The following is a 144179-nucleotide window of genomic DNA, read 5'->3' as shown; positions in this document are numbered from 1 at the left end:
GGGGCTCACTGTACCATTATTAACCCTGGCACATCACTCATTTAAAATTTTCACTTGTGCAGTGCCAGAAGCTGGGAGACACTGTGACAAATGGAGCCCATCACTGACCAGGCTTGTAGAACAATCCCTGCACTAGTCTGACTTACTATAACCGGATCACTCTGAATAAGTCTTATTGCAAAGGTGAAATGAAAAGAGTCAATACTACTGAACTTTTATATTTCAGATCCCCATAAGATGTAGCAAAGTTTTCCACCCCTGTAGACACATCTTGACCCACTTAGCCATGGGCATACCATATAAATGAGAGCTTTTGTACAAAAATGACATCACAATATTGCATTTAGACCGTGGGACACATTTTTCAAGCTTCATAATCAATCCCCAATGGCAAAGTATTACAGATTACAGGATTATTATATGAACTCACACCTTCAATTAGAGAGTATAAACAAACATACTGTAACAGTGTCTCAGATCCCACATTATATCTCCAACCCATTGCCAGAATTATATATTACTCAGTACCCAATATATCAAGGTAATCTTGTTTTAACTGTGTACAGTGTGGACGATATATGGTAGATAAAATAGTTCCACACATGAGTGATCACATTTTGTGTATAAACTATGTAAATACATTATACTTAGTTTAATTTACATTAATAAAATCAACTGTTTTTACAATATTAGGAGTACTGCAGCTCCTTGTTTCATGTCTAATTGCTTTTGTCCTATGTGATATCCAAGACCTGATTTGTTTGTAAACCATTTACTCAGAACATGGGAATGTTTTCTCACCTGCATGGGTTCTCTGATGTTTGATAAGTTTTGAGTTCCATGGAAAACATTTTCCACACTCAGAACATGGAAATGGTTTCTCACCTGTGTGAGTTCTGTAATGTTTGACAAGGTTTGACTTCTGTGCAAAACCCTTCCCACACTCAGAACACGGAAACGGTTTTTCCCCTGTGTGAATTCTCTGATGTTCAATGTGTTTTGATTTCTGTGCAAAACATTTCCCACATTCAGAACATGGAAATGGTCTCTCACCTGTGTGAATTCTCTGATGTTTGACAAGTTTTGATTTCTGTGAAAAACATTTCCCACACTCAGAACATGGAAATGGTTTCTCACCTGTGTGAGTTCTCTGATGTCTAATAAGTTTTGATTTTACGGCAAAACATTTCTCACACTCAGAACATGGAAATGGTTTCTCATGTGTGTGAGTTTTCTGATGTTCAACAAGATTTGATTTGTATACAAAACATTTCCCACACTCAGAACATGGGAATGGTTTCTCGCCTGTGTGAGTCCTCTGATGTTCAACAAGTTTTGATTTATGTGCAAAACATTTCCCACACTCAGAACACGGAAATGGTTTCTCGCCTGTGTGAGTTCTCTGATGTTCAACAAGTTTTGATTTCTGTGTAAAACATTTCCCACATTCAGAACATGGAAACGGTTTCTCACCTGTGTGAGTTCTCTGATGTCTAATAAGTTTTGATTTCTGTACAAAACATTTCTCACACTCAGAACATGGAAATTGTGTCTCATCTGTGTGAGATCTCCGATGTTCAACAAGATTTGATTTATATACAAAACATTTCCCACACTCAGAACATTGGAATGGTTTCTCACCTGTGTGAGTTCTCTGATGTTCGACAAGCTTTGATTTATATGCAAAACATTTCCCACACTCAGAACATGTAAAAGGGTTCTCAGCTATGTGACTTTTCTGATGTTTATGAAGAGATAATTTAACTGTACAGCTTTTCCCACCCTCAGAACATGGAAATAATGTATCATCTGTATGAGCTGTACGATGTGTAACAATATCTATGTTATCAGAATTACATTCCTTATGATTAGAGAGTTCAGATGATTTATCTGCACTGTAATGTATTGGATGTATATTTAGGGTAATTGGGTTTTCTCCTGTAGAATCTTGAGTGATGTTGTAATCTTCCATTTCAAAATCTGTAGATAAAATCAGTTGCTCCCCCAAGATATTCTTGCGTTTACATCCATCTGCTGAAAGTAAAATAAATGTAAGGAAGGACATTGAGCTGCATATAATTACATATATAATTACAATACCCAAAATTTTTAAACTATGAGCGAGTTGTTCAGTTGTTTAATTTCAATTTGCAATTGACGAACACTTCATTACAATTATAAAAGCGCATTATCAAGCACATTGTATAGATGCAGTCATAATTGGAATTCCTGTAATGACTCAATAAACAAAATATATGACTCTTTACTGTAATACATTTTATTACTCACCGGTTCCGATATATGTAGGGATTTCCTCCTCCTTACACTGCTGATCACCCCTCACATACGTCTCTTCCTCTCCCTCTATAATTTTTATTTTAATATCAGTCAGGACGTCATCCTAAATAGCCCACAAAAGAATGATAATTTTTTAGTCAAGTTTTTTTATTGGTATTTCAAAACAGAACATAAAGAAAATAATTATTTCTGAATAAACGTGATAGATATAAATCACCGGGTGTGACACATTACATCAAAGTTTAGTAAATTTCCAATACTTATGCAGGTATACAAAAACATACAGAATAATATCAAGATTGACAATAATACAGTATATATCAGATGGCATGGGTCCCCATGGACACCCCTGATCATCATCATCATCTATTTCTTTATATAACGCCACTAATTCCACAGCGCTGCACAGAGAACTCACTCACATCAGTCCCTGCCCCATTGGAGCTTACAATCTAAATTCCCTAACATACACACACAGACCAAGAGAGACTAAGGGCAATTTAATAGCAGCCAATTAACCTACCAGTATGTTTATGGGGTGTGGGAGGAAACCAGAGCACCCGGCGCAAACCCACGCAAACACGGGGAGAACATACAAACTCCACACAGATAAGGTCATGGTTGGGAATCAAACTCATGACCCCAGTGCTGTGAGGCAGAAGTGCTAACTGTTAGGAACCCCTCCAGCCAGTACAGCAAAACCCGGAGTCTGCTCCGAAAGTCCGGTGTTCACTGTTGGGACAGACTTGGCTGCAGACAGAGGGTTGTGAGATGTCCACTGGCTGGGGAGAACCCAGGAATAGAGTTACAGAGGGCGTAGAGTAGGAAGTGCAGGAGCGAGTCCAGTGAGACACCGAGTGGATGGTGTCAAGACTGATATATCACTCATTGCCACTGGAATAAATAAGGAACCGTTGATAGAGAAGTTCCCTGATCCACAACGATTTCTGTACCGGTACTTGTCCGGAAAGGAACGGAACTTACAGTGATAGGTAAAGATGATGAAACTGAACGTAGGCAGTAGCCAAGGGTAACTACAACCCACAGTACCGGTGAGAGTCTAGAGATTTTAGGGAAATAGTTCTTAGGCGATTGCCAGGGGTAACTGCAACCCTCAGTACCGGTGAGAGTACGGAGATTTAGGGGTACAGTTCTTAGGCAGTTGCCAAAGGCAAGAGGGGGCTGGACTGTTTCTGCATTATCCACAAAGAACTCTTCCCACAAGGCAACCAGATCAGGTCCCTTGCCCATTAAAGGTAACTAAAAGGGTTCAGGTTCCAGAAAGATTGACCCCCTGGTAATGGCAAAGTCTACAGACAATATAAGAGGGGAATGGTCGCAGAGTTGTATCAGTCTTTCTAATGTAAGATTTTGGCTATGAAGGCACAGGGAGGTGCCCCGGGTGGAGCCGCCTAAGAAGGGATGCGATGAGCTTGCTCCACTGCGAACTGAGCCGTAAAGGAATCCTTCCCAAAAGCTTGAATTAACCATTTCTCCAAGAAACATTCAGTACCAGGCCCCTCCACTTATTCAGGTAACCCCACAAAACGAGTATTATTGCATCAGAGACTCCCCTCACTATAAGAAAGCGTCTGCTTACATGCCAACATCTGAGCTTCCAAATTATCAATTTGACCCTTCATAGGTGCTGTAGCATCTTCTAGAGTCTCCGCTTCAGCCACTCACTATTGGATTTGTTGCATATCATGTCTGAAAAGGGAAAGGTCGGCCAGCACCGCCCCAATGTTCTCCGACGCCCATTTTCAGATCTGCCAATAGCCTGTAGAAGCTTTTGAAAATGTGACATCAGGGTACGTAGGTGAGGTTGGTGCATTAGGAACAGTGGTAGTTTGGGAGGACACACATAATGGAGTTTCTCCAGAACTGTCAGTGGGTGTAGAGGAATAGGCAAACCGGTCAAGCCATCCGGCCAGAGCAGCATGATCATATAACGAGGAAAATACATCCCAATATAGAGGAATGGGTATAATAATAGTGTTGTATTTCATGGATAAACACTTGTATGAAAGTCTTACCATGAAAGTACCCAAGGCAGGATCATAGAACAGAGTCAAGATAGTATAGACACCACTTCTAAAAGGCAAACTGGATAATCCAGATATAGGCATAAGGTTCAATAAATAAGCTAATGACTGTCCCAGAGGAGTAATATATATTAGATGTCAAGTGCCAGGATGTTATCACAGCACAAACAGGCAAGATAGCATAAGTCAAATTACAGCCACTGTGTGAGGTACCTGCATGCACTCAGAGCCTGAGGCCCAGCTGTTGGGGATCCAATCTGTATCTCAGGATGGAAGGCTGACTTGGAGCAACAGAACTGTGCAGCATGAGGACAAATCGCCGCTCTCTATGGTGGAAAATAGGGCACTACCAAGACGTCAGCCCAGATTACAGGACAGGAACAGAAAATGTCCATCCCCAGCTCCCAGGGCAGAGGGGTATAGTCTACAGCATTGTCATGTACTCGAGTCGCACACAGTAAAGGGAAGAGCCTGAGCAAGTGTCGGCACCCGACAGTGATGGGTAAGTATGGTGATCTGTCTCACCACAGCAGGGGTCCCTGGGGTGTCCGCACCAACAGTCAGCGCCGGCAGCACGGAGAGGCAGAAGCGCTGTCCACCAAGGAGTCAGGCTGCAGCGGGTCCGCTCAGATAGCAGCCTCTGCACACCAGGCTGGGGTCTCGAAGAGCAGCGCCGCAGCCGCGGATCAGGAGAAGTACCCCAGAGGATGCCAAGAGGGGTAAGTAAGCTCCAGGACTAGACAGAGTCCAAATAAACCAGCAAACTCAAAATGGAGGATAAATGCAGGAATTTTAGGATGGAGAACGTAGCAAGCATACTTGTACTCCATGCATGTCCAGGACACGACCCCTTTAAGAATATTATATTAAATAATATCTGATTTAATAATGTGAGATGAAACAGAAGAATATGAGAGTATAAGATCCACGCTGTTTTTTTACAGATAATATAATAAAATCACTTTGGCATTTAGGTATTTGGCAAGACCCTAAAATGTCATCTACCTGAAACTCCTGTGAATAAAGAGGACGGAGATATCTCTCTGGGGTATTTCTGTTACTGGATCCATCTGTAGGAAACACACAGTGACTGATTACATTGTTTATACAAGGAGAATATGTGACTCTTGTCTGTAATAAGTGTTTATTACTCACCTATGCTGATTTCCTCCTCCTTACACTGCTGATCACCCCTCACATACGTCTCTTTCCTTCCCTCTATAAATTCTAATTTAATACCAGTCATGACGTCATCCTAAACAGCCCACAAAACAATACAAATATATTTAATAATAACTGATTTAATCATTTATGATGAGACAGAGGAATGTCAGTGTATATGACTCACACAAGTTTTTTTTTTTTTACAGATCATATATTGGAAAATTCACTTTAGTATTTGGCGAGACCCTAATATGTCACCTACCTGTGGACTACTGTGATTTTCCTGTGTACAATCCTGTGAATAAAGAGGACACGGACATCTCTCTGTGGTATTTGTGTTACTGGATCCATCTGTAGGAAACATACACTGAGTGAATACATTGTTTATATGTGATTATCAGATGATGTGTATCTAGGTGGCCTTCAAAACTGCTCTCTCCCCTACAATAAATGAAAATCTCCTCTTACCCAGTGATTTGAGAATCCAGTGATTCTCCATCATTACGTCTTTGAAAAGACTCTTCTGCCCTCTTAAATACGTCCACTCCTGCATGGAGAAAAAGACAGTGACATCCCAACACTTTATAGGAACCTGATACACCCAATGATACAGTCATCATGCAGACACATCACCTAGTGTTACTGTATTATGTCCCATTCCAAGCAGTCACCTCTCCAGTCACCAGCTGAATGATCTTGTTGGGCAGTTCCAGGATTTTCTTGTCATTGTTTTCCTCATGTATCAGTGAGTGAGGTGGAGGCACCGTGATGGGGCTCTGGGTCCTGCTCAATACTCCTGACACACTGGAGGGTGGACCACCAAATCTCTGTATCACTATGGTGCAATCCTGTGTATTGAATTGGAGAAAAAAATATGAAGCTCCATGTATTTGGAATTTTTAGGAGTTAACTACAATACAATAATAGTATATTTTACAAATACAACCAATATCCTATATGTAACTATTTCATATATACAGGAAAGTAGAGTGTATATAGCATTTACATCTACTGCAGCTCAGTGGGCTCACCTATCACCCAAACCTTCAGTGGGTTCACCTTTAAAGACAAGTTTAAAGTGGGTTCTTGTAGTAGACAGAGGACTCAGAATGGCCAACCTACGGAAGATAATAGGAGAAGTAAGTGCTAGATACATTCTACTAGACAGTCCATATAGGAAATACTTACAGGTAGGACAGGGGTTGGATTTGTAAAACTAGCCCTTCTTGTCCATTTTGCACATTTAAAAAGTCCAGGAAAGTGGAAACATTCTATAATTGTAAAACTTACAACTAAAAATACAGCAAAACCTGTAACTCATTTTAATCAGAGTTGGTATTTCAGCAGTTTGAACAGTGTAGTAAATCGTACAACTCCAGTGAGTAAAACATAACCTAGCACAGTCCCATTGGGGTTGCACTAATTTAAAAATCAAAATCCATTCCTAATTTTAATAAAGCATTCACTACGCTAATATTGAAACTGAGGAAAAGACCCACAATCCATGGCCTCCTATGGCCCTATCACACTACTTAATTTGGATATTAAGCTGCTGGCTAAAATCATGGCCACTCGTTTACAGTCTATTTTCCCATCACTCAGTGATTGAAATATGTATAAGCCATCGTGGCGGTGGCCTCCTCATCCTTACAATATCCTTCCAAGAATATACTACTTAGCCTGGACGCCAATAAGGCGTTTGATGCAGTATCCTGGCCCTATATGTATGAGGTACACAAACGTGGGGCATTCAGAGAATATTTCACTGCTCTGATAGGGCCTGAGTCATTAAGGAAGGTATCTCTGTTATTTGTGTGTATCATACGCATTTCCCTTCTGCGCATGCCCAGAACGAGGACACTCGGCCGTCAACGAAAGCAAGTCCGCTGCGTATGCCAACGCAAATGACAGTTACGGCGGTCTACGGTTCTTTTGAGATTTCATATTCCACATATGTATTGTACGCATCCTGCAGTGTCTGGTCTAGTACAGCAGAGTGACCCTACGCCCATAGTCATCACCACACGTATCCTGAGATCCGCTCCTTGCCGACTCCAGGAGTACGCAGAGATGATTTACGTAACGTTGAGAACAACTGCACGATGCGCTCTGTATGCTGCCTTAATGACTCAGGGCCATAAGCTTTTTCTATTCTTGCCCAACCACCTCTCTACTAATCAATGGCCTGATTGGAGAGGCGGCACCCATGACGAGGGGTACACGTTAGGGCTACCCCATGTCACCCTTACTCTTCAACCTAGTACTTGATCCTATGCTTGAGACCTACATACTGTATTTCGGGGCGTCCGTGTTGTATTTATCAAGCTGTCCGTTTGATAAATCCCTGGCATTATACCTGATCCTTGCTTTACCTGACGCTACTTGGCTAGAAACATAGCAATTAAATTGGCGTAAAGCACTATCCCATATCTAGGTATAGAACTTTCTAAGAACCTTGGTCTCTTCTATCAACATCATATCTCGAAAGTTGTTGGGAACCTAGTAACGAGGTTGAGGGCTGGGGTCATCTTTGTCTTTACTTAATGGGTAGAGCAAATTTACTTAAGATGAAATCCTCCCCTAGACTTGTAGAGTATTTCAAAACTTCATTTGGGGGAAAAAAATCAAGAATTGGGCTATTGAAACTTTAACAACCCAGGACTAATGCTGGATTTCATTTGGCCAATATAGAACTCTATAATCAGGCTGCTCAACTTCAGTACCGGAGGGATTTGATACAAGGGTCTGACACCTATGCGGATACCTCACCAGAACAAAATTTCCTCCCTGGCCTAAAATTGACTGCTTTCCTACATCTACATGACCACAAGGTATCAGCGACAGTTCTTGACAACCACCATTTTATGTCCACTAGAAAATTGTGGCACATCATACATACATTGAAACTAAAACCTTACTTATCTATCCATCTTCCTCTATTTGGGAACCCTAGTTTTTAGAATGGAGAGGCTGCCTAGCTATTCACTATCTAGAATGACGCGGGGGTTAGAACGGTGGGGCAGTTCCTTACTCAATCTAAGAAACCCTTGACTTTCCAACAAACAGGGAACCTGCACGACGTGATTAGACCGTGCAACCTAGACTTTTACAGACTCACATTATGCAAGTGTAGTGACCAGACCATTTTCTCAACAGGATTGGGACCCACCCGCTCTACTATGATACATTGAAAACGGGATTGGATGGGACGCTTTGTACCTACTAATTTTTTACTTCTTTACAGCTCACAGTGTGTGTGATGGGACCTGTTTTATTCCTTGTTATATATCACTATATAGATTATTATCCTTTCTATAATATTCATCCATTATAAACAGTGCGTGTGCTGGGAACTGTCTTATTACTCTTTATATATCACTATATAGATTATTATCCTTTATATAATAATAATAATAATAATAATAATAATAATAATAATAATAATAATAATAATCACCCATTATAAACAGTGTGTGTGCTGGGAGCTGTCACATCCCTCTGCATATATAGTAATTATAACATCCCTCTCCTCTATATAATAATAATCTCCCATTATAAACAGCATTTTATATGAGCTGTAATGTCTCCCTATACAGACTCCTCTGTATAATAATCCTTCATATCTCTGCTCTCAGCATAATAATAATATATTGTTAGAAGATATTACCTCAGCCTTGTACAGGTCCTGGATGTTGTTGTTATATATGAATGAGTTAAAGCTGCTCTCCAGGTTGTAAAATGGCTCCTGCAAAAGTATGTGACCACGCCCCCTCTGGAACGTCACTGGTACATAACTGTATCAGCTGTATTATGTCTGGGAGACTAAGGGAAAATGGCCGCCGCTGTTCTACATTAAGGACAATATAGTATTAACCTATTTTACTCTAGTGATAACATTGCTGCTAGTCAGCTATATGCTACGTTCATTACTAGCTGTTAGAAGCTAAATCCCTTTCAGATAATTCTGTGACATCACGAGGTCATGTGACTGCTGTAGTCACATGGTACACAGTGCAGGAGCTGCTGCTGGATAACTTCCTGTTCCTGTGTAGTGGAGGAAAGGTAAGAAGTAGTGATGTGATGGGGAGGGGACATGTGTGACTAAAGGTGCTGGGCAGAGAGGGGACATGTGTGACTAAAGGTGCTGGGCAGAGAGGGGACATGTGTGACTAAAGGTGCTGGGCAGAGAGGGGACATGTGTGACTAAAGGTGCTGGGCAGAGAGGGGACATGTGTGACTAAAGGTGCTGGGCAGAGAGGGGACATGTGTGACTAAAGGTGCTGGGCAGAGAGGGGACATGTGTGACTAAAGGTGCTGGGCAGAGAGGGGACATGTGTGACTATAGGTGCTGGGCAGAGAGGGGACATGTGTGACTAAAGGTGCTGGGCAGAGGGGACATGTGTGACTAAAGGTGCTGGGCAGAGAGGGGACATGTGTGACTAAAGGTGCTGGGCAGAGAGGGGACATGTGTGACTAAAGGTGCTGGGCAGAGAGGGGACATGTGTGACTAAAGGTGCTGGGCAGAGAGGGGACATGTGTAACTAAAGGTGCTGGGCAGAGAGGGGACATGTGTGACTATAGGTGCTGGGCAGAGAGGGGACATGTGTGACTAAAGGTGCTGGGCAGAGAGGGGACATGTGTGACTAAAGGTGCTGGGCAGAGGGGACATGTGTGACTAAAGGTGCTGGGCAGAGAGGGGACATGTGTGACTAAAGGTGCTGGGCAGAGAGGGGACATGTGTGACTAAAGGTGCTGGGCAGAGAGGGGACATGTGTGACTAAAGGTGCTGGGCAGAGAGGGGACATGTGTGACTAAAGGTGCTGGGCAGAGAGGGGACATGTGTGACTAAAGGTGCTGGGCAGAGAGGGGACATGTGTGACTAAAGGTGCTGGGCAGAGAGGGGACATGTGTGACTAAAGGTGCTGGGCAGAGGGGACATGTGTGACTAAAGGTGCTGGGCAGAGAGGGAACATGTGTGACTAAAGGTGCTGGGCAGAGAGGGAACATGTGTGACTAAAGGTGCTGGGCAGAGAGGGGACATGTGTGACTATAGGTGCTGGGCAGAGAGGGGGCATGTGTGACTAAAGGTGCTGGGCAGAGAGGGGACATGTGTGACTAAATGTGCTTGGTAGAGAGGGGACATGTGTGATTAAAGCATGTGGGCAGAGGGGGCGTGTGTGACTAAAGGTGATGGGGAGGGGACATGTGTGACTAAAGGTGCTGGGCAGAGAGAGGGACATGTGTGACTAAAGGTGCTGGGCAGAGAGGGGACATGTGTGACTAAAGGTGCTGGGCAGAGAGGGGACATGTGTGACTAAAGGTGCTGGACAGAGAGGGGACATGTGTGACTAAAGGTGCTGGGCAGAGAGAGGGACATGTGTGACTAAAGGTGCTGGGCAGAGAGGGGGCATGTGTGACTAAAGGTGCTGGGCAGAGAGGGGACATGTGTGACTAAAGGTGCTGGGCAGAGGGGGCATGTGTGACTAAAGGTGCTGGGCAGAGAGGGGACATGTGTGACTAAAGCATGAGGCATGTGAAGGAGAAGTCTCTTCCCCACACGGCCCCTCCTCAAACAACAATAACCTGACAACACTTGCTAACTTTTCTCAGATATTCCCCATGACACGTATTACATGATCTTTTCCCTGACAGGCCTCCTGCCCACAATCGTGTCTCACTGCTGCCCACCAGCTTTTACCTCACAGGCCCCGCTGCCTCAATCCTGACACCTCTCTTACTTCAAAATGAAAGAGGCGCCTTTTATTTGAAAGAGGAGTAGATCCTTAGCAGTGAATGAGATAATAATACAGAGATCATTATTGCCATAGATGTTGGGGTTTTCTTTTTTTAACTGTATCTAGTCAGAGTTTAGTTAGATGATATTATCATTACAGGCCATTAATATAATTGCTTTTGTCACAAACTGTACATAAGACACCTCAATTATCTCACAAAAATAACAATACATCCAGATTTCAATGCACTGTTTTTAGGTGGCGTACTTCAGCCTTCTCACTTATCCATAACTTTAAGTTTTGGTATACTTCAGGCATTAATTGGGGATACCAGGAACCACTGTAGTATATTGTAGGGAACAGGCGAAAGGGCCATTTAAGACATCCTAGAAGTTCACCGACACTCCTCCTGCTCTATACTCTTCTCTCCTGTTAGGCCTTCAGTTTAGATTAAGTGCCCCCCCCCCCCCCCTTCACAATGCTGGGTAACTCTGCGGGACCTAGGTATAGACGCTACAGATGTTCCCAGGTAGTGATTGCAGGAATGGCCGTCACTGCTTCACAGTGCTCTGTAGTGCACAGTGCTGGAAGATAGGTTTAGCAAGTTGGAATGGCTACTTGTTAGTGTTGGGGCAGCTTCATGTTTCCTTAAGGGGCCTGGGTCAGGTGGGGGTTACTGGGTATATATAAGCCCCCACTGGGCACTGGATGTGTGGACGGTGAGTCCTTTTGTACAGCTACAAATGCATTTTTTCTTGTACTACAAAGCAATTTTTGTTACATACCATCCAGACTGCTGCAACCTCCATCTTGCTGTAATGATATCTTGGTACCCTACAGTCCATTCAAATAGTCGCTGCAGGAATAACCTCCCTACTCTCCATCATTAATTACTGTTCTGCTACTGAAATCATCTTGTTTTCCATTTTAATTATCTTTTCATTGCAAAAGTATTTAGAGCTGGCCAATCCATTTCCACCTGTTATATCTATTATCACAATCTGTACGTACCCACCCTCTGCTCACGTTGACGCTTTATTTTTCCTAGGTTACCTCTGCTCTCAGGACTTCGACCCTTCTTGAATGCTGCCCCTGGAAATCTTCACAGAATGTCTGTCTGTCATGTATGGTCTCTAACTGCAGGACCCTGCTGAAAGCTCATCTGTTTACCGGACAGTTCACATAGTGCTTGTGACTTACTTCTCCCAGAGCTGCGCTCCAGAGGGTAAAAGGACACGTTCTGGTGCGGACTGTTATGTGTTTTCTTCTTTAAAGTATCCGTTCATCAAGCGATATTAACGAAGGAGTACACAAGAAACATAATAAAAACAGTTTAATTATTTTATTTCTACTCCTGAACTTCATGTTATTATCCCACCTGATGAATTTAACGCGAAGAGTGATAGTTGTGTTGTCACTTGTTATGATGAGGACCAGCAAGTGGAATATATAACCTGATATTGTAAATGGACGTTATCAGACATTTGTGTGCGCTGTTACATACTACAGACAGCTGAGCTTTGTAATATATATTTGAATATTTTGTAACCAATACATAATGTGATGTAAACAACATACTGAAAGCAGATTTTTTTTTTTGTATATTTGAGAGTGAAGGGTTGTTATAAAGAAGTTATTTCTTTCACCATTAATATTACAGCATCTTTATTATTTTGCCTGCTATACTTTCTCCAAAACATCTCAATCTTTAGTATATCAAGTCTGTATTTTACCTGTAATTTCTATGCCAGCCAAGGTTCTCCCCCAGCAGTGGAGGACCCAGGAGGGGGTGAGTGATCCAGGGGCTGGCGGGACCACCACACTCATTGGGGTATATTTACTAAACTGTGGGTTAGAAAAGGTGGAGATGTTTGAAAGTAACACGGCCTGTGCACTATTACTGTTACTACGGTAATACTGCACATTATTACCGCTAGTGCGGTAAGTTTTAACGCTGTTTGTTTTGCTCAGGGAGCAGCGAGCAGACGTCCGGGTTCAAATTACTGTTATCAACGGTGATAGTGCAGAAGCCGATTGAATTCCCCCCTAGGATGATCTTGTTGTTAGATGTGTACACATTCATATGAATTGTTAACGAGTAACCACAAGAGAAATTAGCTCTTAAAAGTTTGTCCTCGTATGTACATTTTATCAAAATAAAAAATAAATGGCTAAACTAATGTTATTATTTTGTTAGGGTGACTTGGAACCAAATTCAAGACACGCTGCCCACATTATACTATCATGTTACTTTGTACTGATACTACCTCAGTGATATAAGACAGTAGTAGACTTACAAGATTTCAATCTTGAATCAATATAAGCCAATATGTATACATGGATATCCTCCTGGAATCTTGTCCTCTTACTGGATCTCCTTTATGATAGGTGCTCAAAAGACAAGTGACAACTGACCTGACAAGGCACCAAAGAAGCATAAAAGCAATGTATAATACAAATATTGGCTTATATTGATTCAAGGTTGAACTCTTGTAAGTGTATATCCAATAGGGGATTGAGAACACCCATCACGTGGTGTTTTTGTCGTAATTATCAACCCCCACTGGATCCTTGGGATATTTAGTGGTTTTCGGTGTAACCACATATTATATGTTACGCTATGATACGATTTTTTCTTTTCACTTTTTTTATGTGACCATAATCGTGGTGAATGCCAGAAATCTGAAAGTTACTTTGATCACTGCAAATTTCTGGAATTTGTGGAAGACATACATCAAGATGGAAAGAATATATATATATTATTTCACAGTTGACTCTTTAAAACTGTTATTTTAGCACATTGTATGTGGATTGTGTGTGTGTGAGAACAGAGGCTGCTTTCAGTTGGCCTGCGCAAATATACCAATCTTTTTATTGTATTATAATCAACAATTGTCTGAGACGCAAGAGGAACCAAGTATGACAGCCAGCATCCTGCTGCACAGCGGATCACTAAAGCCATGACAGCTATGTTATCACTGGATGTGAGTTCAATTTCCCCATCAATGCATCAGGTTATAACCGATTAGTTGAGATCATGTGTCCACGTTACCAAATTCCATCACAATCTTATTTCTTCTTAACAGCAATTGCTGTACTGTGAGGTTAAACAAAAAGTCCTTCAGTCCCTAGAAAATGTCATTGTACCGACTGTCCACTTAGCTACAGATATGTGACAAGCGGTACTGGTCAAACAAAAGACTATATAACTGTGACAGCCCACTGGGTTGTGTATAATACACAGTGTCAGGTCATTCACCGCACCCTGCCATATAGCCGCTCACTAGGACAGATGTGATGCTGCCCCTCACACACAATTACCTTCACAGACAAACATTTAGATTGTAAAAGCAACATATATAAATATATATATATAATATATATATATACAGTATATGCATTTTGTTTGTGGGGGGAGGGGGGTGCTGCTCACAATCAAACAGTTCCCTATTTTTCCCCACTAAATATTTCAGATGTCGCTGATACTGCCCCTGGCACTACTGTCATCAGATTTAAACATCTTTGATTTTAAAATTAAGAAAGAATAGTTTTTGTTAACTCTTAAATAGTTAAATAATATACCCATCTGCTTCCACTTCTAAATGGCAGCTGAGAACAGGAAGGACGGCTATACATTGAAGATATCGATCCAATACTCACGAGATCTGACATTTTACATGAAATGACATTTTGCCTCATTTTCAGATCGGAATTTGGAGCAAGACACTGAGTCATGTCTCAATTCGACTCTGTACCCTAAAATTCCTGTCTATCTAATTCTATCTCCGTACCGCTCATCTCTAGTGAAACATAAAAAAACAAAATGTGGGGGAAAAGTAAAAATTCTTCTTGTTTCACACACAACAATGAGAAATACCCCACTAAGTAGTCTTATGCCAATATATAGATAGTTTTTTTATAACATAACCATTCAGGTCATGGCTTCACTTCCCTATAATTCACACAGTTCATCCATGTTACACATATGTACATAACTAAGACATAGGGCTGTCATACATATGGCCATTTACAGTTACACGGCTCTCAACCAATGGCTGATCAGGGATTACTGGGCACTGAGCTACCTGGGTTGGTGATGTCACAGAATTCTCTTCAATCTGATTGGTTGGAAACAGCTGTTTACACTTGAATTTCAAACAGAGCGTCTGTCATCTCCACAGGTAATGTAACAAGACTGGGACGGGGATTATATTATAAATGGGATATATTCAGGGGGTGAGAATAATTTACAGTCTGTGTATTCCTGGTTTACCCATCTCTAAGCCCTGTGTTAATGGCTTTAACCTGGTAACAATATTTACAGTACAGTATAAGTATAAAAAGAATGTGGACCTGATTTTAAACCCAAATACATGTAAAAATCCAATTAAAAAGTAATGTGGAAAATAGATATTTGAGTAATGTCAAAAACTTTACATGAAGCATATCTTCATGTAGCTACTTCTGCCATTGATTTAATTTCCTATGACAGTAAGTAACAAGCTTAGTGGGAAACAGTCACTATCATATTTTTACAAGAACTATATTTAATACTGCAGTTTACATTAGAACGTTACACATGAGAATGTTTGATTTTGGCACACTGGGTAAGCACTTGCCAAGGTGATTATTTTAGTCTGGTGTAAGGTCCTAATGCAGGTTACCCATAGACTGGTCATTAGGATACCTCCTACCTGCCATCAGAATCGTTAAGAGGTACAGAATTCAAGATAACTGGGGGAGACTACTTTGTGGTTTGCCTATGAGTAGTGACTAACGAGATTGTGTCTGACCTAATAGATTGGCAGATTCACAAGTAATTCCCCATGATTCACACAGTTCATCCATGTTACACATATGTACATAACTAAGACATAGGGCTGTCATACATATGGCCATTTACAGTTACACAGCTCTCAACCAATGGCTGATCAGGGATTACTGGGCACTGAGCTACCTGGGTTGGTGATGTCACAGAATTCTCTTCAATCTGATTGGTTGGAAACAGCTGTTTACACTTGAATTTCAAACAGAGCATCAGTCATCTCCACAGGTAATGTAACAAGACTGGGACGGGGATTATATTATAAATGGGATATATTCAGGGGGTGAGAATAATTTACAGTCTGTGTATTCCTGGTTTACCCATCTCTAAGCCCTGTGTTAATGGCTTTAGCCTGGTAACAATATTTACAGTACAGTATAAGTATGAAAACTTGGACCTGATTTTAAACCCAAATATCTCTAAGAATTGAAAGGTGAACACAAAGGGGAACATTTTCTAAAATGGTTTTACAGAAAATGTGTATTATTATTATTATTATTATTATTATTATTATTATTATTATTATAAATTTTTAAGGCCAACTGTGCTTTACAGATTAGTGAGTAAAACATGTCATACATGAAACAGGTACATACAATATAGATAAAATAAAAGCCAATATAAAAACCAAGGGTAGGGAGAGAGCTTACAATCTAATGAGAACAATCAAAGTGCAGCAAATAATGTATAAGCCAAAAATGCCCCATAGCTAATAAAAAATGCCCCAGTTAGTGCCTTGTGCATTTCCTACACCAGGTCTGACGTTCTATGGGCCCTAGTGATAGTCTCCAGCCCTTTATTCAGGTAAGCCCACTTGTGGGGTCACAGGGGGAGCAGCAGATTAACCTGTATATAATAAAAGAGTGAATCTACAGGACTGTAATGGTGCCCATGTGCATTAGCCCCAATGTGAACTAAACTAATCCAGAACTAACAAAATGATTTTAGTCCATCTTGAGCCCCCCGTGATAGAGAACCAAAGATGGATGGAGAGAAAGGGGGTGAGTGGAAAGTAACAGAGATTTGAAAGGATGAGGAAGTAATGGGGTGAGGGGAGAAGGATGAGCGAGGGGAGACAAGACAAGGTTGGGGGTAAAGTGTAGAATACATTTAAACACAGTGGGCCTGATTCATTAAGGAGAACAAAGCAATAAAGGACTATATTTGATCCTAGACAAAACCAGGTTAAAATGCAAGGGGTGCAAATGAGTTTATTATTTTGCATATAAGTTAAATACTGGCTGTTTTTTCATGTAGCAAACAAATACTTGATAGCTTTATTTTTACACCGAATTTTAAAGCTGAACTAGGACATGCCCTACCCCTAAATTTACCTCACTCTCCAATGCAACATGGTTTTGCCAAGGTGCAAAGTTACTCATTTATTTTGCTTTTCTTTCCTTAATGAATTAGACCCAGTACCTTTGGGACACATTTTTTGAGACCTGCTTTTAGTAACTTTTTTTTATTAAATAATGAAGAGCTCTGAAAGTAACCATGTTTTTAATAATTTTCCTAACAACAGATTGATTGCTAAGTCTGACAAGAGACAGAAAAATGAGTGAAGACAAGCCTGTCATCCGCAGTTCTTCCAGATGTAAGAAAAATATAAATGTGTTCGTTAGGGCGGGGAACCCAGTGGTAATATCAAACAAGAATTTAATACGGACATTTAGGGCACCCAGTGGTACACCCAGCACCCCCCATCCCCCATCTTTCATGTAAGTCCGATGTAACTTGTTGAGTCCTGAAGCCGCTGTCAGCATGTTCTGTTACAGACAGATAGCGCTCACCTTCCGGTCCTGCCCTGGTCTCTGGCTGTAGGAGAGCAAACTGCCAGTTAGGGGTAAGAGAAGAACTGCTCCGGGCCCTGACAGCAGAGTTTGCAGGGTAGTTTGTTTTCTATGATTGTCAGCAAATTATGGCTCCATTTGTGTGTTTATTAACAGATTATGGCCCCGTTTTCTATGACTGATGCTATAATCCGGTGACAATTTTTTAACGTTATCACTAAATATTATATGGGAGCTGCTTTACATATATAAAATAGCAGATTTCCTCCAACTGGATATGGGCTTTTTCTGGTAAGATATATTTTCCTCCCTATATCATGTTTGCGCCAATGCCTCTCAGTATGTGTTTTTTCCTTGTTTATGGTATAGTTTCACCACAATTGATAAGCAGTATGGTAGTTACCTCCCAAATGTCCCAATTTCAGCAGAAGAGTCCACTATCCTGCCCGGGGACATATTTGTCCAGCTTGTGGGAATGTTGGGATAAGGGCGATAGCTAATGACCACGCCCTCACTGTGCCTTGACCACGCCCCATCAAGATGTGGTCATGTTTGTCTACTTTGTATGTCCCTGTATTTTGTATACTCTGTTTTTCCCAATACCTGTTCTGCCGATCACTGTGTTATATTACATATCAACTACAATAGTAATAATAATTAATGGGACTCATGTACTAGCCAAGGTCCACGGTTATGCCGCGGTAGCTAGCTTTTCCATGTAGATCAGTTATGGACTCTCTATCGGCATAGGCCACATTCTAATCGGAAAATTTCACAGAAGCGATGTTCAAATTGAAAGTCCCTTATCCCACCTGAGTGTCAGACGGTGCAGACTGGATCTACACACAAGAGGGAGCTATTGCACACAAAGGAACGCATATAAGAGACAACTGGGGAGGAACTAAGGGTGAAAGGCACAAAACAGGGATAATGAACAAACACATGGATGAAGATCAGACACATAAGGAACATGTTTAACAGATTTTATATTGCTAATACCATGGGTAAATTAATGATAATTTATAGTAAAACAAAGTCACCCATCATTGAGAATATATTAGCTGATAATGAATATTCTTGTCTCCCCAGTGCCAGAAGCTGTAATGGAGACCCTCGTTGGAGATCCCAATGACACCTCCCGGAGGAATAAGGAAAACATCGCTGGACATTCCATCGCTGAGGTAAAATGTCTTGTCTACTATATTATATATGGAAGATCGTTGTTCAATTCTAAATTGAGGCACAGGTTAAGCTTCAACACATGTGACAATGCGCTTATGTTGTAATATTGTTACATTTTAGTTATATTATAAGTAATATTCAGTCTTTATTCCATGCCTCCCAACTTTTGCAATCCCCGAATCAAAACAAAACACAGTTTGCAGCAGTGCGTCCATAAATGGAGGTGTGGTCACATCACAATGGGTGCGTGGCCACACCCTCATGGGCACCCTTTACCATCCTCCCCTAACAACGCCAAAGATTTTAGTCTCTTCTATGTATAAAGATGTACATGTAATATTATGGGCCAGATTCATGTTCAGACTTATCTTGCGTGAAATAGACCTGCGCTTGCTCCAAAACGGACTTTACTCCAATTAACGCAATTGCATGTAATTCATGTCCAAAGCAAATGACACTTACGACTGCCTACAACACATAAGGGAACAATGGTGGCAAGGTTTTTCTCCTGGACAAAACCATGTTACAATGCAAGGGGTGAAAATAGGGTTATTATTTAGCACATAAGATAAATACTGGCTGTTTTTCATGTAACACACAAATACTTGATAGCTTTAATTTTACACTGAAATTTAAAGTTGATCTAGGACATGCCCAACCCCAACTATAAATCTACCATGACATTTTAAATTTGCCTCCCACTCCAAGGCAACATGGTTTTGCCAAGATGCAATGTTACTCCTTTTTTTACTTATTTTCTTTTCCTTAACGAATCAGGCCCATTGTATGTACAATATGCATTAAGGAGATCTTGATTTATGTATTTAATGTAAAAAAAATATAAATATGATTATACTGTTTAGAGTTGTTCATCATTTTTTTTCTAGGCTTTATTTAAATACCTTATATTGCACATACGCTTGTGTGTATACTGCGCTGTGCTCTGTTAATGTACAACATGTAACGTTTAGGCAGATTGCACTTACACCCAGATTCAAACTGAAACACATCTTGATGTCCGCTTGGATTTGAATATGGGTTCCGTGATCTTTTCTTAAGAGCAAGTTAGGTGCAAGTTGCGTTCGGACTTGAATCAGGCCCTATATGAGCCTCCTCTTCAAGGTTCTCATGTTTCCCTAACATGATCCTCACCAGGTAGTGGTCCAGGTACCAGTTATTCCCACCAATGGTTCTTTAACATCCATCTTGCAAAGAGCCTGTGGTATGAATCAGCAGTCATTTTTATACCAGTATCATGTAAATTTCATCACTTAAATTCAAAGTTGAAATGTATTAATAGTCTCTAGTAACCTCTGTCCTTGTTATTCCAATTCACTGGCTTTCCTTTGTATTGAGAGTCATTCATTTGTTTCCCTCCTACAGTATGTTTGTAATGACATTTACTTTTTATTTTCCCGGTTGTCTTAGGAGAGTGTATCAAGCCCGAAGTCACCACCACAGGGATTTTATGTGGGCTCCAGCTCGGAGGTATTTTCTACATATATAACTTTCTAAAGATATAAGTCTTTCCATCAGTGGACTCTTCATTTTATATTTACTTATTTTACACCAATGGTATATGGTTGAGGTTGAAGCCATAGGTCCTGGTGGTGATGTGATGGTGGGTGGTCTACAGCAACATCAAACTGTGTGGTGTGGTAAGACAAAAACTGAAATCCAGTCCCCTGGATAAGTGTAATTAAAATTATTGCCCCCTTGTTGTTCATAATTAATCCCTAAATGATATTAATTATTATTAGTGCCCCCTTGATGATTATAAATTATAATAGTGCCCCCTTAATGATATAATTATTTTAGGGTTTCTCTCTTTTTTCGTCTCTCTTGTGTCCAGCACCTGTTCACGCAGTGTGTGCAGGGAGGCCCCTGGACGTGACGTAATAACGCTGTCATACTTAGGGGAGCCGGGGGCCCCTGCATACAGTCACATCTGGGACTAGGTGCTGCTGGCAATTAAGATGGCAATTTTTAAAGGAGAACCCCGGCGTGATCTGTGTATCTGCTAAAATGTAACATTCTCAACTTGTATAAGTTAATGGTAGATGCAACTTATTTAGGAAATAGGACAGACTGTATAGGCGAGCATCACATATCTGGGGTTAACCATATTTACTTTTTATGTTCCCGGTTGTCTTAGGAGAGTGTATCAAGACCGCAGTCACCACCGCGGGTATTTTATATGGGCTCCAGCTCGGAGGTATTTTCTACATATATAACTTTCTACAGATATAAGTCTTCCCATCAGCGGACTCTTCATTTTATATTTATTTATTTTACACCAATGGTATATGTTTGAGGTTGAAGCCATGTGTTGAGAGACTTTCATTTTTAAAACCCATATACTTCCTCCTACAATATGTTTGTAATGACAATTACTTTTACTGCCCCCGATTGTCTTAGGAAGATGTACCAAGCGCCGGATCAGCACCTCCAGGAGTACATTTAGATTCCAGCTTGGCGGTAAGTATTGTCTAGGTATACAGCTTTCTAAACATATAAATCTTCCCATCAGCGGACTCTTCACAGATTGAATATGGTTGAGGTTGATGGGGCATGTTAGCGGTGGGTGGTCTACACCAACAGCGAGCTGGGTGGAGGGAGGGCTGGAGCAAAGATGAAATCCAGTACTTCTCAGGTACCAGATGCAAACATCCGATCTCTATTATCTGTCTGCTAATATGGGTCATTTCTATATCTGACCTTGAGAAAACTATCCTGTTCAGTCGTCACAATGACCGAAATATACTGTCTCCCGTTTTCTTTCTTTTCCTGGATTCATAGAACTCCCTTCCACTTACTTGTATAAGTATGAATGGAAGAGGTGTAACATAATCTACAAGAGTAGATCAGTTAGATATGAATATTCCCAACGGTCTGTGAGGTCATTTTGGTGAATGATGTTTGAGAACAGAGATGTCTCATGTTTATAATGACATTTACTTTTTCTGCATCCTGTTTTCTTAGTGTTGTGCACCAACACCGGATACAGCTTTAGAAAAATATCTTCTGAATTACACCTTTAAGGTATGTTCTAGATATACAACTTTTTAAAATATAAGTCTTCCCATCAGTAGACTCTCCATATTATATTTATTTAACACAGATGGAATATGGTTGAGGTCATGGGCCTTGCTGGTTGGTGATGGTTTGGTGGTGGGTGGTCTACAGCAATGTGTACATATCAGATATCTATTATGCTCCTGTTAATATGAATAATTTCTATATCTGCACCTGATAAAACTATGCTGCCCAGTCATCACAATGTATAAAATATTCTGTCTCCTTCTTACTCACCCACTTGTATGAGTATGAGTGGATGAGGTGTAAAGTAATCTCCTTCAGTAGATCATTTCGACCTGAATAGATCTGACAGTTCATAAGGCCACTATGGGGAAAGATGTTTGAGAACAGAGATCTCACATCTATAATAGAGTTCTCTGGAATCAAATTGAATAAGAAAAGGGCCCTATGGTCTAACGTTAACAGCACAGTGCCATCATTCAGGGAGAGAGTTACTAAGTCACATAGTTCTAAACCTACTACAATAATACACTATTAAATGTCATGTGTGTATGTATATATATATATATATATATATATATATATAAAATCATATATATATATATATATATATATATATATATATATATATATATAATAATAATGTAGTAATGTAGTAATCTATGTATGAAATGTAAAATTTACATAAATTCAAATTTGCAATATCATCCTAGACCCTAGTAACTCCTACTCTTGTTATAACAATTCACTGGATTTTCTCTGTATTCATTTTAAAAACCCATATTCTCTCTCTGTAATAACATTTACTTTTTCTGCTCCTTGTTGTCCTATTAGTGCGCACCAAGACTGGAGTCACCGCCCCCAGGATTTTATCTGGATAACAGCTCGGAGGTATTTACTAAGATACAACTTTCTAAAAATATAAGTCTTCCCATCAGTGACCACTTCACATTATATTAATTTTACACAGATGGAACATAATTGAAGTTGAGGCCATTGGGCCTTGGTGGTGGTGGCGGTGGGAGGTCTAAAGCAACAGCAAGCTGGGTGGAGGGGTGGAGGGGTGGGGCAGAAAAATGGAATCCAGATCAGATACCAGGTACAGCAGAGGATATGTGGAAAAATCAGATTTCTATTATGCTTCTGCTTATATTAGTAATTTTTATATCTGGGCTTGCAAAACATTTAGATTTCTGTTGAGAACATGACAAAATATCCTACCCCACACTTGCTGCCTAAGTGTGATCTTTGGCTCAAAACTATCCTTTATTCCCCACATCCCATCTCTATCTCTCTGACCCCCTGACCAACATTGCTGTGTGACTGGATCATATAGCCCACTGAGCACTTTTTACAGTTGCAATCTGACCAATATACAATATATAGCACTTAACCTCATGTATCAAACTTACATTGTCCCATAGGTTGTAAGCTTGTGAGCAGGGTCCTCTTACTTCTCTGTCTGTCTGTATTACCCAGTACTGTTTTATTACTGTGTTTGTATCCATTTGTAAAGCACTATGGAATATGCTGGCGCTATATAAATAAATGATGATGATGATAGTACCAGAGGTAGCAAAAGTCAACACAAAGCCCAGGAGTAGAGCTGGACATCGGGAAATCTTCTACCTCCTGATAAAATTGATCTCTTTAGGATCGAGTGTTTGATTCCTGAGGGTTTCCCATTTCATGCAATGTTTGTAAATATCTGCTAAATTACACTATCAGCTACTATGATATCCTACTATTAGTCTGGGGATGGTCTTCTCATTTGTTTGGTTCACGTGAAGTGCTATCCTGTTTTACGAGTACTAGGAATGTATCTTTGGCTGTAGCTCCTAAAATTTCAGTCCATTATTGGTATTTGGCTTCCGCATGTAGATTAATATAACAGACGCAACACAAATATAATCTGCCTTGTTTGTTAAACCATGCGCATGTCCTTTTGGCTTTGTCTACCTGTTTCTTTTATTAAGCTGACATTCTGCTATCTATATGTCCTCTTTTTAATTTCTGTCCAATGCCGTCTACTTCTACTACTGGGAATGTCTTGTTATGATTGGTTACTGCAAGTTACAGCTCATCTGTGATATCTCCATCAGCTTAAAAAAACAAAACAACTTAATGCACATGCAGCCCCAGGAGTGAATTGCGTAAAACTAATGGTTGCTTCATGGTTAGGATATTGTACCTGTGTACATGGTTTACCCCATTGTGTAGTCATTCTTTTCATATGCATACATTTTATCAACAGTCAGAATTCTCAGCATCTGATGAAGTGAAGACAACTGAAGATGCTGGATGTGAAGTTCCCATCAATGAGGTATGGTGGCTTTTTGACTTCATATTTAGATGGATTCTATTATCCTCTGCAAAAGGTCTGATTGGCGGAAACAGATAGATCAGGGGGCGGCTTTGCTAAGTGCAGATAAGGCGCACAACTGTGTCTAGTTTTGCACTGTTATTTTAATGAGCTAGTTTGGGAGGAGAAGCTGCTTTTAGGGAAGCAACTGAATGTTTTGATGTTTGTATATGAGCCTTAGAGCTTCTGTAGTTCATCACATGACTTTATTAGAACACATAATGGTGAAGGAAGCTGGTAAAATTCATTATGTCCGCACAATTTGTGCTCTTTAATTAAGTTACATTCAGAGGAGGGAATTCAATTGACAGCATTACTCGTGAGAATAACGCGTTCCTTGCACTATTAATGTTACTACGGTAATAGTGCACATTATTACCGTTAGTACGGTAATCTCAACATTGATTTTTGCTTGCAGCTCTGAAAGCCTTGAGTAGAGAGCCGCGTTAAAATTATCGTACTAACGATAATAGGGCGTGGGCTGCGTTATTCTCACGAGTAACGCTGCCAATTAAATTCCCCCATAGAACATCCAGGCCTGCGATAATAACTAATCCTTGTTACATTTACTAAGATCAGTATCAGTTTTCTTAGCAGGCTTGGACTCAAACTTTTTCCCCCTACAGAATACACATGAGAAACAGACAGCAACAGAACGTCTTCATGCTCTATGCAGCTTGGTCTCAGACTGTACACCATCCCCACCAGAAAGACCGCATGCCTCAATTGACAACATCCCTTCTTCCGTTCCCGTGGTCATCACTACATCACCGCAGGTGGACACAAGAGAGATCACCATCGAGAATGATGCACAAGCAGATTTTTCATTCTTCTGTTTGTGCTCATGGTGCTGCCTTCCAGCAGACCAGCAGCAGCGGAGGCAACAGCAAACATCTGGCCCCCGGAGATCTCGTCTTCAGTCCCTGTGGAGGTGGATTCGTAAAAGATGTGGAAGGGTGGTTTCTGCGAGCAACATCAGTGGAAACCAAGACAATGGCAGCGCTGGGAACTGAGACATACCATCATGCGGCATACAGGGTGAGCTCATGTCTTGCACTGAAGGGTTAAGTTGTCTGATTCTACACATACTAACCTAGGAAACACCTATATTGTACTGATGCACTATCCACAATGTTCTACACATATATACACCAAGAAAATAATAATCAGATTCTGTTGGCTGAATCCCAAGGATTCAACTGAACACAAATCTTCCTAAACCTGCTAGGAATTATCCACATTTTAATCCAAATTCAGGATTCTGTACATCAATATATTTTACATATAATACATTTTCCACATTTAGAAATATAGCTGTAACATAAGTCTTCTTGTTTTACTCTTTCCTTCACCATCAGCCATCTAAAGATACAATATATTTACATAAATTAGTGGTCTTAAGTATGGATTTAACCAAATCTACCAGAGATCTTTAATTCTTCATATAAAACCTGCACATACTACAAATGTATTAGAAACATGAAATTATCTGATAGAAGAGGACTGGTGACTGTATCCGTCAGTGCAAGACATTTCCCCTGTTCATGAGCACGGAAAGATGGACACTGTTGCTGATTTAACACCAGATGTTTCATATAGATATATAGATATATAGATATATAAATATATAGATCTATTTGTTTCATTTAGATATACAGATATAGATGTTTATGTAATATGCTTAAAATATTGGTAGTTACAAAAAAACAAAAAAAACAAAAAAATTATTATAAGAGTAAGAGAGGGCTGGGATTAGAAGTGATATAAACACTGAGGGTGCATGTAGATGAAAAGGTTAAGGTGACTGGCGGATCAGGTTCAGGGCAGGATCATGCATCCTCCCTGGCAGGTCATTGAGTGTCCCCTGCACGATTGCCTCAAATTTAGTTGACCCAGGTCAGCGAGCAGGTCCAGTCGCGGTCGGCTGACCGTAGTTTGTTTACTTTAGCACTGTTGGTGGATGCAGGGACTGCGGCTCCTGGGCCGGGGAGCTCTCTTTCTGTTTCTCCCTCTGCAGGTTCGGCTGGTTGTGTGACATCAGGTCAGAGGTCTGGGCGTGCTTCTTATGCGGAAGCCGCATCTACGGCCATGGTGGGCCCGTCATCACGTGTGGAAGGTGGTAGTTGTGGATCAGTTGGTGAGCATGCCAGTAGGGTGTCTGGTTCTAGCTCTGATTCCAGCTCTTCTACCTCTGGGAGTGAGGTTCTGGCCAGGTCTGGGAGGGCAGACACAAGATTGATGAAGCTCCTGGAGAGGAAGTTGTGTAGTACCTGCCATAGGGCGGGGTTGGAAGGTGTTGGTTCCAATGAAGGAAGCAGGATATTGAGGGACGATGTGGTGCGCTGTTCCAATACAGCCGTCAGGGGGATATTAGGTGCCGGGTGTGTGGTAAGATAGGCACAGGTTGTTTTGTGGATATGTTTGCCATCACTAATAAGGCTACAGATGATTTGGCAGCATCAAGGTCACGCTCTGGCGTGTTGACGAGGCATATCGAGAAATTGTCATACCTGGTTATTGAAATTGACACTGTTGCAGGGTGTTGTAAGCTTCCAATGGAGGAAGTAGCTAAGTTGAGGGGTGTGATTGATTCGTTTCAGGGTGAGTGTAAGGTGCAGTAAAAACAGGTGCAGTCACTGCTTGGCCTGCTTAATTTTGCTTGTAGAGTGATACCCATGGGTAGGGTTTTTTGCCAGAAGTTAGAGAGGGCTACGGTTGGGATTACAAAAGCAAGGCATTTTGTGAGGATATCCAAGGAAATTAGAGATTATATGGCTATGTGGTGCATGTTCTTGGAAAATTTTAAATGAGTTTGAAGCTGCTTTGTTTCGGCTTGAGTGTGTAAAGGCTTTTTTCATGGCTTACAGAAATACAACAGAGGGATTGAATGAGACCGAGGTGATATAAACACTGAGGGGGCAGGCAGAGGAAAAAGTACAGGCATACCAGGAGTTAACTTATCTGGGTTGTGGTAGAAATCTGAGTTATCCAATCAGTGGAGCCGGAAGGGGAGGGGTTTGCTTTCCTGAGGAGGCTTATAACATATAGGAAAAGGATGTGACTTCCTCTTGCCGGATAGATTTGTTAAGTGAGTATGGGCTCTCTGTTGTCCTGGTAAGTATTGCTACATAAACTGTTTTTTCACTGTGTTTTTTAACTGTGTTATACTGTTTTTGGTATTGCATTTATTGCTGTGATCGAGTTTATTTAAGTTGTATTTTCAGTGTTCTTTTCTTTTCACATTTCTTCCCAATCCATTCTCCTCCTTGTTTTCTCCACCTTATCTTTTTCCCCTAGTTCTTGTCCCTGCCCCCCCACTTTCCCCTCTCTCTTTTTCTTGTTTGTTTTTTGTTACCTTTTCGATCCCCCATTATGCTCCGGGCCAAGAGAGTTAGGGTTCCACCCCACCGCCTCCCTGAGGCTTGTTCCCCCCCCCTCGGCCCTTAGTAAGCGGCGAGCCCAGATCCGGGCCTCGCCGACGGGTGTTTCCTCTTCCCCCCTCTCGGGTAGTGGGGTGGGTGTCCCCGGCGGTTCCGCTGCGTCCGCGGCGGCTAGAAAAGTTTATGCGCATGCGCGACGACGCGCACGAAGACGCGCGCGCATGCGCGTCAGTCCATCCCAATTCCGGCGGCCATGTTAGATGCGGGCGCTCCAGGAGCGCCCGTGGATGCCCCTGCAGCCCAGTAGAATTGACAAGGTTGTATAGGGATATGTCTCCTGCTCCCGGTGGTTATTTGCTTAGACATAGTAATGGTTTTCCCCTTACAAAGTTTCAATTTTCAGCGGTATTCAAAATATGCGTGGTTAAGCTTGGTTTGAGTGCAGCGGACTATGGGACGCATTCCTTTAGGATAGGGGCAGCTACGGTAGCGGCAGAAGAAGGTGTGTCTGAGCAGAGCATTATGGCTTTGGGTAGATGGAAGTCTAAGTGTTTTAAGCGGTATGTCAGGCCAGCTGTGGCGCTCTAGCCTTAGACAGGGCGATGTAATAAGGCTGACCTATGACGTTGCGTTGCTTACCTTGTTGAAAGGGAGCGCGGAGGGTTTTGCCATTTCTTTTCTCCGGGGGCCTGATTGGCGGTGGCACCCCGGGGTTTCCGGTTTTACCTCCGCATGGGTCACCCTGCGTTATGCGCGAATGTGGCATTTTTTTGTTTTCAGTATTAATTATGTTTTACGTTTTGCCATTTAATTTACTACTAATAAATTACTCCATGTTGCAGGTGTACGTCAGGATGGGAGGAGTATTTGACTGGTAGGCCATTCATTTGTTTTTTGGGCCGGTAAGAGCGGCCCTGCTCATGATGTGAGCAAATTTTCCAGGGCGGAGTCAATAAGATGGATAGGTGTTAGGGGTATGCGTTGGGAATCTCTGTTGAAGATACTAAAAGACACAGAGAGTAGGTTTGGGCGCCCTTTAGAACTTGTAATTCACCTTGGGGGGAATGACCTGGGTAAGTGGTCCAGTTTAGAGCTCATTGAACATATAAGATCTGATGTCGGGGCCATTAAGTTACATTGGCCAACAGTTCACCTTACATGGTCTGATATTATCCCTAGGCGCAATTGGAGAGGGGCGGATAAACCAGCACGGATTGAGAAAGCTTGTGGGAAGGTAAATAGGGCGGTTCGGAAGACCTTTCAGGAAGTAGGTGGTGGCTGCATTAGTTATCCGTCCATAAGGGCTGTGTTGACGCAGTACTATAGGCCCGATGGTGTACATTTGTCTGATTTGGGTATGGCATACTTTATAGAGCAGATATTTGGTTTTCTTGTTTGGCTATGAGAGGTCTGTTGGTGGCGGGCTGCGGTTCCTGGTGGGAAACCTTAGCTGTGGCAGTAAGCAGCCCAATCAGCGGCCATTTTGTTACATTGAAGGCGTAGTAGGCACTCTCCTCTTAAAGGGATTGGGCAATTAGCAGAATAGCACTTCGGGTTTAAGGGGCTCCGCTTAGGCGGGCGGGCCTCAGCTAATGTGCCAAATGGGGGAGTTTGGCATTTTACGCCTAGTCGAGTCCAAATTAGTTTGGACGGAATTTACAACTAGTAGGTGTGGCCTGGATGCTGATTGGTCTGTTTATGTTGGCCACCAATTTTTCCCCAGCAGGTTTCGCCTATAATAAATTCCTGACCTTTCAAACGCCAATTCAAGTCTCTGTGTCGTTATTTTAGTTGTTAAGTTAACTCTGGTAAAGGTTAAAGATGGTATAGAAGGTTGTCCACCATAAGCGGTTTACAGGTGAGTTGTTAGCTTCATCTAGATCGGCAATCGGTTCAGGGTTACTTCACAGAAATGTTGTGGTTAAGAATGATAACATAGCTTGTAAGATCCATAGATTGAAGACTGATCCTTTGGGTAGGGGGCGGTGGATTACCTAGCATCGTAATCAGGATATTGCAGTTTGCCCACTTGAGTTTACAAGATTGTATAGAGATATGTCCCCTGCTCCTGGTGGTAATTGGCTTAGGCACCATGATAGGTACCCCCTTACGAAGGTCCAGTTTTCCGCGGTCTTTAAGAATTGTATTGCTAAACTTGGATTGGATACAGCAGACTATGGGACTCATTCTTTTAGAATAGGAGCGGCTACAGTAGCGGCGGAGGAGGGTGTGTCGGAACAGAGTATCGTGGCTTCGGGTAGGTGAAGGTCTAAGTGTTTCAAACAGTATGTTAGGCCAGCTGTTGCGCTTTAGGCTTAATAATGCAATGTGGTAAGGCTGACCCATGACATGCGTTGCTTGTCTTGTTAAAAGGAGGCGTGGAGGGATTTGCCATTTCTTTTCCCCGGGGGCCTGATTGGCTTGTGGCACCCCGGGGTTTCCGGTTTTAGCTCCGCATGCGTCACCCTGCGTTGCGCGCAAATATATAGTAGTTTCTTTCTCTAATACCATGTATTATGTCTTGAAATTTGTTTTATGTGCATTTTACTCCATGTTGCAGGTTTACGGCAGGATGGGAAGCATTTTTGGCTGGTCGGCCATTCATTTGTTTTTTGGGCCGGTAAGAGTGGTCCTGCTCATGATTTGAGCAAATTTCCCCGGGCAGATTCAGTTAGATGGTTAGGTTTTAGGGGTTTACGTTGGGCGACGCTATTAAAGATTCTAAGGGATAGCGAGATAAAGTTTGGGTGCCCTTCAGTGCTTATAATCAACACTCTAGGCACCCAACCACCATGGCATTACTAGTGTTCTGTATTTAATAAATAGGCCTTCTTACCCCAACCAGAACTAAAATTAAATTAATAGTATTCTCAGCATTAACAGTTAAACAAACCCAACCCCCCCCCCCCACCCAACCAGTCCAAAACAATAAATTAGTACACATTTAATAATTAGGATATTTTACCCCAACCAGCCCGGCATTAAATTAATATACTTAAATACTTAAATAAATACTTAAATTTAATAAATAAGCCTCCTACCCCCCAAACAGCCCCAACCTTAAATTAATAGCTCCCATGTTTAATAATTAGGCCTCCTCCCCCCTAAAAACCCCAACAGTATATTCTTAGTGTTTATGTTTAATAAATAAACTTCCTTCCTCCCAACCTTCCCCAACATTAGATTAATAACATTCCGATTTGATTTTTAAATCAATTTCACCCCCACCAGCCCAAAAATTAAATTAATAGCATTTCCATTTAATAAAAGGTCTATTTCACCCAACCAGCCTCAATATCAAGTTCATAACGTAATATTTTCCACCATATTTAATTGCAGATGTGCTGGAAACAACATACTTTGCATTGCTGGGGAATGGGGTATTTTCTGTGGTAAAGAGCTGGCTAAGTACTGATGATCTAGCAGCTTCAACCTTTTCTTTTGGGCTGGAAAATGTTGTTGCAGCTCTTGTTGTCTAGTAGCTTGGGTCTTTTCCTCTAGACTGCCACTCCTGTAGCATGTAGTCTGACAGCTTGACTCTGGGTAATGGGGATGACAAAAACCTGTCCACATCCCATGACCAAGATCGTTTCCCAGGAGCACATCTCACATTTATTTGCCAGCTCCCGAATCGAGACGTACCCTCACCGTGGGCACTTCGAGTCCATCTGGAACTGTGACTTTGGCAGTCTAGCCTGGCAATGCTGCAGCAGGTTCAGCAAGGATGGGGGGCTCACCACAGTGATTGAGGTCCCTGAGACTCTCAGGCCTTCTCCCTGCAATGGTCCAACTTGGGTGCTTCCACCTCTTTTTGGGTGTCTTTATGTCCTCTTCACTGAGTCACTTTTCTCTGTGACATACGCCACTGGACTTTCTGGGGCAAGAACAATCTTTTTAGGCCCACCTCCCTTAGTCGGGTATGCAAGTCAGCCTGTGGGACAGTCTGGCCTTAGGTGACCGGTTTTCCCACAGCCATAACACTTCCTATCCAGTCTAGTCTGATGACTTCCAGGAACAGGGTGGAATTGCAGCTAGCTACAAGCACCTGGGTTAGTGGCTACAGTTAGGATCTGCCTCATGATGCTGCTTTAGCTCCTGCCTCTGGGACTATATTTATTATTATATTGACCCTGCAGTACCTGTGAACCACCAGAGGTGCTGTTATTCTGCCTTCTCTTCTCACTATCAGGGACTACTAGCTGCACTATGTTAATCATTCGCACCTGATTGTCTCCTATATATGCCTGCCTCTCCCAGTTTCCTTTGATGGTCATTAATGTTTCTGTGCCTGTAATGTTTATTTACCCTTGGACTAACTGCCTTGCTTTTTCTCTTTTCCTGTGGAAATCCTTGCTTAGCCAGTTTCTGCTTTTCTGTAAGCATTTAGCATTCATCTCTATCTTGTCACTTGGAGGTAAACCTGATATTTGCCTTATACCTGGAAGTCTGTTTATTCACTGATCTGGCCTGTGTTTAACTTGCATCACATGGACTGTGTTTTTCACTACATTAAACAGTTTAATACTTTCAATATATTTCTGGCTCCGTGGCTTTAATTACAAGGACCTAGTTTGTGGAACAGGATTGTAACTACTTGCTTGGCGGAGTGATCAACAGCAGAGGGATGTTCTTCAATTCATAAAATTCTTTGGTGTTGGCTGCTAGACTGGCGCTTCTGCCAGGGTGGCCAAACCACTACATTTTGATTTGCCAACTGGGCCGCTACTTCAAATATTATTGTGTTGTGGTCCAGTACCAATTTTTTCACCCTCTGTGTGCACCGGCGAGACAACTGCTCCCTGCAAATTAAACCATTTAAATCCACCCAGGTCTTGACACCAGATCCATTCATACATCTCATCACGAACTGCCACAGCTGGTTAGCAAATTCCTCATGGTTGATGAGAAGGCTTCTGCCAGATCCTCACATTTCTGCCAGTAGGTTCCTGGGGTAATAATGTAGCACTTAAAGAGAACTTTCTTTACCACTTCAGAGTCTGCACAGTCATCTGGGGTCAATACACAATAGGCCTCTAATGCACGCCCTTGCATTGTAAGGACCAAATAATTGACCCACTCCTTTTTGGACAAAGCATGGAGTTTAGAAATCATTCCAAACACCTGCAAGTGTAGATCACTGTCTCCAACAGCGTCCTCAAATTCGGTAAAGTGACAGGACCCAAATCATGGTGCAGCAGATAATGACTTTTTACTGTACAATTTTTCTTGCTTTGCACAGGATTTCGAGATCTACCTTGGACATTGCGGTGTAGTTAACCATCTTTTGCATTCCCTTGTGTGGAAGGAGCTCTTCACTTGAGTAACTCGGCTCTCCAAAAAAAACACCCTAGCATTATCAAATTGCTTGCCACCAGTTATAAACTGTGACTGGATGGGCTTACTCTGCTACCCAGTGTTTGGAGAGGGAGATCTTAAACAGTTTAGTTGGGTTTCCTTCTTACTGTCTGTATCTGGCTGTTACTGACCACTTCTACTGGTGTCACCTGTCAGCAGATATTCACCGACTGTGAATGCCAACTGCACATGAGTTGTAGGAGAATAGTGTTGCCACCAGCTGTCCCCAGGCTCTTTGAGCTCCAGTATGGTGCCCTGCAGACTGGGACTCCTGGATTCATGTGTGAATCTAGGAGGCGCCTCTGCAAGTCTCTTCCAGAAGCCACTGAACTACAGCTGCCAGCGGAGTTTACACACAGAGAGCTCCAGGCTCCTACTTTATCCAGGGGCTGCTCCTGCAGCCCCCACTGTACCATCAGGGATTGGAGACCCCTCCGACACTCCAGTCATCCTGTACTTACAAATGGGAACCGGAGTGGAGGAATTAAAGCTCTGGCTGAGCTCCGATCCTCACTGGACCAGCAGTGGGGTGAGAAGCAATTTCTTTTGTTTTATACACATTTGAAATAACATTTTATAAACACACATATCACTTTATACATTTCTACTCCTGGGCTAACCCTTTCATCGCAAATATCTACATTTATATATTTATTAAAATACACTTTAAAATACATTGCACCTCCAGCACATAGCACTGAGGGGTTAACCCAATTGGCACCGCAGCATTGGAAGGGTTAATCTTTACACGGATGGGAAACCAGCCACAGGGTATGGTAAAATCTACTAACTACATCTTATTAAGATCAGAATTATGCAATCACTCTGCCAGTGTGTTAAAATTTAATATAATCCTACTTTGTTGTACAGTATCTGACAGTTCGCATTTTCCCAAGAGTCATATATATAAAACTTCCAAGTTCAAATATAATATATATTTTCTATACTTTCCGATGCCTTGTTTTTTATATGATATTATACTTTCTTCACATTCCTTACATTGTACTACCACATAATTAATTATACTTTTATTAAAATAACCAATTGTTTAGTAATTCCCATGATGTTCATTATTCATTTTGTACCTCAGAGACAACAAAATTTAATCTGTAGGAATGAAACATGTTAAATGTTATCTAGATGTAAAATAAATTCCCTGATTAAGTAGATACAGTGTTTCTAGAGTCTTATTCTTTGTCTTAAACTGATTTGGATATTCCAGTCCTCATGTTCTCTCCAATCTATTAACTGCTACAGCTGCTGTACACGTGTATGCTGGTGCCCTATCATGTATATATATTCTTTAAAAGTCCCTTTCTGTTGAATATTGTGATGCCAAGACAATACACTGTCATGATAGTGATATGCTGCAGCAGAGGAGCACCTAAATCTGCATTACCACCTAATTGTTGCATGTTATCATGTTACTCACCTGGTTCTCCTCTCTCTGGAGCCCCGGGGCCTGCTCCATGCACAAGTGTTTCCCGTGGTTCCGTGGTTCATCTCACAGCTCTGACTAAATTGACATTTTGGCGCAGGGCCAAATTATGCAATCGACTCACCCCGCCCCCTTTTGATCTCCCCGAAGTAGAAGTATGAGTAAGCAGGATGATCAATCAGGAGTTGAGTCATGGAGATTGTGGCTTCTGATTGGACCTCCTGCTCACAAGCCACTGCCACAGCCATATGTACACGGAGGAGCCAGAAACGAAGGTGTCCTGGGAAAAGCGGCTGCATAGAGCAGACCCTGGAGCTGGAAAGGGGCAAAAAGGTAACATGTAACAATTATTTGATAATGCAACTTTAATCTCAATTATGTCAAGGCTTTTTAGGTGGCTTCACTATACCCAATGTATTGTTTTTAGTGACAAAGCCCTGTATAAAATAAAATCCTTTCAGAAGCATAATTAAAGGGGTTTCCAACCATCACATGTATTTAATGGCTTGTATAGGCTTTACTCCAAGTTTTAGTAAATACACAACTTTTACGTCCTGGTTTCCCTCTGTACGTTTAACCCGTGTGGTGATACCACGGGGCAGAGCTGTGTGTTTGTGTTGCTCTGCTTTCTGTATAATTGTACCCAGTGAGCAGCTTTATGTTGTATCCTGGGGCAAGAAAATAATCCACTCTCCCTGATGTTATAAATACATGGCTAAAATCACGGAAGGAGGCTACTAAGAAAATAAATGCTTGTAGTAACATTTTCAGGATGGTGTGTACAAGATAAAATAAAGCAATCTGAAGGTGGAACAAACAAGCAAAACATCGCACAGCTGGTATTTTAGTACATAGACATCAAACTAGGTGGAGCTTGATCTGCTCTAGTGGGGAATGCAAAATATCTTTACCATCGTTGTATAAAGGAAATGTATATATTGGGGCTCATTTAGAGTTAGAAGTACGTCATTGTTTGCATAAGATGTGTATTTTCATACTGCAATGATTCCAAAATCCAGAAAGTATATGTCCATATATAGAGTTATTTATATCGCTGACATCCGTCCGCCTTTGTCTGGAAAAGCAGAATAAGGATGTGCAGGGACTAGCATGCATGGGCTGAGCACAGTATGGGTGGGTTCATGTAATTGTAACATAACATCTGCAAATACGCCTTTTAGGGCTCGATCCTCATGCAGGTATTAGATTTTTGGTGCAGGTATATGATGATGACTATCAGCCCTATTCAGCTGTTTCTAATTTGCTGATTGAGTATTGCGTAATTGACATTTCCATTTTTAATTACATTTTATATCTGCACCCCACTGTATCGGGGGGGGGGGGGGGGGCAGACCTACACTGGTCACAAAGAAACTGTTTTTGAGCTGCAGGCGCCTTGAGATTCAACATCAATGAGTAAATCCACTTTTTTGTGTACATTATTTCCAACGTACGTTTGGTGCGCAAATGCGTCCAACTCTGAATAAGCCCCATTATGTCTTTACTGTACTAGTTATGATTTTGTTGTATATGTTGTTATGTGTACACTGTGCATGTGGTTATTTTACCATTTCCATGCAATACATTTTCTAATGAAAGAATTGTGTCTGTGTTTTTCTTCTTACTGTAGCAATAACTAGATATTTATGTGGATAAGAAATTCCCTTGCTATGGGCATATTTCAAAAGACCTTTATTCACTACACAGAGAGAGAGGGATGCAACACTTTTTATTGTAGCTATTTGTTTGACTGTACAAGTCAGCTTCCCTTAGGCAAAATAGATGTACACTGGGACCAGTACCTGTGCAATACCTGTCATCAATACCAATTGCAAAATCAGGACAATTTAAGCCAATTGCCAATCCACTCAAACCATGCACAGTTTGCCAGGAGTTCCCCCCGATCAGCCCAAACACCTTTCCTAGTAGGTTCAGCCTATTTGACCAACACAAATTGTGACTGTTCAAGGAAAGGTAGGTGAGGTCTAAGGTTAAGGCAGCTCAGGGGTTATGGCTGCCCTACCACCTCCTCCAGGTAAATTTTGGTCCTGCTCAGAATGTGGGAAATGTTTTTCTAAAATATTACTTCTTAAGTATCTAAGAAGCCATACCGTAAAGAAACCATATTACAGAATGTTGGAAATATTTAGCACATAATTCACTTCTTGTTGCGCACCATACAGGAGAAAGACCATGTCATACAGGAGAGATATTCTTGCTCTGAATGTGGTAAATGTTTTACACATATTCCAAATTGTTAAATATCAGAGAAATCACTTAGGGAACAGCCAAATTCATGTGCTGATGTGGGAAAGGGTTTCAAAGTAATTCAGAAAGGTATTGTATGTCAGAGAAGTAATGAAGGGGAGAAACGTTATTTTATGCCCTGAATATGGGCATGTTTTACAAGTTCTTGCTGTCTGGATGTCCCATGTGGCTATAAATGAGGTTGGGATTTCCTGCAATGGGTTGGCAGTGGTCTTCTCCTGGGCCTGCTGTGGTGTTGGTAGGAGCAAGAAAGGGAACATGCTGGCAGTTTATTGATGGCCAATGTATGTGGCCCCATGCAGACTCAGACATGAATGTTCAGCTGTGGTGGAGGGCAGCCGCTTGCTAAGTGTTTTTAAGATCGGAAGACAGTTCAGGCATGGGAAACCTGCTTGAAAAATACATAAATTAAATATAGATACAAAGCATCCCTGACTTAGGAGACATCCAGACAGGGAGGCAGCATTATTATTGGAGAATGGGTTTTAGAATGTTTTTAGAGTTCCTTATAGGGAGTCCAAAGAGTTGAAACCGTACGGATATTTGATGTCAGCCATGCATTATGCACTGTAAATGGTCCCTAAAACAAAGCCCAGAATATTCAGCCTGATTCATCATTTGTCAATTCCAAAGAAAGATTCGGTGACTAATGGGATCAGTAAGGAGACATGTTCTGCATCATACACCTCACTTGATGCGGCCATTCTGTAAGAGGCATCTTCCTGAAGCTTTCACCTCCTTAAAAGAGTGGGTGCTAAGGGGGGAAATGGGAATCAAGTCAGTTATCCACTATCTGGACATTTTTCTTTTCATGTGACGAGACCAGCGTCTTATGAAAACCTATAATGAATGGGGATAGTATTGGGACAGTCATGCTCCTCAGATTTTGATGATCAGTGTCAGGACACCAGGGCATTAGAGTCAAGGCCCACAGAGTAGCCCTGGTACCTTGGTGTTCTTTGGTAGCTATAATAGTACCTTTATTACAGAAGGTGCAAACACAACTGTAACACAATAACTATATTAAATCGCCAACATCTAAAAACCTCCCCAACACATCCCCAGATAAAGATATGAGGAACCGTTACATATGTTTAAACAGTATTTCTTTGGCCGGGCTAAGTTGTAAAAAAGTCTCTGGTCCTGATGCTTTTGTCACAATAGCTCAGTACTCAGGTCTTCCAGATTCCTCCGATTTCTACACTTCTAGGCTTGCTGGTCCTGGCCTCTCGGCCTTATGCTCACTACCGAGATGTTAGCAGCCTGGACCCCTGTCACCCTACTCCTGTAGGCACACCAGGGGGTAAATGTATCAAGCTGAGAGTTTTCCGGCGGGTTTGAAAAACCAATCAGATTCTAGCTATCATTTATTTAGTGCATTTTACAAAATGAAAGCTAGAATCTGATTGGTTGCAATAGGCAACATCTCCACTTTTCAAACCCGCCGGAAAACTCTCAGCTTGATACATTTACCCCCAGATGTGCAGACGCACAAGCAGCTCCCATGGGGCAGAGTTATACTGTTGCACCATGTTCAGCCAGAGATGTGCCTAGATGTAAAATTGTAATCAGGACACACGTTGGAGCTGGTAGGAGACAGATCTTCAATACCAAGCTAAGGATATCCAATAAACAACCCTTGGTCTCCTTGCAGGCTCTTTTTAAACAGTTCAGAATTCCCACAGGTGAAATCCCGTCCTGTAAGGTTATCCCAAGTCCGTACAGAATGCCATTGGCTCCCAAATCAGGGGTTGGATATGGGAGTGGAGAAAAGTCATCCCCACATGGGTTTCCCCCCAGCTGGTCTAGTGCATAGTAGTCTGACACAGTCCTAGAGAGAACAATAGAGTAGCAAACTGGTTACTGCAGGGCTTAATCCCAGATGATGAATAGCAACTTCCTGTTTCAATCCCTTCTATACATTTATGTTGTGAAAGGGGCTCCAGCTGCTCCAGACTTCCTGTCCTCACTGAGGGAGGGGGTAACTGGCCAGGATATAGTACAGCAGACAATTTGTAGTCCAAATAAGGCACATGGAGCCCACCTGGATATATTTATGAACCTGCAGTTTTAGTCCATTAAATCTTCATTCAGAACCATATTATGAAATCCATATACTTCAACCAAATGAATCCACAGAGTCTTTATTATTATTATTATTATCGTTTATTTGTAAGGCGCCACATGGTTTCCGCAGCGCCGTACACAGTACAAACAGTAGACCATACAGGGCAAAACAGTACAGAACATTAAACATAAAATACCAATACTTCCTAAACTCCGGGCAGGCAAATACAGTAGAGACGGAGTGGAAGAACAGGTATGGAGACAGGAGGAAAGAGGGCCCTGCTCATACGAGCTTACATCCTAAGGGAGGGTGGACAGAATCAGGCACAGAAGGGAGCCAGTGAGGCAAAGGGGAGAACCGAAGAGATGAGAGGTTAAGTGGATGGTTGGTAGGCCTTAAGAAACAGGTGAGTTTTAAGTGCCCGTTTGAAGGAGCACAGGTTGGGTGAGAGACGGATGGAGCGAGGGAGGTCGTTCCAGTGAAGGGGGGCAGCGCAGGAGAAGTCTTGGATTCTAGAGTGGGAATTATATGTGCCAAATGGGGATAACAATATATCCAAATACTAGTGACCAGATACATACCTTTGTATGGGGGGATTGTAACTGTAATCCTATCTCGGCACAATCAGCTTTTCTGTATCACTTTCAGTTTATATCTATTGTCAGACAGTGCATGGGGAAGCTGGGGGGGGGGGCAGTGGCAGAATATGGGTTACACTCCTTCCTGATTGGGACAGCAATGGAGGCTGTCAGCTGGGGCTGAAGTGACAAGATGATTATGTATATCGGGAAATGGGAATCAAGTGGTTTCAGATCTTATGTAAAGCTCCAGTTTCTACTATAAAGATTTAAGAAAAGGAGGTAGGAGATGTATTTCCAATTTGGAAAATACCTCCACCTCTACCCCAGTCCCTCTCCCTTCTCCCCCTCATCATAAAAAATTAAAAAATAAAACAGCAGTTTGATCTATTTGTTATATATATCCAACCTTACATGGTCTATCTTTGGTACAGGAAAAGTCCTCACTTGTACACTCACCACGTAGGCCGTTAATTCCCAACTACCAATTGGAATGTGACATAGAATATAATCTATATTTCTATAGTCATTTGTATTTTTGCTTTGTTTTGTTTTATTTTTTGTTTCCTCTCCGATTTTTAGATTGTGTAACCTTGGTTCTTATTTAATGTCAACAACATGTACGGTTGTGCTGTATATTGATATCTATCTGCTGTTACAAATAAAAAGTTAAAAGAAAAGGAGGTAGAAGGGGGATGAGATGTTGGGGTAGAAGGTGTGAGAGACAGAAAACACTAAGATAATGTGGTGAAGGTACGAGGACATGGTGGAGTATACAGAGAGTACCCCAGGAAGAAGAGGAGAGTGGACAAGGGAATAGTCAAGGAAAATAAGATGGTAAAGTGGTGGATACCTAGTAGTATAGCTGGGAGTATGGTAGGCTCAACTAAAGGAATGTGTAATTAAATCAATTAAGAAAGATCTAACTAAGTATTCATAATGCACAAGACAAAAGACAGAAAAAGAGTTAAAAAATGATATGTATGTAAATTAAATGATCCTTTAATGAGGCAAGAGGGGTCTGGACTGTTTCTGCATTATCCACAAAGAACTCTTCCCACAAGGCAACCAGATCAGGTCCCTTGCCCATTAAAGGTAACTAAAAGAGTTCAGGTTCCAGAAAGATTGAGCCCCTGGTAATGGCAAAGTCTACAGACAATATAAGAGGGGAATGGTCGCAGAGTTGTATCAGTCTTTCTAATGTAAGATTTTGGCTATGAAGGCACGGGGAGGTGCCCCGGGTGGAGCTGCCTAAGAAGGGATGCGATGAGCTTGCTCCACTGCGAACTGAGCCGTAAAGGAATCCTTCCCAAAAGCTTGAATTAACCATTTCTCCAAGAAACATTCAGTACCAGGCCCCTCCACTTATTCAGGTAGCCCCACAAAACGAGTATTATTGCATCAGAGACTCCCCTCACTAAAAGAAAGCGTCTGCTTACATGCCAACATCTGAGCTTCCAAATTATCAATTTGACCCTTCATAGGTGCTGTAGCATCTTCTAGAGTCTCCGCTTCAGCCCCTCACTATTGGATTTGTTGCATATCATGTCTAAAAAGGGAAAGTTCGGCCAGCTGTAGAAGCTGCTGCAATGTGACCTCAGGGTAAGTAGGTGAGGTTGGTGCATTAGGAACAGTGGTAGTTTGGGAGGGCACACATAATGGAGTTTCTCCAGAACTGTCAGTGGGTGTAGAGGAATAGGCAAACCGGTCAAGCCATCCGGCCAGAGCAGCATGATCATATAACGAGGAAAATACATCCCAATATAGAGGAATGGGTATAATAATAGTGTTGTATTTCATGGATAAACACTTGTATGAAAGTCTTACCATGAAAGTACCCAAGGCAGGATCATAGAACAGAGTCAAGATAGTATAGACACCACTTATAAAAGGCAAACTGGATAATCCAGATATGGGAATGAGGTTCAATAAATAAGCTAATGACTGTCCCAGAGGAGTAATATATATTAGATGTCAAGTGCCAGAATGTTATCACAGCACAAACAGGCAAGATAGCATAAGTCAAATTACAGCCACTGTGTGAGGTACCTGCATGCACTCAGAGCCTGAGGCCCAGCTGTTGGGGATCCAATCTGTATCTCAGGATGGAAGGCTGACTTGGAGCAACAGAACTGTGCAGCATGAGGACAAATCGCCGCTCTCTATGGTGGAAAATAGGGCACTACCAAGACGTCAGCCCAGATTACAGGACAGGAACAGAAAATGTCCGTCCCCAGCTCCCAGGGCAGAGGGGTATAGTCTACAGCATTGTCATGTACTCGAGTCGCACACAGTAAAGGGAAGAGCCTGAGCAAGTGTCGGCACCCGACGACCTGACAGTGATGGGTAAGTATGGTGATCTGTCTCACCACAGCAGGGGTCCCTGGGGTGTCCGCACCAACAGTCAGCGCCGGCAGCACGGAGAGGCAGAAGCGCTGTCCACCAAGGAGTCAGGCTGCAACGGGTCCGCTCAGGTAGCAGCCTCCACACACCAGGCTGGGGTCTCGAAGAGCAGCGCCGCAGCCGCGGATCAGGAGAAGTACCCCAGAGGATGCCAAGAGGGGTAAGTAAGCTCCAGGACTAGACAGAGTCCAAATAAACCAGCAAACTCAAAATGGAGGATAAATGCAGGAATTTTAGGATGGAGAACGTAGCAAGCATACTTGTACTCCATGTATGTCCAGGACACGACCCCTTTAAGAATATTATATTAAATAATATCTGATTTAATAATGTGAGATGAAACAGAAGAATATGAGAGTATAAGATCCACGCTGTTTTTTTACAGATAATATAATAAAATCACTTTGGCATTTAGGTATTTGGCAAGACCCTAAAATGTCATCTACCTGAAACTCCTGTGAATAAAGAGTACGGAGATATCTCTCTGGGGTATTTCTGTTACTGGATCCATCTGTAGGAAACACACAGTGACTGATTACATTGTTTATACAAGGAGAATATGTGACTCTTGTCTGTAATAAGTGTTTATTACTCACCTATGCTGATTTCCTCCTCCTTACACTGCTGATCACCCCTCACATACGTCTCTTTCCTTCCCTCTATAAATTCTAATTTAATACCAGTCATGACGTCATCCTAAACAGCCCACAAAACAATACAAATATATTTAATAATAACTGATTTAATAATTTATGATGAGACAGAGGAATGTCAGTGTATATGATCCACACAAGTATTTTTTTTACAGATCATATATTGGGAAATTCACTTTGGTATTTGGCGAGACCCTAAAATGTCACCTACCTGTGGAATACTGTGATTTTCCTCTGTACAATCCTGTGAATAAAGAGGACACGGACATCTCTCTGTGGTATTTGTGTTACTGGATCCATCTGTAGGAAACATACACTGAGTGAATACATTGTTTATATGTGATTCTCAGATGATGTGTATCTAGGTGGCCTTCAAAACTGTTCTCTCCCCTACAATAAATGAAAATCTCCTCTTACCCAGTGATTTGAGAATCCAGTGATTCTCCATCATTACGTCTTTGAAAAGACTCTTCTGCAATCTTAAATACGTCCACTCCTGCATGGATAAATAGACAGTGACATCCCAACACTTTATAGGAACCTAATACACCCAATGATACAGTCATCACGCAGACACATCCCCTGGTGTTACTGTATTATGTCACATTCCCAGCAGTCACCTCTCCAGTCACCAGCGGAATGATCTTGTTGATCAGTTCCAGGATCTTCTAGTCATTGTTTCCCTCATATATCAGTGAGTGAGGTGGAGGAACCGTGATGGGACTCTGGGTCCTGCTCAATACTCCTGACACACTTGAGGGTGGCCCACCAAATCTCTTTATTACTACGGTGTAATCCTGTGAAATGAATTGGATAAAAAGATAAATGAAGCTCCATGTATTTGGAATTTTTAGGAGTTAACTACAATACAATAATAGTATATTTTACAAATACAACCAATATCCTATATGTAACTGTTTCATATATACATGAAAGTAGAGTGTATATAGCATTTACATCTATTGCAGCTCAGTGGGCTCACCTATCACCCAAACCTTCAGTGGGTTCACCTTTAAAGACAAGTTTAAAGTGGGTTCTTGTAGTAGACAGAGGACTCAGAATGGCCAACCTACGGAAGATAATAGGAGAAGTAAGTGCTAGATACATTCTACTAGACAGTCCATATAGGAAACACTTACATGTAGGACAGGGGTTGGATTTGTAAAACTAGCCCTTCTTGTCCATTTTGCACATTTAAAAAGTCCAGGAAAGTGGAAACATTCTATAATCGTAAAACTTACAACTAAAAATATAGCAAAATCTGTAACTCATTTTAATCAGAGTTGGTATTTCAGCAGTTTGAACAGTGTAGTAAATCGTACAACTCCAGTGAGTAAAACATAACCTAGCACAGACCCGTTGGGGTTGCACTAATTTAAAAATCAAAATCCATTCCTAATTTTAATAAAGCATTCACTACGCTAATATTGAAACTGAGGAAAAGACCCACAATCCATGGCCTCCTATGGCCCTATCACACTACTTAATTTGGATATTAAGCTGCTGGCTAAAATCATGGCCACTCGTTTACAGTCCATTTTCCCATCACTCGGTGATTGAAATATGTATAAGCCATCGCGGCGGTGGCCTCCTCGTCCTTACAATATCCTTCCAAGAATATACTACTTAGCCTGGACGCCAATAAGGCATTTGATGCAGTATCCTGGCCCTATATGTATGAGGTACACAAACGTGGGGCATTCAGAGAGGATTTCACTACTCTGATAGGGCCTGAGTCATTAAGGAACGTATCTCTGTTATTTGTGTGTATCATACGCATTTCCCTTCTGCGCATGCCCAGAACGAGGACACTCGGCCGTCAACAAAAGCAAGTCCGCTGCGTATGCCAACGCAAATGACAGTTACGACGGTCTACGGTTCTTTTGAGATTTCATATTCCACATATATATTGTACGCATCCTGCAGTGTCTGGTCTAGTACAGAAGAGTGACCCTACGCCCATAGTCATCACCACACGTATCCTGAGATCCGCTCCTTGCCGACTCCAGGACTACGCAGAGATGATTTACGTGCCGTTGAGAACAACTGCACGATGCGCTCTGTATGCTGCCTTAATGACTCAGGGCCATAAGCTTTTTCTATTCTTGCCCAACCACCTCTCTACTAATCAATGGCCTGATTGGAGAGGCGGCACCCATGACGAGGGGTACACGTTAGGGCTGCCCCATGTCACCCTTACTCTTCAACCTAGTACTTGATCCTATGCTTGAGACCTACATACTGTATTTCGGGGCGTCCGTGTTGTATTTATCAAGCTGTCCGTTTGATAAATCCCTGGCATTATACCTGATCCTTGCTTTACCTGACGCTACTTGGCTAGAAACATAGCAATTAAATTGGCGTAAAGCACTATCCCATATCTAGGTATAGAACTTTCTAAGAACCTTGGTCTCTTCTATCAACATCATATCTCGAAAGTTGTTGGGAACCTAGTAACGAGGTTGAGGGCTGGGGTCATCTTTGTCTTTACTTAATGGGTAGAGCAAATTTACTTAAGATGAAATCCTCCCCTAGACTTGTAGAGTATTTCAAAACTTCATTTCGGGGGAAAAAAATCAAGAATTGGGCTATTGAAACTTTAACAACCCAGGACTAATGCTGGATTTCATTTGGCCAATATAGAACTCTATAATCAGGCTGCTCAACTTCAGTACCGGAGGGATTTGATACAAGGGTCTGACACCTATGCGGATACCTCACCAGAACAAAATTTCCTCCCTGGCCTAAAATTGACTGCTTTCCTACATCTACATGACCACAAGGTATCAGCGACAGTTCTTGACAACCACCATTTTATGTCCACTAGAAAATTGTGGCACATCATACATACATTGAAACTAAAACCTTACTTATCTATCCATATTCCTCTATTTGGGAACCCTAGTTTTTAGAATGGAGAGGCTGCCTAGCTATTCACTATCTAGAATGACGCGGGGGTTAGAACGGTGGGGCAGTTCCTTACTCAATCTAAGAAACCCTTGACTTTCCAACAAACAGGGAACCTGCACGACGTGATTAGACCGTGCAACCTAGACTTTTACAGACTCACATTATGCAAGTGTAGTGACCAGACCATTTTCTCAACAGGATTGGGACCCACCCGCTCTACTATGATACATTGAAAACGGGATTGGATGGGACGCTTTGTACCTACTAATTTTTTACTTCTTTACAGCTCACAGTGTGTGTGCTGGGACCTGTTTTATTCCTTGTTATATATCACTATATAGATTATTATCCTTTCTATAATATTCATCCATTATAAACAGTGCGTGTGCTGGGAACTGTCTTATTACTCTTTATATATCACTATATAGATTATTATCCTTTATATAATAATAATAATAATAATAATAATAATAATAATAATAATCACCCATTATAAACAGTGTGTGTGCTGGGAGCTGTCACATCCCTCTGCATATATAGTAATTACAACATCCCTCTCCTCTATATAATAATAATCTCCCATTATAAACAGCATTTTATATGAGCTGTAATGTCTCCCTATACAGACTCCTCTGTATAATAATCCTTCATATCTCTGCTCTCAGCATAATAATAATATATTGTTAGAAGATATTACCTCAGCCTTGTACAGGTCCTGGATGTTGTTGTTATATATGAATGAGTTAAAGCTGCTCTCCAGGTTGTAAAATGGCTCCTGCAAGAGTATGTGACCACGCCCCCTCTGGAACGTCACTGGTACATAACTGTATCAGCTGTATTGTGTCTGGGAGACTAAGGGAAAATGGCCGCCGCTGTTCTCCATTAAGGACAATGCAGTAATAATGTGTTTTACTCTAGTGATAACATTGCTGCTAGTCAGCTATATGCTACGTTCATTACTAGCTGTTAGAAGCTAAATCACTTTCAGATAATTCTGTGACATCACGAGGTCATGTGACTGCTGTAGTCACATGGTACACAGTGCAGGAGCTGCTGCTGGATAACTTCCTGTTCCTGTGTAGTGGAGGAAAGGTAAGAAGTAGTGATGTGATGGGGAGGGGACATGTGTGACTAAAGGTGCTGGGCAGAGAGGGGACATGTGTGACTAAAGGTGCTGGGCAGAGAGGGGACATGTGTGACTAAAGGTGATGGGGAGGGGACATGTGTGACTAAAGGTGCTGGGCAGAGAGGGGACATGTGTGACTAAAGGTGCTGGGCAGAGAGGGGACATGTGTGACTAAAGGTGCTGGGCAGAGAGTGGACATGTGTGACTAAAGGTGCTGGGCAGAGGGGACATGTGTGACTAAAGGTGCTGGGCAGAGAGGGGACATGTGTGACTAAAGGTGCTGGGCAGAGAGGGGACATGTGTGACTAAAGGTGCTGGGCAGAGAGGGGACATGTGTGACTAAAGGTGCTGGGCAGATAGGGGACATGTGTGACTAAAGGTGCTGGGCAGAGAGGGGACATGTGTGACTAAAGGTGCTGGGCAGAGGGGACATGTGTGACTAAAGGTGCTGGGCAGAGAGGGGACATGTGTGACTAAAGGTGCTGGGCAGAGAGGGGACATGTGTGACTAAAGGTGCTGGGCAGAGAGGGGACATGTGTGACTAAAGGTGCTGGGCAGAGAGGGGACATGTGTGACTAAAGGTGCTGGGCAGAGAGGGGACATGTGTGACTAAAGGTGCTGGGCAGAGAGGGGACATGTGTGACTAAAGGTGCTGGGCAGAGAGGGGACATGTGTGACTAAAGGTGCTGGGCAGAGAGGGGACATGTGTGACTAAAGGTGATGGGGAGGGGACATGTGTGACTAAAGGTGCTGGGCAGAGAGGGGACATGTGTGACTAAAGGTGCTGGGCAGAGAGGGGGCATGTGTGACTAAAGGTGCTGGGCAGAGAGGGGACATGTGTGACTAAAGGTGCTGGGCAGAGAGGGGACATGTGTGACTAAAGGTGCTGGGCAGAGAGGGGACATGTGTGACTAAAGGTGCTGGGCAGATAGGGGACATGTGTGACTAAAGGTGCTGGGCAGAGAGGGGACATGTGTGACTAAAGGTGCTGGGCAGAGGGGACATGTGTGACTAAAGGTGCTGGGCAGAGAGGGGACATGTGTGACTAAAGGTGCTGGGCAGAGAGGGGACATGTGTGACTAAAGGTGCTGGGCAGAGAGGGGACATGTGTGACTAAAGGTGCTGGGCAGAGAGGGGACATGTGTGACTAAAGGTGCTGGGCAGAGAGGGGACATGTGTGACTAAAGGTGCTGGGCAGAGAGGGGACATGTGTGACTAAAGGTGCTGGGCAGAGAGGGGACATGTGTGACTAAAGGTGCTGGGCAGAGAGGGGACATGTGTGACTAAAGGTGCTGGGCAGAGAGGGGACATGTGTGACTAAAGGTGCTGGGCAGAGAGGGGACATGTGTGACTAAAGGTGCTGGGCAGAGAGGGGACATGTGTGACTAAAGGTGCTGGGCAGAGAGGGGACATGTGTGACTAAAGGTGCTGGGCAGAGAGTTGACATGTGTGACTAAAGGTGCTGGGCAGAGGGGACATGTGTGACTAAAGGTGCTGGGCAGAGAGGGAACATGTGTGACTAAAGGTGCTGGGCAGAGAGGGAACATGTGTGACTAAAGGTGCTGGGCAGAGAGGGGACATGTGTGACTAAAGGTGCTGGGCAGAGAGGGGACATGTGTGACTAAAGCATGTGGGCAGAGAGGGGACATGTGTGACTAAAGGTGCTGGGCAGAGAGGGGGCATGTGTGACTAAAGGTGCTGGGCAGAGAGGGGGCATGTGTGACTAAAGCATGTGGGCAGAGGGGGGACATGTGTGACTAAAGGTGCTGGGCAGAGAGGGGACATGTGTGACTAAAGCATGAGGCATGTGAAGGAGAAGTCTCTTCCCCACACGGCCCCTCCTCAAACAACAATAACCTGACAACACTTGCTAACTTTTCTCTGATATTCCCCATGACACGTATTACATGATCTTTTGCCTGACAGGCCTCCTGCCCACAATCGTGTCTCACTGCTGCCCACCAGCTTTTACCTCACAGGCCCCGCTGCCTCAATCCTGACACCTCTCTTACTTCAAAATGAAAGAGGCGCCTTTTATTTGAAAGAGGAGTAGATCCTTAGCAGTGAATGAGATAATAATACAGAGATCATTGTTGCCATAGATGTTGGGGTTTTCTTTTTTTAACTGTATCTAGTCAGAGTTTAGTTAGATGATATTATCATTACAGGCCATTAATATAATTGCTTTTGTCACAAACTGTACATAAGACACCTCAATTATCTCACAAAAATAACAATACATCCAGATTTCAATGCACTGTTTTTAGGTGGCGTACTTCAGCCTTCTCACTTATCCATAACTTTAAGTTTTGGTATACTTCAGGCATTAATTGGGGATACCAGGAACCACTGTAGTATATTGTAGGGAACAGGCGAAAGGGCCATTTAAGACATCCTAGAAGTTCACCGACACTCCTCCTGCTCTATACTCTTCTCTCCTGTTAGGCCTTCAGTTTAGATTAAGTGCCCCCCCCCCTTCACAATGCTGGGTAACTCTGCGGGACCTAGGTATAGACGCTACAGATGTTCCCAGGTAGTGATTGCAGGAATGGCCGTCACTGCTTCACAGTGCTCTGTAGTGCACAGTGCTGGAAGATAGGTTTAGCAAGTTGGAATGGCTACTTGTTAGTGTTGGGGCAGCTTCATGTTTCCTTAAGGGGCCTGGGTCAGGTGGGGGTTACTGGGTATATATAAGCCCCCACTGGGCACTGAAAGTGTGGACGGTGAGTCCTTTTGTACAGCTACAAATGCATTTTTTCTTGTACTACAAAGCAATTTTTGTTACATACCATCCAGACTGCTGCAACCTCCATCTTGCTGTAATGATATCTTGGTACCCTACAGTCCATTCAAATAGTCGCTGCAGGAATAACCTCCCTACTCTCCATCATTAATTACTGTTCTGCTACTGAAATCATCTTGTTTTCCATTTTAATTATCTTTTCATTGCAAAAGTATTTAGAGCTGGCCAATCCATTTCCACCTGTTATATCTATTATCACAATCTGTACGTACCCACCCTCTGCTCATGTTGACGCTTTATTTTTCCTAGGTTACCTCTGCTCTCAGGACTGCGACCCTTCTTGAATGCTGCCCCTGGAAATCTTCACAGAATGTCTGTCTGTCATGTATGGTCTCTAACTGCAGGACCCTGCTGAAAGCTCATCTGTTTACCGGACAGTTCACATAGTGCTTGTGACTTACTTCTCCCAGAGCTGCGCTCCAGAGGGTAAAAGGACACGTTCTGGTGCGGACTGTTATGTGTTTTCTTCTTTAAAGTATCCGTTCATCAAGCGATATTAACGAAGGAGTACACAAGAAACATAATAAAAACAGTTTAATTATTTTATTTCTACTCCTGAACTTCATGTTATTATCCCACCTGATGAATTTAACGCGAAGAGTGATAGTTGTGTTGTCACTTGTTATGATGAGGACCAGCAAGTGGAATATATAACCTGATATTGTAAATGGACGTTATCAGACATTTGTGTGCGCTGTTACATACTACAGACAGCTGAGCTTTGTAATATATATTTGAATATTTTGTAACCAATACATAATGTGATGTAAACAACATACTGAAAGCAGATTTTTTTTTTTGTATATTTGAGAGTGAAGGGTTGTTATAAAGAAGTTATTTCTTTCACCATTAATATTACAGCATCTTTATTATTTTGCCTGCTATACTTTCTCCAAAACATCTCAATCTTTAGTATATCAAGTCTGTATTTTACCTGTAATTTCTATGCCAGCCAAGGTTCTCCCCCAGCAGTGGAGGACCCAGGAGGGGGTGAGTGATCCAGGGGCTGGCGGGACCACCACACTCATTGGGGTATATTTACGAAACTGTGGGTTAGAAAAGGTGGAGATGTTTGAAAGTAACACGGCCTGTGCACTATTACTGTTACTACGGTAATACTGCACATTATTACCGCTAGTGCGGTAAGTTTTAACGCTGTTTGTTTTGCTCAGGGAGCAGCGAGCAGACGTCCGGGTTCAAATTACTGTTATCAACGGTGATAGTGCAGAAGCCGATTGAATTCCCCCCTAGGATGATCTTGTTGTTAGATGTGTACACATTCATATGAATTGTTAACGAGTAACCACAAGAGAAATTAGCTCTTAAAAGTTTGTCCTCGTATGTACATTTTATCAAAATAAAAAATAAATGGCTAAACTAATGTTATTATTTTGTTAGGGTGACTTGGAACCAAATTCAAGACACGCTGCCCACATTATACTATCATGTTACTTTGTACTGATACTACCTCAGTGATATAAGACAGTAGTAGACTTACAAGATTTCAATCTTGAATCAATATAAGCCAATATGTATACATGGATATCCTCCTGGAATCTTGTCCTCTTACTGGATCTCCTTTATGATAGGTGCTCAAAAGACAAGTGACAACTGACCTGACAAGGCACCAAAGAAGCATAAAAGCAATGTATAATACAAATATTGGCTTATATTGATTCAAGGTTGAAATCTTGTAAGTGTATATCCAATAGGGGATTGAGAACACCCATCACGTGGTGTTTTTGTCGTAATTATCAACCCCCACTGGATCCTTGGGATATTTAGTGGTTTTCGGTGTAACCACATATTATATGTTACGCTATGATATGATTTTATCTTTTCACTTTTTTTTATGTGACCATAATCGTGGTGAATGCCAGAAATCTGAAAGTTACTTTGATCACTGCAAACTTCTGGAATTTGTGGAAGACATACATCAAGATGGAAAGAATATATATATATTATTTCACAGTTGACTCTTTAAAACTGTTATTTTAGCACATTGTGTGTGTGTGTGTGTGTGTGTGTGTGTGTGTGTGTGTGTGTGTGTGTGAGAACAGAGGCTGCTTTCAGTTGGCCTGCGCAAATATACCAATCTTTTTATTGTATTATAATCAACAATTGTCTGAGACGCAAGAGGAACCAAGTATGACAGCCAGCATCCTGCTGCACAGCGGATCACTAAAGCCATGACAGCTATGTTATCACTGGATGTGAGTCCAATTTCCCCATCAATGCATCAGGTTATAACCGATTAGTTGAGATCATGTGTCCACGTTACCAAATTCCATCACAATCTTATTTCTTCTTAACAGCAATTGCTGTACTGTGAGGTTAAACAAAAAGTCCTTCAGTCCCTAGAAAATGTCATTGTACCGACTGTCCACTTAGCTACAGATATGTGACAAGCGGTACTGGTCAAACAAAAGACTATATAACTGTGACAGCCCACTGGGTTGTGTATAATACACAGTGTCAGGTCATTCACCGCACCCTGCCATATAGCCGCTCACTAGGACAGATGTGATGCTGCCCCTCACACACAATTACCTTCACAGACAAACATTTAGATTGTAAAAGCAACATATATAAATATATATATATAATATATATATATACAGTATATGCATTTTGTTTGTGGGGGGAGGGGGGGTGCTGCTCACAATCAAACAGTTCCCTATTTTTCCCCACTAAATATTTCAGATGTCGCTGATACTGCCCCTGGCACTACTGTCATCAGATTTAAACATCTTTGATTTTAAAATTAAGAAAGAATAGTTTTTGTTAACTCTTAAATAGTTTAATAATATACCCATCTGCTATCACTTCTAAATGGCAGCTGAGAACAGGAAGGACGGCTATACATTGAAGATATCGATCCAATACTCACGAGATCTGACATTTTACATGAAATGACATTTTGCCTCATTTTCAGATCGGAATTTGGAGCAAGACACCGAGTCATGTCTCAATTCGACTCTGTACCCTAAAATTCCTGTCTATCTAATTCTATCTCCGTACCGCTCATCTCTAGTGAAACATAAAAAAACAAAATGTGGGGGAAAAGTAAAAATTCTTCTTGTTTCACACACAACAATGAGAAATACCCAACTAAGTAGTCTTATGCCAATATATAGATATTTTTTTTATAACATAACCATTCAGGTCATGGCTTCACTTCCCTATAATTCACACAGTTCATCCATGTTACACATATGTACATAACTAAGACATAGGGCTGTCATACATATGGCCATTTACAGTTACACGGCTCTCAACCAATGGCTGATCAGGGATTACTGGGCACTGAGCTACCTGGGTTGGTGATGTCACAGAATTCTCTTCAATCTGATTGGTTGGAAACAGCTGTTTACACTTGAATTTCAAACAGAGCGTCAGTCATCTCCACAGGTAATGTAACAAGACTGGGACGGGGATTATATTATAAATGGGATATATTCAGGGGGTGAGAATAATTTACAGTCTGTGTATTCCTGGTTTACCCATCTCTAAGCCCTGTGTTAATGGCTTTAACCTGGTAACAATATTTACAGTACAGTATAAGTATAAAAAGAATGTGGACCTGATTTTAAACCCAAATACATGTAAAAATCCAATTAAAAAGTAATGTGGAAAATAGATATTTGAGTAATGTCAAATACTTTACATGAAGCATATCTTCATGTAGCTACTTCTGCCATTGATTTAATTTCCTATGACAGTAAGTAACAAGCTTAGTGGGAAACAGTCACTATCATATTTTTACAAGAACTATATTTAATGCTGCAGTTTACATTAGAACGTTACACATGAGAACGTTTGATTTTGGCACACTGGGTAAGCACTTGCCAAGGTGATTATTGTAGTCTGGTGTAAGGTCCTAATGCAGGTTACCCATAGACTGGTCATTAGGATACCTCCTACCTGCCATCAGAATCGTTAAGAGGTACAGAATTCAAGATAACTGGGGGAGATTACTTTGTGGTTTGCCTATGAGTAGTGACTAACGAGATTGTGTTTGACCTAATAGATTGGCAGATTCACAAGTAATTCCCCATGATTCACACAGTTCATCCATGTTACACATATGTACATAACTAAGACATAGGGCTGTCATACATATGGCCATTTACAGTTACACAGCTCTCAACCAATGGCTGATCAGGGATTACTGGGCACTGAGCTACCTGGGTTGGTGATGTCACAGAATTCTCTTCAATCTGATTGGTTGGAAACAGCTGTTTACACTTGAATTTCAAACAGAGCATCAGTCATCTCCACAGGTAATGTAACAAGACTGGGACGGGGATTATATTATAAATGGGATATATTCAGGGGGTGAGAATAATTTACAGTCTGTGTATTCCTGGTTTACCCATCTCTAAGCCCTGTGTTAATGGCTTTAGCCTGGTAACAATATTTACAGTACAGTATAAGTATGAAAACTTGGACCTGATTTTAAACCCAAATATCTCTAAGAATTGAAAGGTGAACACAAAGGGGAACATTTTCTAAAATGGTTTTACAGAAAATGTGTATTATTATTATTATTATTATTATTATTATTATTATTATTATTATTATAAATTTTTAAGGCCAACTGTGCTTTACAGATTAGTGAGTAAAACATGTCATACATGAAACAGGTACATACAATATAGATAAAATAAAAGCCAATATAAAAACCAAGGGTAGGGAGAGAGCTTACAATCTAATGAGAACAATCAAAGTGCAGCAAATAATGTATAAGCCAAAAATGCCCCATAGCTAATAAAAAATGCCCCAGTTAGTGCCTTGTGCATTTCCTACACCAGGTCTGACGTTCTATGGGCCCTAGTGATAGTCTCCAGCCCTTTATTCAGGTAAGCCCACTTGTGGGGTCACAGGGGGAGCAGCAGATTAACCTGTATATAATAAAAGAGTGAATCTACAGGACTGTAATGGTGCCCATGTGCATTAGCCCCAATGTGAACTAAACTAATCCAGAACTAACAAAATGATTTTAGTCCATCTTGAGCCCCCCGTGATAGAGAACCAAAGATGGATGGAGAGAAAGGGGGTGAGTGGAAAGTAACAGAGATTAGAAAGGATGAGGAAGTAATGGGGTGAGGGGAGAAGGATGAGCGAGGGGAGACAAGACAAGGTTGGGGGTAAAGTGTAGAATACATTTAAACACAGTGGGCCTGATTCATTAAGGAGAACAAAGCAATAAAGGACTATATTTGATCCTAGACAAAACCAGGTTAAAATGCAAGGGGTGCAAATGAGTTTATTATTTTGCATATAAGTTAAATACTGGCTGTTTTTTCATGTAGCAAACAAATACTTGATAGCTTTATTTTTACACCGAATTTTAAAGCTGAACTAGGACATGCCCTACCCCTAAATTTACCTCACTCTCCAATGCAACATCGTTTTGCCAAGGTGCAAAGTTACTCATTTATTTTGCTTTTCTTTCCTTAATGAATTAGACCCAGTACCTTTGGGACACATTTTTTGAGATCTGCTTTTAGTAACTTTTTTTATTAAATAATGAAGAGCTCTGAAAGTAACCATGTTTTGAATAATTTTCCTAACAACAGATTGATCGCTAAGTCTGACAAGAGACAGAAAAATGAGTGAAGACAAACCTGTCATCCGCAGTTCTTCCAGATGTAAGAAAAATATAAATGTGTTCGTTAGGGCGGGGAACCCAGTGGTAATATCAAACAAGAATTTAATACGGACATTTAGGGCACCCAGTGGTACACCCAGCACCCCCCATCCCCCATCTTTCATGTAAGTCCGATGTAACTTGTTGAGTCCTGAAGCCGCTGTCAGCATGTTCTGTTACAGACAGATAGCGCTCACCTTCCGGTCCTGCCCTGGTCTCTGGCTGTAGGAGAGCAAACTGCCAGTTAGGGGTAAGAGAAGAACTGCTCCGGGCCCTGACAGGAGAGTTTGCAGGGTAGTTTGTTTTCTATGATTGTCAGCAAATTATGGCTCCATTTGTGTGTTTATTAACAGATTATGGCCCCGTTTTCTATGACTGATGCTATAATCCGGTGACAATTTTTTAACGTTATCACTAAATATTATATGGGAGCTGCTTTACATATATAAAATAGCAGATTTCCTCCAACTGGATATGGGCTTTTTCTGGTAAGATATATTTTCCTTCCTATATCATGTTTGCGCCAATGCCTCTCAGTATGTGTTTTTTCCTTGTTTATGGTATAGTTTCACCACAATTGATAAGCAGTATGGTAGTTACCTCCCAAATGTCCCAATTTCAGCAGAAGAGTCCACTATCCTGCCCGGGGACATATTTGTCCAGCTTGTGGGAATGTTGGGATAAGGGCGATAGCTAATGACCACGCCCTCACTGTGCCTTGACCACGCCCCATCAAGATGTGGTCATGTTTGTCTACTTTGTATGTCCCTGTATTTTGTATACTCTGTTTTTCCCAATACCTGTTCTGCCGATCACTGTGTTATATTACATATCAACTACGATAGTAATAATAATTAATGGGACTCATGTACTAGCCAAGGTCCACGGTTATGCCGCGGTAGCTAGCTTTTCCATGTAGATCAGTTATGGACTCTCTATCGGCATAGGCCACATTCTAATCGGAAAATTTCACAGAAGCGATGTTCAAATTGAAAGTCCCTTATCCCACCTGAGTGTCAGACGGTGCAGACTGGATCTACACACAAGAGGGAGCTATTGCACACAAAGGAACGCACATAAGAGACAACTGGGGAGGAACTAAGGGTGAAAGGCACAAAACAGGGATAATGAAAAAACACATGGATGAAGATCAGACACATAAGGAACATGTTTAACAGATTTTATATTGCTAATACCATGGGTAAATTAATGATAATTTATAGTAAAACAAAGTCACCCATCATTGAGAATATATTAGCTGATAATGAATATTCTTGTCTCCCCAGTGCCAGAAGCTGTAATGGAGACCCTCGTTGGAGATCCCAATGACACCTCCCGGAGGAATAAGGAAAACATCGCTGGACATTCCATCGCTGAGGTAAAATGTCTTGTCTACTATATTATATATGGAAGATCGTTGTTCAATTCTAAATTGAGGCACAGGTTAAGCTTCAACACATGTGACAATGCGCTTATGTTGTAATATTGTTACATTTTAGTTATATTATAAGTAATATTCAGTCTTTATTCCATGCCTCCCAACTTTTGCAATCCCCGAATCAAAACAAAACACAGTTTGCAGCAGTGCGTCCATAAATGGAGGTGTGGTCACATCACAATGGGTGCGTGGCCACACCCTCATGGGCACCCTTTACCATCCTCCCCTAACAACGCCAAAGATTTTAGTCTCTTCTATGTATAAAGATGTACATGTAATATTATGGGCCAGATTCATGTTCAGACTTATCTTGCGTGAAATAGACCTGCGCTTGCTCCAAAACGGACTTTACTCCAATTAACGCAATTGCATGTAATTCATGTCCAAAGCAAATGACACTTACGACTGCCTACAACACATAAGGGAACAATGGTGGCAAGGTTTTTCTCCTGGACAAAACCATGTTACAATGCAAGGGGTGAAAATAGGGTTATTATTTAGCACATAAGATAAATACTGGCTGTTTTTCATGTAACACACAAATACTTGATAGCTTTAATTTTACACTGAAATTTAAAGTTGATCTAGGACATGCCCAACCCCAACTATAAATCTACCATGACATTTTAAATTTGCCTCCCACTCCAAGGCAACATGGTTTTGCCAAGATGCAATGTTACTCCTTTTTTTACTTATTTTCTTTTCCTTAACGAATCAGGCCCATTGTATGTACAATATGCATTAAGGAGATCTTGATTTATGTATTTAATGTAAAAAAAATATAAATATGATTATACTGTTTAGAGTTGTTCATCATTTTTTTTCTAGGCTTTATTTAAATACCTTATATTGCACATACGCTTGTGTGTATACTGCGCTGTGCTCTGTTAATGTACAACATGTAACGTTTAGGCAGATTGCACTTACACCCAGATTCAAACTGAAACACATCTTGATGTCCGCTTGGATTTGAATATGGGTTCCGTGATCTTTTCTTAAGAGCAAGTTAGGTGCAAGTTGCGTTCGGACTTGAATCAGGCCCTATATGAGCCTCCTCTTCAAGGTTCTCATGTTTCCCTAACATGATCCTCACCAGGTAGTGGTCCGGGTACCAGTTATTCCCACCAATGGTTCTTTAACATCCATCTTGCAAAGAGCCTGTGGTATGAATCAGCAGTCATTTTTATACCAGTATCATGTAAATTTCATCACTTAAATTCAAAGTTGAAATGTATTAATAGTCTCTAGTAACCTCTGTCCTTGTTATTCCAATTCACTGGCTTTCCTTTGTATTGAGAGTCATTCATTTGTTTCCCTCCTACAGTATGTTTGTAATGACATTTACTTTTTATTTTCCCGGTTGTCTTAGGAGAGTGTATCAAGCCCGAAGTCACCACCACAGGGATTTTATGTGGGCTCCAGCTCGGAGGTATTTTCTATATATATAACTTTCTAAAGATATAAGTCTTTCCATCAGTGGACTCTTCATTTTATATTTACTTATTTTACACCAATGGTATATGGTTGAGGTTGAAGCCATAGGTCCTGGTGGTGATGTGATGGTGGGTGGTCTACAGCAACATCAAACTGTGTGGAGGGGTAAGACAAAAAATGAAATCCAGTCTCCTGGATGAGTGTAATTAAAATTATTGCCCCCTTGTTGTTCATAATTAATCCCTAAATGATATTAATTAATATTAATGCCCCCTTGATGATTATAAATTATAATAGTGCCCCCTTAATGATATAATTATTTTAGGGTTTCTCTCTTTTTTCGTCTCTCTTGTGTCCAGCACCTGTTCACGCAGTGTGTGCAGGGAGGCCCCTGGACGTGACGTAATAACGCTGTCATACTTAGGGGAGCCGGGGGCCCCTGCATACAGTCACATCTGGGACTAGGTGCTGCTGGCAATTAAGATGGCAATTTTTAAAGGAGAACCCCGGCGTGATCTGTGTATCTGCTAAAATGTAACATTCTCAACTTGTATAAGTTAATGGTAGATGCAACTTATTTAGGAAATAGGACAGACTGTATAGGCGAGCATCACATATCTGGGGTTAACCATATTTACTTTTTATGTTCCCGGTTGTCTTAGGAGAGTGTATCAAGACCGCAGTCACCACCGCGGGTATTTTATATGGGCTCCAGCTCGGAGGTATTTTCTACATATATAACTTTCTAAAGATATAAGTCTTCCCATCAGCGGACTCTTCATTTTATATTTATTTATTTTACACCAATGGTATATGTTTGAGTTTGAAGCCATGTGTTGAGAGACTTTCATTTTTAAAACCCATATACTTCCTCCTACAATATGTTTGTAATGACAATTACTTTTACTGCCCCCGGTTGTCTTAGGAAGATGTACCAAGCGCCGGATCAGCACCTCCAGGAGTACATTTGGATTCCAGCTTGGCGGTAAGTATTGTCTAGGTATACAGCTTTCTAAACATATAAATCTTCCCATCAGCGGACTCTTCACAGATTGAATATGGTTGAGGTTGATGGGGCTTGTTAGTGGTGGGTGGTCTACACCAACAGCGAGCTGGGTGGAGGACTGGTGCAAAGATGAAATCCAGTACTTCTCAGGTACCAGATGCAAACATCCGATCTCTATTATCTGTCTGCTAATATGGGTCATTTCTATATCTGACCTTGAGAAAACTATCCTGTTCAGTCGTCACAATGACCGAAATATACTGTCTCCCGTTTTCTTTCTTTTCCTGGATTCATAGAACTCCCTTCCACTTACTTGTATACGTATGAATGGAAGAGGTGTAATATAATCTACAAGAGTAGATCAGTTAGATATGAATATTCCCAACGGTCTGTGAGGTCATTTTGGTGAATGATGTTTGAGAACAGAGATGTCTCATGTTTATAATGACATTTACTTTTTCTGCATCCTGTTTTCTTAGTGTTGTGCACCAACACCGGATACAGCTTTAGAAAAATATCTTCTGAATTACACCTTTAAGGTATGTTCTAGATATACAACTTTTTAAAATATAAGTCTTCCCATCAGTAGACTCTCCATATTATATTTATTTAACACAGATGGAATATGGTTGAGGTCATGGGCCTTGCTGGTTGGTGATGGTTTGGTGGTGGGTGGTCTACAGCAATGTGTACATATCAGATATCTATTATGCTCCTGTTAATATGAATAATTTCTATATCTGCACCTGATAAAACTATGCTGCCCAGTCATCACAATGTATAAAATATTCTGTCTTCTTCTTACTCACCCACTTGTATGAGTATGAGTGGATGAGGTGTAAAGTAATCTCCTTCAGTAGATCATTTCGACCTGAATAGATCTGACAGTTCATAAGGCCACTATGGGGAAAGATGTTTGAGAACAGAGATCTCACATCTATAATAGAGTTCTCTGGAATCAAATTGAATAAGAAAAGGTTCCGTACAGAGAGTGCTTGTTATGTGGCCATGGTGCACTGCTGGATGACTGACAGTGATGCCTCAATCCCTGACCATGGTGATAGTATGGTGATGGTGATAGTATGATGTTTAAGGGCAAGTTACTCCACCCAGTGCAGAAACACAGGGCCAGGCCAGTGCCTCCTATAGAGAAGCACATGGCAGCAATCTGCACCCAGGAACTTCTAAGATAAGAGAATTATACAGGTCACTCTTTCTTGCTTTAAAGACATAAGAAGTTTGGCAGTCAGGTGACATTTTTCGGACTTTGAGGTCATTACTCATAAGATCTGGTTGACCTGCTGTCATCATAGTGTGAATGTAGCAAAGGAGGCAGAGTTAGATTAAGGATTTGGGGGGCCCAGGGTACATAAGAGAGGGGGGCCCTATGGTCTAACGTTAACAGCACAGTGCCATCATTCAGGGAGAGAGTTACTAAGTCACATAGTTCTAAACCTACTACAATAATACACTATTAAATGTCATGTGTGTATGTATATATATATATATATATATATATATATATAAAATCATATATATATATATATATATATATATATATATAATAATGTAGTAATGTAGTAATCTATGTATGAAATGTAAAATTTACATAAATTCAAATTTGCAATATCATCCTAGACCCTAGTAACTCCTACTCTTGTTATAACAATTCACTGGATTTTCTCTGTATTCATTTTAAAAACCCATATTCTCTCTCTGTAATAACATTTACTTTTTCTACTCCTTGTTGTCCTATTAGTGCGCACCAAGACTGGAGTCACCGCCCCCAGGATTTTATCTGGATAACAGCTCGGAGGTATTTACTAAGATACAACTTTCTAAAAATATAAGTCTTCCCATCAGTGACCACTTCACATTATATTAATTTTACACAGATGGAACATAATTGAAGTTGAGGCCATTGGGCCTTGGTGGTGGTGGCGGTGGGAGGTCTAAAGCAACAGCAAGCTGGGTGGAGGGGTGGAGGGGTGGGGCAGAAAAATGGAATCCAGTTCAGATACCAGGTACAGCAGAGGATATGTGGAAAAATCAGATTTCTATTATGCTTCTGCTTATATTAGTAATTTTTATAGTTGGGCTTGCAAAACATTTAGATTTCTGTTGAGAACATGACAAAATATCCTACCCCACACTTGCTGCCTAGGTGTGATCTTTGGCTCAAAACTATCCTTTATTCCCCACATCCCATCTCTATCTCTCTGACCCCCTGACCAACATTGCTGTGTGACTGGATCATATAGCCCACTGAGCACTTTTTACAGTTGCAATCTGACCAATATACAATATATAGCACTTAACCTCATGTATCAAACTTACATTGTCCCATAGGTTGTAAGCTTGTGAGCAGGGTCCTCTTACTTCTCTGTCTGTCTGTATTACCCAGTACTGTTTTATTACTGTGTTTGTATCCATTTGTAAAGCACTATGGAATATGCTGGCGCTATATAAATAAATGATGATGATGATAGTACCAGAGGTAGCAAAAGTCAACACAAAGCCCAGGAGTAGAGCTGGACATCGGGAAATCTTCTACCTCCTGATAAAATTGATCTCTTTAGGATCGAGTGTTTGATTCCTGAGGGTTTCCCATTTCATGCAATGTTTGTAAATATCTGCTAAATTACACTATCAGCTACTATGATATCCTACTATTAGTCTGGGGATGGTCTTCTCATTTGTTTGGTTCACGTGAAGTGCTATCCTGTTTTACGAGTACTAGGAATGTATCTTTGGCTGTAGCTCCTAAAATTTCAGTCCATTATTGGTATTTGGCTTCCGCATGTAGATTAATATAACAGACGCAACACAAATATAATCTGCCTTGTTTGTTAAACCATGCGCATGTCCTTTTGGCTTTGTCTACCTGTTTCTTTTATTAAGCTGACATTCTGCTATCTATATGTCCTCTTTTTAATTTCTGTCCAATGCCGTCTACTTCTACTACTGGGAATGTCTTGTTATGATTGGTTACTGCAAGTTACAGCTCATCTGTGATATCTCCATCAGCTTAAAAAAACAAAACAACTTAATGCACATGCAGCCCCAGGAGTGAATTGCGTAAAACTAATGGTTGCTTCATGGTTAGGATATTGTACCTGTGTACATGGTTTACCCCATTGTGTAGTCATTCTTTTCATATGCATACATTTTATCAACAGTCAGAATTCTCAGCATCTGATGAAGTGAAGACAACTGAAGATGCTGGATGTGAAGTTCCCATCAATGAGGTATGGTGGCTTTTTGACTTCATATTTAGATGGATTCTATTATCCTCTGCAAAAGGTCTGATTGGCGGAAACAGATAGATCAGGGGGCGGCTTTGCTAAGTGCAGATAAGGCGCACAACTGTGTCTAGTTTTGCACTGTTATTTTAATGAGCTAGTTTGGGAGGAGAAGCTGCTTTTAGGGAAGCAACTGAATGTTTTGATGTTTGTATATGAGCCTTAGAGCTTCTGTAGTTCATCACATGACTTTATTAGAACACATAATGGTGAAGGAAGCTGGTAAAATATATTATGTCCGCACAATTTGTGCTCTTTAATTAAGTTACATTCAGAGGAGGGAATTCAATTGACAGCATTACTCGTGAGAATAACGCGTTCCTTGCACTATTAATGTTACTACGGTAATAGTGCACATTATTACCGTTAGTACGGTAATCTCAACATTGATTTTTGCTTGCAGCTCTGAAAGCCTTGAGTAGAGAGCCGCGTTAAAATTATCGTACTAACGATAATAGGGCGTGGGCTGCGTTATTCTCACGAGTAACGCTGCCAATTAAATTCCCCCATAGAACATCCAGGCCTGCAATAATAACTAATCCTTGTTACATTTACTAAGATCAGTATCAGTTTTCTTAGCAGGCTTGGACTCAAACTTTTTCCCCCTACAGAATACACATGAGAAACAGACAGCAACAGAACGTCTTCATGCTCTATGCAGCTTGGTCTCAGACTGTACACCATCCCCACCAGAAAGACCGCATGCCTCAATTGACAACATCCCTTCTTCCGTTCCCGTGGTCATCACTACATCACCGCAGGTGGACACAAGAGAGATCACCATCGAGAATGATGCACAAGCAGATTTTTCATTCTTCTGTTTGTGCTCATGGTGCTGCCTTCCAGCAGACCAGCAGCAGCGGAGGCAACAGCAAACATCTGGCACCCGGAGATCTCGTCTTCAGTCCCTGTGGAGGTGGATTCGTAAAAGATGTGGAAGGGTGGTTTCTGCGAGCAACATCAGTGGAAACCAAGACAATGGCAGCGCTGGGAACTGAGACATACCATCATGCGGCATACAGGGTGAGCTCATGTCTTGCACTGAAGGGTTAAGTTGTTACATAGTCTGATTCTACACATACTAACCTAGGAAACACCTATATTGTACTGATGCACTATCCACAATGTTCTACACATATATACACCAAGAAAATAATAATCAGATTCTGTTGGCTGAATCCCAAGGATTCAACTGAACACAAATCTTCCTAAACCTGCTAGGAATTATCCACATTTTAATCCAAATTCAGGATTCTGTACATCAATATATTTTACATATAATACATTTTCCACATTTAGAAATATAGCTGTAACATAAGTCTTCTAGTTTTACTCTTTCCTTCACCATCAGCCATCTAAAGATACAATATATTTACATAAATTAGTGGTCTTAAGTATGGATTTAACCAAATCTACCAGAGATCTTTAATTCTTCATATAAAACCTGCACATACTACAAATGTATTAGAAACATGAAATTATCTGATAGAAGAGGACTGGTGACTGTATCCGTCAGTGCAAGACATTTCCCCTGTTCATGAGCACGGAAAGATGGACACTGTTGCTGATTTAACACCAGATGTTTCATATAGATATATAGATATATAAATATATAGATCTATTTGTTTCATTTAGATATACAGATATAGATGTTTATGTATTATGCTTAAAATATTGGTAGTTACAAAAAAACAAAAAAAACAAAAAAATTATTATAAGAGTAAGAGAGGGCTGGGATTAGAAGTGATATAAACACTGAGGGTGCATGTAGATGAAAAGGTTAAGGTGACTGGCGGGTCAGGTTCAGGGCAGGATCATGCGTCCTCCCTGGCAGGTCATCGAGTGTCCCCTGCATGATTGCCTCAAATTTAGTTGACCCAGGTCAGCGAGCAGGTCCAGTCGCGGTCGGCTGACCGTAGTTTGTTTACTTTAGCACTGTTGGTGGATGCGGGGACTGCGGCTCCTGGGTCGGGGAGCTCTCTTTCTGTTTCTCCCTCTGCAGGTTCGGCTGGTTGTGTGACATCAGGTCAGAGGTCTGGGCGTGCTTCTTATGCGGAAGCCGCATCTACGGCCCTGGTGGGCCCGTCATCACGTGTGGAAGGTGGTAGTCGTGGATCAGTTGGTGAGCATGCCAGTAGGGTGTCTGGTTCTAGCTCTGATTCCAGCTCTTCTACCTCTGGGAGTGAGGTTCCGGACAGGTCTGGGAGGGCAGACACAAGATTGATGAAGCTCCTGGAGAGGAAGTTGTGTAGTACCTGCCATAGGGCGGGGTTGGAAGGTGTTGGTTTCAATGAAGGAAGCAGGATATTGAGGGACGATGTGGTGCGCTGTTCCAATACAGCCGTCAGGGGGATATTAGGTGCCGGGTGTGTGGTAAGATAGGCACAGGTTGTTTTGTGGATATGTTTGCCATCACTAATAAGGCTACAGATGATTTGGCAGCATCAAGGTCACGCTCTGGCGTGTTGACGAGGCATATCGAGAAATTGTCATACCTGGTTATTGAAATTGACACTGTTGCAGGGTGTTGTAAGCTTCCAATGGAGGAAGTAGCTAAGTTGAGGGGTGTGATTGATTCGTTTTAGGGTGAGTGTAAGGTGCAGTAAAAACAGGTGCAGTCACTGCTTGGCCTGCTTAATTTTGCTTGTAGAGTGATACCCATGGGTAGGGTTTTTTGCCAGAAGTTAGAGAGGGCTACGGTTGGGATTACAAAAGCAAGGCATTTTGTGAGGATATCCAAGGAAATTAGAGATTATATGGCTATGTGGTGCATGTTCTTGGAAAATTTTAAATGAGTTTGAAGCTGCTTTGTTTCGGCTTGAGTGTGTAAAGGCTTTTTTCATGGCTTACAGAAATACAACAGAGGGATTGAATGAGACCGAGGTGATATAAACACTGAGGGGGCAGGCAGAGGAAAAAGTACAGGCATACCAGGAGTTAACTTATCTGGGTTGTGGTAGAAATCTGAGTTATCCAATCAGTGGAGCCGGAAGGGGAGGGGTTTGCTTTCCTGAGGAGGCTTATAACATATAGGAAAAGGATGTGACTTCCTCTTGCCGGATAGATTTGTTAAGTGAGTATGGGCTCTCTGCTGTCCTGGTAAGTATTGCTACATAAACTGTTTTTTCACTGTGTTTTTTAACTGTGTTATACTGTTTTTGGTATTGCATTTATTGCTGTGATCGTGTTTATTTAAGTTGTATTTTCAGTGTTCTTTTCTTTTCACATTTCTTCCCAATCCATTCTCCTCCTTGTTTTCTCCACCTTATCTTTTTCCCCTAGTTCTTGTCCCTGCCCCCCCACTTTCCCCTCTCTCTTTTTCTTGTTTGTTTTTTGTTACCTTTTCCTTCCCCCATTATGCTCCGGGCCAAGAGAGTTAGGGTTCCACCCCACCGCCTCCCTGAGGCTTGTTCCCCCCCCCTCGGCCCTTAGTAAGCGGCGAGCCCAGATCCGGGCCTCGCCGACGGGTGTTTCCTCTTCCCCCCTCTTGGGTAGTGGGGTGGATGTCCCCGGCGGTTCCGCTGCGGCCGCGGCGGCTAGAAAAGTTTATGCGCATGCGCGACGACGCGCACGCACGCAGACGCGCGCGCATGCGCATCAGTCCATCCCGATTCCGGCGGCCATGTTAGATGCGGGCGCTCCAGGAGCGCCCGTGGATGCCCCTGCAGCCCAGTAGAATTGACAAGGTTGTATAGGGATATGTCTCCTGCTCCCGGTGGTTATTGGCTTAGACATAGTAATGGTTTTCCCCTTACAAAGTTTCAATTTTCAGCGGTATTCAAAATATGCGTGGTTAAGCTTGGTTTGAGTGCAGCGGACTATGGGACGCATTCCTTTAGGATAGGGGCAGCTACGGTAGCGGCAGAAGAAGGTGTGTCTGAGCAGAGCATTATGGCTTTGGGTAGATGGAAGTCTAAGTGTTTTAAGCGGTATGTCAGGCCAGCTGTGGCGCTCTAGCCTTAGACAGGGCGATGTAATAAGGCTGACCTATGACGTTGCGTTGCTTACCTTGTTGAAAGGGAGCGCGGAGGGTTTTGCCATTTCTTTTCTCCGGGGGCCTGATTGGCGGTGGCACCCCGGGGTTTCCGGTTTTACCTCCGCATGGGTCACCCTGCGTTATGCGCGAATGTGGCATTTTTTTGTTTTCAGTATTAATTATGTTTTACGTTTTGCCATTTAATTTACTACTAATAAATTACTCCATGTTGCAGGTGTACTTCAGGATGGGAGGAGTATTTGACTGGTAGGCCATTCATTTGTTTTTTGGGCCGGTAAGAGCGGCCCTGCTCATGATGTGAGCAAATTTTCCAGGGCGGAGTCAATTAGATGGATAGGTGTTAGGGGTATGCGTTGGGAATCTCTGTTGAAGATACTAAAAGACACAGAGAGTAGGTTTGGGCGCCCTTTAGAACTTGTAATTCACCTTGGGGGGAATGACCTGGGTAAGTGGTCCAGTTTAGAGCTCATTGAACATATAAGATCTGATGTCGGGGCCATTAAGTTACATTGGCCAACAGTTCACCTTACATGGTCCGATATTATCCCTAGGCGCAATTGGAGAGGGGCGGATAAACCAGCACGGATTGAGAAAGCTTGTGGGAAGGTAAATAGGGCGGTTCGGAAGACCTTTCAGGAAGTAGGTGGTGGCTGCATTAGTTATCCGTCCATAAGGGCTGTGTTGACGCAGTACTATAGGCCCGATGGTGTACATTTGTCTGATTTGGGTATGGCATACTTTATAGAGCAGATATTTGGTTTTCTTGTTTGGCTATGAGAGGTCGGTTGGTGGCGGGCTGCGGTTCCTGGTGGGAAACCTTAGCTGTAGCAGTAAGCAGCCCAATCAGCGGCCATTTTGTTACATTGAAGGCGTAGTAGGCACTCTCCTCTTAAAGGGATTGGGCAATTAGCAGAATAGCACTTCGGGTTTAAGGGGCTCCGCTTAGGCGGGCCGGCCTCAGCTAATATGCCAAATGGGGGAGTTTGGCATTTTACGCCTAGTCGAGTCCAAATTAGTTTGGACGGAATTTACAACTAGTAGGTGTGGCCTGGATGCTGATTGGTCTGTTTATGTTGGCCACCAATTTTTCCCCAGCAGGTTTCGCCTATAATAAATTCCTGACCTTTCAAACGCCAATTCAAGTCTCTGTGTCGTTATTTTAGTTGTTAAGTTAACTCTGGTAAAGGTTAAAGATGGTATAGAAGGTTGTCCACCATAAGCGGTTTACAGGTGAGTTGTTAGCTTCATCTAGATCGGCAATCGGTTCAGGGTTACTTCACAGAAATGTTGTGGTTAAGAATGATAACATAGCTTGTAAGATCCATAGATTGAAGACTGATCCTTTGGGTAGGGGGCGGTGGATTACCTAGCATCGTAATCAGGATATTGCAGTTTGCCCGCTTGAGTTTACAAGATTGTATAGAGATATGTCCCCTGCTCCTGGTGGTAATTGGCTTAGGCACCATGATAGGTACCCCCTTACGAAGGTCCAGTTTTCCGCGGTCTTTAAGAATTGTATTGCTAAACTTGGATTGGATACAGCAGACTATGGGACTCATTCTTTTAGAATAGGAGCGGCTACAGTAGCGGCGGAGGAGGGTGTGTCGGAACAGAGTATCGTGGCTTCGGGTAGGTGAAGGTCTAAGTGTTTCAAACAGTATGTTAGGCCAGCTGTTGCGCTTTAGGCTTAATAATGCAATGTGGTAAGGCTGACCCATGACATGCGTTGCTTGTCTTGTTAAAAGGAGGCTTGGAGGGATTTGCCATTTCTTTTCCCCGGGGGCCTGATTGGCTTGTGGCACCCCGGGGTTTACGGTTTTAGCTCCGCATGCGTCACCCTGCGTTGCGCGCAAATATATAGTAGTTTCTTTCTCTAATACCATGTATTATGTCTTGAAATTTGTTTTATGTGCATTTTACTCCATGTTGCAGGTTTACGGCAGGATGGGAAGCATTTTTGGCTGGTCGGCCATTCATTTGTTTTTTGGGCCGGTAAGAGTGGTCCTGCTCATGATTTGAGCAAATTTCCCCGGGCAGATTCAGTTAGATGGTTAGGTTTTAGGGGTTTACGTTGGGCGACGCTATTAAAGATTCTAAGGGATAGCGAGATAAAGTTTGGGTGCCCTTCAGTGCTTATAATCAACACTCTAGGCACCCAACCACCATGGCATTACTAGTGTTCTGTATTTAATAAATAGGCCTTCTTACCCCAACCAGAACTAAAATTAAATTAATAGCATTCTCAGCATTAACAGTTAAACAAACCCAAACCCCCCCCCCCCCACCCAACCAGTCCAAAACAATAAATTAGTACACATTTAATAATTAGGATATTTTACCCCAACCAGCCCGGCATTAAATTAATATACTTAAATACTTAAATAAATACTTAAATTTAATAAATAAGCCTCCTACCCCCCAAACAGCCCCAACCTTAAATTAATAGCTCCCATGTTTAATAATTAGGCCTCCTCCCCCCTAAAAACCCCAACAGTATATTCTTAGTGTTTATGTTTAATAAATAAACTTCCTTCCTCCCAACCTTCCCCAACATTAGATTAATAACATTCCGATTTGATTTTTAAATCAATTTCACCCCCACCAGCCCAAAAATTAAATTAATAGCATTTCCATTTAATAAAAGGTCTATTTCACCCAACCAGCCTCAATATCAAGTTCATAACGTAATATTTTCCACCATATTTAATTGCAGATGTGCTGGAAACAACATACTTTGCATTGCTGGGGAATGGGGTATTTTCTGTGGTAAAGAGCTGGCTAAGTCCTGATGATCTAGCAGCTTCAACCTTTTCTTTTGGGCTGGAAAATGTTGTTGCAGCTCTTGTTGTCTAGTAGCTTGGGTCTTTTCCTCTAGACTGCCACTCCTGTAGCATGTAGTCTGACAGCTTGACTCTGGGTAATGGGGATGACAAAAACCTGTCCACATCCCATGACCAAGATCGTTTCCCAGGAGCACATCTCACATTTATTTGCCAGCTCCCGAATCGAGACGTACCCTCACCGTGGGCACTTCGAGTCCATCTGGAACTGTGACTTTGGCAGTCTAGCCTGGCAATGCTGCAGCAGGTTCAGCAAGGATGGGGGGCTCACCACAGTGATTGAGGTCCCTGAGACTCTCAGGCCTTCTCCCTGCAATTGTCCAACTTGGGTGCTTCCACCTCTTTTTGGGTGTCTTTTTGGCCTCTTCACTGAGTCACTTTTCTCTGTGACATACGCCACTGGACTTTCTGGGGCAAGAACAATCTTTTTAGGCCCACCTCCCTTAGTCGGGTATGCAAGTCAGCCTGTGGGACAGTCTGGCCTTAGGTGACCGGTTTTCCCACAGCCATAACACTTCCTATCCAGTCTAGTCTGATGACTTCCAGGAACAGGGTGGAATTGCAGCTAGCTACAAGCACCTGGGTTAGTGGCTACAGTTAGGATCTGCCTCATGATGCTGCTTTAGCTCCTGCCTCTGGGACTATATTTATTATTATATTGACCCTGCAGTACCTGTGAACCACCAGAGGTGCTGTTATTCTGCCTTCTCTTCTCACTATCAGGGACTACTAGCTGCACTATGTTAATCATTCGCACCTGATTGTCTCCTATATATGCCTGCCTCTCCCAGTTTCCTTTGATGGTCATTAATGTTTCTGTGCCTGTAATGTTTATTTACCCTTGGACTAACTGCCTTGCTTTTTCTCTTTTCCTGTGGAAATCCTTGCTTAGCCAGTTTCTGCTTTTCTGTAAGCATTTAGCATTCATCTCTATCTTGTCACTTGGAGGTAAACCTGATATTTGCCTTATACCTGGAAGTCTGTTTATTCACTGATCTGGCCTGTGTTTAACTTGCATCACATTTACTGTGTTTTTCACTACATTAAACAGTTTAATACTTTCAATATATTTCTGGCTCCGTGGCTTTAATTACAAGGACCTAGTTTGTGGAACAGGATTGTAACTACTTGCTTGGCGGAGTGATCAACAGCAGAGGGATGTTCTTCAATTCATAAAATTCTTTGGTGTTGGCTGCTAGACTGGCGCTTCTGCCAGGGTGGCCAAACCACTACATTTTGATTTGCCAACTGGTCCGCTACTTCAAATATTATTGTGTTGTGGTCCAGTACCAATTTTTTCACCCTCTGTGTGCACCGGCGAGACAACTGCTCCCTGCAAATTAAACCATTTAAATCCACCCAGGTCTTGACACCAGATCCATTCATACATCTCATCACGAACTGCCACAGCTGGTTAGCAAATTCCTCATGGTTGATGAGAAGGCTTCTGCCAGATCCTCACATTTCTGCCAGTAGGTTCCTGGGGTAATAATGTAGCACTTAAAGAGAACTTTCTTTACCACTTCAGAGTCTGCACAGTCATCTGGGGTCAATACACAATAGGCCTCTAATGCACGCCCTTGCATTGTAAGGACCAAATAATTGACCCACTCCTTTTTGGACAAAGCATGGAGTTTAGAAATCATTCCAAACACCTGCAAGTGTAGATCACTGTCTCCAACACCGTCCTCAAATTCGGTAAAGTGACAGGACCCAAATCATGGTGCAGCAGATGATGACTTTTTACTGTACAATTTTTCTTGCTTTGCACAGGATTTCGAGATCTACCTTGGACATTGCGGTGTAGTTAACCATCTTTTGCATTCCCTTGTGTGGAAGGAGCTCTTCACTTGAGTAACTCGGCTCTCCAAAAAAAAACCCTAGCATTATCAAATTGCTTGCCACCAGTTATAAACTGTGACTGGATGGGTTTACTCTCCTACCCAGTGTTTGGAGAGGGAGATCTTAAACAGTTTAGTTGGGTTTCCTTCTTACTGTCTGTATCTGGCTGTTACTGACCACTTCTACTGGTGTCACCTGTCAGCAGATATTCACCGACTGTGAATGCCAACTGCACATGAGTTGTAGGAGAATAGTGTTGCCACCAGCTGTCCCCAGGCTCTTTGAGCTCTAGTATGGTGCTCTGAAGACTGGGACTCCTGGATTCATGTGTGAATCTAGGAGGCGCCTCCGACACTCCAGTCATCCTGTACTTACAAATGGGAACTGGAGTGGAGGAATTAAAGCTCTGGCTGAGCTCCGATCCTCACTGGACCAGCAGTGGGGTGAGAAGCAATTTCTTTTGTTTTATACACATTTAAAATAACATTTTATAAACACACATATCACTTTATACATTTCTACTCCTGGGCTAACCCTTTCAGCGCCAATATCTACATTTATATATTTATTAAAATACACTTTAAAATACATTGCACCTTCAGCACATAGCACTGGGGGGTTAACCCAATTGGCACCACAGCATTGGAAGGGTTAATCTTTACACGGATGGGAAACCAGCCACAGGGTATGGTAAAATCTACTAACTACATCTTATTAAGATCAGAATTATGCAATCACTCTGCCAGTGTGTTAAAATTTAATATAATCCTACTTTGTTGTACAGTGTCTGACAGTTCGCATTTTCCCAAGAGTTATATATATATATATATATATATATATATATATATATATATATATATAAAACTTCCAAGTTCAAATATAATATATATTTTCTATACTTTCCGATGCCTTGTGTTTTATATGATATTATACTTTCTTCACATTCCTTACATTGTACTACCACATAATTAATTATACTTTTATTAAAATAACCAATTGTTTAGTAATTCCCATGATGTTCATTATTTATTTTGTATCTCAGAGACAACAAAATTTAATCTGTAGGAATGAAACATGTTAAATGTTATCTAGATGTAAAATAAATTCCCTGATTAAGTAGATACAGTGTTTCTAGAGTCTTATTCTTTGTCTTAAACTGATTTAGATATTCCAGTCCTCATGTTCTCTCCAATCTATTAACTGCTACAGCTGCTGTACACGTGTATGCTGGTGCCCTATCATGTATATATATTCTTTAAAAGTCCCTTTCTGTTGAATATTGTGATGCCAAGACAATACACTGTCATGATAGTGATATGCTGCAGCAGAGGAGCACCTAAATCTGCATTACCACCTAATTGTTGCATGTTATCATGTTACTCACCTGCTTCTCCTCTCTCTGGAGCCCCGGGGCCTGCTCCATGCACAAGTGTTTCCCGTGGTTCCGTGGTTCATCTCACAGCTCTGACTAAATTGACATTTTGGCGCAGGGCCAAATTATGCAATCGACTCACCCCGCCCCCTTTTGATCTCCCCGAAGTAGAAGTATGAGTAAGCAGGATGATCAATCAGGAGTTGAGTCATGGAGATTGTGGCTTCTGATTGGACCTCCTGCTCACAAGCCACTGCCACAGCCATATGTACACGGAGGAGCCAGAAACGAAGGTGTCCCGGGAAAAGCGGCTGCATAGAGCAGACCCTGGAGCTGGAAAGGGGCAAAAAGGTAATATGTAACAATTATTTGATAATGCAACTTTAATCTCAATTATGTCAAGGCTTTTTAGGTGGTTTCACTATACCCAATGTATTGTTTTTAGTGACAAAGCCCTATATAAAATAAAATCCTTTCAGAAGCATAATTAAAGGGGTTTCCAACCATCACATGTATTTAATGGCTTGTATAGGCTTTACTCCAAGTTTTAGTAAATACACAACTTTTACGTCCTGGTTTCCCTCTGTACGTTTAACGCGTGTGGTGATACCACGGGGCAGAGCTGTGTGTTTGTGTTGCTCTGCTCTGCTTTCTGTATAATTGTATCCAGTGAGCAGCTTTATGTTGTATCCTGGGGCAAGAAAATAATCCACTCTCCCTGATGTTATAAATACATGGCTAAAATCACGGAAGGAGGCTACTAAGAAAATAAATGCTTGTAGTATCATTTTCAGGATGGTGTGTACAAGATAAAATAAAGCAATCTGAAGGTGGAACAAACAAGCAAAACATCGCACAGCTGGTATTTCAGTACATAGACATCAAACTAGGTGGAGCTTGATCTGCTCTAGTGGGGAATGCAAAATATCTTTACCATCGTTGTATAAAGGAAATGTATATATTGGGGTCATTTAGAGTTAGACGTACGTCATTGTTTGCATAAGATGTGTATTTTCATACTGCAATGATTCCAAAATCCAGAAAGTATATGTCCATATATAGAGTTATTTATATCGCTGACATCCGTCCGCCTTTGTCTGGAAAAGCAGAATAAGGATGTGCAGGGACTAGCATGCATGGGCTGAGCACAGTATGGGTGGGTTCATGTAATTGTAACATAACATCTGCAAATACGCCTTTTAGGGCTCGAACCTCATACAGGTATTAGATTTTTGGTGCAGGTATATGATGATGACTATCAGCCCTATTTAGCTGTTTCTAATTTGCTGATTGAGTATTGCGTAATTGACATTTCCATTTTTAATTACATTTTATATCTGCACCCCACTGTATCGGGGGGGGGGGGGGGCAGACCTACATTGGTCACAAAGAAACTGTTTTTGAGCTGCAGGCGTCTTGAGACTCAACATCAATGAGTAATTCCACTTTTTTGTGTACATTATTTCCAACGTACATTTGGTGCGCAAATGCGTCCCACTCTGAATAAGCCCCATTATGTCTTTATTGTACTAGTTATGATTTTGTTGTATATGTTGTTATGTGTACACTGTGCATGTGGTTATTTTACCATTTCCATGCAATACATTTTCTAATGAAAGAATTGTGTCTGTGTTTTTCTTCTTACTGTAGCAATAACTAGATATTTATGTGGATAAGAAATTCCCTTGCTATGGGCATATTTCAAAAGAGCTTTATTCACTACACAGAGAGAGAGGGATGCAACACTTTTTATTGTAGCTATTTGTTTGACTGTACAAGTCAGCTTCTCTTAGGCAAAATAGATGTACACTGGGACCAGTACCTGTGCAATACCTGTCATTAATACCAATTGCAAAATCAGGACAATTTAATCCAATTGCCAATCCACTCAAACCATGCACAGTTTGCCAAGAGTTCCCCCCGATCAGCCCAAACACCTTTCCTAGTAGGTTCAGCCTATTTGACCAACACAAATTGTGACTGTTCAAGGAAAGGTAGATGAGGTCTAAGGTTAAGGCAGCTCAGGGGTTATGGCTGCCCTCCCACCTCCTCCAGGTAAATCTTGGTCCTGCTCAGAATGTGGGAAATGTTTTCCTAAAATATTACTTCTTAAGTATCAGAGAAGTCATACCGTGAAGAAACCATATTACAGAATGTTGGAAATATTTAGCACATAATTCACTTCTTGTTGCGCACCATACAGGAGAAAGACCATGTCATACAGGAGAGATATTCTTGCTCTGAATGTGGTAAATGTTTTACACATATTCCAAATTGTTAAATATCAGAGAAATCACTTAGGGAACAGCCAAATTCATGTGCTGATGTGGGAAAGGGTTTCAAAGTAATTCAGAAAAGTATTGTATGTCAGAGAAGTAATGAAGGGGAGAAACGTTATTTTATGCCCTGAATATGGGCATGTTTTACAAGTTCTTGCTGTCTGGATGTCCCATGTGGCTATAAATGAGGTTGGGATTTCCTGCAATGGGTTGGCAGTGGTCTTCTCCTGGGCCTGCTGTGGTGTTGGTAGGAGCAAGAAAGGGAACATGCTGGCAGTTTATTGATGGCCAATGTATGTGGCCCCATGCAGACTCAGACATGAATGTTCAGCTGTGGTGGAGGGCAGCCGCTTGCTAAGTGTTTTCAACATCGGAAGACAGTTCAGGCATGGGAAACCTGCTTGAAAAAGACATAACAAATTAAATATAGATACAAAGCATCCCTGACTTAGGAGACATCCAGACAGGGAGGCAGCATTATTATTGGAGAATGGGTTTTAGAATGTTTTTAGAGTTCCTTATAGGGAGTCCAAAGAGTTGAAACTGTACGGATATTTGATGTCAGCCATGCATTATGCACTGTAAATGGTCTCTAAAACAAAGCCCAGAATATTCAGCCTGATTCATCATTTGTCAATTCCAAAGAAAGATTCGGTGACTAATGGGATCAGTAAGGAGACATGTTCTGCATCATACACCTCGCTTGATGCGGCCATTCTTTGAGAGGCATCTTCCTGAAGCTTTCACCTCCTTAAAAGAGTGGGTGCTAAGGGGGGAAATGGGAATCAAGTCAGTTATCCACTATCTGGACATTTTTCTTTTCATGTGACGAGACCAGCGTCTTATGAAAACCTATAATGAATGGGGATAGTATTGGGACAGTCATGCTCTTCAGATTTTGATGATCAGTGTCAGGACACCAGGGCATTAGAGTCAAGGCCCACAGAGTAGCCCTGGTACCTTAGTGTTCTTTGGATCACGCAGACAAAGAGGAGTGGTAGCTATAATAGTACCTTTATTACAGAAGGTGCAAACACAACTGTAACACAATAACTATATTAAATCGCCAACATCTAAAAACCTCCCCAACACATCCCCAGATAAAGATATGAGGAACCGTTACATATGTTTAAACAGTATTTCTTTGGCCGGGCTAAGTTGTAAAAAAGTCTCTGGTCCTGATGCTTTTGTCACAATAGCTCAGTACTCAGGTCTTCCAGATTCCTCCGATTTCTACACTTCTAGGCTTGCTGGTCCTGGCCTCCCGGCCTCATGTTCACTACCGAGATGTTAGCAGCCTGGACCCCTGTCACCCTACTCCTGTAGGCACACCAGGGGGTAAATGTATCAAGCTGAGAGTTTTCCGGCGGGTTTGAAAAACCAATCAGATTCTAGCTATCATTTATTTAGTGCATTTTACAAAATGAAAGCTAGAATCTGATTGGTTGCAATAGGCAACATCTCCACTTTTCAAACCCGCCAGAAAACTCTCAGCTTGATACATTTACCCCCAGATGTGCAGACTCACAAGCAGCTCCCATTGGGGCAGAGTTATACTGTTGCACCATGTTTAGCCAGAGATGTGCCTAGATGTAAAATTGTAATCAGGACACACGTTGGAGCTGGTAGGAGACAGATCTTCAATACCAAGCTCAGGATATCCAATAAACAACCCTTGGTCTCCTTGCAGTCTCTTTTTAAACAGTTCAGAATACCCACAGGTGAAATCCTGTCCTGTAAGGTTATCCCAAGTCCATACAGAATGTCATTGGCTCCCAAATCAGGGGTTGGATATGGGAGTGGAGAGAAGTCATCCCCACATGGGTTTCCCCCCAGCTGGTCTAGTGCATAGTAGTCTGACATAGTCCTAGAGAGAACAATAGAGTAGCAAACTGGTTACTGCAGGGCTTAATCCCAGATGATGAATAGCAACTTCCTGTTTCAATCCCTTCTATACATTTATGTTGTGAAAGGGGCTCCAGCTGCTCCAGACTTCCTGTCCTCACGAAGGGAGGGGGTAACTGGCCAGGATATAGTCCAGCAGACAATTTGTAGTCCAAAAGAGGCACATGGAGCCCACCTGGATATATATTTATGAACCTGTAGTTTTAGTCCATTGACTCTTCATTCAGAACCATATTATGAAATCCATATACTTCAACCAAATGAATCCACAGAGTCTTTATTATTATTATTATTATTATTATTATCATTTATTTGTAAGGCGCCACATGGTTTCCACAGCGCCGTACACAGTACAAACAGTAGACCATACAGGGCAAAACAGTACAGAACATTAAACATAAAATACCAATACTTCGTAAACTCCGGGCAGGCAAATACAGTAGAGACGGAGTGGAAGAACAGGTATGGATACAGGAGGAAAGAGGGCCCTGCTCATACGAGCTTACATCCTAAGGGAGGGTGGACAGAATCAGGCACAGAAGGGACCCAGTGAGGCAAAGGGGAGAACCGAAGAGATGAGAGGTTAAGTGGATGGTTGGTAGGCCTTAAGAAACAGGTGAGTTTTAAGTGCCCGTTTGAAGGAGCACAGGTTGGGTGAGAGACGGATGGAGCGAGGGAGGTCGTTCCAGTGAAGGGGGGCAGTGCAGGAGAAGTCTTGGATTCTAGAGTGGGAATTATATGTGCCAAATGGGGATAACAATATATCCAAATACTAGTGACCAGATACATACCTTTGTATGGGGGGATTGTAACTGTAATCCTATCTCGGCACAATCAGCTTTTCTGTATCACTTTCAGTTTATATCTATTGTCAGACAGTGCATGGGGAAGCTGGGGGGGTCAGTGGCAGAATATGGGTTACACTCCTTCCTGATTGGGACAGTAATGGAGGTTGTCAGCTGGGGCTGAAGTGACAAGATGATTATGTATATAGGGAAATGGGAATCAAGTGGTTTCAGATCTTATGTAAAGCTCCAGTTTCTACTATAAAGATTTAAGAAAAGGAGGTAGGAGATGTATTTCCAATTTGGAAAATCTCTCCACCTCTACCCCAGTCCCTCTCCCTTCTCCCCCTCATCATAAAAAATTAAAAAATAAAACAGCAGTTTTATTTCTATTTGTTATATATATCCAACCTTACATGGTCTATCTTTGGTACGGGAAAAGTCCTCACTTGTACACTCACCACGTAGGCCGTTAATTCCCAACTACCAATTGGAATGTGACATAGAATATAATCTATATTTCTATAGTCATTTGTATTTTTGCTTTGTTTTGTTTTATTTTATTTTTTGTTTCCTCTCCGATTTTTAGATTGTGTAACCTTGGTTCTTATTTAATGTCAACAACATGTACGGTTGTGCTGTATATTGATATCTATCTGCTGTTACAAATAAAAAGTTAAAAGAAAAGGAGGTAGAAGGGGGATGAGATGTTGGGGTAGAAGGTGTGAGAGACAGAAAACACTAAGATAATGTGGTGAAGGTACGAGGACATGGTGGAGTATACAGAGAGTACCCCAGGAAGAAGAGGAGAGTGGACAAGGGAATAGTCAAGGAAAATAAGATGGTAAAGTGGTGGATACCTAGTAGTATAGCTGGGAGTATGGTAGGCTCAACTAAAGAAATGTGTAATTTAATCAATTAAGAAAGATCTAACTAAGTATTCATAATGCACAAGACAAAAGACAGAAAAAGAGTTAAAAATTTATATGTATGTAAATTAAATGATCCTTTAATGAGAATTAATGACACAGTGCAGCAGGTGGGAAATAATATCACACAAAGAGAGTTATAGAGGCCGGATACCCTGTACCTGTTCTACTAACAACTACCACAACTACCACTGGTAGTTCTCCTGAACATGATCAATAAATAAATGATGATGATGATCCAGCTGGAAGCAGGAAGACACAGAAGAGGAATGAAAGGCCAGGTAATGCCTTAATTTATGGTGAGTCATAATTATAGGTTATACTGATAATATTTCTCTAAATGATTAATTCGAGAATCCAATACACAATACATTATGTGATAAAAAGTAGCACTTAACTAATACATTAATAACAGCAACTCTGCAGACATGTTGCCCTGTTGGAATCGCTCATACAGAGCAGACTGGCGCAATATTCACGCATGTGGGAATCAAGGAAGGAAAAATGACTGGTTTTATATATATACATATACATAAATATACATAAATATTTAGATAGATAAATGTGTGTGTGTGTATATATATATATATATATATATATATATATATATATATATATACAAGTTAACCCGTGCATGATACTCATGCATTCTAGTCAAATCAAGCTACTTAAGGTCTTAAAAAGGTTCTTGTCATGCATTTGGACCTAGCCCAGGCCTCCTCAGGGGAAGAGCGTTAGTTCCCGACGCAAGCGGCCTTTTTAATGTGTGTTCATGAGGTAAAATTACCTCACGAAAATAAGTTTGAGCCCTACCAAATTTCAGCCCTTTTTGAATTTTTTTTCCCACACACACTAAGAATTTAGTAGGTCAGTATATAACTCTCAGTTTTTAGACTATCAGACCCACCCTGTCTGTTTGCTGAGAGGAAGCAGCTTTTAAATCATGACCTCTTTGCCTAAAGAGAATGTGACCTGATCGTGCTGTCTATGGAACATCATTCCAGATAAGCGGAAAAGTTTTTATTTCTGGTACGCATACATCCATATACATGTGGATTTGGGGACCCTTAATTCATGCTAAGGGACTTGTTATTGATAATACACTGGTCCTATGCCGTGGAATTTCCATGTTTGATACGTCTGATGTCTAATAAGTTTTGATTTCTGTACAAAACATTTCTCACACTCAGAACATGGAAATTGTGTCTCATCTGTGTGAGATCTCCGATGTTCAACAAGATTTGATTTATATACAAAACATTTCCCACACTCAGAACATTGGAATGGTTTCTCACCTGTGTGAGTTCTCTGATGTTCGACAAGCTTTGATTTATATGCAAAACATTTCCCACACTTAGAACATGTAAAAGGGTTCTCAGCTATGTGACTTTTCTGATGTTTATGAAGAGATAATTTAACTGTACAGCTTTTCCCACCCTCAGAACATGGAAATAATGTATCATCTGTATGAGCTGTACGATGTGTAACAATATCTATGTTATCAGGATTACATTCCTCATGATTAGAGAGTTCAGATGATTTATCTCCACTGTAAAGTATTGGATATATATTTAGGGTAATTGGGTTTTCTCCTGTAGAATCTTGAGTGATGTTGTAATCTTCCATTTCAAAATCTGTAGATAAAATCAGTTGCTCCCCCAAGATATTCTTGCGTTTACATCCATCTGCTGAAAGTAAAATAAATGTAAGGAAGGACATTGAGCTGCAGATTACAATACCCAAAATTTTCAAACTATGAGCGAGTTGTTCAGCTGTTTAATTTCAATTTGCAATTGACGAACACTTCATTACAACTATAAAAGCGCATTATCAAGCACATTGTATAGATGCAGTCATAATTGGAATTCTTGTAATGACTCAATAAACAAAATATATGACTCTTTACTGTAATACATTTTATTACTCACCTGTGCCGATATCTGTAGGGATTTCCTCCTCCTTACACTGCTGATCACCCCTCACATACGTCTCTTCCTCTCCCTCTATAATTTTTATTTTAATATCAGTCAGGACGTCATCCTAAATAGCCCTCAAAAGAATGATAATTTTTTAGTCAAGTTTTTTTATTGGTATTTCAAAACAGAACATAAAGAAAATAATTATTTTTGAATAAACGTGATAGATATAAAACACCGGGTGTGACACATTACATCAAAGATTAGTAAATTTCCAATACTTATGCAGGTATACAAAAACATACAGAATAATATCAAGACTGACAATAATACAGTATATATCAGATGGCACTAAATCCACAGCGCTGCACAGAGAACTCACTCACATCAGTACCTGCCCCATTGGAGCTTACAATCTAAATTCCCTAATATACACACAGACCAAGAGAGACTAAGGGCAATTTAATAGCAGCCAATTAACCTACCAGTATGTTTATGGAGTGTGGGAGGAAACCGGAGCACCCGGCGGAAACCCACGCAAACACGGGGAGAACATACAAACTCCACACAGATAAGGTCATGGTTGGAAATCAAACTCATGACCCCAGCCAGTGCTGTGAGGCAGAAGTGCTAACTGTTAGGAACCCCTCCAGCCAGTACAGCAAAACCCGGAGTCTGCTCCGAAAGTCCGGTGTTCACTGTTGGGACAGACTTGGCTGCAGACAGAAGGTTGTGAGATGTCCACTGGCTGGGGAGAACCCAGGAATAGAGTTACAGAGGGCGTAGAGTAGGAAGTGCAGAAGCGAGTCCGGTGAGACACCGAGTGGATGGTGTCAAGACTGATATATCACTCATTGCCACTGGAATAAATAAGGAACAGTTGATAGAGAAGTCCCCTGATCCACAACGATTTCTGTACCGGTACTTGTCCGGAAAGGAACGGAACTTACAGTGATAGGTAAAGATGATGAAACTGAACGTAGGCAGTAGCCAAGGGTAACTACAACCCACAGTACCGGTGAGAGTCTAGAGATTTTAGGGAAATAGTTCTTAGGCGATTGCCAGGGGTAACTGCAACCCTCAGTACCGGTGAGAGTACGGAGATTTAGGGGCACAGTTCTTAGGCAGTTGTCAAAGGCAAGAGGGGGTTCGACTGTTTCTGCATTATCCACAAAGAACTCTTCCCACAAGGCAACCAGATCAGGTCCCTTGCCCATTAAAGGTAACTAAAAGAGTTCAGGTTCCAGAAAGATTGAGCCCCTGGTAATGGCAAAGTCTACAGACAATATAAGAGGGGAATGGTCGCAGAGTTGTATCAGTCTTTCTAATGAGTGAAAAAGGGGGATGGACCAATCCGCTCCAAGGTCCGGACAATCCTCTTGGATATGTTTATTTATAATATATAATCAGAGGGGGTGCTCTCATAACTAGAATTATCTAGAAAATAACAATTTAAATTTAAATAATAATAATAATAATAATTTCCCATGACTAAGCCTAAATTGGTGAAACGTACGTCGGGCACGTGACGCATGACGTCACAGACCCGGAAATAGAGAGCCGATCAGCGGGATCTCCCGCGACTGTGTCTCGCTAATCTAGAGTTATTTTTCATTGCTAAATAATAGGCAACTCCTCTATAGAAGACCAACCTTAGGTTTTTTTTTTTATATTAGGGGCAATACCAGGCTGTCTCATTAGGAGGTACACATTACGAGTGGGACCTTCAACAAGCAGCCTATACACATCCCTGTATACTTAAAACACATGCCCAGAAAGTGCACTGTATTTTATTTCTTCCATACCATAAACCTTGTTGCTGTTGGTTTGTAGGGAAGTTAATAAAACCCAGCCATATATTTGGTAATACTATCATATGAAGGGACATATCTGAGGATACATCGATAGCACTCAGGTTAAGAATCACCCTGTAATGCAATCTAGTAAGATCTATTTGGAATTTTCCAATTTTGGATATATACTTTGCAATACCAATGCATGAAGGGATATATTTGAGAGCCAATATATCGCTAATATTCTGGCAGATTATGACCCTATAATGCAATCCAACAATAATGATGTAATAGATTAGATTGGATTCATTTTCACAATAAAGGTGTATTATACTGTGGCACGTGTATTAACATGGACATAAATTTAATTGTCCGGTTATTTATATCTAAACTGGGTATACATATTAAGTAACCATCACACTTATAGGCATTCCATTATATGTAATGCCCCTTTTTGATGGTGTACTAAGTATATATGGAACTGCTTGCTATTAATATCATATATATTTTTTACAATATATCTGGTATTTCCCCCTTTCTCTACACATGACAAGAGACACATAAATACTATATGGAAGCGTTTCATATATAAACATACGCCCATGTCTCAATCTGTGTGAGATTTATATTATTCTATGTTAGCTACAGAGTGCATTGCCAATGCCTAAAGGCTCTTTCTAGAGAGACACTACACAACAGGTCTTAATGGTCCCATGAATTATCATATTATAATTACATAATTAGAGGACCAGACCCTAGTTATCACTAACAACTACGGTACTATACGAGTTTTCTATTTTGATAATATTTGACCGGTTCCCATTTTTGGGTCATTTTTAATTCTCCTTACACTATATTTCAATTCTATTCACTTGTATATTTTAAATTCACCGATCCAGGTGGGATTTAGCTATCTGTCTATCTCGCATTTTTAAGTAACCATCAATAAAGTTGATTTTATATTGATATACTCTCTCGGACAGGAGTGCCTCACACACTACTTTGTTCAGCTGATATCTATTGTCATCTGTATTTGTTATTTTCAGTCTTTCTAATGTAAGATTTTGGCTATGAAGGCACAGGGAGGGGAGGTGCCCCGGGTGGAGCTGCCTAAGAAGGGATGCGATGAGCTTGCTCCACTGCGAACTGAGCCGTAAAGTAATCCTTCCCAAAAGCTTGAATTAACCATTTCTCCAAGAAACATTCAGTACCAGGCCCCTCCACTTATTCAGGTAGCCCCACAAAACGAGTATTATTGCATCAGAGACTCCCTTCACTATAAGAAAGCGTCTGCTTACATGCCAACATCTGAGCTTCCAAATTATCAATTTGACCCTTCATAGGTGCTGTAGCATCTTCTAGAGTCTCCGCTTCAGCCCCTCACTATTGGATTTGTTGCATATCATGTCTGAAAAGGGAAAGGTCGGCCAGCACCGCCCCAATGTTCTCCGACGCCCATTTTCAGATCTGCCAATAGCCTGTAGAAGCTGCTGCAATGTGACATCAGGGTAAGTAGGTGAGGTTGGTGCATTAGGAACAGTGGTAGTTTGGGAGGGCACACATAATGGAGTTTCTCCAGAACTGTCAGTGGGTGTAGAGGAATAGGCAAACCGGTCAAGCCATCCGGCCAGAGCAGCATGATCATATAACGAGGAAAATACATCCCAATATAGAGGAATGGGTATAATAATAGTGTTGTATTTCATGGATAAGCACTTGTATGAAAGTCTTACCATGAAAGTACCCAAGGCAGGATCATAGGACAGAGTCAAGATAGTATAGACACCACTTCTAAAAGGCAAACTGGATAATCCAGATATGGGAATAAGGTTCAATAAATAAGCTAATGACTGTCCCACAGGAGTAATATATATTAGATGTCAAGTGCCAGGATGTTATCACAGCACAAACAGGCAAGATAGCATAAGTCAAATTACAGCCACTGTGTGAGGTACCTGCATGCACTCAGAGCCTGAGGCCCAGCTGTTGGGGATCCAATCTGTATCTCAGGATGGAAGGCTGACTTGGAGCAACAGAACTGTGCAGCATGAGGACAAATCGCTGCTCTCTATGGTGGAAAATAGGGCACCACCAAGACGTCAGCCCAGATTACAGGACAGGAACAGAAAATGTCCGTCCCCAGCTCCCAGGGCAGAGGGGCATAGTCTACAGCATTGTCATGTACTCGAGTCGCACACAGTAAAGGGAAGAGCCTGAGCAAGTGTCGGCACCCGACGACCTGACAGTGATGGGTAAGTATGGTGATCTGTCTCACCACAGCAGGGGTCCCTGGGGGTGTCCGCACCAACAGTCAGCGCCGGCAGCACGGAGAGGCAGAAGCGCTGTCCACCAAGGAGTCAGGCTGCAGCGGGTCCGCTCAGGTAGCAGCCTCCGCACACCAGGCTGGGGTCTTGAAGAGCAGCGCGGCAGCTGCGGATCAGGAGAAGTACCCCAGAGGATGCCAAGAGGGGTAAGTAAGCTCCAGGACTAGACAGAGTCCAAATAAACCAGCAAACTCAAAATGGAGGATAAATGCAGGAATTTTAGGATGGAGAACGTAGCAAGCATACTTGTACTCCATGCATGTCCAGGACACGACCCCTTTAAGAATATTATAATAAATAATATCTGATTTAATAATGTGAGATGAAACAGAAGAATATGAGAGTATAAGATCCACGCTGTTTTTTTACAGATAATATAATAAAATCACTTTGGCATTTAGGTATTTGGCAAGACCCTAAAATGTCATCTACCTGAAACTCCTGTGAATAAAGAGTACGGAGATATCTCTCTGGGGTATTTCTGTTACTGGATCCATCTGTAGGAAACACACAGTGACTGATTACATTGTTTATACAAGGAGAATATGTGACTCTTGTCTGTAATAAGTGTTTATTACTCACCTATGCTGATTTCCTCCTCCTTACACTGCTGATCACCCCTCACATACGTCTCTTTCCTTCCCTCTATAAATTCTAATTTAATACCAGTCATGACGTCATCCTAAACAGCCCACAAAACAATACAAATATATTTAATAATAACTGATTTAATCATTTATGATGAGACAGAGGAATGTCAGTGTATATGACTCACACAAGTTTTTTTTTTTTTACAGATCATATATTGGAAAATTCACTTTAGTATTTGGCGAGACCCTAATATGTCACCTACCTGTGGACTACTGTGATTTTCCTGTGTACAATCCTGTGAATAAAGAGGACACGGACATCTCTCTGTGGTATTTGTGTTACTGGATCCATCTGTAGGAAACATACACTGAGTGAATACATTGTTTATATGTGATTATCAGATGATGTGTATCTAGGTGGCCTTCAAAACTGCTCTCTCCCCTACAATAAATGAAAATCTCCTCTTACCCAGTGATTTGAGAATCCAGTGATTCTCCATCATTACGTCTTTGAAAAGATTCTTCTGCCCTCTTAAATACGTCCACTCCTGCATGGAGAAAAAGACAGTGACATCCCAACACTTTATAGGAACCTGATACACCCAATGATACAGTCATCATGCAGACACATCACCTAGTGTTACTGTATTATGTCCCATTCCAAGCAGTCACCTCTCCAGTCACCAGCTGAATGATCTTGTTGGGCAGTTCCAGGATTTTCTTGTCATTGTTTTCCTCATGTATCAGTGAGTGAGGTGGAGGCACCGTGATGGGGCTCTGGGTCCTGCTCAATACTCCTGACACACTGGAGGGTGGACCACCAAATCTCTGTATCACTATGGTGCAATCCTGTGTATTGAATTGGAGAAAAAAATATGAAGCTCCATGTATTTGGAATTTTTAGGAGTTAACTACAATACAATAATAGTATATTTTACAAATACAACCAATATCCTATATGTAACTATTTCATATATACAGGAAAGTAGAGTGTATATAGCATTTACATCTACTGCAGCTCAGTGGGCTCACCTATCACCCAAACCTTCAGTGGGTTCACCTTTAAAGACAAGTTTAAAGTGGGTTCTTGTAGTAGACAGAGGACTCAGAATGGCCAACCTACGGAAGATAATAGGAGAAGTAAGTGCTAGATACATTCTACTAGACAGTCCATATAGGAAATCACTTACAGGTAGGACAGGGGTTGGATTTGTAAAACTAGCCCTTCTTGTCCATTTTGCACATTTAAAAAGTCCAGGAAAGTGGAAACATTCTATAATTGTAAAACTTACAACTAAAAACACAGCAAAACCTGTAACTCATTTTAATCAGAGTTGGTATTTCAGCAGTTTGAACAGTGTAGTAAATCGTACAACTCCAGTGAGTAAAACATAACCTAGCACAGTCCCATTGGGGTTGCACTAATTTAAAAATCAAAATCCATTCCTAATTTTAATAAAGCATTCACTACGCTAATATTGAAACTGAGGAAAAGACCCACAATCCATGGCCTCCTATGGCCCTATCACACTACTTAATTTGGATATTAAGCTGCTGGCTAAAATCATGGCCACTCGTTTACAGTCTATTTTCCCATCACTCGGTGATTGAAATATGTATAAGCCATCGTGGCGGTGGCCTCCTCGTCCTTACAATATCCTTCCAAGAATATACTACTTAGCCTGGACGCCAATAAGGCGTTTGATGCAGTATCCTGGCCCTATATGTATGAGGTACACAAACGTGGGGCATTCAGAGAATATTTCACTGCTCTGATAGGGCCTGAGTCATTAAGGAACGTATCTCTGTTATTTGTGTGTATCATACGCATTTCCCTTCTGCGCATGCCCAGAACGAGGACACTCGGCCGTCAACGAAAGCAAGTCCGCTGCGTATGCCAACGCAAATGACAGTTACGGCGGTCTACGGTTCTTTTGAGATTTCATATTCCACATATGTATTGTACGCATCCTGCAGTGTCTGGTCTAGTACAGCAGAGTGACCCTACGCCCATAGTCATCACCACACGTATCCTGAGATCCGCTCCTTGCCGACTCCAGGAGTACGCAGAGATGATTTACGTAACGTTGAGAACAACTGCACGATGCGCTCTGTATGCTGCCTTAATGACTCAGGGCCATAAGCTTTTTCTATTCTTGCCCAACCACCTCTCTACTAATCAATGGCCTGATTGGAGAGGCGGCACCCATGACGAGGGGTACACGTTAGGGCTACCCCATGTCACCCTTACTCTTCAACCTAGTACTTGATCCTATGCTTGAGACCTACATACTGTATTTCGGGGCGTCCGTGTTGTATTTATCAAGCTGTCCGTTTGATAAATCCCTGGCATTATACCTGATCCTTGCTTTACCTGACGCTACTTGGCTAGAAACATAGCAATTAAATTGGCGTAAAGCACTATCCCATATCTAGGTATAGAACTTTCTAAGAACCTTGGTCTCTTCTATCAACATCATATCTCGAAAGTTGTTGGGAACCTAGTAACGAGGTTGAGGGCTGGGGTCATCTTTGTCTTTACTTAATGGGTAGAGCAAATTTACTTAAGATGAAATCCTCCCCTAGACTTGTAGAGTATTTCAAAACTTCATTTGGGGGAAAAAAATCAAGAATTGGGCTATTGAAACTTTAACAACCCAGGACTAATGCTGGATTTCATTTGGCCAATATAGAACTCTATAATCAGGCTGCTCAACTTCAGTACCGGAGGGATTTGATACAAGGGTCTGACACCTATGCGGATACCTCACCAGAACAAAATTTCCTCCCTGGCCTAAAATTGACTGCTTTCCTACATCTACATGACCACAAGGTATCAGCGACAGTTCTTGACAACCACCATTTTATGTCCACTAGAAAATTGTGGCACATCATACATACATTGAAACTAAAACCTTACTTATCTATCCATCTTCCTCTATTTGGGAACCCTAGTTTTTAGAATGGAGAGGCTGCCTAGCTATTCACTATCTAGAATGACGCGGGGGTTAGAACGGTGGGGCAGTTCCTTACTCAATCTAAGAAACCCTTGACTTTCCAACAAACAGGGAACCTGCACGACGTCATTAGACCGTGCAACCTAGACTTTTACAGACTCACATTATGCAAGTGTAGTGACCAGACCATTTTCTCAACAGGATTGGGACCCACCCGCTCTACTATGATACATTGAAAACGGGATTGGATGGGACGCTTTGTACCTACTAATTTTTTACTTCTTTACAGCTCACAGTGTGTGTGATGGGACCTGTTTTATTCCTTGTTATATATCACTATATAGATTATTATCCTTTCTATAATATTCATCCATTATAAACAGTGCGTGTGCTGGGAACTGTCTTATTACTCTTTATATATCACTATATAGATTATTATCCTTTATATAATAATAATAATAATAATAATAATAATAATAATAATAATAATCACCCATTATAAACAGTGTGTGTGCTGGGAGCTGTCACATCCCTCTGCATATATAGTAATTACAACATCCCTCTCCTCTATATAATAATAATCTCCCATTATAAACAGCATTTTATATGAGCTGTAATGTCTCCCTATACAGACTCCTCTGTATAATAATCCTTCATATCTCTGCTCTCAGCATAATAATAATATATTGTTAGAAGATATTACCTCAGCCTTGTACAGGTCCTGGATGTTGTTGTTATATATGAATGAGTTAAAGCTGCTCTCCAGGTTGTAAAATGGCTCCTGCAAGAGTATGTGACCACGCCCCCTCTGGAACGTCACTGGTACATAACTGTATCAGCTGTATTATGTCTGGGAGACTAAAGGAGAATGGCCGCCGCTGTTCTACATTAAGGACAATACAGTAATAACCTATTTTACTCTAGTGATAACATTACTGCTAGTCAGCTATATGCTACGTTCATTACTAGGTGTTAGAAGCTAAATCCCTTTCAGATAATTCTGTGACATCACGAGGTCATGTGACTGCTGTAGTCACATGGTACACAGTGCAGGAGCTGCTGCTGGATAACTTCCTGTTCCTGTGTAGTGGAGGAAAGGTAAGAAGTAGTGATGTGATGGGGAGGGGACATGTGTGACTAAAGGTGCTGGGCAGAGAGGGGACATGTGTGACTAAAGGTGCTGGGCAGAGAGGGGACATGTGTGACTAAAGGTGCTGGGCAGAGAGGGGACATGTGTGACTAAAGGTGCTGGGCAGAGAGGGGACATGTGTGACTAAAAGTGCTGGGCAGAGAGGGGACATGTGTGACTAAAGGTGCTGGGCAGAGAGGGGACATGTGTGACTAAAAGTGCTGGGCAGAGAGGGGACATGTGTGACTAAAGGTGCTAGGCAGAGAGGGGACATGTGTGACTAAAGGTGCTGGGCAGAGAGGGGACATGTGTGACTAAAGGTGCTGGGCAGAGAGGGGACATGTGTGACTAAAGGTGCTGGGCAGAAAGGGGACATGTGTGACTAAAGGTGCTGGGCAGAGAGGGGACATGTGTGACTATAGGTGCTGGGCAGAGAGGGGACATGTGTGACTAAAGGTGCTGGGCAGAGGGGACATGTGTGACTAAAGGTGCTGGGCAGAGAGGGGACATGTGTGACTAAAGGTGCTGGGCAGAGAGGGGACATGTGTGACTAAAGGTGCTGGGCAGAGAGGGGACATGTGTGACTAAAGGTGCTGGGCAGAGAGGGGACATGTGTGACTAAAGGTGCTGGGCAGAGAGGGGACATGTGTGACTATAGGTGCTGGGCAGAGAGGGGACATGTGTGACTAAAGGTGCTGGGCAGAGGGGACATGTGTGACTAAAGGTGCTGGGCAGAGAGGGGACATGTGTGACTAAAGGTGCTGGGCAGAGAGGGGACATGTGTGACTAAAGGTGCTGGGCAGAGAGGGGACATGTGTGACTAAAGGTGCTGGGCAGAGAGGGGACATGTGTGACTAAAGGTGCTGGGCAGAGAGGGGACATGTGTGACTAAAGGTGCTGGGCAGAGAGGGAACATGTGTGACTAAAGGTGCTGGGCAGAGAGGGGACATGTGTGACTAAAGGTGCTGGGCAGAGAGGGGACATGTGTGACTATAGGTGCTGGGCAGAGAGGGGGCATGTGTGACTAAAGGTGCTGGGCAGAGAGGGGACATGTGTGACTATAGGTGCTGGGCAGAGAGGGGGCATGTGTGACTAAAGGTGCTGGGCAGAGAGGGGACATGTGTGACTAAATGTGCTTGGTAGAGAGGGGACATGTGTGATTAAAGCATGTGGGCAGAGGGGGCGTGTGTGACTAAAGGTGATGGGGAGGGGACATGTGTGACTAAAGGTGCTGGGCAGAGAGAGGGACATGTGTGACTAAAGGTGCTGGGCAGAGAGGGGACATGTGTGACTAAAGGTGCTGGGCAGAGAGGGGACATGTGTGACTAAAGGTGCTGGACAGAGAGGGGACATGTGTGACTAAAGGTGCTGGGCAGAGAGAGGGACATGTGTGACTAAAGGTGCTGGGCAGAGAGGGGGCATGTGTGACTAAAGGTGCTGGGCAGAGAGGGGACATGTGTGACTAAAGGTGCTGGGCAGAGGGGGCATGTGTGACTAAAGGTGCTGGGCAGAGAGGGGACATGTGTGACTAAAGCATGAGGGCAGAGGGGACATGTGTGACTAAAGCATGTGGGCAGAGGGGGCATGTGAAGGAGAAGTTTCTTCCCCACACGGCCCCTCCTCAAACAACAATAACCTGACAACACTTGCTAACTTTTCTCAGATATTCCCCATGACACGTATTACATGATCTTTTCCCTGACAGGCCTCCTGCCCACAATCGTGTCTCACTGCTGCCCACCAGCTTTTACCTCACAGGCCCCGCTGCCTCAATCCTGACACCTCTCTTACTTCAAAATGAAAGAGGCGCCTTTTATTTGAAAGAGGAGTAGATCCTTAGCAGTGAATGAGATAATAATACAGAGATCATTATTGCCATAGATGTTGGGGTTTTCTTTTTTTAACTGTATCTAGTCAGAGTTTAGTTAGATGATATTATCATTACAGGCCATTAATATAATTGCTTTTGTCACAAACTGTACATAAGACACCTCAATTATCTCACAAAAATAACAATACATCCAGATTTCAATGCACTGTTTTTAGGTGGCGTACTTCAGCCTTCTCACTTATCCATAACTTTAAGTTTTGGTATACTTCAGGCATTAATTGGGGATACCAGGAACCACTGTAGTATATTGTAGGGAACAGGCGAAAGGGCCATTTAAGACATCCTAGAAGTTCACCGACACTCCTCCTGCTCTATACTCTTCTCTCCTGTTAGGCCTTCAGTTTAGATTAAGTGCCCCCCCCCCCCCCCCCTTCACAATGCTGGGTAACTCTGCGGGACCTAGGTATAGACGCTACAGATGTTCCCAGGTAGTGATTGCAGGAATGGCCGTCACTGCTTCACAGTGCTCTGTAGTGCACAGTGCTGGAAGATAGGTTTAGCAAGTTGGAATGGCTACTTGTTAGTGTTGGGGCAGCTTCATGTTTCCTTAAGGGGCCTGGGTCAGGTGGGGGTTACTGGGTATATATAAGCCCCCACTGGGCACTGGATGTGTGGACGGTGAGTCCTTTTGTACAGCTACAAATGCATTTTTTCTTGTACTACAAAGCAATTTTTGTTACATACCATCCAGACTGCTGCAACCTCCATCTTGCTGTAATGATATCTTGGTACCCTACAGTCCATTCAAATAGTCGCTGCAGGAATAACCTCCCTACTCTCCATCATTAATTACTGTTCTGCTACTGAAATCATCTTGTTTTCCATTTTAATTATCTTTTCATTGCAAAAGTATTTAGAGCTGGCCAATCCATTTCCACTTGTTATATCTATTATCACAATCTGTACGTACCCACCCTCTGCTCACGTTGACGCTTTATTTTTCCTAGGTTACCTCTGCTCTCAGGACTTCGACCCTTCTTGAATGCTGCCCCTGGAAATCTTCACAGAATGTCTGTCTGTCTGTCATGTATGGTCTCTAACTGCAGGACCCTGCTGAAAGCTCATCTGTTTACCGGACAGTTCACATAGTGCTTGTGACTTACTTCTCCCAGAGCTGCGCTCCAGAGGGTAAAAGGACACGTTCTGGAGCGGACTGTTATGTGTTTTCTTCTTTAAAGTATCCGTTCATCAAGCGATATTAACGAAGGAGTACACAAGAAACATAATAAAAACAGTTTAATTATTTTATTTCTACTCCTGAACTTCATGTTATTATCCCACCTGATGAATTTAACGCGAAGAGTGATAGTTGTGTTGTCACTTGTTATGATGAGGACCAGCAAGTGGAATATATAACCTGATATTGTAAATGGACGTTATCAGACATTTGTGTGCGCTGTTACATACTACAGACAGCTGAGCTTTGTAATATATATTTGAATATTTTGTAACCAATACATAATGTGATGTAAACAACATACTGAAAGCAGATTTTTTTTTTTGTATATTGGAGAGTGAAGGGTTGTTATAAAGAAGTTATTTCTTTCACCATTAATATTACAGCATCTTTATTATTTTGCCTGCTATACTTTCTCCAAAACATCTCAATCTTTAGTATATCAAGTCTGTATTTTACCTGTAATTTCTATGCCAGCCAAGGCTCTCCCCCAGCAGTGGAGGACCCAGGAGGGGGTGAGTGATCCAGGGGCTGGCGGGACCACCACACTCATTGGGGTATATTTACTAAACTGTGGGTTAGAAAAGGTGGAGATGTTTGAAAGTAACACGGCCTGTGCACTATTACTGTTACTACGGTAATACTGCACATTATTACCGCTAGTGCGGTAAGTTTTAACGCTGTTTGTTTTGCTCAGGGAGCAGCGAGCAGACGTCCGGGTTCAAATTACTGTTATCAACGGTGATAGTGCAGAAGCCGATTGAATTCCCCCCTAGGATGATCTTGTTGTTAGATGTGTACACATTCATATGAATTGTTAACGAGTAACCACAAGAGAAATTAGCTCTTAAAAGTTTGTCCTCGTATGTACATTTTATCAAAATAAAAAATAAATGGCTAAACTAATGTTATTATTTTGTTAGGGTGACTTGGAACCAAATTCAAGACACGCTGCCCACATTATACTATCATGTTACTTTGTACTGATACTACCTCAGTGATATAAGACAGTAGTAGACTTACAAGATTTCAATCTTGAATCAATATAAGCCAATATGTATACATGGATATCCTCCTGGAATCTTGTCCTCTTACTGGATCTCCTTTATGATAGGTGCTCAAAAGACAAGTGACAACTGACCTGACAAGGCACCAAAGAAGCATAAAAGCAATGTATAATACAAATATTGGCTTATATTGATTCAAGGTTGAACTCTTGTAAGTGTATATCCAATAGGGGATTGAGAACACCCATCACGTGGTGTTTTTGTCGTAATTATCAACCCCCACTGGATCCTTGGGATATTTAGTGGTTTTCGGTGTAACCACATATTATATGTTACGCTATGATACGATTTTTTCTTTTCACTTTTTTTATGTGACCATAATCGTGGTGAATGCCAGAAATCTGAAAGTTACTTTGATCACTGCAAATTTCTGGAATTTGTGGAAGACATACATCAAGATGGAAAGAATATATATATATTATTTCACAGTTGACTCTTTAAAACTGTTATTTTAGCACATTGTATGTGGATTGTGTGTGTGTGAGAACAGAGGCTGCTTTCAGTTGGCCTGCGCAAATATAACCAGGTTATAACCGATTAGTTGAGATCATGTGTCCACGTTACCAAATTCCATCACAATCTTATTTCTGCTTAACAGCAATTGCTGTACTGTGAGGTTAAACAAAAAGTCCTTCAGTCCCTAGAAAATTTCATTGTACCGACTGTCCACTTAGCTACAGATTTGTGACAAGCGTCACTGGTCAAACAAAAGACTATATAACTGTGACAGCCCACTGGGTTGTGTATAATACACAGTGTCAGGTCATTCACCGCACCCTGCCATATAGCCGCTCACTAGGACAGATGTGATGCTGCCCCTCACACACAATTACCTTCACAGACAAACTTTTAGATTGTAAAAGCAACATATATAAATATATATATATTATATATATATATATACAGTATATGCATTTTGTTTGTGGGGGGAGGGGGGGTGCTGCTCACAATCAAACAGTTCCCTATTTTTCCCCACTAAATATTTCAGATGTCGCTGATACTGCCCCTGGCACTACTGTCATCAGATTTAAACATCTTTGATTTTAAAATTAAGAAAGAATAGTTTTTGTTAACTCTTAAATAGTTAAATAATATACCCATCTGCTTCCACTTCTAAATGGCAGCTGAGAACAGGAAGGACGGCTATACATTGAAGATATCGATCCAATACTCACGAGATCTGACATTTTACATGAAATGACATTTTGCCTCATTTTCAGATCGGAATTTGGAGCAAGACACTGAGTCATGTCTCAATTCGACTCTGTACCCTAAAATTCCTGTCTATCTAATTCTATCTCCGTACCGCTCATCTCTAGTGAAACATAAAAAAACAATGTGGGGGAAAAGTAAAAATTCTTCTTGTTTCACACACAACAATGAGAAATACCCCACTAAGTAGTCTTATGCCAATATATAGATAGTTTTTTTATAACATAACCATTCAGGTCATGGCTTCACTTCCCTATAATTCACACAGTTCATCCATGTTACACATATGTACATAACTAAGACATAGGGCTGTCATACATATGGCCATTTACAGTTACACGGCTCTCAACCAATGGCTGATCAGGGATTACTGGGCACTGAGCTACCTGGGTTGGTGATGTCACAGAATTCTCTTCAATCTGATTGGTTGGAAACAGCTGTTTACACTTGAATTTCAAACAGAGCGTCTGTCATCTCCACAGGTAATGTAACAAGACTGGGACGGGGATTATATTATAAATGGGATATATTCAGGGGGTGAGAATAATTTACAGTCTGTGTATTCCTGGTTTACCCATCTCTAAGCCCTGTGTTAATGGCTTTAACCTGGTAACAATATTTACAGTACAGTATAAGTATAAAAAGAATGTGGACCTGATTTTAAACCCAAATACATGTAAAAATCCAATTAAAAAGTAATGTGGAAAATAGATATTTGAGTAATGTCAAATACTTTACATGAAGCATATCTTCATGTAGCTACTTCTGCCATTGATTTAATTTCCTATGACAGTAAGTAACAAGCTTAGTGGGAAACAGTCACTATCATATTTTTACAAGAACTATATTTAATGCTGCAGTTTACATTAGAACGTTACACATGAGAATGTTTGATTTTGGCACACTGGGTAAGCACTTGCCAAGGTGATTATTGTAGTCTGGTGTAAGGTCCTAATGCAGGTTACCCATAGACTGGTCATTAGGATACCTCCTACCTGCCATCAGAATCGTTAAGAGGTACAGAATTCAAGATAACTGGGGGAGATTACTTTGTGGTTTGCCTATGAGTAGTGACTAACGAGATTGTGTTTGACCTAATAGATTGGCAGATTCACAAGTAATTCCCCATGATTCACACAGTTCATCCATGTTACACATATGTACATAACTAAGACATAGGGCTGTCATACATATGGCCATTTACAGTTACACAGCTCTCAACCAATGGCTGATCAGGGATTACTGGGCACTGAGCTACCTGGGTTGGTGATGTCACAGAATTCTCTTCAATCTGATTGGTTGGAAACAGCTGTTTACACTTGAATTTCAAACAGAGCGTCTGTCATCTCCACAGGTAATGTAACAAGACTGGGACGGGGATTATATTATAAATGGGATATATTCAGGGGGTGAGAATAATTTACAGTCTGTGTATTCCTTGTTTACCCATCTCTAAGCCCTGTGTTAATGGCTTTAACCTGGTAACAATATTTACAGTACAGTATAAGTATAAAAAGAATGTGGACCTGATTTTAAACCCAAATACATGTAAAAATCCAATTAAAAAGTAATGTGGAAAATAGATATTTGAGTAATGTCAAATACTTTACATGAAGCATATCTTCATGTAGCTACTTCTGCCATTGATTTAATTTCCTATGACAGTAAGTAACAAGCTTAGTGGGAAACAGTCACTATCATATTTTTACAAGAACTATATTTAATGCTGCAGTTTACATTAGAACGTTACACATGAGAATGTTTGATTTTGGCACACTGGGTAAGCACTTGCCAAGGTGATTATTGTAGTCTGGTGTAAGGTCCTAATGCAGGTTACCCATAGACTGGTCACAGAGCCGTAACGACGGCGGTGCGGGCGGTGCGACCGCCCAGGGCGCAAGCCCAAGGGGGCGCAGCCGCCCGTTACCTGCCTCTGTGCCCAGAAGAAACCACGCTCTAATTTAAGCAACAATTCATTCAGGGCATCAGAAGCAGTTCAGTGGAACGCAAGTGCGTTCCACCGAAAGCAGGAAGTTCGGCATTTGGAACGCATTTGCGTTCCAAATGCCGAACTTCCTGTTTTCGGTGGAACGCACATGCGTTCCACTGCTTCTGATGCCCTGAATGAATTGTAACTTACCGGATACACAACTTACTCACAATTCCCGGATACACAACTTACCAAAGTGTCCCCTGTATATCCCGCACGGTAAGGTTGTGACTTTTGTAGATCTTTGTTACAGATATTACAGTGATAGGAAACGGAGGGTAGTGGAGGGAGCTGTATGTGCCTGGGATCTCCCCTCCAGACAGGATTTAGTGAGCAAAATATGAAGTTGCACTGACTTTCTTATAGAGGATTTGTCTCTAATGCTTGCTACTGATAGTAAATGTAGAATTTAGCAGATTATATACATCCAATATGATTCAGATTGTTTTGGTGAAAGGAAAAGTTGATTTCCACCTCTATAAAAATCATGTATTCTCCCCTATAAAATATCCTGTTTTTGCTTCTGTCAGTACCTTTTTGATTAAGATCTCTCATGAGACAATGTCCTTTGATTTTCCATCTGTCTTCTAATATCAATAATTTGGTTTGTACTTTAATATAGAACCAGTGCCATATATCTATATAGATATAAATGTATATACATGCATTTAGCTTTTCATGCATTTGCAAATATGTGTAACAGAATTTTTTCAGTAAAGTGCCAACTACACCCCCACATTAAGCTGGCCACACCCACTCGGCAAATGTCACGCCCACTTAGATGGGGGGCGCCGGTGCCCTGTCTCGCCCAGGGCACTAAAATGTCTAGTTACGGCACTGACTGGTCATTAGGATACCTCCTACCTGCCATCAGAATCGTTAAGAGGTACAGAATTCAAGATAACTGGGGGAGATTACTTTGTGGTTTGCCTATGAGTAGTGACTAACGAGATTGTGTTTGACCTAATAGATTGGCAGATTCACAAGTAATTCCCCATGATTCACACAGTTCATCCATGTTACACATATGTACATAACTAAGACATAGGGCTGTCATACATATGGCCATTTACAGTTACACAGCTCTCAACCAATGGCTGATCAGGGATTACTGGGCACTGAGCTACCTGGGTTGGTGATGTCACAGAATTCTCTTCAATCTGATTGGTTGGAAACAGCTGTTTACACTTGAATTTCAAACAGAGCATCAGTCATCTCCACAGGTAATGTAACAAGACTGGGACGGGGATTATATTATAAATGGGATATATTCAGGGGGTGAGAATAATTTACAGTCTGTGTATTCCTGGTTTACCCATCTCTAAGCCCTGTGTTAATGGCTTTAACCTGGTAACAATATTTACAGTACAGTATAAGTATGAAAACTTGGACCTGATTTTAAACCCAAATATCTCTAAGAATTGAAAGGTGAACACAAAGGGGAACATTTTCTAAAATGGTTTTACAGAAAATGTGTATTATTATTATTATTATTATTATTATTATTATTATTATAAATTTTTAAGGCCAACTGTGCTTTACAGATTAGTGAGTAAAACATGTCATACATGAAACAGGTACATACAATATAGATAAAATAAAAGCCAATATAAAAACCAAGGGTAGGGAGAGAGCTTACAATCTAATGAGAACAATCAAAGTGCAGCAAATAATGTATAAGCCAAAAATGCCCCATAGCTAATAAAAAATGCCCCAGTTAGTGCCTTGTGCATTTCCTACACCAGGTCTGACGTTCTATGGGCCCTAGTGATAGTCTCCAGCCCTTTATTCAGGTAAGCCCACTTGTGGGGTCACAGGGGGAGCAGCAGATTAACCTGTATATAATAAAAGAGTGAATCTACAGGACTGTAATGGTGCCCATGTGCATTAGCCCCAATGTGAACTAAACTAATCCAGAACTAACAAAATGATTTTAGTCCATCTTGAGCCCCCCGTGATAGAGAACCAAAGATGGATGGAGAGAAAGGGGGTGAGTGGAAAGTAACAGAGATTTGAAAGGATGAGGAAGTAATGGGGTGAGGGGAGAAGGATGAGCGAGGGGAGACAAGACAAGGTTGGGGGTAAAGTGTAGAATACATTTAAACACAGTGGGCCTGATTCATTAAGGAGAACAAAGCAATAAAGGACTATATTTGATCCTAGACAAAACCAGGTTAAAATGCAAGGGGTGCAAATGAGTTTATTATTTTGCATATAAGTTAAATACTGGCTGTTTTTTCATGTAGCAAACAAATACTTGATAGCTTTATTTTTACACCGAATTTTAAAGCTGAACTAGGACATGCCCTACCCCTAAATTTACCTCACTCTCCAATGCAACATGGTTTTGCCAAGGTGCAAAGTTACTCATTTATTTTGCTTTTCTTTCCTTAATGAATTAGACCCAGTACCTTTGGGACACATTTTTTGAGACCTGCTTTTAGTAACTTTTTTTATTAAATAATGAAGAGCTCTGAAAGTAACCATGTTTTGAATAATTTTCCTAACAACAGATTGATCGCTAAGTCTGACAAGAGACAGAAAAATGAGTGAAGACAAACCTGTCATCCGCAGTTCTTCCAGATGTAAGAAAAATATAAATGTGTTCGTTAGGGCGGGGAACCCAGTGGTAATATCAAACAAGAATTTAATACGGACATTTAGGGCACCCAGTGGTACACCCAGCACCCCCCATCCCCCATCTTTCATGTAAGTCCGATGTAACTTGTTGAGTCCTGAAGCCGCTGTCAGCATGTTCTGTTACAGACAGATAGCGCTCACCTTCCGGTCCTGCCCTGGTCTCTGGCTGTAGGAGAGCAAACTGCCAGTAAGGGGTAAGAGAAGAACTGCTCCGGGCCCTGACAGCAGAGATTGCAGGGTAGTTTGTTTTCTATGATTGTCAGCAAATTATGGCTCCATTTGTGTGTTTATTAACAGATTATGGCCCCGTTTTCTATGACTGATGCTATAATCCGGTGACAATTTTTTAACGTTATCACTAAATATTATATGGGAGCTGCTTTACATATATAAAATAGCAGATTTCCTCCAACTGGATATGGGCTTTTTCTGGTAAGATATATTTTCCTCCCTATATCATGTTTGCGCCAATGCCTCTCAGTATGTGTTTTTTCCTTGTTTATGGTATAGTTTCACCACAATTGATAAGCAGTATGGTAGTTACCTCCCAAATGTCCCAATTTCAGCAGAAGAGTCCACTATCCTGCCCGGGGACATATTTGTCCAGCTTGTGGGAATGTTGGGATAAGGGCGATAGCTAATGACCACGCCCTCACTGTGCCTTGACCACGCCCCATCAAGATGTGGTCATGTTTGTCTACTTTGTATGTCCCTGTATTTTGTATACTCTGTTTTTCCCAATACCTGTTCTGCCGATCACTGTGTTATATTACATATCAACTACGATAGTAATAATAATTAATGGGACTCATGTACTAGCCAAGGTCCACGGTTATGCCGCGGTAGCTAGCTTTTCCATGTAGATCAGTTATGGACTCTCTATCGGCATAGGCCACATTCTAATCGGAAAATTTCACAGAAGCGATGTTCAAATTGAAAGTCCCTTATCCCTCCTGAGTGTCAGACGGTGCAGACTGGATCTACACACAAGAGGGAGCTATTGCACACAAAGGAACGCACATAAGAGACAACTGGGGAGGAACTAAGGGTGAAAGGCACAAAACAGGGATAATGAACAAACACATGGATGAAGATCAGACACATAAGGAACATGTTTAACAGATTTTATATTGCTAATACCATGGGTAAATTAATGATAATTTATAGTAAAACAAAGTCACCCATCATTGAGAATATATTAGCTGATAATGAATATTCTTGTCTCCCCAGTGCCAGAAGCTGTAATGGAGACCCTCGTTGGAGATCCCAATGACACCTCCCGGAGGAATAAGGAAAACATCGCTGGACATTCCATCGCTGAGGTAAAATGTCTTGTCTACTATATTATATATGGAAGATCGTTGTTCAATTCTAAATTGAGGCACAGGTTAAGCTTCAACACATGTGACAATGCGCTTATGTTGTAATATTGTTACATTTTAGTTATATTATAAGTAATATTCAGTCTTTATTCCATGCCTCCCAACTTTTGCAATCCCCGAATCAAAACAAAACACAGTTTGCAGCAGTGCGTCCATAAATGGAGGTGTGGTCACATCACAATGGGTGCGTGGCCACACCCTCATGGGCACCCTTTACCATCCTCCCCTAACAACGCCAAAGATTTTAGTCTCTTCTATGTATAAAGATGTACATGTAATATTATGGGCCAGATTCATGTTCAGACTTATCTTGCGTGAAATAGACCTGCGCTTGCTCCAAAACGGACTTTACTCCAATTAACGCAATTGCATGTAATTCATGTCCAAAGCAAATGACACTTACGACTGCCTACAACACATAAGGGAACAATGGTGGCAAGGTTTTTCTCCTGGACAAAACCATGTTACAATGCAAGGGGTGAAAATAGGGTTATTATTTAGCACATAAGATAAATACTGGCTGTTTTTCATGTAACACACAAATACTTGATAGCTTTAATTTTACACTGAAATTTAAAGTTGATCTAGGACATGCCCAACCCCAACTATAAATCTACCATGACATTTTAAATTTGCCTCCCACTCCAAGGCAACATGGTTTTGCCAAGATGCAATGTTACTCCTTTTTTTACTTATTTTCTTTTCCTTAACGAATCAGGCCCATTGTATGTACAATATGCATTAAGGAGATCTTGATTTATGTATTTAATGTAAAAAAAATATAAATATGATTATACTGTTTAGAGTTGTTCATCATTTTTTTTCTAGGCTTTATTTAAATACCTTATATTGCACATACGCTTGTGTGTATACTGCGCTGTGCTCTGTTAATGTACAACATGTAACGTTTAGGCAGATTGCACTTACACCCAGATTCAAACTGAAACACATCTTGATGTCCGCTTGGATTTGAATATGGGTTCCGTGATCTTTTCTTAAGAGCAAGTTAGGTGCAAGTTGCGTTCGGACTTGAATCAGGCCCTATATGAGCCTCCTCTTCAAGGTTCTCATGTTTCCCTAACATGATCCTCACCAGGTAGTGGTCCAGGTACCAGTTATTCCCACCAATGGTTCTTTAACATCCATTTTGCAAAGAGCCTGTGGTATGAATCAGCAGTCATTTTTATACCAGTATCATGTAAATTTCATCACTTAAATTCAAAGTTGAAATGTATTAATAGTCTCTAGTAACCTCTGTCCTTGTTATTCCAATTCACTGGCTTTCCTTTGTATTGAGAGTCATTCATTTGTTTCCCTCCTACAGTATGTTTGTAATGACATTTACTTTTTATTTTCCCGGTTGTCTTAGGAGAGTGTATCAAGCCCGAAGTCACCACCACAGGGATTTTATGTGGGCTCCAGCTCGGAGGTATTTTCTACATATATAACTTTCTAAAGATATAAGTCTTTCCATCAGTGGACTCTTCATTTTATATTTACTTATTTTACACCAATGGTATATTGTTGAGGTTGAAGCCATAGGTCCTGGTGGTGATGTGATGGTGGGTGGTCTACAGCAACATCAAACTGTGTGGTGTGGTAAGACAAAAAATGAAATCCAGTCCCCTGGATAAGTGTAATTAAAATGATTGCCCCCTTGTTGTTCATAATTAATCCCTAAATGATATTAATTATTATTAGTGCCCCCTTGATGATTATAAATTATAATAGTGCCCCCTTAATGATATAATTATTTTAGGGTTTCTCTCTTTTTTCGTCTCTCTTGTGTCCAGCACCTGTTCACGCAGTGTGTGCAGGGAGGCCCCTGGACGTGACGTAATAACGCTGTCATACTTAGGGGAGCCGGGGGCCCCTGCATACAGTCACATCTGGGACTAGGTGCTGCTGGCAATTAAGATGGCAATTTTTAAAGGAGAACCCCGGCGTGATCTGTGTATCTGCTAAAATGTAACATTCTCAACTTGTATAAGTTAATGGTAGATGCAACTTATTTAGGAAATAGGACAGACTGTATAGGCGAGCATCACATATCTGGGGTTAACCATATTTACTTTTTATGTTCCCGGTTGTCTTAGGAGAGTGTATCAAGACCGCAGTCACCACCGCGGGTATTTTATATGGGCTCCAGCTCGGAGGTATTTTCTACATATATAACTTTCTACAGATATAAGTCTTCCCATCAGCGGACTCTTCATTTTATATTTATTTATTTTACACCAATGGTATATGTTTGAGGTTGAAGCCATGTGTTGAGAGACTTTCATTTTTAAAACCCATATACTTCCTCCTACAATATGTTTGTAATGACAATTACTTTTACTGCCCCCGATTGTCTTAGGAAGATGTACCAAGCGCCGGATCAGCACCTCCAGGAGTACATTTGGATTCCAGCTTGGCGGTAAGTATTGTCTAGGTATACAGCTTTCTAAACATATAAATCTTCCCATCAGCGGACTCTTCACAGATTGAATATGGTTGAGGTTGATGGGGCTTGTTAGCGGTGGGTGGTCTACACCAACAGCGAGCTGGGTGGAGGGAGGGCTGGAGCAAAGATGAAATCCAGTACTTCTCAGGTACCAGATGCAAACATCCGATCTCTATTATCTGTCTGCTAATATGGGTCATTTCTATATCTGACCTTGAGAAAACTATCCTGTTCAGTCGTCACAATGACCGAAATATACTGTCTCCCGTTTTCTTTCTTTTCCTGGATTCATAGAACTCCCTTCCACTTACTTGTATACGTATGAATGGAAGAGGTGTAACATAATCTACAAGAGTAGATCAGTTAGATATGAATATTCCCAACGGTCTGTGAGGTCATTTTGGTGAATGATGTTTGAGAACAGAGATGTCTCATGTTTATAATGACATTTACTTTTTCTGCATCCTGTTTTCTTAGTGTTGTGCACCAACACCGGATACAGCTTTAGAAAAATATCTTCTGAATTACACCTTTAAGGTATGTTCTAGATATACAACTTTTTAAAATATAAGTCTTCCCATCAGTAGACTCTCCATATTATATTTATTTAACACAGATGGAATATGGTTGAGGTCATGGGCCTTGCTGGTTGGTGATGGTTTGGTGGTGGGTGGTCTACAGCAATGTGTACATATCAGATATCTATTATGCTCCTGTTAATATGAATAATTTCTATATCTGCACCTGATAAAACTATGCTGCCCAGTCATCACAATGTATAAAATATTCTGTCTCCTTCTTACTCACCCACTTGTATGAGTATGAGTGGATGAGGTGTAAAGTAATCTCCTTCAGTAGATCATTTCGACCTGAATAGATCTGACAGTTCATAAGGCCACTATGGGGAAAGATGTTTGAGAACAGAGATCTCACATCTATAATAGAGTTCTCTGGAATCAAATTGAATAAGAAAAGGTTCCGTACAGAGAGTGCTTGTTATGTGGCCATGGTGCACTGCTGGATGACTGACAGTGATGCCTCAATCCCTGACCATGGTGATAGTATGGTGATGGTGATAGTATGATGTTTAAGGGCAAGTTACTCCGCCCAGTGCAGAAACACAGGGCCAGGCCAGTGCCTCCTATAGAGAAGCACATGGCAGCAATCTGCACCCAGGAACTTCTAAGATAAGAGAATTATACAGGTCACTCTTTCTTGCTTTAAAGACATAAGAAGTTGGGCTTTGAGGTCATTACTCATAAGATCTGGTTGACCTGCTGTCATCATATTGTGAATGTAGCAAAGGAGGCAGAGTTAGATTAAGGATTTGAGGGGCCCAGGGTACTTAAGAGAGGGGGGCCCTATGGTCTAACGTTAACAGCACAGTGCCATCATTCAGGGAGAGAGTTACTAAGTCACATAGTTCTAAACCTACTACAATAATACACTATTAAATGTCATGTGTGTATGTATATATATATATATATATATATATATATATATATATATATATAATCATATATATATATATATATATATATATATATATATATATATATATATATATATATATATAATAATGTAGTAATGTAGTAATCTATGTATGAAATGTAAAATTTACATAAATTCAAATTTGCAATATCATCCTAGACCCTAGTAACTCCTACTCTTGTTATAACAATTCACTGGATTTTCTCTGTATTCATTTTAAAAACCCATATTCTCTCTCTGTAATAACATTTACTTTTTCTGCTCCTTGTTGTCCTATTAGTGCGCACCAAGACTGGAGTCACCGCCCCCAGGATTTTATCTGGATAACAGCTCGGAGGTATTTACTAAGATACAACTTTCTAAAAATATAAGTCTGCCCATCAGTGACCACTTCACATTATATTAATTTTACACAGATGGAACATAATTGAAGTTGAGGCCATTGGGCCTTGGTGGTGGTGGCGGTGGGAGGTCTAAAGCAACAGCAAGCTGGGTGGAGGGGTGGAGGGGTGGGGCAGAAAAATGGAATCCAGATCAGATACCAGGTACAGCAGAGGATATGTGGAAAAATCAGATTTCTATTATGCTTCTGCTTATATTAGTAATTTTTATATCTGGGCTTGCAAAACATTTAGATTTCTGTTGAGAACATGACAAAATATCCTACCCCACACTTGCTGCCTAGGTGTGATCTTTGGCTCAAAACTATCCTTTATTCCCCACATCCCATCTCTATCTCTCTGACCCCCTGACCAACATTGCTGTGTGACTGGATCATATAGCCCACTGAGCACTTTTTACAGTTGCAATCTGACCAATATACAATATATAGCACTTAACCTCATGTATCAAACTTACATTGTCCCATAGGTTGTAAGCTTGTGAGCAGGGTCCTCTTACTTCTCTGTCTGTCTGTATTACCCAGTACTGTTTTATTACTGTGTTTGTATCCATTTGTAAAGCACTATGGAATATGCTGGCGCTATATAAATAAATGATGATGATGATAGTACCAGAGGTAGCAAAAGTCAACACAAAGCCCAGGAGTAGAGCTGGACATCGGGAAATCTTCTACCTCCTGATAAAATTGATCTCTTTAGGATCGAGTGTTTGATTCCTGAGGGTTTCCCATTTCATGCAATGTTTGTAAATATCTGCTAAATTACACTATCAGCTACTATGATATCCTACTATTAGTCTGGGGATGGTCTTCTCATTTGTTTGGTTCACGTGAAGTGCTATCCTGTTTTACGAGTACTAGGAATGTATCTTTGGCTGTAGCTCCTAAAATTTCAGTCCATTATTGGTATTTGGCTTCCGCATGTAGATTAATATAACAGACGCAACACAAATATAATCTGCCTTGTTTGTTAAACCATGCGCATGTCCTTTTGGCTTTGTCTACCTGTTTCTTTTATTAAGCTGACATTCTGCTATCTATATGTCCTCTTTTTAATTTCTGTCCAATGCCGTCTACTTCTACTACTGGGAATGTCTTGTTATGATTGGTTACTGCAAGTTACAGCTCATCTGTGATATCTCCATCAGCTTAAAAAAACAAAACAACTTAATGCACATGCAGCCCCAGGAGTGAATTGCGTAAAACTAATGGTTGCTTCATGGTTAGGATATTGTACCTGTGTACATGGTTTACCCCATTGTGTAGTCATTCTTTTCATATGCATACATTTTATCAACAGTCAGAATTCTCAGCATCTGATGAAGTGAAGACAACTGAAGATGCTGGATGTGAAGTTCCCATCAATGAGGTATGGTGGCTTTTTGACTTCATATTTAGATGGATTCTATTATCCTCTGCAAAAGGTCTGATTGGCGGAAACAGATAGATCAGGGGGCGGCTTTGCTAAGTGCAGATAAGGCGCACAACTGTGTCTAGTTTTGCACTGTTATTTTAATGAGCTAGTTTGGGAGGAGAAGCTGCTTTTAGGGAAGCAACTGAATGTTTTGATGTTTGTATATGAGCCTTAGAGCTTCTGTAGTTCATCACATGACTTTATTAGAACACATAATGGTGAAGGAAGCTGGTAAAATTCATTATGTCCGCACAATTTGTGCTCTTTAATTAAATTACATTCAGAGGAGGGAATTCAATTGACAGCATTACTCGTGAGAATAACGCGTTCCTTGCACTATTAATGTTACTACGGTAATAGTGCACATTATTACCGTTAGTACGGTAATCTCAACATTGATTTTTGCTTGCAGCTCTAAAAGCCTTGAGTAGAGAGCCGCGTTAAAATTATCGTACTAACGATAATAGGGCGTGGGCTGCGTTATTCTCACGAGTAACGCTGCCAATTAAATTCCCCCATAGAACATCCAGGCCTGCGATAATAACTAATCCTTGTTACATTTACTAAGATCAGTATCAGTTTTCTTAGCAGGCTTGGACTCAAACTTTTTCCCCCTACAGAATACACATGAGAAACAGACAGCAACAGAACGTCTTCATGCTCTATGCAGCTTGGTCTCAGACTGTACACCATCCCCACCAGAAAGACCACATGCCTCAATTGACAACATCCCTTCTTCCGTTCCCGTGGTCATCACTACATCACCGCAGGTGGACACAAGAGAGATCACCATCGAGAATGATGCACAAGCAGATTTTTCATTCTTCTGTTTGTGCTCATGGTGCTGCCTTCCAGCAGACCAGCAGCAGCGGAGGCAACAGCAAACATCTGGCCCCCGGAGATCTCGTCTTCAGTCCCTGTGGAGGTGGATTCGTAAAAGATGTGGAAGGGTGGTTTCTGCGAGCAACATCAGTGGAAACCAAGACAATGGCAGCGCTGGGAACTGAGACATACCATCATGCGGCATACAGGGTGAGCTCATGTCTTGCACTGAAGGGTTAAGTTGTCTGATTCTACACATACTAACCTAGGAAACACCTATATTGTACTGATGCACTATCCACAATGTTCTACACATATATACACCAAGAAAATAATAATCAGATTCTGTTGGCTGAATCTCAAGGATTCAACTGAACACAAATCTTCCTAAACCTGCTAGGAATTATCCACATTTTAATCCAAATTCAGGATTCTGTACATCAATATATTTTACATATAATACATTTTCCACATTTAGAAATATAGCTGTAACATAAGTCTTCTAGTTTTACTCTTTCCTTCACCATCAGCCATCTAAAGATACAATATATTTACATAAATTAGTGGTCTTAAGTATGGATTTAACCAAATCTACCAGAGATCTTTAATTCTTCATATAAAACCTGCACATACTACAAATGTATTAGAAACATGAAATTATCTGATAGAAGAGGACTGGTGACTGTATCCGTCAGTGCAAGACATTTCCCCTGTTCATGAGCACGGAAAGATGGACACTGTTGCTGATTTAACACCAGATGTTTCATATAGATATATAGATATATAAATATATAGATCTATTTGTTTCATTTAGATATACAGATATAGATGTTTATGTATTATGCTTAAAATATTGGTAGTTACAAAAAAACAAAAAAAACAAAAAAATTATTATAAGAGTAAGAGAGGGCTGGGATTAGAAGTGATATAAACACTGAGGGTGCATGTAGATGAAAAGGTTAAGGTGACTGGCGGGTCAGGTTCAGGGCAGGATCATGCGTCCTCCCTGGCAGGTCATCGAGTGTCCCCTGCATGATTGCCTCAAATTTAGTTGACCCAGGTCAGCGAGCAGGTCCAGTCGCGGTCGGCTGACCGTAGTTTGTTTACTTTAGCACTGTTGGTGGATGCGGGGACTGCGGCTCCTGGGTCGGGGAGCTCTCTTTCTGTTTCTCCCTCTGCAGGTTCGGCTGGTTGTGTGACATCAGGTCAGAGGTCTGGGCGTGCTTCTTATGCGGAAGCCGCATCTACGGCCCTGGTGGGCCCGTCATCACGTGTGGAAGGTGGTAGTCGTGGATCAGTTGGTGAGCATGCCAGTAGGGTGTCTGGTTCTAGCTCTGATTCCAGCTCTTCTACCTCTGGGAGTGAGGTTCCGGACAGGTCTGGGAGGGCAGACACAAGATTTATGAAGCTCCTTGAGAGGAAGTTGTGTAGTACCTGCCATAGGGCGGGGTTGGAAGGTGTTGGTTCCAATGAAGGAAGCAGGATATTGAGGGACGATGTGGTGCGCTGTTCCAATACAGCCGTCAGGGGGATATTAGGTGCCGGGTGTGTGGTAAGATAGGCACAGGTTGTTTTGTGGATATGTTTGCCATCACTAATAAGGCTACAGATGATTTGGCAGCATTAAGGTCACGCTCTGGCGTGTTGACGAGGCATATCGAGAAATTGTCATACCTGGTTATTGAAATTGACACTGTTGCAGGGTGTTGTAAGCTTCCAATGGAGGAAGTAGCTAAGTTGAGGGGTGTGATTGATTCGTTTCAGGGTGAGTGTAAGGTGCAGTAAAAACAGGTACAGTCACTGCTTGGCCTGCTTAATTTTGCTTGTAGAGTGATACCCATGGGTAGGGTTTTTTGCCAGAAGTTAGAGAGGGCTACGGTTGGGATTACAAAAGCAAGGCATTTTGTGAGGATATCCAAGGAAATTAGAGATTATATGGCTATGTGGTGCATGTTCTTGGAAAATTTTAAATGAGTTTGAAGCTGCTTTGTTTCGGCTTGAGTGTGTAAAGGCTTTTTTCATGGCTTACAGAAATACAACAGAGGGATTGAATGAGACCGAGGTGATATAAACACTGAGGGGGCAGGCAGAGGAAAAAGTACAGGCATACCAGGAGTTAACTTATCTGGGTTGTGGTAGAAATCTGAGTTATCCAATCAGTGGAGCCGGAAGGGGAGGGGTTTGCTTTCCTGAGGAGGCTTATAACTTATAGGAAAAGGATGTGACTTCCTCTTGCCGGATAGATTTGTTAAGTGAGTATGGGCTCTCTGCTGTCCTGGTAAGTATTGCTACATAAACTGTTTTTTCACTGTGTTTTTTAACTGTGTTATACTGTTTTTGGTATTGCATTTATTGCTGTGATCGTGTTTATTTAAGTTGTATTTTCAGTGTTCTTTTCTTTTCACATTTGTTCCCAATCCATTCTCCTCCTTGTTTTCTCCACCTTATCTTTTTCCCCTAGTTCTTGTCCCTGCCCCCCCCCCTTTCCCCTCTCTCTTTTTCTTGTTTGTTTTTTGTTACCTTTTCCTTCCCCCATTATGCTCCGGGCCAAGAGAGTTAGGGTTCCTCCCCACCGCCTCCCTGAGGCTTGTTCCCCCCCCCTCGGCCCTTAGTAAGCGGCGAGCCCAGATCCGGGCCTCGCCGACGGGTGTTTCCTCTTCCCCCCTCTCGGGTAGTGGGGTGGGTGTCCCCGGTGGTTCCGCTGCGGCCGCGGCGGCTAGAAAAGTTTATGCGCATGCGCGACGACGCGCACGCACGCAGACGCGCGCGCATGCGCGTCAGTCCATCCCGATTCCGGCGGCCATGTTAGATGCGGGCGCTCCAGGAGCGCCCGTGGATGCCCCTGCAGCCCAGTAGAATTGACAAGGTTGTATAGGGATATGTCTCCTGCTCCCGGTGGTTATTGGCTTAGACATAGTAATGGTTTTCCCCTTACAAAGTTTCAATTTTCAACGGTATTCAAAATATGCGTGGTTAAGCTTGGTTTGAGTGCAGCGGACTATGGGACGCATTCCTTTAGGATAGGGGCAGCTACGGTAGCGGCAGAAGAAGGTGTGTCTGAGCAGAGCATTATGGCTTTGGGTAGATGGAAGTCTAAGTGTTTTAAGCGGTATGTCAGGCCAGCTGTGGCGCTCTAGCCTTAGACAGGGCGATGTAATAAGGCTGACCTATGACGTTGCGTTGCTTACCTTGTTGAAAGGGAGCGCGGAGGGTTTTGCCATTTCTTTTCTCCGGGGGCCTGATTGGCGGTGGCACCCCGGGGTTTCCGGTTTTACCTCCGCATGGGTCACCCTGCGTTATGCGCGAATGTGGCATTTTTTTGTTTTCAGTATTAATTATGTTTTACGTTTTGCCATTTAATTTACTACTAATAAATTACTCCATGTTGCAGGTGTACGTCAGGATGGGAGGAGTATTTGACTGGTAGGCCATTCATTTGTTTTTTGGGCCGGTAAGAGCGGCCCTACTCATGATGTGAGCAAATTTTCCAGGGCGGAGTCAATAAGATGGATAGGTGTTAGGGGTATGCGTTGGGAATCTCTGTTGAAGATACTAAAAGACACAGAGAGTAGGTTTGGGCGCCCTTTAGAACTTGTAATTCACCTTGGGGGGAATGACCTGGGTAAGTGGTCCAGTTTAGAGCTCATTGAACATATAAGATCTGATGTCGGGGCCATTAAGTTACATTGGCCAACAGTTCACCTTACATGGTCCGATATTATCCCTAGGCGCAATTGGAGAGGGGCGGATAAACCAGCACGGATTGAGAAAGCTTGTGGGAAGGTAAATAGGGCGGTTCGGAAGACCTTTCAGGAAGTAGGTGGTGGCTGCATTAGTTATCCGTCCATAAGGGCTGTGTTGACGCAGTACTATAGGCCCGGTGGTGTACATTTGTCTGATTTGGGTATGGCATACTTTATAGAGCAGATATTTGGTTTTCTTGTTTGGCTATGAGAGGTCGGTTGGTGGCGGGCTGCGGTTCCTGGTGGGAAACCTTAGCTGTGGCAGTAAGCAGCCCAATCAGCGGCCATTTTGTTACATTGAAGGCGTAGTAGGCACTCTCCTCTTAAAGGGATTGGGCAATTAGCAGAATAGCACTTCGGGTTTAAGGGGCTCCGCTTAGGCGGGCGGGCCTCAGCTAATATGCCAAATGGGGGAGTTTGGCATTTTACGCCTAGTCGAGTCCAAATTAGTTTGGACGGAATTTACAACTAGTAGGTGTGGCCTGGATGCTGATTGGTCTGTTTATGTTGGCCACCAATTTTTCCCCAGCAGGTTTCGCCTATAATAAATTCCTGACCTTTCAAACGCCAATTCAAGTCTCTGTGTCGTTATTTTAGTTGTTAAGTTAACTCTGGTAAAGGTTAAAGATGGTATAGAAGGTTGTCCACCATAAGCGGTTTACAGGTGAGTTGTTAGCTTCATCTAGATCGGCAATCGGTTCAGGGTTACTTCACAGAAATGTTGTGGTTAAGAATGATAACATAGCTTGTAAAATCCATAGATTGAAGACTGATCCTTTGGGTAGGGGGCGGTGGATTACCTAGCATCGTAATCAGGATATTGCAGTTTGCCCGCTTGAGTTTACAAGATTGTATAGAGATATGTCCCCTGCTCCTGGTGGTAATTGGCTTAGGCACCATGATAGGTACCCCCTTACGAAGGTCCAGTTTTCCGCGGTCTTTAAGAATTGTATTGCTAAACTTGGATTGGATACAGCAGACTATGGGACTCATTCTTTTAGAATAGGAGCGGCTACAGTAGCGGCGGAGGAGGGTGTGTCGGAACAGAGTATCGTGGCTTCGGGTAGGTGAAGGTCTAAGTGTTTCAAACAGTATGTTAGGCCAGCTGTTGCGCTTTAGGCTTAATAATGCAATGTGGTAAGGCTGACCCATGACATGCGTTGCTTGTCTTGTTAAAAGGAGGCGTGGAGGGATTTGCCATTTCTTTTCCCCGGGGGCCTGATTGGCTTGTGGCACCCCGGGGTTTCCGGTTTTAGCTCCGCATGCGTCACCCTGCGTTGCGCGCAAATATATAGTAGTTTCTTTCTCTAATACCATGTATTATGTCTTGAAATTTGTTTTATGTGCATTTTACTCCATGTTGCAGGTTTACGGCAGGATGGGAAGCATTTTTGGCTGGTCAGCCATTCATTTGTTTTTTGGGCCGGTAAGAGTGGTCCTGCTCATGATTTCAGCAAATTTCCCCGGGCAGATTCAGTTAGATGGTTAGGTTTTAGGGGTTTACGTTGGGCGACGCTATTAAAGATTCTAAGGGATAGCGAGATAAAGTTTGGGTGCCCTTCAGTGCTTATAATCAACACTCTAGGCACCCAACCACCATGGCATTACTAGTGTTCTGTATTTAATAAATAGGCCTTCTTACCCCAACCAGAACTAAAATTAAATTAATAGCATTCTCAGCATTAACAGTTAAACAAACCCAACCCCCCCCCCCCCCCCCACCCAACCAGTCCAAAACAATAAATTAGTACACATTTAATAATTAGGATATTTTACCCCAACCAGCCCGGCATTAAATTAATATACTTAAATACTTAAATAAATACTTAAATTTAATAAATAAGCCTCCTACCCCCCAAACAGCCCCAACCTTAAATTAATAGCTCCCATGTTTAATAATTAGGCCTCCTCCCCCCTAAAAACCCCAACAGTATATTCTTAGTGTTTATGTTTAATAAATAAACTTCCTTCCTCCCAACCTTCCCCAACATTAGATTAATAACATTCCGATTTGATTTTTAAATCAATTTCACCCCCACCAGCCCAAAAATTAAATTAATAGCATTTCCATTTAATAAAAGGTCTATTTCACCCAACCAGCCTCAATATCAAGTTCATAACGTAATATTTTCCACCATATTTAATTGCAGATGTGCTGGAAACAACATACTTTGCATTGCTGGGGAATGGGGTATTTTCTGTGGTAAAGAGCTGGCTAAGTCCTGATGATCTAGCAGCTTCAACCTTTTCTTTTGGGCTGGAAAATGTTGTTGCAGCTCTTGTTGTCTAGTAGCTTGGGTCTTTTCCTCTAGACTGCCACTCCTGTAGCATGTAGTCTGACAGCTTGACTCTGGGTAATGGGGATGACAAAAACCTGTCCACATCCCATGACCAAGATCGTTTCCCAGGAGCACATCTCACATTTATTTGCCAGCTCCCGAATCGAGACGTACCCTCACCGTGGGCACTTCGAGTCCATCTGGAACTGTGACTTTGGCAGTCTAGCCTGGCAATGCTGCAGCAGGTTCAGCAAGGATGGAGGGCTCACCACAGTGATTGAGGTCCCTGAGACTCTCAGGCCTTCTCCCTGCAATGGTCCAACTTGGGTGCTTCCACCTCTTTTTGGGTGTCTTTATGTCCTCTTCACTGAGTCACTTTTCTCTGTGACATACGCCACTGGACTTTCTGGGGCAAGAACAATCTTTTTAGGCCCACCTTCCTTAGTCGGGTATGCAAGTCAGCCTGTGGGACAGTCTGGCCTTAGGTGACCGGTTTTCCCACAGCCATAACACTTCCTATCCAGTCTAGTCTGATGACTTCCAGGAACAGGGTGGAATTGCAGCTAGCTACAAGCACCTGGGTTAGTGGCTACAGTTAGGATCTGCCTCATGATGCTGCTTTAGCTCCTGCCTCTGGGACTATATTTATTATTATATTGACCCTGCAGTACCTGTGAACCACCAGAGGTGCTGTTATTCTGCCTTCTCTTCTCACTATCAGGGACTACTAGCTGCACTATGTTAATCATTCGCACCTGATTGTCTCCTATATATGCCTGCCTCTCCCAGTTTCCTTTGATGGTCATTAATGTTTCTGTGCCTGTAATGTTTATTTACCCTTGGACTAACTGCCTTGCTTTTTCTCTTTTCCTGTGGAAATCCTTGCTTAGCCAGTTTCTGCTTTACTGTAAGCATTTAGCATTCATCTCTATCTTGTCACTTGGAGGTAAACCTGATATTTGCCTTATACCTGGAAGTCTGTTTATTCACTGATCTGGCCTGTGTTTAACTTGCATCACATGGACTGTGTTTTTTACTACATTAAACAGTTTAATACTTTCAATATATTTCTGGCTCCGTGGCTTTAATTACAAGGACCTAGTTTGTGGAACAGGATTGTAACTACTTGCTTGGCGGAGTGATCAACAGCAGAGGGATGTTCTTCAATTCATAAAATTCTTTGGTGTTGGCTGCTAGACTGGCGCTTCTGCCAGGGTGGCCAAACCACTACATTTTGATTTGCCAACTGGTCCGCTACTTCAAATATTATTGTGTTGTGGTCCAGTACCAATTTTTTCACCCTCTGTGTGCACCGGCGAGACAACTGCTCCCTGCAAATTAAACCATTTAAATCCACCCAGGTCTTGACACCAGATCCATTCACACATCTCATCACAAACTGCCACAGCTGGTTAGCAAATTCCTCATGGTTGATGAGAAGGCTTCTGCCAGATCCTCACATTTCTGCCAGTAGGTTCCTGGGGTAATAATGTAGCACTTAAAGAGAACTTTCTTTACCACTTCAGAGTCTGCACAGTCATCTGGGGTCAATACACAATAGGCCTCTAATGCACGCCCTTGCATTGTAAGGACCAAATAATTGACCCACTCCTTTTTGGACAAAGCATGGAGTTTAGAAATCATTCCAAACACCTGCAAGTGTAGATCACTGTCTCCAACACCGTCCTCAAATTCGGTAAAGTGACAGGACCCAAATCATGGTGCAGCAGATAATGACTTTTTACTGTACAATTTTTCTTGCTTTGCACAGGATTTCGAGATCTACCTTGGACATTGCGGTGTAGTTAACCATCTTTTGCATTCCCTTGTGTGGAAGGAGCTCTTCACTTGAGTAACTCGGCTCTCCAAAAAAAACACCCTAGCATTATCAAATTGCTTGCCACCAGTTATAAACTGTGACTGGATGGGCTTACTCTGCTACCCAGTGTTTGGAGAGGGAGATCTTAAACAGTTTAGTTGGGTTTCCTTCTTACTGTCTGTATCTGGCTGTTACTGACCACTTCTACTGGTGTCACCTGTCAGCAGATATTCACCGACTGTGAATGCCAACTGCACATGAGTTGTAGGAGAATAGTGTTGCCACCAGCTGTCCCCAGGCTCTTTGAGCTCCAGTATGGTGCCCTGCAGACTGGGACTCCTGGATTCATGTGTGAATCTAGGAGGCGCTTCTGCAAGTCTCTTCCAGAAGCCACTGAACTACAGCTGCCAGCGGAGTTTACACACAGAGAGCTCCAGGCTCCTACTTTATCCAGGGGCTGCTCCTGCAGCCCCCACTGTACCATCAGGGATTGGAGACCCCTCCGACACTCCAGTCATCCTGTACTTACAAATGGGAACCGGAGTGGAGGAATTAAAGCTCTGGCTGAGCTCCGATCCTCACTGGACCAGCAGTGGGGTGAGAAGCAATTTCTTTTGTTTTATACACATTTGAAATAACATTTTATAAACACACATATCACTTTATACATTTCTACTCCTGGGCTAACCCTTTCATCGCAAATATCTACATTTATATATTTATTAAAATACACTTTAAAATACATTGCACCTCCAGCACATAGCACTGGGGGGTTAACCCAATTGGCACCGCAGCATTGGAAGGGTTAATCTTTACACGGATGGGAAACCAGCCACAGGGTATGGTAAAATCTACTAACTACATCTTATTAAGATCAGAATTATGCAATCACTCTGCCAGTGTGTTAAAATTTAATATAATCCTACTTTGTTGTACAGTATCTGACAGTTCGCATTTTCCCAAGAGTCATATATATAAAACTTCCAAGTTCAAATATAATATATATTTTCTATACTTTCCGATGCCTTGTTTTTTATATGATATTATACTTTCTTCACATTCCTTACATTGTACTACCACATAATTAATTATACTTTTATTAAAATAACCAATTGTTTAGTAATTCCCATGATGTTCATTATTCATTTTGTACCTCAGAGACAACAAAATTTAATCTGTAGGAATGAAACATGTTAAATGTTATCTAGATGTAAAATAAATTCCCTGATTAAGTAGATACAGTGTTTCTAGAGTCTTATTCTTTGTCTTAAACTGATTTGGATATTCCAGTCCTCATGTTCTCTCCAATCTATTAACTGCTACAGCTGCTGTACACGTGTATGCTGGTGCCCTATCGTGTATATATATTCTTTAAAAGTCCCTTTCTGTTGAATATTGTGATGACAAGACAATACACTGTCATGATAGTGATATGCTGCAGCAGAGGAGCACCTAAATCTGCATTACCACCTAATTGTTGCATGTTATCATGTTACTCACCTGCTCCTCCTCTCTCTGGAGCCCCGGGGCCTGCTCCATGCACAAGTGTTTCCCGTGGTTCCGTGGTTCCTCTCACAATTCTGACTAAATTGACATTTTGGCGCAGGGCCAAATTAAGCGATCGACTCACCCCGCCCCCTTTTGATCTCCCCGAGGTAGAAGTATGAGTAAGCAGGATGATCAATCAGGAGTTGCAGTCATGGAGATTGTGGCTTCTGATTGGACCTCCTGCTCACAAGCCACTGCCACAGCCATATGTACACGGAGGAGCCAGAAACAAAGGTGTCCCGGGAAAAGCGGCTGCATAGAGCAGACCCTGGAGCTGGAAAGGGGCAAATAAGTAACATGTAACAATTATTTGATAATGCAACTTTAATCTCAATTATGTCAAGGCTTTTTAGGTGGTTTCACTATACCCAATGTATTGTTTTTAGTGACAAAGCCCTGTATAAAATAAAATCCTTTCAGAAGCATAATTAAAGGGGTTTCCAACCATCACATGTATTTAATGGCTTGTATAGGCTTTACTCCAAGTTTTAGTAAATACACAATTTTTACGTCCTGGTTTCCCTCTGTACGTTTAACCCGTGTGGTGATACCACGGGGCAGAGCTGTGTGTTTGTGTTGCTCTGCTCTGCTTTCTGTATAATTGTATCCAGTGAGCAGCTTTATGTTGTATCCTGGGGTAAGAAAATAATCCACTCTCCCTGATGTTATAAATACATGGCTAAAATCACGGAAGGAGGCTACTAAGAAAATAAATGCTTGTAGTAACATTTTCAGGATGGTGTGTACAAGATAAAATAAAGCAATCTGAAGGTGGAACAAACAAGCAAAACATCGCACAGCTGGTATTTCAGTACATAGACATCAAACTAGGTGGAGCTTGATCTGCTCTAGTGGGGAATGCAAAATATCTTTACCATCGTTGTATAAAGGAAATGTATATATTGGGGCTCATTTAGAGTTAGACGTACGTCATTGTTTGCATAAGATGTGTATTTTCATACTGCAACGATTCCAAAATCCAATAAGTATATGTCCATATATAGAGTTATTTATATCGCTGACATCCGTCCGCCTTTGTCTGGAAAAGCAGAATAAGGATGTGCAGGGACTAGCATGCATGGGCTGAGCACAGTATGGGTGGGTTCATGTAATTGTAACATAACATCTGCAAATACGCCTTTTAGGGCTCGATCCTCATGCAGGTATTAGATTTTTGGTGCAGTTATATGATGATGACTATCAGCCCTATTTAGCTGTTTCTAATTTGCTGATTGAGTATTGCGTAATTGACATTTCCATTTTTAATTACATTTTATATCTGCACCCCACTGTATCGGGGGGGGGGGGGGCAGACCTACACTGGTCACAAAGAAACTGTTTTTGAGCTGCAGGCGCCTTGAGACTCAACATCAATGAGTAAATCCACTTTTTTGTGTACATTATTTCCAACGTACGTTTGGTGCGCAAATGCGTCCAACTCTGAATAAGCCCCATTATGTCTTTACTGTACTAGTTATGATTTTGTTGTATATGTTGTTATGTGTACACTGTGCATGTGGTTATTTTACCATTTCCATGCAATACATTTTCTAATGAAAGAATTGTGTCTGTGTTTTTCTTCTTACTGTAGCAATAACTAGATATTTATGTGGATAAGAAATTCCCTTGCTATGGGCATATTTCAAAAGAGCTTTATTCACTACACAGAGAGAGAGGGATGCAACACTTTTTATTGTAGCTATTTGTTTGACTGTACAAGTCAGCTTCCCTTAGGCAAAATAGATGTACACTGGGACCAGTACCTGTGCAATACCTGTCATCAATACCAATTGGTCCTGCTCAGAATGTGGGAAATGTTTTTCTAAAATATTACTTCTTAAGTATCAGAGAAGCCATACCGTAAAGAAACCATATTACAGAATGTTGGCAATATTTAGCACATAATTCACTTCTTGTTGCGCACCATACAGGAGAAAGACCATGTCATACAGGAGAGATATTCTTGCTCTGAATGTGGTAAATGTTTTACACATATTCCAAATTGTTAAATATCAGATAAATCACTTAGGGAACAGCCAAATTCATGTGCTGATGTGGGAAAGGGTTTCAAAGTAATTCAGAAAGGTAATGTATGTCAGAGAAGTAATGAAGGGGAGAAACGTTATTTTATGCCCTGAATATGGGCATGTTTTACAAGTTCTTGCTGTCTGGATGTCCCATGTGGCTATAAATGAGGTTGGGATTTCCTGCAATGGGTTGGCAGTGGTCTTCTCCTGGGCCTGCTGTGGTGTTGGTAGGAGCAAGAAAGGGAACATGCTGGCAGTTTATTGATGGCCAATGTATGTGGCCCCATGCATACTCAGACATGAATGTTCAGCTGTGGTGGAGGGCAGCCGCTTGCTAAGTGTTTTTAAGATCGGAAGACAGTTCAGGCATGGGAAACCTGCTTGAAAAAGACATAAATTAAATATAGATACAAAGCATCCCTGACTTAGGAGACATCCAGACAGGGAGGCAGCATTATTATTGGAGAATGGGTTTAAGAATGTTTTTAGAGTTCCTTATAGGGAGTCCAAAGAGTTGAAACTGTACGGATATTTGATGTCAGCCATGCATTATGCACTGTAAATGGTCCCTAAAACAAAGCCCAGAATATTCAGCCTGATTCATCATTTGTCAATTCCAAAGAAAGATTCGGTGACTAATGGGATCAGTAAGGAGACATGTTCTGCATCATACACCTCACTTGATGCGGCCATTCTGTAAGAGGCATCTTCCTGAAGCTTTCACCTCCTTAAAAGAGTGGGTGCTAAGGGCGGAAATGGGAATCAAGTCAGTTATCCACTATCTGGACATTTTTCTTTTCATGTGACGAGACCAGCGTCTTATGAAAACCTATAATGAATGGGGATAGTATTGGGACAGTCATGCTCCTCAGATTTTGATGATCAGTGTCAGGACACCAGGGCATTAGAGTCAAGGCCCACAGAGTAGCCCTTGTACCTTGGTGTTCTTTGGTAGCTATAATAGTACCTTTATTACAGAAGGTGCAAACACAACTGTAACACAATAACTATATTAAATCGCCAACATCTAAAAACCTCCCCAACACATCCCCAGATAAAGATATGAGGAACCGTTACATATGTTTAAACAGTATTTCTTTGGCCGTGCTAAGTTGTAAAAAAGTCTCTGGTCCTGATGCTTTTGTCACAATAGCTCAGTACTCAGGTCTTCCAGATTCCTCCGATTTCTACACTTCTAGGCTTGCTGGTCCTGGCCTCTCGGCCTTATGCTCACTACCGAGATGTTAGCAGCCTGGACCCCTGTCACCCTACTCCTGTAGGCACACCAGGGGGTAAATGTATCAAGCTGAGAGTTTTCCGGCGGGTTTGAAAAACCAATCAGATTCTAGCTATCATTTATTTAGTGCATTTTACAAAATGAAAGCTAGAATCTGATTGGTTGCAATAGGCAACATCTCCACTTTTCAAACCCGCCGGAAAACTCTCAGCTTGATACATTTACCCCCAGATGTGCAGACTCACAAGTAGCTCCCATTGGGGCAGAGTTATACTGTTGCACGATGTTCAGCCAGAGATGTGCCTAGATGTAAAATTGTAATCAGGACACACGTTGGAGCTGGTAGGAGACAGATCTTCAATACCAAGCTCAGGATATCCAATAAACAACCCTTGGTCTCCTTGCAGGCTCTTTTTAAACAGTTCAGAATTCCCACTGGTCAAATCCCGTCCTGTAAGGTTATCCCAAGTCCGTACAGAATGCCATTGGCTCCCAAATCAGGGGTTGGATATGGGAGTGGAGAGAAGTCATCCCCACATGGGTTTCCCCCCAGCTGGTCTAGTGCATAGTAGTCTGACACAGTCCTAGAGAGAACAATAGAGTAGCAAACTGGTTACTGCAGGGCTTAATCCCAGATGATGAATAGCAACTTCCTGTTTCAATCCCTTCTATACATTCATATGAATTGTTAACGAGTAACTACAAGAGAAATTAGCTCTTAAAAGTTTGTCCTCGTATGTACATTTTCTCAAAAGAAAAAATAAATGGCTAAACTAATGTTATTATTTTGTTAGGGTGACTTGGAACCAAATTCAAGACACGCTGCCCACATTATACTATCATGTTACTTTGTACTGATACTACCTCAGTGATATAAGAAAGTAGTAGTAGACTTACAAGATTTCAATCTTGAATCAATATAAGCCAATATGTATACATGGATATCCTCCTGGAATCTTGTCCTCTTACTGGATCTCCTTATGATAGGTGCTCAAAAGACAAGTGAGAACTGATAGTGCATTATCTCACGTAGCCAAAGTTTTATTGCACCAAAGAAGCATAAAAGCAATGTAAAATACAAATATTGGCTTATATTGATTCAAGATTGAAATCTTGTAAGTGTATATCCGATAGGGGATTGAGAACACCAATCATGTGGTGTTTTTGTCGTAATTATCAACCCCCACTGGATCCTTGGGATATTTAGTGGTTTTCGGTGTAACCACATATTATATGTTACGCTATGATATGATTTTTTCTTTTCACTTTTTTTATGTGACCACAATCGTGGTGAATGCCAGAAATCTGAAAGTTACTTTGATCACTGCAAATTTCTGGAATTTGTGGAAGACATACATCAAGATGGAAAGAATATATATATATATATATATATATTATTTCACAGTTGACTCTTTAAAACTGTTAGCGCCAGCTCTGTCACCATTGGTTATTTCTACAGTTTTTTATTTTTGCACATTGTATGTGGATTGTGTGTGTGTGTGTGTGTGTGTGTGTGTGTGTGTGTGTGTGTGTGTGTGTGTGTGTGAACAGAGGCTGCTTTCAGTTGGCCTGCGCAGATATACCAATCTTTTTATTGTATTATAATCAACAATTGTCTGAGACGCAAAAGAGGAACCAAGTATGACAGCCAGCATCCTGCTGCACAGCGGATCACTAAAGCCATGACAGCTATGTTATCACTGGATGTGAGTCCAATTTCCCCATCAATGCATCAGGTTATAACCGATTAGTTGAGATCATGTGTCCACGTTACCAAATTCCATCACAATCTTATTTCTTCTTAACAGCAATTGCTGTACTGTGAGGTTAAACAAAAAGTCCTTCAGTCCCTAGAAAATGTCATTGTACCGACTGTCCACTTAGCTACAGATATGTGACAAGCGGTACTGGTCAAACAAAAGACTATATAACTGTGACAGCCCACTGGGTTGTGTATAACAGTGTCAGGTCATTCACCGCACCCTGCCATATAGCCGCTCAGTAGGACAGATGTGATGCTGCCCCTCACACACAATTACCTTCACAGACAAACATTTAGATTGTAAAAGCAACATATATAAATATATATATATAATATATATATATATACAGTATATGCATTTTGTTTGTGGGGGGAGGGGGGGGTGCTGCTCACAATTAAACAGTTCCCTATTTTTCCCCACTAAATATTTCAGATGTCGCTGATACTGCCCCTGGCACTACTGTCATCAGATTTAAACATCTTTGATTTTAAAATTAAGAAAGAATAGTTTTTGTTAACTCTTAAATAGTTTAATAATATACCCATCTGCTTCCACTTCTAAATGGCAGCTGAGAACAGGAAGGACGGCTATACATTGAAGATATCGATCCAATACTCACGAGATCTGACATTTTACATGAAATGACATTTTGCCTCATTTTCAGATCGGAATTTGGAGCAAGACACCGAGTCATGTCTCAATTCGACTCTGTACCCTAAAATTCCTGTCTATCTAATTCTATCTCCTTACCGCTTATCTCTAGTGAAACATAAAAAAACAAAATGTGGGGGAAAAGTAAAAATTCTTCTTGTTTCACACACAACAATGAGAAATACCCCACTAAGTAGTCTTATGCCAATATATAGATAGTTTTTTTTATAACATAACCATTCAGGTCATGGCTTCACTTCCCTATAATTCACACAGTTCATCCATGTTACACATATGTACATAACTAAGACATAGGGCTGTCATACATATGGCCATTTACAGTTACACGGCTCTCAACCAATGGCTGATCAGGGATTACTGGGCACTGAGCTACCTGGGTTGGTGATGTCACAGAATTCTCTTCAATCTGATTGGTTGGAAACAGCTGTTTACACTTGAATTTCAAACAGAGCGTCAGTCATCTCCACAGGTAATGTAACAAGACTGGGATGGGGATTATATTATAAATGGGATATATTCAGGGGGTGAGAATAATTTACAGTCTGTGTATTCCTGGTTTACCCATCTCTAAGCCCTGTGTTAATGGCTTTAACCTGGTAACAATATTTACAGTACAGTATAAGTATGAAAAGAATGTGGACCTGATTTTAAACCCAAATACATGTAAAAATCCAATTAAAAAGTAATGTGGAAAATAGATATTTGAGTAATGTCAAATACTTTACATGAAGCATATCTTCATGTAGCTACTTCTGCCATTGATTTAATTTCCTATGACAGTAATTAACAAGCTTAGTGGGAAACAGTCACTATAATATTTTTACAAGAACTAAATTTAATGCTGCAGTTTACATTAGAACGTTACACATGAGAATGTTTGATTTTGGCACACTGGGTAAGCACTTGCCAAGGTGATTATTGTAGTCTGGTGTAAGGTCCTAATGCAGGTTACCCATAGACTGGTCATTAGGATACCTCCTACCTGCCATCAGAATCGTTAAGAGGTACAGAATTCAAGATAACTGGGGGAGATTACTTTGTGGTTTGCCTATGAATAGTGACTAACGAGATTGTGTCTGACCTAACAGATTGGCAGATTCACAAGTAATTCCCCATGATTCACACAGTTCATCCATGTTACACATATGTACATAACTAAGACATAGGGCTGTCATACATATGGCCATTTACAGTTACACAGCTCTCAACCAATGGCTGATCAGGGATTACTGGGCACTGAGCTACCTGGGTTGGTGATGTCACAGAATTCTCTTCAATCTGATTGGTTGGAAACAGCTGTTTACACTTGAATCTCAAACAAAGCGTCAGTCATCTCCACAGGTAATGTAACAAGACTGGGACGGGGATTATATTATAAATGGGATATATTCAGGGGGTGAGAATAATTTACAGTCTGTGTATTCCTGGTTTACCCATCTCTAAGCCCTGTGTTAATGGCTTTAGCCTGGTAACAATATTTACAGTACAGTATAAGTATGAAAACTTGGACCTGATTTTAAACCCAAATATCTCTAAGAATTTGAAGGTGAACACAAAGGGAACATTTTCTAAAATGGTTTTACAGAAAATGTGTATTATTATTATTATTATTATTATTATTATTATAATTATTATTATTATTATTATTATTATTATTATTATTATTATTATTATTATAATTATTATGATTATTATTATTTATTATTATTATTATTATTATTATTATTAGAATTATTATTATTATTATTATTATTTATTTTTAAGGCCAAATGTGCTTTACAGATTAGTGAGGAAAACATGTCATACATAAAACAGCTACATACAATATAGATAAAATAAATGCTAATATAAAAACCAAGGGTAGGGAGAACCCTTCTCCTGAGAGAGCTACAATCTAATTATAGCAATAAAAGTGCAGCAAATAATGTATAAGCCAAAAATGCCCCATAGCTAATAAAAAATGCCCCAGTTAGTGCCTTGTGCTTATTCTACACCAGGTCTGACGTTCTATGGGCCCTAGTGATAGTCTCCAGCCCTTTATTCAGGTAAGCCCACTTGTGGGGTCACAGGGGGAACAGCAGAGTAACCTGTATATAATAAAAGAGTGAATCTACAGGACTGTAATGGTGCCCATGTGCATTAGCCCCAATGTGAACTAAACTAATCCAGAACTAACAAAATGATTTTAGTCCATCTTGAGCCCCCCGTGATAGAGAACCAAAGATGGATGGAGAGAAAGGGGGTGAGTGGAAAGTAACAAAGATTAGAAAGGATGAGGAAGTAATGGGGTGAGGGGAGAAGGATGATCAATGGGAGACAAGACAAGGTTGGGGGTAAAGTGTAGAATACATTTAAACACAGTGGGCCTGATTCATTAAGGAGAACAAAGCAATAAAGGACTATATTTGATCCTAGACAAAACCAGGTTAAAATGCAAGGGGTGCAAATGAGTTTATTATTTTGCATATAAGTTAAATACTGGCTGTTTTTTCATGTAGCAAACAAATACTTGATAGCTTTATTTTTACACCGAATTTTAAAGCTAAACTAGGACATGCCCTACCCCTAAATTTACCTCACTCTCCAATGCAACATGGTTTTGCCAAGGTGCAAAGTTACTCGTTTATTTTGCTTTTCTTTCCTTAATGAATTAGACCCAGTACCTTTGGGACACATTTTTTGAGACCTGCTTTTAGTAACTTTTTTTATTAAATAATGAAGAGCTCTGAAAGTAACCATGTTTTGAATAATTTTCCTAACAACAGATTGATCGCTAAGTCTGACAAGAGACAGAAAAATGAGTGAAGACAAGCCTGTCATCCACAGTTCTTCCAGATGTAAGAAAATATAAATGTGTTCGTTAGGGCGGGGAACCCAGTGGTAATATCAAACAAAAATTTAATACGGACATTTAGGGCACCCAGTGGTATACCCAGCACCCCCCATCCCCCATCTTTCATGTAAGTCCGATGTAACTTGTTGAGTCCTGAAGCCGCTGTCAGCATGTTCTGTTACAGACAGATAGCACTTACCTTCCGGTCCTGCCCTGGTCTCTGGCTGTAGGAGAGCAAACTGCCAGTTAGGGGTAAGAGAAGAACTGCTCCGGGCCCTGACAGGAGAGTTTGCAGGGTAGTTTGTTTTCTATGATTGTCATCAAATTATGGCTCCATTTGTGTGTTTATTAACAGATTATGGCCCCGTTTTCTATGACTGATGCTATAATCCGGTGACAATTTTTAAGGTTATCACTAAATATTATATGGGAGCTGCTTTACATATATAAAATAGCAGATTTCCTCCAACTGGATATGGGCTTTTTCTGGTAAGATATATTTTGGTTCCTCCCTATATCATGTTTGCGCCAATGCCTCTCAGTATGTGTTTTTTCCTTGTTTATGGTATAGTTTCACCACAATTGATAAGCAGTATGGTAGTTACCTCCCAAATGTCCCAATTTCAGCAGAAGAGTCCCGAATTTAGGGCTCTGTCCACTATCCTGCCCTGGGACATATTTGTCCAGCTTGTGGGAATGTTGGGATAAGGGCGATAGCTAATGACCACGCCCTCACCGTGCCTTGACCACGCCCCATCAAGATGTGGTCATGTTTGTCTACTTTGTATGTCCCTGTATTTTGTATACTCTGTTTTTCCCAATACCTGTTCTGCCGATCACTGTGTCATATTACATATCAACTACGATAGTAATAATAATTAATGGGACTCATGTACTAGCCAAGGTCCACGGTTATGCCGCGGTAGCTCGCTTTTCCATGTAGATCAGTTATGGACTCTCTATCGGCATAGGCCACATTCTAATCGGAAAATTTCACAGAAGCGATGTTCAAATTGAAAGTCCCTTATCCCTCCTGAGTGTCAGACAGTGCAGACTGGATCTACACACAAGAGGGAGCTATTGCACACAAAGGAACGCACATAAGAGACAACTGGGGAGGAACTAAGGGTGAAAGGCACAAAACAGGGATAATGAACAAACACATGGATGAAGATCAGACACATAAGGAACATGTTTAACAGATTTTATATTGCTAATACCATGGGGTAAATTAATGATAATTTATAGTAAAACAAAGTCACCCATCATTGAGAATATATTAGCTGATAATGAATATTCTTGTCTTCCCAGTGCCAGAAGCTGTAATGGAGACCCTCGTTGGAGATCCCAATGACACCTCCCCGAGGAATAAGGAAAACATCGCTGGACATTCCATCGTTGAGGTTAAATGTCTTGTCTACTATATTATATATGGAAGATCGTTGTTCAATTCTAAATTGAGGCACAGGTTAAGCTTCAACACATGTGACAATGCGTTTATGTTGTAATATTGTTACATTTTAGTTATATTATAAGTAATATTCAGTCTTTATTCCATGCCTCCCAACTTTTGCAATCCCCAAATCAAAACAAAACACAGTTTGCAGCGGTGCGTCCATAAATGGAGGTGTGGTCACATCACAATGGGTGCGTGGCCACACCCTCATGGGCACCCTTTACCCTCCTCCCCTAACAACGCCAAAGATTTTAGTCTCTTCTATGTATAAAGATGTACATGTAATATTATGGGCCAGATTCATGTTCAGACTTATCTTGCGTGAAATAGACCTGCGCTTGCTCCAAAACGGACTTTACTCCAATTAACGCAATTGCATGTAATTCATGTCCAAAGCAAATGACACTTACGACTGCCTACAACACATAAGGGAACAATGGTGGCAAGGTTTTTCTCCTGGACAAAACCATGTTACAATGCAAGGGGTGAAAATAGGGTTATTTTTTAGCACATAAGATAAATACTGGCTGTTTTTCATGTAACACACAAATACTTGATAGCTTTAATTTAACACTGAAATTTAAAGTTGATCTAGGACATGCCCAACCCCAACTATAAATCTACCATGACATTTTAAATTTGCCTCCCACTCCAAGGCAACATGGTTTTGCCAAGATGCAAAGTTACTCCTTTTTTTACTCATTTTCTTTTCCTTAACGAATCAGGCCCTTTATATGTACAATATGCATTAAGGAGATCTTGATTTATGTATTTAATGTAAAAAAAATATAAATATGATTATACTGTTTAGAGTTGTTCATCATTTTTTTTCTAGGCTTTATTTAAATACCTTATATTGCACATACGCTTGTGTGTATACTGCGCTGTGCTCTGTTAATGTACAACATGTAACGTTTAGGCAGATTGCACTTACACCCAGATTCAAACTGAAACACATCTTGATGTCCGCTTGGATTTGAATATGGGTTCCGTGATCTTTTCTTAAGAGCAAGTTAGGTGCAAGTTGCGTTCGGACTTGAATCAGGCCCTATATGAGCCTCCTCTTCAAGGTTCTCATGTTTCCCTAACATGATTCTCACCAGGTAGTGGTCCAGGTACCAGTTATTCCCACCAATGGTTCTTTAACATCCATCTTGCAAAGAGCCTGTGGTATGAATCAGCAGTCATTTTTATACCACTATCATGTAAATTTCATCACTTAAATTCAAAGTTGAAATGTATTAATAGTCTCTAGTAACCTATGTCCTTGTTATTCCAATTCACTGGCTTTCCTTTGTATTGAGAGTCATTCATTTGTTTCCCTCCTACAGTATGTTTGTAATGACATTTACTTTTTATTTTCCCGGTTGTCTTAGGAGAGTGTATCAAGACCGCAGTCACCACCACAGGGATTTTATGTGGGCTCCAGCTCGGAGGTATTTTCTACATATATAACTTTCTAAAAATATAAGTCTTCCCATCAGTGGACTCTTCATTTTATATTTACTTATTTTACACCAATGGTATATGGTTGAGGTTGAAGCCATAGGTCCTGGTGGTGATGTGATGGTGGGTCGTCTACAGCAACATCAAACTGTGTGGTGTGGTAAGACAAAAAATGAAATCCAGTCCCCTGGATGAGTGTAATTAAAATTATTGCCCCCTTGTTGTTCATAATTAATCCCTAAATGATTTTAATTAATATTAGTGCCCCCTTGATGATTATAATTTATAATAGTGCCCCCTTAATGATATAATTATTTTAGGGTTTCTCTCTTTTTTCGTCTCTCTTGTGTCCAGCACCTGTTCACGCAGTGTGTGCAGGGAGGCTCCTGACGTGACGTAATAACGTTGTCATACTTAGGGGAGCCGGGGGCCCCTGCATACAGTCACATCTGGGACTAGGTGCTGCTGGCAATTAAGATGGCAATTTTTAAAGGAGAACCCCGGCGTTATCTGTGTATCTGCTAAAATGTAACATTCTCAACTTGTATACGTTAATGGTAGATGCAACTCATTTAGGAAATAGGACAGACTGTATAGGCGAGCATCACATATCTGGGGTTAACCATATTTACTTTTTATGTTCCCGGTTGTCTTAGGAGAGTGTATCAAGACCGCAGTCACCACCGCGGGTATTTTATATGGGCTCCAGCTCGGAGGTATTTTCTACATATATAATTTTCTAAAGATATAAGTCTTCCCATCAGCGGACTCTTCATTTTATATTTATTTATTTTACACCAATGGTATATGTTTGAGGTTGAAGCCATGTGTTGAGAGACTTTCATTTTTAAAACCCATATACTTCCTCCTACAATATGTTTGTAATGACAATTACTTTTACTGCCCCCGGTTGTCTTAGGAAGATGTATCAAGCGCCGGATCAGCACCTCCAGGAGTACATTTGGATTCCAGCTTGCGAGTAAGTATTGTCTAGGTATACAGCTTTCTAAACATATAAATCTTCCCATCAGCGGACTCTTCACAGATTGAATATGGTTGAGGTTGATGGGGCATGTTAGCGGTGGGTGGTCTACACCAACAGCGAGCTGGGTGGAGGGCTGGAGCAAAGATGAAATCCAGTACTTCTAAGGTACCAGATGCAAACATCCGATCTCTATTATCTGTCTGCTAATATGGGTTATTTCTATATCTGACCTTGAGAAAACTATCCTGTTCAGTCGTCACAATGACCGAAATATACTGTCTCCCGTTTTCTTTCTTGTCCTGGATTCATAGAACTCCCTTCCACTTACTTGTATAAGTATGAATGGAAGAGGTGTAACATAATCTACAAGAGTAGATCAGTTAGATATGAATATTCCCAACGGTCTGTGAGGTCATTTTGGTGAATGATGTTTGAGAACAGAGATGTCTCATGTTTATAATGACATTTACTTTTTCTGCATCCTGTTTTCTTAGTGTCGTGCACCAACACCGGATACAGCTTTAGAAAAATATCTTCTGAATTACACCTTTAAGGTATGTTCTAGATATACAACTTTTTAAAATATAAGTCTTCCCATCAGTAGACTCTCCATATTATATTTATTTGACACAGATGGAATATGGTTGAGGTCATGGGCCTTGCTGGTTGGTGATGGTTTGGTGGTGGGTGGTCTACAGCAATGTGTACATATCAGATATCTATTATGCTCCTGTTAATATGAATAATTTCTATATCTGCACCTGATAAAACTATGCTGCCCAGTCATCACAATGTATAAAATATTCTGTCTTCTTCTTACTCACCCACTTGTATGAGTATGAGTGGATGAGGTGTAAAGTAATCTCCTTCAGTAGATCATTTCGACCTGAATAGATCTGACAGTTCATAAGGCCACTATGGGGAAAGATGTTTGAGAACAGAGATCTCACATCTATAATAGAGTTCTCTGGAATCAAATTGAATAAGAAAAGGTTCCGTACAGAGAGTGCTTGTTATGTGGCCATGGTGCACTGCTGGATGACTGACAGTGATGCCTCAATCCCTGACCATGGTGATAGTATGGTGATGGTGATAGTATGATGTTTAAGGGCAAGTTACTCCACCCAGTGCAGAAACACAGGGCCAGGCCAGTGCCTCCTATAGAGAAGCACATGGCAGCAATCTGCACCCAGGAACTTCTAAGATAAGAGAATTATACAGGTCACTCTTTCTTGCTTTAAAGACATAAGAAGTTGGGCAGTCAGGTGACATTTTTCGGACTTTGAGGTCATTACTCATAAGATCTGGTTGACCTGCTGTCATCATATTGTGAATGTAGCAAAGGAGGCAGAGTTAGATTAAGGATTTGGGGGGCCCAGGGTACTTAAGAGAGGGGGGCCCTATGGTCTAACGTTAACAGCACAGTGCCATCATTCAGGGAGAGAGTTACTAAGTCACATAGTTCTAAACCTACTACAATAATACACTATTAAATGTCATGTGTGTATGTATATATATATATATATATATATATATATATATATAAAATCATATATATATATATATATATATATATATATATAATAATAATGTAGTAATGTAGTAATCTATGTATGAAATGTAAAATTTACATAAATTCAAATTTGCAATATCATCCTAGACCCTAGTAACTCCTACTCTTGTTATAACAATTCACTGGATTTTCTCTGTATTCATTTTAAAAACCCATATTCTCTCTCTGTAATAACATTTACTTTTTCTGCTCCTTGTTGTCCTATTAGTGCGCACCAAGACTGGAGTCACCGCCCCCAGGATTTTATCTGGATAACAGCTCGGAGGTATTTACTAAGATACAACTTTCTAAAAATATAAGTCTTCCCATCAGTGACCACTTCACATTATATTAATTTTACACAGATGGAACATAATTGAAGTTGAGGCCATTGGGCCTTGGTGGTGGTGGCGGTGGGAGGTCTAAAGCAACAGCAAGCTGGGTGGAGGGGTGGAGGGGTGGGGCAGAAAAATGGAATCCAGATCAGATACCAGGTACAGCAGAGGATATGTGGAAAAATCAGATTTCTATTATGCTTCTGCTTATATTAGTAATTTTTATATCTGGGCTTGCAAAACATTTAGATTTCTGTTGAGAACATGACAAAATATCCTACCCCACACTTGCTGCCTAGGTGTGATCTTTGGCTCAAAACTATCCTTTATTCCCCACATCCCATCTCTATCTCTCTGACCCCCTGACCAACATTGCTGTGTGACTGGATCATATAGCCCACTGAGCACTTTTTACAGTTGCAATCTGACCAATATACAATATATAGCACTTAACCTCATGTATCAAACTTACATTGTCCCATAGGTTGTAAGCTTGTGAGCAGGGTCCTCTTACTTCTCTGTCTGTCTGTATTACCCAGTACTGTTTTATTACTGTGTTTGTATCCATTTGTAAAGCACTATGGAATATGCTGGCGCTATATAAATAAATGATGATGATGATAGTACCAGAGGTAGCAAAAGTCAACACAAAGCCCAGGAGTAGAGCTGGACATCGGGAAATCTTCTACCTCCTGATAAAATTGATCTCTTTAGGATCGAGTGTTTGATTCCTGAGGGTTTCCCATTTCATGCAATGTTTGTAAATATCTGCTAAATTACACTATCAGCTACTATGATATCCTACTATTAGTCTGGGGATGGTCTTCTCATTTGTTTGGTTCACGTGAAGTGCTATCCTGTTTTACGAGTACTAGGAATGTATCTTTGGCTGTAGCTCCTAAAATTTCAGTCCATTATTGGTATTTGGCATCCGCATGTAGATTAATATAACAGACGCAACACAAATATAATCTGCCTTGTTTGTTAAACCATGCGCATGTCCTTTTGGCTTTGTCTACCTGTTTCTTTTATTAAGCTGACATTCTGCTATCTATATGTCCTCTTTTTAATTTCTGTCCAATGCCGTCTACTTCTACTACTGGGAATGTCTTGTTATGATTGGTTACTGCAAGTTACAGATCATCTGTGATATCTCCATCAGCTTAAAAAAACAAAACAACTTAATGCACATGCAGCCCCAGGAGTGAATTGCGTAAAACTAATGGTTGCTTCATGGTTAGGATATTGTACCTGTGTACATGGTTTACCCCATTGTGTAGTCATTCTTTTCATATGCATACATTTTATCAACAGTCAGAATTCTCAGCATCTGATGAAGTGAAGACAACTGAAGATGCTGGATGTGAAGTTCCCATCAATGAGGTATGGTGGCTTTTTGACTTCATATTTAGATGGATTCTATTATCCTCTGCAAAAGGTCTGATTGGCGGAAACAGATAGATCAGGGGGCGGCTTTGCTAAGTGCAGATAAGGCGCACAACTGTGTCTAGTTTTGCACTGTTATTTTAATGAGCTAGTTTGGGAGGAGAAGCTGCTTTTAGGGAAGCAACTGAATGTTTTGATGTTTGTATATGAGCCTTAGAGCTTCTGTAGTTCATCAGATGACTTTATTAGAACACATAATGGTGAAGGAAGCTGGTAAAATTCATTATGTCCGCACAATTTGTGCTCTTTAATTAAGTTACATTCAGAGGAGGGAATTCAATTGACAGCATTACTCGTGAGAATAACGCGTTCCTTGCACTATTAATGTTACTACGGTAATAGTGCACATTATTACCGTTAGTACGGTAATCTCAACATTGATTTTTGCTTGCAGCTCTCAAAGCCTTGAGTAGAGAGCCGCGTTAAAATTATCGTACTAACGATAATAGGGCGTGGGCTGCGTTATTCTCACGAGTAACGCTGCCAATTAAATTCCCCCATAGAACATCCAGGCCTGCGATAATAACTAATCCTTGTTACATTTACTAAGATCAGTATCAGTTTTCTTAGCAGGCTTGGACTCAAACTTTTTCCCCCTACAGAATACACATGAGAAACAGACAGCAACAGAACGTCTTCATGCTGTATGCAGCTTGGTCTCAGACTGTACACCATCCCCACCAGAAAGACTGCATGCCTCAATTGACAACATCCCTTCTTCCGTTCCCGTGGTCATCACTACATCACCGCAGGTGGACACAAGAGAGATCACCATCGAGAATGATGCACAAGCAGATTATTCATTCTTCTGTTTGTGCTCATGGTGCTGCCTTCCAGCAGACCAGCAGCAGCGGAGGCAACAGCAAACATCTGGCCCCCGGAGATCTCGTCTTCAGTCCCTGTGGAGGTGGATTCGTAAAAGATGTGGAAGGGTGGTTTCTGCGAGCAACATCAGTGGAAACCAAGACAATGGCAGCGCTGGGAACTGAGACATACCATCATGCGGCATACAGGGTGAGCTCATGTCTTGCACTGAAGGGTTAAGTTGTCTGATTCTACACATACTAACCTAGGAAACACCTATATTGTACTGATGCACTATCCACAATGTTCTACACATATATACACCAAGAAAATAATAATCAGATTCTGTTGGCTGAATCCCAAGGATTCAACTGAACACAAATCGTCCTAAACCTGCTAGGAATTATCCACATTTTAATCCAAATTCAGGATTCTGTACATCAATATATTTTACATATAATACATTTTCCACATTTAGAAATATAGCTGTAACATAAGTCTTCTAGTTTTACTCTTTCCTTCACCATCAGCCATCTAAAGATACAATATATTTACATAAATTAGTGGTCTTAAGTATGGATTTAACCAAATCTACCAGAGATCTTTAATTCTTCATATAAAACCTGCACATACTACAAATGTATTAGAAACATGAAATTATCTGATAGAAGAGGACTGGTGACTGTATCCGTCAGTGCAAGACATTTCCCCTGTTCATGAGCACGGAAAGATGGACACTGTTGCTGATTTAACACCAGATGTTTCATATAGATATATAGATATATAAATACATAGATCTATTTGTTTCATTTAGATATACAGATATAGATGTTTATGTATTATGCTTAAAATATTGGTAGTTACAAAAAACAAAAAAAACAAAAAAATTATTATAAGAGTAAGAGAGGGCTGGGATTAGAAGTGATATAAACACTGAGGGTGCATGTAGATGAAAAGGTTAAGGTGACTGGCGGGTCAGGTTCAGGGCAGGATCATGCGTCCTCCCTGGCAGGTCATCGAGTGTCCCCTGCATGATTGCCTCAAATTTAGTTGACCCAGGTCAGCGAGCAGGTCCAGTCGCGGTCGGCTGACCGTAGTTTGTTTACTTTAGCACTGTTGGTGGATGTGGGGACTGCGGCTCCTGGGTCGGGGAGCTCTCTTTCTGTTTCTCCCTCTGCAGGTTCGGCTGGTTGTGTGACATCAGGTCAGAAGTCTGGGCGTGCTTCTTATGCGGAAGCCGCATCTACGGCCCTGGTGGGCCCGTCATCACGTGTGGAAGGTGGTAGTCGTGGATCAGTTGGTGAGCATGCCAGTAGGGTGTCTGGTTCTAGCTCTGATTCCAGCTCTTCTATCTCTGGGAGTGAGGTTCCGGACAGGTCTGGGAGGGCAGACACAAGATTGATGAAGCTCCTGGAGAGGAAGTTGTGTAGTACCTGCCATAGGGCGGGGTTGGAAGGTGTTGGTTCCAATGAAGGAAGCAGGATATTGAGGGACGATGTGGTGCGCTGTTCCAATACAGCCGTCAGGGGGATATTAGGTGCCGGGTGTGTGGTAAGATAGGCACAGGTTGTTTTGTGGATATGTTTGCCATCACTAATAAGGCTACAGATGATTTGGCAGCATCAAGGTCACGCTCTGGCGTGTTGACGAGGCATATCGAGAAATTGTCATACCTGGTTATTGAAATTGACACTGTTGCAGGGTGTTGTAAGCTTCCAATGGAGGAAGTAGCTAAGTTGAGGGGTGTGATTGATTCGTTTCAGGGTGAGTGTAAGGTGCAGTAAAAACAGGTGCAGTCACTGCTTGGCCTGCTTAATTTTGCTTGTAGAGTGATACCCATGGGTAGGGTTTTTTGCCAGAAGTTAGAGAGGGCTACGGTTGGGATTACAAAAGCAAGGCATTTTGTGAGGATATCCAAGGAAATTAGAGATTATATGGCTATGTGGTGCATGTTCTTGGAAAATTTTAAATGAGTTTGAAGCTGCTTTGTTTCGGCTTGAGTGTGTAAAGGCTTTTTTCATGGCTTACAGAAATACAACAGAGGGATTGAATGAGACCGAGGTGATATAAACACTGAGGGGGCAGGCAGAGGAAAAAGTACAGGCATACCAGGAGTTAACTTATCTGGGTTGTGGTAGAAATCTGAGTTATCCAATCAGTGGAGCCGGAAGGGGAGGGGTTTGCTTTCCTGAGGAGGCTTATAACATATAGGAAAAGGATGTGACTTCCTCTTGCCGGATAGATTTGTTAAGTGAGTATGGGCTCTCTGTTGTCCTGGTAAGTATTGCTACATAAACTGTTTTTTCACTGTGTTTTTTAACTGTGTTATACTGTTTTTGGTATTGCATTTATTGCTGTGATCGTGTTTATTTAAGTTGTATTTTCAGTGTTCTTTTCTTTTCACATTTCTTCCCAATCCATTCTCCTCCTTGTTTTCTCCACCTTATCTTTTTCCCCTAGTTCTTGTCCCTGCCCCCCCCACTTTCCCCTCTCTCTTTTTCTTGTTTGTTTTTTGTTACCTTTTCCTTCCCCCATTATGCTCCGGGCCAAGAGAGTTAGGGTTCCACCCCACCGCCTCCCTGAGGCTTGTTCCCCCCCCCTCGGCCCTTAGTAAGCGGCGAGCCCAGATCCGGGCCTCGCCGACGGGTGTTTCCTCTTCCCCCCTCTCGGGTAGTGGGGTGGGTGTCCCCGGCGGTTCCGCTGCGGCCGCGGCGGCTAGAAATGTTTATGCGCATGCGCGACGACGCGCACGCAGACGCGCGCGCATGCGCGTCAGTCCATCCCGATTCCGGCGGCCATGTTAGATGCGGGCGCTCCAGGAGCGCCCGTGGATGCCCCTGCAGCCCAGTAGAATTGACAAGGTTGTATAGGGATATGTCTCCTGCTCCCGGTGGTTATTGGCTTAGACATAGTAATGGTTTTCCCCTTACAAAGTTTCAATTTTCAACGGTATTCAAAATATGCGTGGTTAAGCTTGGTTTGAGTGCAGCGGACTATGGGACGCATTCCTTTAGGATAGGGGCAGCTACGGTAGCGGCAGAAGAAGGTGTGTCTGAGCAGAGCATTATGGCTTTGGGTAGATGGAAGTCTAAGTGTTTTAAGCGGTATGTCAGGCCAGCTGTGGCGCTCTAGCCTTAGACAGGGCGATGTAATAAGGCTGACCTATGACGTTGCGTTGCTTACCTTGTTGAAAGGGAGCGCGGAGGGTTTTGCCATTTCTTTTCTCCGGGGGCCTGATTGGCGGTGGCACCCCGGGGTTTCCGGTTTTACCTCCGCATGGGTCACCCTGCGTTATGCGCGAATGTGGCATTTTTTTGTTTTCAGTATTAATTATGTTTTACGTTTTGCCATTTAATTTACTACTAATAAATTACTCCATGTTGCAGGTGTACGTCAGGATGGGAGGAGTATTTGACTGGTAGGCCATTCATTTGTTTTTTGGGCCGGTAAGAGTGGCCCTGCTCATGATGTGAGCAAATTTTCCAGGGCGGAGTCAATAAGATGGATAGGTGTTAGGGGTATGCGTTGGGAATCTCTGTTGAAGATATTAAAAGACACAGAGAGTAGGTTTGGGCGCCCTTTAGAACTTGTAATTCACCTTGGGGGGAATGACCTGGGTAAGTGGTCCAGTTTAGAGCTCATTGAACATATAAGATCTGATGTCGGGGCCATTAAGTTACATTGGCCAACAGTTCACCTTACATGGTCCGATATTATCCCTAGGCACAATTGGAGAGGGGCGGATAAACCAGCACGGATTGAGAAAGCTTGTGGGAAGGTAAATAGGGCGGTTCGGAAGACCTTTCAGGAAGTAGGTGGTGGCTGCATTAGTTATCCGTCCATAAGGGCTGTGTTGACGCAGTACTATAGGCCCGATGGTGTACATTTGTCTGATTTGGGTATGGCATACTTTATAGAGCAGATATTTGGTTTTCTTGTTTGGCTATGAGAGGTCGGTTGGTGGCGGGCTGCGGTTCCTGGTGGGAAACCTTAGCTGTGGCAGTAAGCAGCCCAATCAGCGGCCATTTTGTTACATTGAAGGCGTAGTAGGCACTCTCCTCTTAAAGGGATTGGGCAATTAGCAGAATAGCCCTTCGGGGTTAAGGGGCTCCGCTTAGGTGGGCGGGCCTCAGCTAATATGCCAAATGGGGGAGTTTGGCATTTTACGCCTAGTCGAGTCCAAATTAGTTTGGACGGAATTTACAACTAGTAGGTGTGGCCTGGATGCTGATTGGTCTGTTTATGTTGGCCACCAATTTTTCCCCAGCAGGTTTCGCCTATAATAAATTCCTGACCTTTCAAACGCCAATTCAAGTCTCTGTGTCGTTATTTTAGTTGTTAAGTTAACTCTGGTAAAGGTTAAAGATGGTATAGAAGGTTGTCCACCATAAGCGGTTTACAGGTGAGTTGTTAGCTTCATCTAGATCGGCAATCGGTTCAGGGTTACTTCACAGAAATGTTGTGGTTAAGAATGATAACATAGCTTGTAAGATCCATAGATTGAAGACTGATCCTTTGGGTAGGGGGCGGTGGATTACCTAGCATCGTAATCAGGATATTGCAGTTTGCCCGCTTGAGTTTACAAGATTGTATAGAGATATGTCCCCTGCTCCTGGTGGTAATTGGCTTAGGCACCATGATAGGTACCCCCTTACGAAGGTCCAGTTTTCCGCGGTCTTTAAGAATTGTATTGCTAAACATGGATTGGATACAGCAGACTATGGGACTCATTCTTTTAGAATAGGAGCGGCTACAGTAGCGGCGGAGGAGGGTGTGTCGGAACAGAGTATCGTGGCTTCGGGTAGGTGAAGGTCTAAGTGTTTCAAACAGTATGTTAGGCCAGCTGTTGCGCTTTAGGCTTAATAATGCAATGTGGTAAGGCTGACCCATGACATGCGTTGCTTGTCTTGTTAAAAGGAGGCGTGGAGGGATTTGCCATTTCTTTTCCCCGGGGGCCTGATTGGCTTGTGGCACCCCGGGGTTTCCGGTTTTAGCTCCGCATGCGTCACCCTGCGTTGCGCGCAAATATATAGTAGTTTCTTTCTCTAATACCATGTATTATGTCTTGAAATTTGTTTTATGTGCATTTTACTCCATGTTGCAGGTTTACGGCAGGATGGGAAGCATTTTTGGCTGGTCGGCCATTCATTTGTTTTTTGGGCCGGTAAGAGTGGTCCTGCTCATGATTTGAGCAAATTTCCCCTGGCAGATTCAGTTAGATGGTTAGGTTTTAGGGGTTTACGTTGGGCGACGCTATTAAAGATTCTAAGGGATAGCGAGATAAAGTTTGGGTGCCCTTCAGTGCTTATAATCAACACTCTAGGCACCCAACCACCATGGCATTACTAGTGTTCTGTATTTAATAAATAGGCCTTCTTACCCCAACCAGAACTAAAATTAAATTAATAGCATTCTCAGCATTAGCAGTTAAACAAACCCAACCCCCCCCCCCCACCCAACCAGTCCAAAACAATAAATTAGTAGACATTTAATAATTAGGATATTTTACCCCAACCAGCCCGGCATTAAATTAATATACTTAAATACTTAAATAAATACTTAAATTTAATAAATAAGCCTCCTACCCCCCAAACAGCCCCAACCTTAAATTAATAGCTCCCATGTTTAATAATTAGGCCTCCTCCCCCCTAAAAACCCCAACAGTATATTCTTAGTGTTTATGTTTAATAAATAAACTTCCTTCCTCCCAACCTTCCCCAACATTAGATTAATAACAATCCGATTTGATTTTTAAATCAATTTCACCCCCACCAGCCCAAAAATTAAATTAATAGCATTTCCATTTATTAAAAGGTCTATTTCACCCAACCAGCCTCAATATCAAGTTCATAACGTAATATTTTCCACCATATTTAATTGCAGATGTGCTGTAAACAACATACTTTGCATTGCTGGGGAATGGGGTATTTTCTGTGGTAAAGAGCTGGCTAAGTCCTGATGATCTAGCAGCTTCAACCTTTTCTTTTGGGCTGGAAAATGTTGTTGCAGCTCTTGTTGTCTAGCAGCTTGGGTCTTTTCCTCTAGACTGCCACTCCTGTAGCATGTAGTCTGACAGCTTGACTCTGGGTAATGGGGATGACAAAAACCTGTCCACATCCCATGACCAAGATCGTTTCCCAGGAGCACATCTCACATTTATTTGCCAGCTCCCGAATCGAGACGTACCCTCACCGTGGGCACTTCGAGTCCATCTGGAACTGTGACTTTGGCAGTCTAGCCTGGCAATGCTGCAGCAGGTTCAGCAAGAATGGGGGGGCTCACCACAGTGATTGAGGTCCCTGAGACTCTCAGGCCTTCTCCCTGCAATGGTCCAACTTGGGTGCTTCCACCTCTTTTTGGGTGTCTTTTTGGCCTCTTCACTGAGTCACTTTTCTCTGTGACATACGCCACTGGACTTTCTGGGGCAAGAACAATCTTTTTAGGCCCACCTCCCTTAGTCGGGTATGCAAGTCAGCCTGTGGGACAGTCTGGCCTTAGGTGACCGGTTTTCCCACAGCCATAACACTTCCTATCCAGTCTAGTCTGATGACTTCCAGGAACAGGGTGGAATTGCAGCTAGCTACAAGCACCTGGGTTAGTGGCTACAGTTAGGATCTGCCTCATGATGCTGCTTTAGCTCCTGCCTCTGGGACTATATTTATTATTATATTGACCCTGCAGTACCTGTGAACCACCAGAGGTGCTGTTATTCTGCCTTCTCTTCTCACTATAAGGGACTACTAGCTGCACTATGTTAATCATTCGCACCTGATTGTCTCCTATATATGCCTGCCTCTCCCAGTTTCCTTTGATGGTCATTAATGTTTCTGTGCCTGTAATGTTTATTTACCCTTGGACTAACTGCCTTGCTTTTTCTCTTTTCCTGTGGAAATCCTTGCTTAGCCAGTTTCTGCTTTTCTGTAAGCATTTAGCATTCATCTCTATCTTGTCACTTGGAGGTAAACCTGATATTTGCCTTATACCTGGAAGTCTGTTTATTCACTGATCTGGCCTGTGTTTAACTTGCATCACATGGACTGTGTTTTTCACTACATTAAACAGTTTAATACTTTCAATATATTTCTGGCTCTGTGGCTTTAATTACAAGGACCTAGTTTGTGCAACAGGATTGTAACTACTTGCTTGGCGGAGTGATCAACAGCAGAGGGATGTTCTTCAATTCATAAAATTCTTTGGTGTTGGCTGCTAGACTGGCGCTTCTGCCAGGGTGGCCAAACCACTACATTTTGATTTGCCAACTGGTCCGCTACTTCAAATATTATTGTGTTGTGGTCCAGTACCAATTTTTTCACCCTCTGTGTGCACCGGCGAGACAACTGCTCCCTGCAAATTAAACCATTTAAATCCACCCAGGTCTTGACACCAGATCCATTCATACATCTCATCACGAACTGCCACAGCTGGTTAGCAAATTCCTCATGGTTGATGAGAAGGCTTCTGCCAGATCCTCACATTTCTGCCAGTAGGTTCCTGGGGTAATAATGTAGCACTTAAAGAGAACTTTCTTTACCACTTCAGAGTCTGCACAGTCATCTGGGGTCAATACACAATAGGCCTCTAATGCACGCCCTTGCATTGTAAGGACCAAATAATTGACCCACTCCTTTTTGGACAAAGCATGGAGTTTAGAAATCATTCCAAACACCTGCAAGTGTAGATCACTGTCTCCAACACCGTCCTCAAATTCGGTAAAGTGACAGGACCCAAATCATGGTGCAGCAGATAATGACTTTTTACTGTACAATTTTTCTTGCTTTGCACAGGATTTCAAGATCTACCTTGGACATTGCGGTGTAGTTAACCATCTTTTGCATTCCCTTGTGTGGAAGGAGCTCTTCACTTGAGTAACTCGGCTCTCCAAAAAAACACCCTAGCATTATCAAATTGCTTGCCACCAGTTATAAACTGTGACTGGATGGGCTTACTCTGCTACCCAGTGTTTGGAGAGGGAGATCTTAAACAGTTTAGTTGGGTTTCCTTCTTACTGTCTGTATCTGGCTGTTACTGACCACTTCTACTGGTGTCACCTGTCAGCAGATATTCACCGACTGTGAATGCCAACTGCACATGAGTTGTAGGAGAATAGTGTTGCCACCAGCTGTCCCCAGGCTCTTTGAGCTCCAGTATGGTGCCCTGCAGACTGGGACTCCTGGATTCATGTGTGAATCTAGGAGGCGCCTCTGCAAGTCTCTTCCAGAAGCCACTGAACTACAGCTGCCAGCGGAGTTTACACACAGAGAGCTCCAGGCTCCTACTTTATTTAGGGGCTGCTCCTGCAGCCCCCACTGTACCATCAGGGATTGAAGACCCCTCCGACACTCCAGTCATCCTGTACTTACAAATGGGAACCGGAGTGGAGGAATTAAAGCTCTGGCTGAGCTCCGATCCTCACTGGACCAGCAGTGGGTCGAGAAGCAATTTCTTTTGTTTTATACACATTTGAAATAACATTTTATAAACACACATATCACTTTATACATTTCTACTCCTGGGCTAACCCTTTCATCGCAAATATCTACATTTATATATTTATTAAAATACACTTTAAAATACATTGCACCTCCAGCACATAGCACTGGGGGGCTAACCCAATTGGCACCGCAGCATTGGAAGGGTTAATCTTTACACGGATGGGAAACCAGCCACAGGGTATGGTAAAATCTACTAACTACATCTTATTAAGATCAGAATTATGCAATCACTCTGCCAGTGTGTTAAAATTTAATATAATCCTACTTTGTTGTACAGTATCTGACAGTTCGCATTTTCCCAAGAGTCATATATATAAAACTTCCAAGTTCAAATATAATATATATTTTCTATACTTTCCGATGCCTTGTTTTTTATATGATATTATACTTTCTTCACATTCCTTACATTGTACTACCACATAATTAATTATACTTTTATTAAAATAACCAATTGTTTAGTAATTCCCATGATGTTCATTATTCATTTTGTACCTCAGAGACAACAAAATTTAATCTGTAGGAATGAAACATGTTAAATGTTATCTAGATGTAAAATAAATTCCCTGATTAAGTAGATACAGTGTTTCTAGAGTCTTATTCTTTGTCTTAAACTGATTTGGATATTCCAGTCCTCATGTTCTCTCCAATCTATTAACTGCTACAGCTGCTGTACACGTGTATGCTGGTGCCCTATCGTGTATATATATTCTTTAAAAGTCCCTTTCTGTTGAATATTGTGATGACAAGACAATACACTGTCATGATAGTGATATGCTGCAGCAGAGGAGCACCTAAATCTGCATTACCACCTAATTGTTGCATGTTATCATGTTACTCACCTGCTCCTCCTCTCTCTGGAGCCCCGGGGCCTGCTCCATGCACAAGTGTTTCCCGTGGTTCCGTGGTTCCTCTCACAATTCTGACTAAATTGACATTTTGGCGCAGGGCCAAATTAAGCGATCGACTCACCCCGCCCCCTTTTGATCTCCCCGAGGTAGAAGTATGAGTAAGCAGGATGATCAATCAGGAGTTGCAGTCATGGAGATTGTGGCTTCTGATTGGACCTCCTGCTCACAAGCCACTGCCACAGCCATATGTACATGGAGGAGACAGAAACGAAGGTGTCCCGGGAAAAGCGGCTGCATAGAGCAGACCCTGGAGCTGGAAAGGGGCAAATAAGTAACATGTAACAATTATTTGATAATGCAACTTTAATCTCAATTATGTCAAGGCTTTTTAGGTGGTTTCACTATACCCAATGTATTGTTTTTAGTGACAAAGCCCTGTATAAAATAAAATCCTTTCAGAAGCATAATTAAAGGGGTTTCCAACCATCACATGTATTTAATGGCTTGTATAGGCTTTACTCCAAGTTTTAGTAAATACACAATTTTTACGTCCTGGTTTCCCTCTGTACGTTTAACCCGTGTGGTGATACCACGGGGCAGAGCTGTGTGTTTGTGTTGCTCTGCTCTGCTTTCTGTATAATTGTATCCAGTGAGCAGCTTTATGTTGTATTCTGGGGTAAGAAAATAATCCACTCTCCCTGATGTTATAAATACATGGCTAAAATCACGGAAGGAGGCTACTAAGAAAATAAATGCTTGTAGTAACATTTTCAGGATGGTGTGTACAAGATAAAATAAAGCAATCTGAAGGTGGAACAAACAAGCAAAACATCGCACAGCTGGTATTTCAGTACATAGACATCAAACTAGGTGGAGCTTGATCTGCTCTAGTGGGGAATGCAAAATATCTTTACCATCGTTGTATAAAGGAAATGTATATATTGGGGCTCATTTAGAGTTAGACGTACGTCATTGTTTGCATAAGATGTGTATTTTCATACTGCAACGATTCCAAAATCCAGAAAGTATATGTCCATATATAGAGTTATTTATATCGCTGACATCCGTCCGCCTTTGTCTGGAAAAGCAGAATAAGGATGTGCAGGGACTAGCATGCATGGGCTGAGCACAGTATGGGTGGGTTCATGTAATTGTAACATAACATCTGCAAATACGCCTTTTAGGGCTCGATCCTCATGCAGGTATTAGATTTTTGGTGCAGGTATATGATGATGACTATCAGCCCTATTTAGCTGTTTCTAATTTGCTGATTGAGTATTGCGTAATTGACATTTCCATTTTTAATTACATTTTATATCTGCACCCCACTGTATCGGGGGGGGGGGGGGTAGGGGCAGACCTACACTGGTCACAAAGAAACTGTTTTTGAGCTGCAGGCGCCTTGAGACTCAACATCAATGAGTAAATCCACTTTTTTGTGTACATTATTTCCAACGTACGTTTGGTGCGCAAATGCGTCCAACTCTGAATAAGCCCCATTATGTCTTTACTGTACTAGTTATGATTTTGTTGTATATGTTGTTATGTGTACACTGTGCATGTGGTTATTTTACCATTTCCATGCAATACATTTTCTAATGAAAGAATTGTGTCTGTGTTTTTCTTCTTACTGTAGCAATAACTAGATATTTATGTGGATAAGAAATTCCCTTGCTATGGGCATATTTCAAAAGAGCTTTATTCACTACACAGAGAGAGAGGGATGCAACACTTTTTATTGTAGCTATTTGTTTGACTGTACAAGTCAGCTTCCCTTAGGCAAAATAGATGTACACTGGGACCAGTACCTGTGCAATACCTGTCATCAATACCAATTGCAAAATCAGGACAATTTAAGCCAATTGCCAATCCACTCAAACCATGCACAGTTTGCCAGGAGTTCCCCCCGATCAGCCCAAACACCTTTCCTAGTAGGTTCAGCCTATTTGACCAACACAAATTGTGACTGTTCAAGGAAAGGTAGGTGAGGTCTAAGGTTAAGGCAGCTCAGGGGTTATGGCTGCCCTATCACCTCCTCCAGGTAAA

At 41.5% G+C, this 144179-nt stretch overlaps 2 protein-coding genes across 2 annotated transcripts; both read right to left on the bottom strand.

Moving 5' to 3' along the window:
- Positions 1 to 761: 761 nt before the first annotated feature.
- Positions 762 to 5628, bottom strand: LOC142108684 (uncharacterized). Its single transcript, XM_075192528.1, has 4 exons — positions 5499 to 5628; positions 5349 to 5413; positions 2290 to 2401; positions 762 to 2034 (listed from the first exon to the last, which is right to left on the bottom strand). Exons 1-4 carry the CDS (start codon positions 5587 to 5589, stop codon positions 773 to 775), a joined length of 1530 nt encoding a protein of 509 aa, XP_075048629.1. The 5' UTR covers positions 5590 to 5628; the 3' UTR covers positions 762 to 772.
- A 73460-nt stretch (positions 5629 to 79088) lies between these two features.
- LOC142108367 (zinc finger protein 529-like) lies at positions 79089 to 116228 on the bottom strand. The gene is made up of 5 exons (XM_075191993.1): positions 116190 to 116228; positions 85300 to 85423; positions 85094 to 85182; positions 80136 to 80247; positions 79089 to 79895 (listed from the first exon to the last, which is right to left on the bottom strand). Exons 1-5 carry the CDS (start codon positions 116226 to 116228, stop codon positions 79297 to 79299), a joined length of 963 nt encoding a protein of 320 aa, XP_075048094.1. The 3' UTR covers positions 79089 to 79296.
- Between the last annotated feature and the right edge of the window lie 27951 nt (positions 116229 to 144179).

Source organism: Mixophyes fleayi, chromosome 12, assembly GCF_038048845.1.
Source record: "Mixophyes fleayi isolate aMixFle1 chromosome 12, aMixFle1.hap1, whole genome shotgun sequence".
NCBI lineage: Eukaryota > Metazoa > Chordata > Amphibia > Anura > Limnodynastidae > Mixophyes > Mixophyes fleayi.
The sequence above is the reverse complement of the archived record's forward strand: the minus strand, read 5'-3'. Positions and strand labels throughout refer to the sequence as shown.

What these genes read in the sequence shown, in the direction of transcription:
- LOC142108684 (XM_075192528.1), bottom strand. Translation starts at nt 5,589, where the DNA reads ATGACTGGTATTAAATTAGAATTTATAGAGGGAAGGAAAGAGACGTAT. An exon ending in GGAGGAGGAAATCAGCATAG is followed by an intron (nt 5,414 to 5,498) that starts GTGAGTAATAAA and finishes TGTTTCCTACAG; the next exon opens with ATGGATCCAGTAACAGAAAT. An exon ending in CCCTACATATATCGGAACCG is followed by an intron (nt 2,035 to 2,289) that starts GTGAGTAATAAA and finishes TTTTACTTTCAG; the next exon opens with CAGATGGATGTAAACGCAAG.
- LOC142108367 (XM_075191993.1), bottom strand. Translation starts at nt 116,228, where the DNA reads ATGGAGCAGGCCCCGGGGCTCCAGAGAGAGGAGGAGCAG. An exon ending in CTGGATTCTCAAATCACTGG is followed by an intron (nt 85,183 to 85,299) that starts GTAAGAGGAGAT and finishes TGTTTCCTACAG; the next exon opens with ATGGATCCAGTAACACAAAT. An exon ending in CCCTACAGATATCGGCACAG is followed by an intron (nt 79,896 to 80,135) that starts GTGAGTAATAAA and finishes TTTTACTTTCAG; the next exon opens with CAGATGGATGTAAACGCAAG.